Genomic DNA, 104,274 nt, shown 5'->3' on the forward strand with positions numbered 1-104,274 from the left:
CTTGGGGAATCCACTGAGCCGGAATGGCACACAGATAGCACCCCCAGCCGGCCTGTCCCCAGAAACACACCACACAAGCCAGCCACTGTTCACACCCATTATCAATATTCTGCCTATTCTCTTTATCAGGCAGTTGCAACAGAGAGTGCCGTTTCTGTATTTTGAGAGGTGGGGGCTTTTTGTAGGAGGGCTCTTATTAGCAACACAAAAAAGTTGGTGTGAATAGGGAATTTGTGGCTGTACCTTTTTACAGTAGTTGTTGAGAATCTTGGGGTGTGAAATATCCTAAAGAGCGCCCTAAAAACATCTCGCGACATTGACATAAAACGCAGAAAAATGCTCAAACGGTTCAGGATAGCAAGTGAAAGGAAGATCAGTATGTACATTTTGGGGGACTTGAATAAAATATTGGGGGGCCCAGGTAAGCTCCACCTCGTATAATAATCGGTCACATGACACAGCACACACTTACCATTTGTATGACAATGCCCATCAACTTTTTTGGGGGGGGGCTGTCCCCCTCAAATATTTTATTGGCTCCAGTTAACATCGAAAGCACCCCGCCTGCTCTAGCCTGCTACTTCACACCGGGAGAGTAAACCCAGAGAAACTCACCTGCTTCGAAAGCAACAGCGACGAAAAACCCGAAATTGAAGCTATATACAGTACATATATATTTAGATAGAGAACACTTTCCAAATACGAATCCAAGAGATTATATAACCAGCTGCGCCAGTTTGTCGCATCTGTGCGATCGTGCAGGGAGAAAAACGGGCAGGAAGGAATGCAAAGCGCTGCATGGGTTAGGGAGGTTGGGGAAGAAAATAAAAACTGCTTTCCTCCCGGAAAAGGGAACGCGGGACGCAAGATGTTCCAGGTCAACCTGACACTTCGAATCAGCTTCGCAGGCACAGCCCAGGGAAGACCTTGCGGGGCAACCGGGGGTCAAAGCTGAGAACGTGTGTATTAACCGATTCTGGTGGGTCACCGTTTTCCTTTGCAAGATTCCCAACAGGTCCGCTGGAAACGTCTTTCGGGGAGCCGGGCGCGGGGTGGCGGTGGGAGAAAACAGAGAAATTGGAGAGCTCGGTGCCGCTGGGGGGCGCAGCGGGACCTCACTTGAGCAAAGGTTATAGCGCGAGTCCTGGAGGCATGTGCCCGGGCGAGGGAGCGAGCGCCCCCTTCAGAGACCAACAAGAACCCTCCACCGCTCGCGTGCCCTGCTGAGAAAAGTGCTGTGCTGTCTCTTTTTTTAAAAAAAAGGTATTTATTTTTATTATTTGCTTCCCGGTCACCCCCATCCTGTGCAACGAGCGGAATCGCGGCTTCCTCTCCCCTTGCAAGGATTGCACCTGTCCCGCGTTCCCTTGCACCCTCGCGGAGGGTGGGGAAGGAAGAGCCCTCTGAACCCGTCCCACGTGCTTTTCGCAGCCACCCGGCCCGGGCACGGGAGGGTTAAAGCCGGCGAAGTGATCCGCAGCCGAGCGTGCGCTGAGGCTCCGTACGGGCGCATCTCTCACTTCCCCAAAAGCCATTGCTGCGTGCCCTTCCGCCATCGGGTTCCAACACAAAATAAGTGCCCGCTCCCTCCTTTTTTTTTCTTCCTCCCCCCCTTCCCCCCCGCCGTCTCGAGGCAAAGGCGAAGGGGGGCTTCAGACCGGATCTCACCCAGGATCCCCTCTGCCTTTTCCGAGGGGGAGAAGAGGCGTCCGGAGAGAGGGAAGGGACAAGGAAGGGGGACAAGTCCCTGACTCCGGGATCCCACCCTCCCCTCGCACAGAAAGAGGAGGAGGGAGGGGGAGGTTAAGCAAACCCGGAGCTGGCCCAGCAGGACCTACTTTCCTCTCTGAAAATGGCTGCCTCGGTGAACACTTTCTGTTCCATTCCTTGAAGCCCTTCGTTGTGGGTGGGTGCGGGGGGAGGGAAAGCCGAGTGGGGGGGTTAGAGACCAGCCAGCGATGCTGCTTTGGGGCCCCCTCCTCCGCTGAAGCTGAGAATTAGGGTGCAAGGGGCGAGAAGGGGAGAAGTTTAGTGGGGGGAAAGAAAAGAAAGGAAGAGGAGAGAGCGAAACAGGAAAAGAAAGAGAGGAGGCCTGGAACAGAAGGTAGGGAGGAGGCTAACAGCGGGAGGGTTGAGGTGGTGGTGGTGGGGAGAGACGAGAAGACCCCTCCCCAGGCGAAACAAGGGTGTGTTGGTTGCAAGCCACCCTTCCGAGGGAGGCTGTGGCCGGGCGTGTTTAGCTCTGTTCCGTGTAGCAAATAATAAGAAGCGAGGATGGTGAGCTGAGGCTCCGGGTTAGTTTTAGTTGTGTGTCTTACCGGGAAAGAGAATCTGCGCGGCTGGGGAGAGGCAAGGAAAAGTATGAACGTTCCATCGGGAGGGAAACTCTGAACGTTCTATTTCACCCCCCCCCTCTTCCACTCTCCTCCATTCGCTCTCTTTCTCCCTCCCCCCACCCCCCGGGAGCCCTCAGCGTTCCATCCGGCCTAGAAGTGAGTGTTCGAAACGTTCCATTCGGGTCGCCTCCTGCTTAAGAGCAAGGGGGTAAGCGGGAGGTGCAAGGGGCGGGCAGGCGGTGGGTAGGTGGGGGGGACGACCCCGAGAGAGAATCCCGGAGGCAGAAGTGAGCGAGGGGACGCGCAGGCAGAAAGGCCTTCTCCGTCGGATGCGGCTGCTTGAAGATCAAAGGCAAAACCGGAGCTCCCTTTGTGTGTCGTCCTAGGGATCTTGCTGCTTCGCTCTTCCCTTTGGGCTGATTTTGGAACCCTGAACTGCCGTGGTGGAAGGAAGCAAAGCTCACCCGTCCCCTACTCTCCGAAGGGGGCTGGGCGGTCTCTTTTTTTTCCTGGGTGGAGAGAGAGCCTCGGATATTGGAACTAGCATCCTTCCCAAACCTTTTTGTTTTGTTTTGTTTTGCTTGTTTTATCCTCCCTTCGCTCTCCGGGTGGCTGTAAATAAAAGTCCAGCAGAAATATATATCTATATATAGTTTTTTTGTTTTTTTTTAAGGAAGGGAACAAATGCAAACCCTTCCTTTTCCTCCCTTCGTGATTTTTTGGATAATGATTTCTGCTATATCTTGCCGATGGATTTTGCCGGGTGAGGATTTCTGGATCGCCTTGTAGAAGAGAGGTAGGTGAGGACTCCCCATTTTTCTAGATCTAGAGAAGAAAGACAAGCCCTAATCTCTTAGCCGTTTTTGAATGTCAAATGTATTGAGGGTGCATTTATGTCGGAATTTTAAACCTCGCTGATTTATGTGGCATTCTGGTGCATGAGAAATTCTGTTGTGTAAAAGCAGTTGGGGAAGGGAAGGTGGTGGAAGGCCGCTGTTAGCAAGCAAACTGAATATATATCCCCCCCCCCCAGTCTAGGCCTCTGTGTTTCTTTCGCCTTTATAAATTAGCGATTGGGAAGGGGGAAATGGTTTTCACATCCTTCCTGTTGGGAATAACAGAGCTGCCTTAATTTTGGGTCAAAGGAGGACGTATTCGTTTCTTTCCCTTGGCCTAAGAAACACAAGTATCTATTGGTATGTTTTGCACAATGATGGAATCCACAGGGAACTGTATTTGTTTTGGACCAAATCTGACTTCTCTTCTTGTATTGCGCTAAAGGGGGAAGTGTTTGTTAACAACTCATTAGAGGTTTCTAGTTATTAACCCCCCCACTCCCTCTCTTTGCCAGCTTTGCTTCCCAAGTGTCCCACATCTCCCCCACCCCCACCTTACATTCAGTTTCACTGGGATTAAAAGGCAGCTTTAATTTGTAGATTGGAAGGAGAGACAACCGTCACATTACAAATAGGTGTTTCTCTCTACAGGACTGTTGCGTTGTGAGGTTTCTTGAAAATGGAGGGCTCTCTGAGGGGCCCGGTCTGATTGGAAATGTTCCTTGCACCACCCCCCTTTCAAAATGTAGGAGGCTTCTCTCTCTTGAATTAGGTTAGGGTACGGCATTCTCCCTCCTAGAAACATACAAAGTGGCAAGGCCTACTTCTCCCAGAACGCCACCCCCCCCCCAGCAGTGTAGCCTGCATGGGATTATGGAGGAGTCCGGAGGGATTTGCTGAGAGATTGGGGGGGGGGTGTTGAAGAGGAGAATTGTGTTGGCATATTCTCTCTCTCTCTCTCTGTGCCAGTGTTCTTCTAGGTCAGGCATAGGCAACCTTGGCTCTCCAGGTGTTTTGGAACTACAACTCCCATGATCCCTAGCTAACAGGGCCAGTGGTCAGGGATCATGGGAGTTGTAGTTCCAAAACATCTGGAGAGCCAAGGTGGCCTATGCCTGTTCTAGGTGATAGTATGCTTGGAGACAAAGCTGGGATTGGGGGGGGGGCGCAGAGGTGGTGCTGGTAATTGTCTCGCAAAACAACTCCTTTTTTAAGATGCCGAGATCCATATTTGCAGTAGGCTGCTGTTGAAGAGCAGTTGCAGAGGTGAGCAGAATTTCCTGTTCTAAGAGGGGGCCTGGGGTGGGTGGGGCGTGTGGCAGAGTCTGGCCGGTGAGTTTTGTGCCCCAGTGAAATACAAATACCTTCCTTCACCCTCTGGGCTGTCAAAGAGGGGACTTTGTGGGCCACACCTGTTGCACACACTCTAAACCAGTTGCCTCTCTGAAGAAGAGCAGAACTTCTCGTTTTCTTGACAGTGGGGAGAGCGAGCGAGAGCAGCTGAACGGCAACTGGCTTTGCGGAGGGCAGTGATACATGTGTGCCCCCTTTCATGCACAGGTGGGGACCCTCAGGCCCTTCAGAGGCTGTTGAGACTCTGGCTCCCATTGCCATTCCTGACCATGGGCCATGCTGGCTGGTGCCGTTGGGTTTGGGGAGTCCAGCAACATCTGGAGGGATGTGTCTCCCCCGCTCTGGTTTAATAAGACATTCCACATCAAAGGGCAGAGCTCACCTGCAGTGTGCTGCATGATCCAGATGGTGGTTTAAAATCCTGTTACTTACATTATTTAGTTACATAAATATATATATTTTTAGCGAAGACAGAGTTCCTACCAGGGGTTGCTGGACCTTTGATCTTGCTGCACATATCTTGTTGCAGCAAACTCTGCAAAGGGTGTGTTTTTGCAGCTGTGGGAGATTTGCAGTTGTCACTAATATTTGGCTACCCAAATAATTACGGTATTTTCTTATTGTGCGCGGTTGCCTCAAATGGTGATAATAGAACCAGAACTTCTTGCAAGGGGAAGGACTTCTGTGTTTGCATCATTCGTGCTGCAGAATCGCACTTGGGACTTCGGAAATGAATTCTGTGCACGCTTTAACCCTTATTGCTTGAGAAGCTCTTTATATCATTTGATTTCCTTGTGTAACTGCTGAGTTGTAATGATAATTGCAAGAAGAGATAAGAGATGGGTTTGCCCCTATTGCCTCACTGTCAGCCACCAGCTTTCATTGAGGATCATAAACAGCCGTAACCAAAGTGTCCATTAAAAATCCTGGCCCTAAAATAGAAATATTTTTGAATTTCTCAAGAAAACCAGGAACTCCTTATTTTTGTGACTACAGGCCTTGCCTCAATCCAGACCTGTTGAAGCTGTATGTATGCATGTACACTAAAATCTAGGGTTCCCAAGATCAGCTGTTGAGGCAGAAGGTTTGAGCTGAAGCCTAAAGATCTTGTTGGTAAATGGTCACTGATCTGTTAACCAGGTAAGAACTGATGAGCAGGCTCCTAGTACAGTGGTGCCTCACAAGACGAATTTAATTCATTCCACGAGTCAATTCGTTTTGCGAAAAATTCGTCTTGCGAATCGCGGTTTCCCATAGGAATGCATTGAAATTTCTTTTTTTGCCCATAGGAACACATTAATTAAATTTCAATGCATTCCTATGGGAAACCGCGATTCACAAGACGAATTCGTCTTGCGGGTCACCATTGGATCGCAAGACACATTCATCTTGCGAAAAATTCGTCTTGCAGGGCATTCGTCTTGCGAGGTACCACTGTATTTCAACTTTACTGGGCCAACCCAGATGTTTCAGATTGCCTGGCAGTAGCAGGGCCTTGTGTTACTCTCCACTCCCACCTGTGCCTGGTGAGAGCTCCGAAGGCTAAGCTTTTGTAGATCTAGGTGACTTGCTATGCTAGGTCTTCATTTCTGGTTCAAACCCTGGGATCCCCGCTTTATAGATCTGCCTCATCTGCTGGGTCTTTCAAACTTGGCCACTGCAAACACCTGTTGCCCCATCATAGAATTTTGCACAGATTATACCCACCCTATAGCCTTTTTTTCTCTTCTTAATGGGTTTTACATTTATTTTACTTTCCCCATTTTGTAAGTTTTGGGGGTAAGCGAGGGTGGTTTGCTTCTTCATCTTAATTTATTTCCATGAGCCTATGGAATACATTGCCCTTTTCATTTTATTTATTTCAAAAAAAATTTTCTTACAGATGAGGCAGAGGTAGATTTGACAAGGGACAAGGGCTGCTTGGCAAGGCTAAATCGGAACTTTTGAATTGACACCTAGTGCTTTGTCCAGTGATGTGTTTTGCCTTTTTTTGGTCGGCAAAGGTGTACCATAGGAAGGCCTAGAGGGAACAAATGGATTTGGTTTGAGATTTGAGGAGATTCTAAATTCTGTTTTAGCACTTGCGGTATTTTTCAGTGTGGCTAAATGGAACGTGTCCAGAAGAGGGCAACCAAAATGGTCAAAGGCCTGGAAACGATGCCTTATGAGGAACGGCTTAGGGAGCTGGGTATGTTTAGCCTGGAGAAGAGAAGGTTAAGGGGTGATATGATAACCATGTTCAAATATATAAAAGGATGTCATATAGAGGAGGGAGAAAGGTTGTTTTCTGCTGCTTCAGAGAAGCGGACACGGAGCAACGGATTCAAACTACAAGAAAGAAAATTCCACCTAAACATTAGGAAGAACTTCCTGACAGTAAGAGCTGTTCGGCAGTGGAATTTGCTGCCAAGGAGTGTGGTGGAGTCTCCTTCTTTGGAGGTCTTTAAGCAGAGGCTTGACAGCCATCTGTCAGGAATGCTTTGATGGTGTTTCCTGCTTGGCAGGGGGTTGGACTGGATGGCCCTTGTGGTCTCTTCCAACTCTATGATTCTATGATTCTATGATTTGAGAGGAAGTTTTGGCTCCCCCGGTGAAAGTCCTAGCTGGCATGGCCGGGGGGGGGGGGAATGATGGGAGTTACAGTCTAACAATTCCTGGAGGGCCACAAGTTCCCCACCAATGGGCTATGTCAATGCTAAACCCAAAACCAGCTAATAGTTGTGGCTTCTCATCTCTCCCTTGCCTATGGGGAGATGTGAAGGCAGGGGATTTCAGTTTTGTGTTGAAGATCTTGTCACCACGATGTCACAGTTCCTAGTTTTCTGTAGTGATGGGGGCAGGGGGGGGGAGCTGTGAGGTTTATACTAGCTGAAGTATGGAGCGTAGACGTGTTGGTGTCTAACTTTATTTGTAAAATGGCACATGTTAGAAAGGGTTACAGTTGCCAGAATGGAATACCGAGTTGCCATTTTTTGAGCCCGGTGGCTCAAACGTCCTATTTTTCAATCATGACTTCTTGGTTCCTGAAATTTGTTCTGATTGTGCAGATGAGATATAATGGATAGAATTCTACAGGGTGTGCTGCTAGTGTGTGAAAACGGTCAAGATCCAAGGATTCCCCAGGCACGCACCTCCGGGTGAGGGAGACCTTCCTGCTGCCCGGGCATCTTTGCTTGGTCGCAAGTGGCCGATATCCAGGTGCAAAATGCGCCTGGCGAATTTCGAACGCTGGTCACATCCCACCCTTTAGTTCAGTTGCAGCTCTGAAGATAGCTGTAGTTATAAAATAATAAAACAGTTTTTTTAATTAAAAAAAAGTACGTTACAAAACAATACTAAAAAGGAAGGTCAGTGGCTGTTTACTACTAAACTGGGCAATTTTTATTTTTAAGCTGGGCAATTTTTATTTTTATTTTTAAAAAGTATTTGTGTGAAGGCAAAAGCATAAGGCTTGGCACCTGGAGTGATGCTCGGACAAGAGAATTCCTTAAGTGGGGTGCCACCACTGTGGAGGCCATTTCTCTGATTACCACTCACCTCACCTCACCTGGACGGCGAGCCGTCCAGAGAAGAGCCTCTGGAAACAAATCTTGGGCAAGTTTGTGTGGGAGTCGGCAGCCCTGAAGACGATGACCTAAATTTCCGAGTAGTCTTCAAAGGTAGCCCCATGTGCAAAGCATTGCAGTAATCTAATCTGGAGGTTACCAAACCATGAATAGTGATGCCAATGCACAATTGGATTTCAAGTCCAGTACACAAGAGCAGCATTTCTTGTGGTGAAAGCTTTCGGCATTTTGTGGGGTGGTATGTGCATACTTTAAAGAAAAAAAACGTTCGCTCGTGATTTAACTCTTAAGATTTGATGCCCTAATCTGAACATCAAGGACCAGGAGTTACACAGTCTTTGGTCTTCTTGAAACCACCAAACTGGATTTCCAGACCAGTTTTTGTAGGGGAGTCTTTTTGTTAAGCAGCAACAGTGTAATGCAGAGGTTTTTCAACCTTTTTGAGTCCCTTGACCAACTACTGTACATTCTTTCTGCGGCACCCTTGTGGGGCTCAGGAGCCCAGTTAGGTCACCCCTTGCCTGCGGAGCCAGCAGCCCCTCACCCATTTTCAAACACCGTCCCATGTGGGGTGTTCTCTCAGCCTCCTCTCCTCTCCCCTGGTCAGCCCCATAGACACCATTTTGCCTGGGGAGCTTGCAGCCAGGGCTGCTGCAACAAACAGCTGAGATACGAGAGGGCATCGGAGGGAGGGGAGGAGAGAGGGACATTCAAGGCACCCCAGGGTCACAGCACACTGGTTGAAAACCCCTGGTGTAATGTAAAGCAAGTGCATAGCTGAGACTTGTTGGCTATACTTTGTGTTTTTACTAGAACCACGAGATTCACCAAATGGAGCTTGGTGCAGGAGACATAGACTTGAGGTGCAGGGGACTCTCAGCAGAGGGATTTCTGAGGACCAGAACTGAACAGAGCTCAACAGTCCTTCCATGCAAAGTTCCATTCTTGCTTATCCCAAGCTTTCATAATTTCATTGGTCTAATATAGGGGTGTGTGTGTGTGTGTGTGGTCATATTGTTTTTGCAATAGTTAAAAAGCTGGGAGTTGGAAATCCTTGGTGATCTATTGCATGTCATCCGGGTAGCTATTGCATGTCATCGATCTTACCTTTTGCCCGTTCCTGACGAAAAGGCGTATGTGGCTGAGGAAGAGGTTTCTTCTTTTCCTTGTAGGCCTGAAAGGCGTGACTTGCTTTTTTGCATTGTAATTTTTATTTTCCTCCAGTCATAGGTACGAATCCTAGATGCCTTTTTGACATGGTGGCTCTGAGAACCATCACTGTGCCATACCCAATATCCCCATTTTCCTTCAAAGTCAATAAAAACTCCTGTCCTATTGTGAGGCTATGTGAAAATGGCAACTAGGCAGGCACCCTGTTTTAGCGACTGTAACCCTTGTTTAAGGGGTTAATGGCACCTAGCTTATGTATCTGAGTTTCTAACACTGGCCGCGTGTTAAGGTCAAACAAACATCTACCGTACGAAACAGAGAAGAAGGTGTTAAACATTGCAAATCGGCAAACTGCGTGTCTGAACAAACCCTGTTTTAATCCTTAAAGCAAGTTGTGATCTATAAAGGCCACTTCACATGTTGCATAAATTGTTTTCGTGTAGTCAGTCCACAACATACGTAGTTATGTTGTCATAGAAGATTGTTGAAACTCTTTTTATCAGGACCTTGATATTGCAATCCCATGCACTTCTGCTTGCAGGTATTTATCATTGCATTCAATGGGCCTTGCTTCCAGTTTACGGTTGCAGCCTGAGTGTATTTGCTACTGTGTTGGCAAAAGTTGGCACTGCAGAAAGAACCAACACATATATGGATAATTTTATTTGTATGCTGCCTTTCCATAGTTCAAACCATTGTTCCAGGTGGCTTACGGCATGAGAATAAAAACCACCTGATTACAAACGTAACAGAATTATTAAAAATCAATAAATAAAACATGAAAAGTACACAGCCGAGTTAAACAATTTCCACACAAATCATAATAAGATCTAAAATAAAGATACAAAGAATAAGATCAATTACAGTAGCAACAACAACACCCCAGCCGAAGAGTCTGTTCAGCAGCCTCAGATTTTGTAGCTGGAGTCAGTCCGGGCCCCGGCTTTCCAGGCCAGGTGGGAAAAGGCCTCCAAGGCGGGGAGCAGGTCTTCCAAGACTCGCAACCAGGATACTTGTTACTAGCAGTGTTGAAGCTGTTGGTCAGTTAGATTAATTTATTTAAAAGCTTTTGGTCAGTCAAAAATATGCCCCTAATTAAATCATCCATCAGATTATTAGAAATGGTTTAAATATTTTTAATGCAAGGGCTTCGCCAAAATGTAAGGAGGCAATTGGCATTTTGGGGAAGGCTTCCTCCCCATCCCAGAGGAGGGAATGCTTCCTCTTTTAAAAATGGTTTGTGATGTGGTACATCAACATGTTTGTGTCATCCATAAAATGATGGAAGAATTTTTTTTCCAGGACAAGTTTATATATATTCAAGGATACGAAGGTGTGTTTTATTAAAAAGCATCTGTTTCAATAAGCTAAAGAGTTCTTTAACTGTTTGGTGGCCTTCCTAGAAGCTATTGTAGGCTATGGGTCAAACAGGGCTGGAGGTTTTGTGAAAAAGACAGCTGCGGTATTGCAGTTTACAGTCTAAGAAGCGAGGCAGGTCCAGCCTGTGTGTGGGGAAAGCAGGCATTAGTTCTCTTTTTTTGCCCTTCCACTAAACTACTTGCCAAGGGGAAGGCTGCATCCTTGGGGCTGGGTTCCCAGGAGGGGCAGGCTCTGTGCATCCTTCTTCTCTTTCCTGTGCTTTGGGGAAGTTTTCATCCGTGTCATTCCCACATGGGTAATAGTTAAGCTTCCCCCTTTGGAAAATGTTTGTGTCTGCCTTCTTTAGTGGAAGATCTGAACCTGGATTACGGGAACAAGGCTTAAGTAATTTTGAAAAGCATCATCCTACCGGTATATAAGCCTTCCCAAAAAGCTTGCCTTACACCCGATCTGACCATTTCCCCCTCTAACCCAGCAGTGTGTACTATGACTGGCAGCAGCACGTCAAGATCTCAGGCACATGGTCCTTTGCAATGCATGCTCTCTTTACCTTTTCAGCAAGAGATGCCCAAGGATTGACTCTGGGCAACGCATGTCCTCTACCATTGAGTTGCGATCCCTCCTCTGTTTGTTAGCAAAATACCCTGCTAGAAATTTCATTGCTAAATTCTGCGCTAACTATGGCCTTTGGAAGCCAGACTGTGCGCACAGGCCACATTCACACCATCTATTTAAAGTGCTGTGCTGTCACCTTATAAACAGTCACTGCTTCCCCCAAAGAATTCTGGGAGCTGTAGTTTGTTAAGGGTGCTGAGAGTTGTTGGCAGACCCCCTGTTTCCCATCAAAAAGAGTTCCCATAGTTCCTTGAGAATAGGGGATTGATTGTTAAACCGCCCTGAGAATTGTAGCTCTGGGAGGGAGAATAAGGCATCTCCTAACAACTCTGAGCACCTTTAACAAACTACAGGTCCTAGAATTCTTTGGGGAGGCCGCAAACATTTAAAGTGGTATCATAGCACTTTGAATGTGTCCATTGTTTTCTGGTGGTTCCAAGAGATGGTTTGATTCAGGCGATGAATGTCTGATGTAGAGCAGTCTATTATTATTATTATTATTATTATTATTATTATTATTATTATTATTATTATTATTATACCACTCTATACCAGGAGGCTTCAGGGAAGTTCAAAGAAAAGATCAACATAAAAACCACAATATATATAATCAAAATAAAAACAACCCAATAACAGCCCCCCCACTGCTGTTGTCGGGTGATCACTCCCTGCATCCTTGTGGTGTAAGCTCTCTCTAAGTCTTTTGGATGTGCTCCGCAGTTCCTGGAGATGTTAGTAGACAAGATGGTGATTCAGGTAGGTAGAGCTTTGAATTTCATAGACTGAATTCGGTATCTTATATTCTGCCCCAAAGAATATAGTAAGGATATACAGAATATAGTAAGGATAAGGAGTCTGTTGCATTCCAGGTATTGTTGGACTACAAATCCCATCGTCTCAGCCATGCTTGGCTGATGGGAGTTGGAATGCAACATCTAGAAGACCACACAAGTTCTCCCTTTCTGAGCTATAGATAGACACTGCACATTTTGAGGCACTGATTTTTAAATAGAGTCGTACCTTGTTTCTTGAACAGAATGCGTTCCGGGGTTCCGCTCGACTCCTGGAACCATTAAAAAACCAAGGTGTGGCTACTGATTGGCTGCAGGAGCGTCCTGCAGCCAATCGGAAGGTGCGCCGGATTTTCAGCTTTCAAAAACCAGAAACTTCGCTTCTGTGTTTTGATCGTTCGGGAGCCGATTTGTTTGGGAACCCAGGCACCAAGGTACGAATGTAAAGGAGTCAAAGGTATATGTATTACACTGAGGCTGAAGTGCTCTGCACACATTACCTGGGATGAAGCCCCCTGGACGCAGTGGGAGTTGCTTCCTAATACACCTGTATGGGATTGTGCTGTGCGTAGCTCAACCTTGAGAGCGTGAGGAAAGCTTGAATTAAAGAAGACTTTTTGATGTTATATGGAACCTTTGATTCTGGAACAGAACCCAGTCCTGGCTCCTGTTAACTTCCTCTGCTCCAACTTACTGTGTCCTTGAACGGGTTGTGATCCCAAAAAGAATCCGGTTTTCTGCCATCCGATGGAAGGTGGGACATTGCTAGTGGAGGAGTTTCTGGGCAGAAGTGAGCAATAGTATTTCATTCCTCAGGCAAAGTGATGAGATGGCGTAGCAGCAGGGTTGCCATATTTTGAAGAGAGAGAGAAAAAAGGTTGTTTTGATGACTCTCATTTTAAATCCCCCTACTATATGTAGGCTGTAGAGAAGCTGCGCTATATTGCTGAGGGTGGGGGCCAGGAGAAGAGAAGAGGAAAGCAGGTCTTCAACCACCAGTTATGTCTATGTCTCATCCAGGAAGTATAGCCAGAAGCATTTTGTCAAATTTAAAAAAGGCATAAATTTTACCCCTGAAAAAGAGGGTGTGTTCTGGGAAAAGAGGACACATGGCAAGCCTGGTTCGCTGAAATTTAGGCAGTGTGATTTCCCTTTTCTGTTATACCGCTAAACCCCGGAGAGAATGTGAATGAGTCAATGAAGGCAGTGATTTTCATTCCTTTCCGGCGTGGGATCCACTGTTAACCCCAAGTGCCAATATTCACAATATGTTTGGCCCCATGTGTCCATCTTTGGTTCTCGTTTCCCCCCCTTTCCTCTTGAATTTGAAAAAGCAAAAGGCGTGGTTTGTTGTGGCCCAATTTTGCGTGGAGTGTTCCTCAGATTGTGGGTCATAACCACCAGCTGCAGACCAATGGCTTGGCTCCTGTACACAAGGGGGATATCCTTTGGTTATAAAATAATGTGGCATTCCCTATCCTGGTTCCCTCCAGATCTTTGGGTCTCAGGGGTTGAGTGGTGCGTGGGGCAGTTCTGGGCACCTGTCCTGCCTACTGAGCATACCAGGAGGGGCAGGTGAGTTTGCCTCCTGATATGCCACTGAGGTGAGCCCAGCTGCATGATGCCACCCTCTCTCTGCCAGCTGCTGCTGCTGTTTGGATTCCAACTTTTTCCAGCCGCAGTGATGAGGAGGGCATCTCTTGGGCTTGGGGTGGGGCGGGAGGGAAAGATGGACGCCTTGTTAAAAGGTTAAAAGACTTCTCTTCAGGGAAGGGGACTTCCACTTGCAGGAGACAGAGGTTCCGCAGACGCTATGGCAACAGGTTCAAGCCACCAGGGAGCAGACATCTTCTGAAGGGGAGGCCGGAAAGTGAGGAGCGCTGTCAGTTGGGGCAGAAAGTGGGAAGTGGTGCAATTTGGTCAGGAGAAAGAGGAGAGACACAGTCTCGCCTCCCCTTCTCCGCTGGAAGTGGGGTGGCCTAGCTGGAAGCAAAGGAAGGCTTTGGCGTCTCCCTCGTTCCTGGACCAGGAAGTAAAGATTTGGAGAAAGTCACCCCCTTCCCTCCAGAATGACTTTAAGCAGGAGCTCCTAAATGTATATTCCCAGTGAGCCCCTGCCTTTGGGGGGTCTTGTCTTAACGCAGTGATAGGCCAACCCCAAAACAGAGGAACGAGAGGCTTAGTTGAGGAGGAGCACCCCAATGTCCTGAACCTGAGGCCTGCCCTTTTCTCTAATCACCTTTGCTTAACTTCCGGCCCCCAAATGCCACTTTTGGATTTGTTGCGTGGCCTCTTTTTTTGGTGGGTGGTTCCGGGTGCAGGCCCTGGCTCTCCTAGGAGCTTGTTGTCTTGTGGGTACTTTTCATGCGTCCTTACTTTCTCTTTTGAGCCTGGAAGATTATAGAGCGGCCTTTTCTCAGACATCTTACTAGATGTTTTGCTGTTGCCATTGCTGCTTTCTGCCCCTCTGAATGTTTTGAATGAGATCAGCCAGTGGACCTCTTCCTGCTTGACATGATGATGATGATATTTCTAGGCCACCCATCTGACTGGGTTACCTTGACATTTCCTTGACATCTGATGGGGAGGGCGTTGCATGGGTTGGGTGCCACTACTGAGAAGGCCCTAGGCCTGGTCCCCTGCAACCTCGTTTCTTGCCATGAGGAAACCACCAGAAGTCCAGGGGAATCCTGTCCCAGATAATTCTGTGGTGGCTTACTCCACTAACGGAGTGAGAAAAGTGTTCAGTAAGGATCCGCGTGACCTGTGTGGTACTTAATTTTTGAGGGGAGTAGTCACGAATTTGGATTCTACATGAATTCGGTGGCGCTGTTTTTACTATTGGGGGAATGTATGCGACGCTTTGCACTGTAAGAAACGCTGGGTTTTCTTGGTTGCCCCAAAATAACTTTGGGTTGGGCCCGTCAAGGACTTAAGGGTTTTGCCAAGGAATGAGGTGGGGATCTTCCTCACGGGAGGCCTCAAATGTCACATTGTTGCAGTAATTTAGAAGGCCATTTCTATATGGAATGGCAGAATGATACCTGAAGGCCATTGGCAACCAAAGAGATGCTAGTATGCCCACCAGTGTCCCTCTTCACATGCCCCCCACACCCTGCAAATATGTTTTGATTGGATAAGATTCTTGTTGCTTACAGAGTTTGGGTTTGGTAAATCAAGAGGTTCTGTCTGTCGCTGTTCATCGGAAGAGACTAGGTACTGAAAAATCTGAATTAATGGAGCGTTTCTGTGTCACTGTATTGATGTGCGGTCAGATTCCCCACCCCCCTTTAAAGGGCTCCATGTGACCTTTAATATTGCCAGCATTTGCACAGACTGCTCTTCGCTTTTGCTTCCTGTGTTTCCGTGGGGCGAGAACGCTGGTTTGTTCGTTTGTTTTTAAAACGGGGGTGGGTGGTTTTGCATTTACTTTTAGTCCTGTTGCATGAAAGGGGCAACTTTCTGGTTAGGGAAATTGAATCTTGGCTTTGTTTTGGATTTATTCCATGCCGTTGTAGTGAAATCTTAAAGAGTGATGGTCACAGCATTGAAAAGAGATGCAAAATATCTGCTCCCTTAAAACCCTATAGCCTTCAAAACCCACTTGAACAGGTGGAGATCTAGACATGCATTCACATTGTTCGAGGTTTCTGTATCTTCTGTGTTGCTTGCGTACCGTGGAGCAATTGCACCTTTGTACAAGGGGCTTGTGAGATCTGGTTTTATGGTCATAGCTTTTGAATTAATGAGAGGGGGAGGGAAGCGCCTCTCATCACTAGACCTTAGAATTTATTTTATTTTCTGCTTGGGCTGGAAGAAAGCTAAACGTTGGAATTACAAAGTTGTTAAATTCTTGTTAACATTTGACAGTAAAGAGATAAAATACCCTGTGCACCATAGAGCTGGGTGTTTTTGCTAGGATAATGCTTATTACAGTTTAATTTTAGACGCCTTTTTGCAGAGGCTTCAAGGAGTTGAAGCGTGTTAAGAAATGGGGAACCAAATTGTCGGGAGTATTTAGAGCCTGGCATCATTTTCAGTTAACTGGAGATGTTAACCATCGTTAGGGTGTCCCAAATCTTATAGCACCATCCCGTGATACTGGGGTGGAGGTGTTTTGTTTTTCCAGGGTATTTGAAATATAGCCTCTGTTGTAACTAAATTAATCAAATATATTCAAATTGGGCTGGGGGGGGGGAGAGAGAGGTGATCTAACAATACTGTTAGAGGTTCCAAAGGGATGATATATCTTTTGATATATGTGATCCAGTATTTGACCCACTGCCTTTTGTGTTTTACAGCAAGCCCCACTGCCCCTATTACCGGGGGGGGGGGGGGAGAGTTCACTGTGCCACAATTTCCCCAATGTAACTTAGAATATTCTGAGGATTTCCAACAGCTCTGGACCCCGATGCTCTTTGGTTAGGACAGAAGCCATTTTACCTACCGCATTCCCATTTGTTGGAAAAATGAGAGAGTTCTTGGAAATGGGAGGTTTTTTGGGGGGAGGGCGTAGAGAGAAGCAGGCTTCCTTGTTTTTACATTACCTGAGCTTAATCGGGCGGAAGGAGAGGTGCATTTATTACATACCTGCAGGTAATCTGGAGAAAGTTGTTTTTTCCCATTTTATTCCTAATGTTGGCCCTCTTTGATGCATAGGGAAGTTTAGCAGTGTGTAGGCGGCAATTCTAAGGATGCTATTGACCTGGGCTTGTAGTAGGTCACCTTACTCCTCTTGTGGTTCTTGTACAGCCTCTTCTGCCTGTCTCCATCCCCCCCAGAGCCATTGATTCAGGAAGAGGAGTAGATTATACAAAACAAGTGCATGCAAATGCAGATTCTATGTCTTGAGTGCAGAACTTGGTGTGTATCAACATGTGAGGTTTTCCTTTCTTGCATTTGTTGGGCTTTCAGCCTTGTCTTATATGTATTTGTTTTTTATTCCATGTTTAACAGTTTTTAATGATCTTATGTGTACAGTCGTACCTTGGTTCTGAAATGGAATCCGTTCTGGAAGTCCGTTCGACGTTCGAAAACCAAGGCGCGGCTTCCGATTGGCTGCAGGAGCTTCCTGCACTCACGCGGAAGCCGCGTTGGACGTTGGGCTTCTGGAAAAGTTTGCAAACTGGAACACGTCCGGGTTTGTGGCGTTCGAGATCCAAGGTATGACTGTACATTACTTTGAGACGGTGGTTTGGAAGGTGATTAATAAATTAATAGTAACAATAAATAATGGGGCTTGGCCACAACATGTCTTGTTTGGCACTGTTTAAACCAGGCATCCCCAAACTGCGGCCCTCCAGATGTTTTGGCCTACAACTCCCATGATCCCTAGCTAACAGGACCACTAGTCAGGGAAGATGGGAATTGTAGTCCAAAACATCTGGAGGGCCGAAGTTTGGGGATGCCCATGGTTTAAACCAAATCCGGCCTGTGGATGGTCCGGGAATCAACATGTTTTTACATGAGTAGAATGTGTCCATTTATTTAAAATGCATCTCTGGGTTATTTGTGGGGCCTGCCTGGTGTTTTTACATGAGTAGAATGTGTGCTTTTATTTAAAATGCATCTCTGGGTTATTTGTGGGGCATAGGAATTCGTTCATTCTCCCCTCCCCCCCAAAAAAAATATAGTTTGGCCCCCCACAAGGTATGAGGGACAGTGGACTGGCTCCCTGCTGAAAATGTTTGCTGACCCCTGGTTTACAGCCTAGGGAGAGGCTAAGAACAAAATAGGGCTGGGGAGAAGAAAGTTTCCTGAGCTGTTTTCCTTCTTGTCTAGGTCTCTTGGATACAGGATGGATGATCAGAAGCCACCTGGTGAGGACAAAGACTCTGACACACCAGGTAGGTGCCCCAGTTTGGCTGCTGCTGCTGAGCAATTTGCCTCCACAAGAGGTTCAGATTCTCTGGTCACGAGAGGGGAGATATCTTCAGAGCTCTCCTCTGCTTTCAAGAACACAGCCTTCCAACCTATCCAAGTGACGCTGACACAAAATCCCACACATACACTAAGTAAAAGAATATGTTTTTATCACACACCCCTCTCCTCCCTCTCTTTCCCCCTAACCTTATACAGTGGTACCTCGGTTCTTGACCGTCTCCGTTGACTAATGTTTCGGTTTTTGAGTGCCGTAAACCTGGAAGTAGATGCTTTGGTTTTCGAACACTTTTTTGGAAGCCCAACATCCGACGCGGCTTCTATTTTGAGTTTTCCATATTGAGTTTTTGGTTTTCGAATGTTTCGGAACTTGAACGGTCTTCCAGAACGGATTGCATTTGAAAACCGAGCTACCACTGTACTGCATACAACGCCAATGTCTCACAACAAATGTAACTGATCTGTATAAAACACAACCTGAACAAAAGAGACAATGCAAATATTTTAGTAAACCATGGACATCTTTAATATTTTTTTTTAAAGTCTTTATTCCAGCAAGCATTTTCACTGAATCCCAGTTTCATAGTTTTCACCAATTTTTATATCTTCTGTTTTTTTATTTCTGGGTGGTGCTGTGGTCTAAATCACTGAGTCTTTTGGGCTTGCTGATCAGAAGGTCAGCGGTTCAGATCCCTGTGACGGGGTGAGCCCCCGTTGCTCTGCCCCAGCTCCTGCCAACCTAGCAGTTCGAAAGCATACCAGTGCAAGTAGATAAATAGGTACCACTGTGAAGGGAAGGTAAATGGCATTTCCGTGCACTCTGGTTTCTGTTGTGGTGTTCCATTGCACCAGCAAGAGAAAAGGACTTCTCTCAAATAATAAAAGTTTTTGTCAGAAACCAAGGATTAGTTAGCCATTTTCATATTTTTAAGGAAATGTAGCCCTGTTCAGACATTAAAAAAGAAGAAGAATACAGCCTTCCAGAATTAAACGCACTGGAGTGGTAGTTTTTCTTGCCTTTACAGTCTAGGGAGGAACTGTAAAGATGTTGAGGGACACAGAACTGTAAAGATGTTGAGTGACACAGAATATTGGGCTGACGTTGAACACAGGAGCAGTGTGCTGAGTTCCCTCTCCGATGTGTAGTTTTGCTGGCTGTGTGCCTTGACATCATGGCAGTGTGCGTTAATCCCGCCTCTGTCGGCCATCATTGACTGCACTCTAGGGAGGCCACAAATCACCCCTTGTAACCACATCAGGACACATTGGAGTAGATGCTATGCATGGGAGAACTCAACATGCGGCCATCTTTTTGTGTATGTGGCAAACCAATGTTTTCGTTTGTTTAGCAACTTGTAAATCTTGTTAACCTGAGAGATTGACGTTAAAAGGACGGATGAGCGTCAGAGCGGAAAACCACCTACATTCTGCTCTCTCCCAAATAGAAATATAACCAGCATCAACATAAATATAAATATACACGTTATGAAATAACGTTGCATTTTAAAATACACGTCATCCATCTGTATTTGTGTAGGCTTGGTAAAGCAAAGAAAAAATCAGCAGGCGCCTTAAAAACAGTACAGTCAATGTGCCTACCTAATCTCAATTGGCGGGGAATTCCAGAGTGAAGAAATATGAAATATTGCCTTTGTGCAAGTACTCGACTTACGAAAATTTGAGTTATGAATGAAAAAAAATGGCCGCACGCTTCCTTTTTTTCTGACATCCGAAAGGAAAACCGTTGCGGTTTAGATGGGGTTTTTTCGACACAAATTTTAGATGTGGTTTACTTGACTTACGAATTTTTCCGTTTCCAATGCATTCCAGTGGGAAACCGCTTTTTTCGACTTACAAACTTTTCGACCTACGAATGTGCATTCGGAATGGATTAAATTTGTAAGTCGAGGGACCACTATGTTACGGTAAACTGGTCCTGAGCTGGGTCTCGTTCCTGTCAGCGGTATCAGTATTGGTGTCAAACTTTTATTTTAATCACAGACCAGCACAAAATAAGAAAAATACAGAAAAAACTGAACACATAAGACTTAAAACAGGCAAGGGATAAAAACTAGTAGCTGAAAGGTGAGGTGATTATATAAAACATAACTTAAAAACGATAGAAACAAGGACAAACGGTTAAAAGCGACTTTAAAGAAGGGAGCATGAAGGAGCATGGGTCTTGCATTTTGGGCCTAGTTTGTGGCGCAAACCATCCTTCAGCGAATATCCATAATAGCAGTGCAACTGAGTATGTAACATCTGGGTTTTCATCTTGAAGTAGCAGGGAGGCAAAAAGTTCTGTGTTCTTTGTGACCTGGAAATTTATGTAGTGCAGGCAAGATGAACTTAGCTCGTATATCTGTATGGTAAGGTAAAGGTACAGGAACCCCTGACCATTAGGTCCGGTCGTGACCGACTCTGGGGTTGCGCGCTCATCTCGCATTATTGGCCAAGGGAGCCGGCGTATAGCTTCCAGGTCATGTGGCCAGCATGACAAAGCCGCTTCTGGCAAACCAGAGCAGCACATGGAAACGCCGTTTACCTTCCCGCTGTAGCGGTTCCTATTTATCTACTTGCATTTTGACGTGCTTTCGAACTGCTAGGTTGACAGGAGCTGGGACCAAGCAATGGGAGCTCACCCCGTCACAGGGATTCGAACCACCGACCTTCTGATCAGCAAGCCAAAGCTCAGTGGTTTAACCCGCTAAGCTGTTCCTGTCAGCAATTGTGCTTGATAATGCATATACAGTGGTATCTCAGGTTAAGTACTTAATTGGTTCCGGAAGTCCGTACTTAACCTGAATCATACTTAACCTGAAGAGAATTTTCCCATTGAAAGTAATGGAAAGTGGATTAATCCGTTCCAGACGATGAAAAACACCCCCTAAAACAGCAATTTAACACAAATTTTACTGTCTAACGAGACCATTGATCCATAAAATGAAGGCAATAATCAATTTACTGTACTATAAAATAAATAAGACAGTATTTTAGATGAAAAAAATTAACATTTACAGTATACAGTGGTACCTCGGGTTAAGTACTTAATTGGTTCTGGGGTGCCATTCACACCCCGAAAAGTACTTAATCCGAGCGGTGATAGTGTGCGAAGCGCCAATAGAGTGCTTCTGCGCATGCGCAAAGCGTGCAGATAGCTTCTGCGCATGCGCGCGGGGTGGAACTCGGAAGTAAACACTTCTGGAACCACGGAGTACTTAAACTGAAAGTGCTCAAACTATAGCAAACTTAAACCGAGGTATGACTGTATTCCCCACTAGACATGTGAAGGTCTGGGGTGGGGGTAGGAGACCCAGAAAAATGTGGAGGGAGGGGAGATTTCCTGCCCCCAATACATTCCCCCCTCGGGCCTTCATATCTCGTATCACTCCTCTGTGAAGTCCTCAGTTTGGGCAGGGAAAGTGACACGAGCGATGCGCTTCCTACCCAGTTGCCCGGCTTTTGACAAACTGCCCTCTTGCAGCAGCAGATGGAATTGTGTCCTTGGAGGAGCAGGGCAGCGTGGAAGCTGATCCCTTGAAGCCACCAGAAGAAGGCCCTGCAAAAGAGGCATTGGAAGAAGCGGAAGCGGAAGCAGAGCCAACCCCGACCTGCAGGTGGGAAACCTTGGCGGTGTTTCCCCCCCCCTTCCTTCACTTGGAGTGCTTTTCTTCTGAATGGGGAGGCTCTCAGGGGTTCGAGGTTAACAAACCGTAGTAGGAGAATCCGGGGAACAGTTTGAAGGGGAATCCGGAGCCTTGCTTGGCATCGGATGGTTACAGAGAGTCCAACATGGATGCACAAATAGGACTGGAGGACAAGAAGGCCTTGGGATATTTTGGGTGGGACCACCCTTGCGGGTTGGAAGGGGGTAGATTTTCCTTGCAACGGCGAGCATGTTCTCATGTCCCCCTTCCTCCCCAGCTCCCCACCCAGGCGCTGCGCATTCTGCAACTGCAGCAAGTGGAGCCTTCACGGGCAGCGAGAGCTGTTGCGCTTCGATCCGGTGCCTGGCTGGGCGGACGAGCTTTCGGAGCCGCAGGAAGGGAAGCAGCCTGGCTCGGCGGAGGCTGGAGGTGACGACCTGACCGTGATTGGCTTTGCGGATGGTGTGGCAGTGCAAGAGGTGTTTGAGCCAACAGGTGAGCCCAGGAGGTGCTGAGGAACCTCCGCTGAGAGGAGCCTAGCCTGGCACCCCTCCACCTCACCCCTGCGCCATTATGCCCTTGCCAAAGCTCCCTTTCCTGATGTCTCTGTGCAGCCCAGCCTAGAAATCTTAAAAGCGGGTTGGCTTCTGATTTGTCAATGCTCCCCTCTTTTTTTAATCAGGAGGGCTCAGGTTAGAGTAAATCGGGAGAGCGGGGAGTTCAAACTTCAAGTTTGCAGAATCTTTTGTTTTTCTTGTCGTACTGGCGTGGTAAGAATTTACTTCTGCACCACCGTGTTCATTACCCAGGTGAGGGAACGCACCACAGAACCAAGGAAATAAACGGGTCCAGCGCCCGGGAGGGACTCGGTGTTTATTAAAGCTGTTGCAATAGGACAGCCTTGCCAACCAGCTGTTCATGAATGCATGCACACAAATGCACACACACGCACAAACCCGGTACCTTGCCAGCCTGAGATGCCATGCATTTATTAAAGCTGTTGCAGTAGCCTTGCCAACCCGAGATGAGCACATGCACACCCACACCCATACACAAAACCAGGGACCTAGTAGTGACTTGAGAGCATACACTTGGACTTAAAGAGCAGATTAACTCCTGGAGCTATGCACACACGCTTAGATGTTTCTTTTCAGTCCTAGAGCTCATCTCTGCTGTCCAAAATCCACACCTGGTTCTCCTGTTCCCCAGGCTTCCTGCGTTTCAGCAACCTACTCTTGGGGTGGTGAATACTACTACTACCGTGTTTCTCATAAAATAAGGCGTGCCTATAAAATAAGCCATGGCACGATTTTCATGCGTTGAAAAAATATAAGACATACCCCGAAAATAAGCCGTAGTGCTAAGTGCAGTTCTGGAGGGCCTCGCCAAAACACCCAGCAGCGCGCGCCGTGTGGAGCCCCGAGCCAGCGGGACCCAGCTGAAGCGCCGACAAAGCGCCTGGCAGCCCCGCGCAAAGCGCCCCGAGCCGCAGGAGGAGGAGGAGGATTCAAAGTGCTACAGAGCACTGCTGGGTCCCGCTGGCTCGGGGTGCTCCGCGTGGCACTGCTGGGCGCTTTGTCGGTGCTTTAGCGGGACGCGCTGCTGGGTCCCGCTGGCTCGGGACTCCACGCGGTGCATGCTGCAGGCCCCGCTGAAGCGCCGACAAAAGCGCCCAGCAGCGCCATGCGGAGCGCCCCGAGCCAGCGGGGCCTACAGCAGTGCTCTGTAGCACTTTGAATCCTCCTCCTCCTGCGGCTCGGGGCGCCCTGCGCAGCGCTGCCGGACACTTTGTCGGCGCTTCAGCGGGTCCCGCTGGCTCGGGGCTCCATGCGGCGCGCGCTGCTGGGCACTTTGTCGGCGCTTGAGCAACATCAGCAACTTACCGGTAATTAAATAAAATAAAATAAGACACCCCCTGAAAATAAGCCACAGGCTTATTTTGTTGAGTAAAATAAATATAAGACGGTGTCTTATTTTATGAGAAACACGGTACTACTACTACTACTACTACTTTTATTATTTATACCCCGCCCATCCAGCTGGCCTCCCCAGCCGCTCTGGCCGGCCCACAGCACACATAAAAACATAGGAAAACGTCAAAAGTTAAAAACTTTCTGATACAAGGGAGGGAGGGAGCCTTTTTGTTGTTGCTGTTACACCATTTTGAGCCAGAAAGCCTTGCTGATCTACTGTGACGTCATGCAGTGAGGGGGACAAAGGGAGCACCCATATACTGAGCCAGGCCATCAAGTCGGTCTAGTTCAGTACTGTCTGCACTGACTGGCAGCAGCTCTCCAGGGTTTCCGGCAGGAGTCTGTCCCAGCCCTGCCTGCAGATGCTGGCGAGCAAACCTAAGACCTTCCTCGCGCACCCCTTGTGGTACTGCACCACTGAGCTTCAACCCGTCAGCAGTAGATCCTGGAATTTATTACATTTCTCCTTCGGGGTGCCAAACTACAACTAATCCAGAATGCTAGAATGGCCGCCGTCACCATATAACACCAGCCCTGAAAGACCTACATTGGCTCCCGGTACATTTCCGAGGACAATTCAAAGTGTTGGTGCTGACCTTTAAAGCCCTAAATGGCCTCAGTCCAGTATACCTGAAGGAGTGTCTCCACTCCCATCGTTCAACCTGGACACTGAGGTCCAGCTCCGAGGGCCTTCTGGTGGTTCCCTCACTGCTAGAAGTGAGGTTACAGGGAACCAGGCAGAGGGCCTTCTCGGTAGTGGCGCCCACCCTGTGGAACGCCCTCCCATCAGATGTCAAGGAAATAAACAACTGTCTGACTTTTAGAAGACACCTGAAGGCAGCCCTGTTTAGGGGCGTTTTTAAGGATTGATGTTCTATCGAGTTTTTAATATTCTGTTGGGAGCTGCCCAGAGTGTCTGGGGAAACCCAGCCAGATGGGCGGGGTATTATTATTATTATTATTATTATTATTATTATTATTATTAATAATAATTACTACTACTACTACTATTACCGTATTGGCCTGAATATAACCCACATCCGAATATAAGCTGCGCCTTTCAAATTCAAGGGGTGGGGGGATAGAAAAAAAGACAATATCCGAATATAAGCCACTCCCTTAAAAATTCTGCAGGCACTCATACCCGTTCTGTTTCAGAAGCCATATCATGAAAGCCAATTTTTGTGAGGTTGCAAAGTTAAGCCGCACTTTAACTTTTCACAGTCGGAATTTGAAAAAAAAAAAGTGAGGCTTATATTCAGGCCAATACGGTATTATTATTCCTAATTCCCCAGGCTCCTGCGTGTGTGCCTTTGATAAGGTTTGCTTTGCTGCCCTGTTGACTGTTTTCCTCTTCCTGTTTGTGCAGGTCACTTCTGGGCTCATCACTGGTGCGTGGTGTGGTCGGCCGGAGACTTGCGTTCGGAAGGGTCATGGTTGAGCCTTGTGAACAAAGCTGTCATCTCAGGGATTGCACAGGTTTGTCGGGGCTCAGCTGTGCTGGGGGTGGGGTGGGGCGGGCGTGTTCCTTTCTAGCTCTTGTGTCGGGTGGGCCCGGAATATATGGGGTGCGCTAGGAGAGTCCTCCCAAAGCAATGTCCTAGGAACTGCTTTCCTCATGGAGCACAGAATACACCTTTATACTATAATCCTCCGAAGGGACGCGGGTGGCGCTGTGGTCTAAACAGCTGAGCCTCTTGGTCTTGCTGATCAGAAGGTCAGCGGTTCGAATCTCTGCAACAGAGTGAGTTCCTGTTGCTCTATCCCAGCTCCTGCCAACCTAGCAGTTTGAAAACACACCAGTGCAAGTTAGATAAATAGGTACCATGCGCTATGACTTCTGTCACTGTGTTTTGTTGTGCCAGAAGTGGTTTAGTCATGCTGGCCACATGACCTAGAAAGCTGTCTGTGGACAAACGCCAGCTCCCTTGGCCTGAAAGCAAGATGAGCGCCACAACCCCATAAGTGCCTTTGATTGGACCCCTGTCCAGGGGTCCTTTACCTTTCCTTATAATCCTACATTGCAGGGGGTTGGATTGGATGACCCTTGGGGTCCATTCCAACTCTGCAGTTCTATGATTCTTTTGAAATACATTTTCTCACCCTCAAGTTACATCCTGATGCAGTCCTTAAATATGTCAGTCGTCCATAACCTGTGGGGTTTCCCCTCTTTTTGCCTGGGGAAAGGACCAGGGTTGAATTCTTTGTGCCCTAATTCCTGCTGCAGCACCCTGGTCAAAAGACACGGCCGTAGCCAGGATTTGGTTGTCATAAACAGCGTCTGGGCGGAAATCGCTGAGATGCCAGATGCATGGCAACCCATGTCGGGAGTGTAGATTTTGGAGAGTTTCCTTAAAAATAGCTCCAAAACTACATTAAAAAAAGATTTTTGCAGGAAAAAGCTCAACATCTTTTGTGTCGGGGTTTTTTTTACTTTTCGAAATATGACAACCCTAGCATAAGAGAAGTTAAACTGTAATAGCCATATTTGCTTGATTGGTTGCGACTTGAGAGTGAATACTGGAATCCAGTGATCAAAGCGCACAAAGTTTCATTCAACATGTAGCTACCAAGTCCTCCCATGGACACTCCTCAACCCTCCTTTCAAGTATATTTTCGCGTGAGGACCGAAGAATTCTGCACAAAGCCTCTCACCGCTTTTCACCCTCTGACAAACGGAGCACAAACATGCCAAACTTTCCTCCTTTTTTCTCTCCCGGAAAACACACCCTGAAACCCGGCTGTGTTGCATTGCATTCACACTAGGTTGGTGAATCCAATTTTCTCCCAATTTGTGGCCTTCGTTTCATTAGCAGAAGCTTGGAGATTTTTTGGTTTTAAGTGTTATGCCCCAAAGCCCTTGCCGGGCCCCCTTTTTTTTTTTGCAGCGACTGAGGACCTGGAAGGGAAGCTCTGGGAACAATAAAGACCTGAGGAATGCTTTCAGGATAGTTAGGTTGTGTGTATACACCAGGGGCTGGCAGACTTCAGCCTCATGGGATCCACTTTGTTTGTTTTTTTACTAGAAACCCCCAAGACCCACCAGATCCCCGAGCCCTGGTACAAAAGGCATGCACTTAGAATTAAAGAGGGTGAGCTTAGGGATTTGGTTATAGTAGCAGAACTGAATGAAGCTTTCAGTCCTCCTGAGTATTCCCACCTTTCTCCATTTCATCAGTATAATTTAATGTGGGTGGTATTTTGTTATTAAACGAGTTGAAAATCCTTGCCGACCTACTGGAAATCAACCAGAGACCTGCCATTAGATCCCAGTCTACTTTCTGTCCACCCCTGGTCTATATCCTCTGTACGTTTGCCTTGGACCAGATCTTACGGCTGGACAAGAAGTTTGTGTTTAAATGAGTTGATGGGACGGGTACCAGCCTGCACAAAGGTGAATTCCAGGTTTGGAAACTGCTGTGCAGCACAGGTGAAGATCGGGTGGGTGCTCAGAAGCGTCCAGGTCCCGCAGACAATTTGCCAGAGTGAATTAAGCAGGTATCTCGACCTTAAAGGTGGCTGTTCCTCAGCCGTAGTCTGAGCAATGAATGGTTCCTGTCTTTGGTGGCAGCTGTATCTCAGCTCTGGGTGTTTTGACCTATCTAAGGCTCCCATTCTCTGCAGGAAGAGAAGTTCTCCCTGCCTCCTCTTTCTGAACCTGTTTTTATTTTATATCCTTCATCGGGAAATTAAAAAAAACTACAAAATTACAAGTGTGTAGAGTAAGATGAGACACAGAGAAGAAGAAGAAACAAGAATTAGTACCCATATAGAAAACAAAACAACAACACCAAAAAATAAAATAAAAAGATATGGGTGTACATTACAAAATGGGGAAGGGATGTTATTGTAGTTAACCAGGCCTTATTAGGGTATTTATGAAAAATGAACCTCTTTTTGAACATGTGACATCTTCTTCCTTCCAGAAATGTGAACACTGTAAGAGACTGGGTGCTACCATTCCGTGCCATGCAGAGGGGTGCCAGCGCCACTATCACTTCCCCTGCGCGGCAACCAGTGGCTGCTTCCAGTCCATGAAGAGCTTGAAGCTCCTCTGTCCTGAGCACCTGGACCAGGCAGTGCAGATGGGTAAGTGTTGGCGATGTGGCTTTCTGGAATGGGAGCCTGCTCTAGCCCAGTGATTCTTTGAGCAGCATGGCGCTTAAACAGAAGTGACCTTCAGTAGGTAGAGCAGCTAGGGCCTGGAGCCTGGGATTCTGAGCTGTTTTTTCTGGATTTGCAGGGTCAAGAAAAGGGAGGCCCCTGTGTGTGTGTGTGTGTGTGTGAAATAGGGTTGCCAGACTCAATAGAGGACAGGACTTCTGTGCCTTTAATTGCCCTGCTCTCTTTTGAGTCTGGAAACCTTAAAGAGAAACCAGCAGACCCTTTGCTTGGAAATTAAACAAAGGGTCTGCTGGTTTCTCTTTAAGGTTTCCAGACTCAAAAGAGAGCAGGGCAATTAAAGGCACAGAAGTCCTGTCCTCTATTGAATCTGGCAACACTAGTTTTAAACTTAGCTTTCTCTCCAGCTGTCGTCGGACTACAACTCCCACCATCCCTAGCTAACAGGTCAGGGATGATGGGAGTTGCAGTCCAACAACAGGGACCTAAATTTGAGGAGAAACAATGGTGTTTGTGTTTGCTGCTGCTGGACTCTGGTCCAACGGGGGGAGACGATTTGGTGGATTTCGTCCCAGAGCGCCCTTCTTCCCTCCCTCAGAGGACTCTCGCTGCATGGTGTGCGACGCCCCCGGGGAGCTGCGCGATCTACTCTTCTGCACTAGCTGTGGCCTGCACTACCACGGCGCCTGCTTGGAGATCACGGTGACGCCACGCAAGCGCTCGGGCTGGCAATGTCACGAATGCAAAGTTTGCCAAACCTGCAGGTGAGTGTAAAAAAAAAGCCCCTCGGAGGCGGGGATGGGAGGGGGGACCCCCATTGAGCACCCAAGAAAGGCCTGTTGCCAGGGATGCCTCGATTCACTGGTCGCCTGTGGCGCCTCTCCTTTGCAGGCTGTCTGGAGAGGACAGCAGGATGCTCGTGTGTGAAGCGTGCGAGAAATGCTACCACACCTATTGCTTGAAACCAGCCATCGAGAGCCTTCCCACCGACTCCTGGAAGTGCAAAGTAAGTGCCCTCCCTACGCACACATCTGAGCTGAAAAACTTAAAACTCAATGTCGAGGTAACCCTTTGCAGAAAAGAGCACGAGTTCTGGAATCTCTTCAGTATTAAGGAAATGGGCATATATTTGCTTTTCTCTGTTTCCAGCAGACATGGGGCGAGGGGAAACTGCCAACCGAAGGCCAGTTGAAATGCTGTTCGGCCTCCCCTCTGTTTCTGAGACATTGCCATTTTTTCCTTTTAAAAAATGATTGTATGTTTTCATGGCACTAGATTCTGTACTGATGCGACGCTTGAACAGAATGCCCATAGCTCTGCATGCCCGCAAGGAATCCTCCACCACTTGCTTTCACATAGAGATACAGTAGCACCTTGGTTTTTGAATTTAATCCATTCCGGGACTCGGTTTGACTCCCGAAACTGTTTGAAAACCAAGACATGGCTTCCGCTTGGCTGCAGGAGCTTCCTGCACTCAAGTGGAAGCTGCGTCGGCTTCCAAAAAACATTCACAAACCGAAGACTTACTTCCTGATTTGCGGCGTTCGGGAACCGATTTGTTTGGGAGCCAAGCCGTTTGAGTACCAAGGTACCACTCTATTCTGGAAGAGGTGAAATGCCAGCTTTGGGCATTTCCCCCCGCCCATTTCTTCTTCTGTGTTCCTCACTAGTTATGGCAGCCACAGTTTGACATTAGCCTTCAAAGAACTAAAAAAAAAAACCTTGGTGATTTTCTCTGAACCAACCTAATATTTTTTATACCGCTGTGATCAAGTCCAGGGCCCCTTAGTTTCTTTGAATTGTTAGCATTCAACACATACAAACAAAACAAAAACAATTGCTAACAGTACAACGCTAAGTAGATTTGCTCAGATACAAGTTCAGTGTTTAGGGTTGCAGGCAAAGTTTGGAAGCTGGTTGATAATAATTTCAGGTTACCCGTTACCCCAGAGACGGCTAACCTGTGACCCTGCAGATGTTTAGGATTCCAGCTCTTATCAGACTCAGCCAGCCTGGTCAGGCCTGATGAGTACTGTATTCCAGCAACATCTGGAGGTCCACAGCTTAACCACCCCTGCTTTATCTCCTTTAAACCCCTATTATGCTCTGGTAAGGCTATGAGGAGACCGGTAGCACCCCATTCCTGTTTTTAAATAACCACAGTTACTCAGTTGCGTCTGAAAAGGACAAACCGTGGTTAACGTTAACCATGATTGATTGAAATGAGAAAAGATCAAACCGTGGTTTATGATCCTGGCATCACAGATTGTAGTTTCAACTAACCACAGTTACTGTCGGGGGATTGTTGCGGCTACTCCCAAGTAAAGACTCTCCAGTCCACTTTGTCTTTAGGAGTTTTATTGTGCACACTATTTACAGTGCAGGGACATCAGAAAACATGACTGCCTAGTCGGTCCCAGAATCTGGCAATTCCGCCTTCCAGTTTCTGGTCCAACACAAGAGCTTGGGGACCCCAAAACGCCTCCCCTTCGCCCTACGTCTGGGCGCGCGCCTCAAATCAGGCGCCGGAAGGGGCTGCGTCCCATCTCCCCTTTGTTGGCTGGGACGTTGCTGTGACTCAGCTGCGTCGCTAAGCCTTCCTTCCTCTACTGGCCGTCTGAGTCGGTGCAAGGGCTCAGCAACATCTCGGAGCCCTCCCTCCAGACCACTCCAGTCCTCCTGTCTCCCTTCTGACCCGCTGCTGACGCTATCGCTGGGCGATGTGCTGGTCAGGATGACTGGGGGAGCCTCCCTGTAGGGAGTCCCCCCTGACAGTTACCATAGCAGTAAACTCTGGTTATTTCAAACCAGCCAGCCCTGCGTCTCAGCTTTTCCACTTTGGTATCCGCAGTCTTGGGGCAACCAGGTAAGATTTTGGCGGTGTCGGAAAGACCCTCGGCTGCCTTTTCCCTCTCCCGAGTGCCCGTCTCTCTTCCTCTTCCTCCAGAGCTGCCGTGTTTGTTCTGACTGTGGCGTCCGCCCTTCAGCCCTGGATCCCAGCAGCCAGTGGTACGAGAACTACTCCCTCTGCGAAGGATGTCAAGAGCAGCGTCGCAAGAGCGCAAGTAGCACGGAGGCCGTGCAGCACAGCCAGGAGTGAGTGGCTTAGGTTGGGGAAATAATAAGGGGCGTTCCAGCTCACAGTGTAGGCTGGAGTATCCCCCGAAATGGCTGGCGTTAAGCAGGACTGTAGTGGGACTCATCGGTAAATGGGAGGTCTCAGGTCCGCACATTGCCTCTGCTCCAAAACTCACCAGGGGGCCTTGGGGAATCCACCGCCTCCCACACCTGCAATTTTCACAATGGCCTACCTTGCAGGGTTGTTGTAGAGATTATGGAACACTTCTTAAATTCTAAGGATAGCAACTTCTGGTCTCAACTGGCCTTTTTCTTTCCAACGAACCAGGCAAACTGCCCCAGCCAGCAGCAGCAGTAGCAGCAGCCTCGTCACAACAGATAAGCCAGCATCCCCCAAACCACTGGAGGAAGCTTGTGCAGCCAGCAAGGAGCAACCGGAAAGCAACTGCGGCAGCCCGGTCAGTTTGCACCAAGAAGAGCAGGTGCCTTTGGGTTGTGATGAGAAACCGAATGGTGAGTTGACCTTTGCTTACACCCTTGCATTTTGTTAGAAGATTGTGGGCTTTTGTTTTTGCCAAATGATCAACAGCGGATACTGTCTTAGCAGGGGTAGAAATATCTGTGCTTACCTTCCATAACTTGTAGCACAACTTGTGAGCAATCTTGTCCACGCTTTTTATCATGAGCGCCCGTTGCATTTTATTACAGCTGTTGGCAAGCGCCTTAAAACAACATAAGTGTCTTGTGGCAACTTAAAATAGAGCTGGAATCAGGCTTGCGGGATCCAGTTTCTTTTTATTAGGACCCTAATAGATATAATCATGATCATAAATAACAACAAAATATTTATATGAAAGGGTTGCCCCAGCCACTCTGAGTGGCTCCCAAATAATAATAATAATAATAATAATAATAATAATAATAATAATAATACACGATAAACCGTCAAACATTAAAAACTTCCCTAAACGGGGCTGCCTTCAGATGTCTTCTAAAAGTCAGATAGTTGTTTATTTCCTGGATATGTGATGGGAGGAGGTTCCACAGGGCGGGCGCCTCTGCCAAGAAGGCCCTCTGCCTGGTTCCCTGTAACCTCACTTCTCGCAACTAGCGAACCACAAAGAGGCCTTCAGAACTGGATGATGGGGGTGGAGACGCACCTCCAGCCACCCAGCAACCAGGGCCTGGTGAAAACGAGAGAATTCTGAGCCCGGGACTTGGTTTGAGCACCAGAACCGAGCTAGCTGTCGTTCTGTGCCCAAATCTGCTCCCAGTTATTGCAAGTGTTCTTAGTTTCCGCAGTGGAACTAAAAGGGTGTGTGTGTGAGGGTACGTCGCAGAGCGGATTTGAGCTTGTTTGCAAGGAGCATTTGAACGAGCTGTCCCCTTGTGTCCTTTTCCAGAAGCAGACAAGCCGTTAGAGCTGTCCAGTGTTGATCCGGAGGCCCCTGCAGGGCAGGAGCAGATGGAAGTAGAGACGCCATTAGAGCCTGAGAAGGCCCCCTCTCCGCCACCCCCTCCCCCAGTGCCACCAGGTGAGCTAAAATAGCGTTGCCGTATTTCAAACAGCAAAAATCCGGACAAAGTCATTGAGCTTTTTCTTTTTTGGGGTGGAACACAGTTGTTGAGCTTCTTTTGGTTTTGCCTTAAGCTGTGCTGTTTGGGCAAAAACACAAGGAAAATAGAAGCCATTTTTGAGCGATTTTAATGGAAAAATCAGCAAAAATGGCACTGCCGACATGGATTTTTCCGGACACTCGTCCGATTTCCGCCCAGATACTGTTGCTGACTGCGGCATTCCGGATTTGTCTGGGAAATTCCAGACGTATGGCAACCCTAGCTAAAGGGCCATAGCTATAAAGCAGTTTATGCATCAAGTCTTGTCTGTATATGCATACCTTCTTCCTGTTGTACCTCAACACTGTGTTGTTGAAGTCAGCAGTGGAGATATTACTGCACCCCACAGTCCAGTTGGACAACATTGGGCCAAATGTGCTAGGACTGGTGCAAAATTCTTTTTAACCCCCCCCCCCAATTTCTTTTAAAATACAATCAGAACAAATCTCACATATCCGTTGGCTTCCCACCCATCCTTCCATGGTGTTATTTTATTCCCTTATAGAGCTGCCATGTTACTTATATTTTATCTGTTATAGAGTTGATTCTAAATTATTATACTACAAATTCGCATCTGGTGCTATAATTCAAATCCTGCAGATGTTTTAACATAACCATGATTAAAAATAATAATAATCACAAAATACTTCCATTCTTCAAGAATTATTTTTCTCATTTTGTTCTCTTAATTCTCACAGTTTGTGTAGCTATCTAAACATGTTCCGTCATCTTCACAAACCAGGGACTTCTTTATCTTTCCATTTTTGCGCGTTGACTATTCTTACATGGACAGTTTAAACAGTTCTTCCAAAAGTTCTGGTCCAGTTAATACCTGACAGAAAGGCCTTGGGTTTCTTGGGAATAATCACTTTAAATGCTTTTTTTTTTTAAAAAAAAACAACTCTTTACAGTCGTATCTTGGAAGTTGAACGAAAGTCCGTTCGAATTCCAAAACGTTTGGAAACCAAAGCACGGCTTCTGATTGGCTGCGGGAAACTCCTGCAGCCAATCGGAAGGCCTATCGGACATTCGGCTTCCAAAAATAGTTCGCAAACCGGAACAGTCACTTCCTGGTTTGCGGCGTTTGGGAGCCAAAATGTTCGAGAACTAAGCTTTTTTAAAAACCAAAGTACGATTGTACAAATCTTTGCCCAATAGCCTTTTGCCTTTCCAAGGCTAAAGGACTGGTGCACGATTCTGATCTTGTTGGTCTCTGCTTAGAGGAACGCTGCTTCCCTCTTCCTTTGTCTGAGAATGGCTCTTTTCTGCCAAAGGCTTACATGTCTCCCTTTCTGCTCCCTCACCCTCCCCTTCCAGATCCAGCCTCACCCACCCACCCCGAGGAGCCCCCGCTCGGTGCCAAAGAGCATCCTGCTTTTGAGTTGCTGCCCACAGAGCCAGAACCCACAGAGAGCCATACTGAGGCGGCACCCCAAGCCCCGGAAGGGCAGGCCTCTCCAGCGAGCCCTCGGCCTGGTTCGCTCAAAGCCGGTTCCCCCCAAGCCATTGAGGAAGGAGAAGCCCACGAGGAGCCCATGGACACGGGGGTCGAGGGCCTGGCGCCAGACAGCCCTGCTGGCAGCCAAGTACAGCCTAGCAAAGAGGACGAAGAGGAGGAGGAGGAGGAAGAAGAGGACGAGGAGGCCGGAGAGGCAGCTCCAGCGCCCAAGATGGAGCTCGAGGAGAGATTATCCCCTCTGCTGAGCGAGGCAGAGGCTCCGGATGAGGACGGGCCTGCTGCGTTGGGGCCGGAGCCCCCAGAGGAGAGCCTGGGCTTTGCCCACGAACCCAAGCGCTCCCCTTCGCCTGTGGAGGCGGAGTTGCTGGGGGGCACCCCAATGGAGGCCTACGGGGCTGGCCACCCGCAGGAGGGAGGGGCGAGCGGGGAGGAGGAGGCCGGGCCGGCGCCGGCACCCTTGAGGCCCCACCACTTATTGAAGTCGGATATCGTGAACGAGATCTCGAACCTGAGCCAAGGCGACGCCAGCAGCTTCCCAGGCTCGGAGCTCCAGTTTGCCTCACCGTACCACGAAGGCGGCGGCTCGATGTCCCTGGAGATGGCCTGCCTGACCTCCACAGACGTCAGCCTCCAGAGGGACGATGGGGCCTCCTTGCCGCCGGGCGAGATGGACGACTCCTTGCCTTTTGACACGAAAGCGGAATGTGAGAAGGGGCGGCGGCGGAGCTCCCCGGCCCGTTCCCGCGTCAAGCAGGTAACCCGATGGCCCATTGTCTCCTTCCTCCCTCCCTGAGTTGCCCCCCCCACCGTCCCTGTCAGAGGTGGGGAGTACCAGAGCAAATGGACGGCCATGTTTGAATGTTCCCTGGTGTGTGCATCTATGTTCCCCCCTCTCTCTGTCATTTTATTTTTGACCCTCTCTCTCACTCTGTTTCCTTCTGGTCGTAGGGTCGCAGCAGCAGTTTTCCTGGGAGGAGACGGCCTCGGGGAGGGTCCCACACAAGCCGAGGGCGGGGCCGATCACGGTTGAAATCCACCACTTCTTCCATCGAGACATTGGCGGTAGGGGCAGCTTTAGCAGGCAGGAGAATGCTGGGGGAGCGGGAGGGGAGGGGCTCGAGTGGTTTGCCCTCCTCCCCAGGGCAGGAGAAGCCATAGCGCCAGTACGTAGGGAGGCTGGCCTCTAGGGCTGGGCGATATATCGGTATAATCATCCAAATCCAGTTTGAAGTCCATGTCGAGACATCGTTTTCATCATTTTAGACCTGGCGATATATCACGAATCACGATGTGTGTTAGGGCTGGGTGATAATAGCGTTCAAAACTGGTTTGAAGTCCATATTGTGATAATTGAGTTCATAATTTTCGACCTGGCAGTGTATCGTGAATTTTGTGTGTGTGTGTGTGTTTGTGTGTGTGTTTGTTTGTGTGCTATTAAAAGTCACGATGTGGGGAAAACCACAAAGTCAGCCATAGCTCCATCCTTATTTCAGACATCATGATATATCAGTGTATCACAACGTTTAGCTGGTAATATATCGCAGTGTTGAAAAACAGGCCCTGCTGTTTGCCTCTGCAGAGTTCCATCCTTATTTCAGATATTGTGATATAGCGATATATCAGAATGTTTAGCTGGTGATATATTGCAATGCTGGAAACCAGATATTGCCCAGTCCTATTGGCCTCCCCAAAGGTGGAGCTTCAGGCAGCGGATAGCCCCCCCCCCCCGCCCCAGTTTGGATAGATGCGTAGTTCTGGTCTCAAGACGAGAGCACCCCCTTTCCTGCAGCTCCCAGTTAGTGCACCTTGGGCTGGGGCCATATCCTTATCCATAGTGCTTGGAGGCAGTGGGTCCAACCTTCCCCTCCCCTCCCTTTCATTTGAATGGATTTTCGAAGCGTTCCCTCTCGACGTAGGCTTGCCATATTCTATCAGTGATGGGGCTTCTCTCCCTTTAAGTGCTTCAAAGCGGGGCATTGTTCAGCAGATGTAGTTTTCCCTCTTGCCGCGACGCTGAGAAGCTGCACCTGTGGAATCTCTGCCTTCCTCTGTGCTCTTAAAAGGGTAGGAATTCTGTCCCTTTTGGAGCATGGTCGACCTACCAGGAACAATTAGCCAGCGGGGATATTTGTGGGTGGTGGGGCATATAAACGGGAGGCCTGGGGGATGCACGTGGAATCTGGCACGGGGACTGTGGCACGGGCAGCGACTCCAGGGAGCAGCTGGTAGGCTGTAGCTTTGTGCGTCTGCGTTTCCCCCTCTTGCGTGTCGGGAGCAGTGAAAGACGGCAGTTTCACCTCGTCCCTTTGCTCCCTTCCCTTCCAAGCTCGCCGATATCGACAGCTCCCCGAGCAAGGAGGATGACGATGACGACGATGACACAATGCAGAACACGGTGGTGCTCTTCTCCAACACGGACAAGTTTGTGTTGATGCAGGTGGGTACAGACACGAGGGCCGCAAACTTCTGCCAGTTTTCTGATGGCACCAATTTCAATGGATGTGAGCAGCGAGTTTCTCCTGGAGCGGCGAGTCGGGGCTGGCAAAGAGCGTAGACTTGGGGCTGTCCCACAGCCAGGTGCGTCTGTTGACTGGTTCCTAGCCGCCCCAAGAGGATAACAGTTTGCCTTTCTAGCTGAAACTCGTGCTCGTCCTAATAAGAAGCCCCACAGACAGTTGTAGCTCAAGGATGGGGGACGCTGGGTTTTGTTGGACTACAACACCCATCACCCTAAATCAGGCACCCCCAAACTGCGGCCCTCCAGATGTTTTGGCCTACAACTCCCATGATCCCGAGCTAACAGGACCAGTGGTCAGGGATGATGGGAATTGTAGTCGAAAACATCTGGAGGGCCGAAGTTTGGGGATGCCTGCCCTAAATGTTTGGTGGGAGTCAAGCGAGATCTAGGGGTTGCCCAGCCCTGCTGTAGCTGATAGCACCCAGCTGAAGTCAACAGTGGGGTACATCTTTAAAACCTAGATTTCATCTGGTATTGATAGGCCTTGAGCTTGCTTATTGCTGAAGTCCTGTTATTCCTTGGGCCAATATGGCCAGAGCCAGTGTGGTGTAGTGGTTAAGAGCGGTAGACTCGTAATCCGGGGAACCGGGTTCGCGTCTCCGCTCCTCCACATGCAGCTGCTGGGTGACCTTGGGCTAGTCACACTTCTCTGAAGTCTCTCAGCCCCACCCACCTCACAGGGTGTCTGTTGTGGGGGAGGAGGGGAAAGGAGATTGTTAGCCGCTTTGAGACTCCTTCGGGTAGTGATAAAGTGGGATATCAAATCCAAACTCCTCCTCTTCTTCTTCTTTTGGTTGACAGATGGCCTCTCTATTCCCTGTTTCATTGCTGCGAACAATCAGCTCCCATTGGGAGCCCCGGCTGGGAGCTTGCAAATTCATTAAAGTTATTCAATCACTTTAAAAGAAAAGAAAAAAGCTAGAGTGTTTATAAACTATCGGTTAGCAGCCTTAGATTACTTCTTTGGGGGGAGGATTGTGGTTGCATCTGTGGAACGGTTGGAATATATATATATATATATTTAAAAATGGAGGTTGTTTCTCTGGGGCGTTGCAAAACCTCTTTTGACCTGTCTCTCCCTCCTTGACAGGATATGTGCGTGGTGTGTGGTAGCTTTGGCCGTGGTGCTGAGGGCCACCTCCTGGCATGCTCCCAGTGCTCTCAATGTTACCATCCTTACTGCGTCAACAGCAAGGTAAGGCCTGCTCTGTGAGATAGCACCCCCTCTCCCCATTATTATTATTTAAATAATGATTCCTCTCTTAAAGGGCCCATGACTTCCCACCGTGCTCAGTTCTTGAGCTAAATATGTCCCGTATTGCCTGATAATCTGATAATCTAATCTAATAGAGTGTGACACTTCTAATTTAGATGTTAGTGGAATTTGGCAGGGCGGAGCCACCTAAGAGGGTTTCAAGTGGTTGTGCGGAGGGGCTCATGGAATATGTGTGCATAGGGACAACAGTCATGTAGGAATGGGTCATGTAGGAAGGAAATAGGAAGCGGAACCTTCAACTGTCCTGATCTATGAAGGGCCTGTTTGCTCTCCTGGGATCTGAAGTGCATGGAATCTGCAAAGCTTGGTTCCTGACAAGGAAATGGCAACCTCTTACAGGTTAATTTACACAGGAGGAGTCGGAGTCATTTTGCCCTATTCTCAGAAAGAAAGAAAAAAAGGATGCAGATGGCGCTGTGGTCTAAACCACCGAGCCTCTTGGGCTTGCCAATCAGAAGGTCGGCGGTTCGAATCCCCGCGATGGGGTGAGCTCCCTTTGCTCTGTCCCATCTCCTGCCAACCTAGCAGTTCAAAAGCACACCAGTGCAAGTAGATAAATAGGTACCGCTGCAGTGGGGAAGGTAAATGGCGTTTCCATGCGTTCTGGCTTCCATCACAGTGTCCCGTTGCGCCAGATGCGGTTTAGTCATGCTGGCCACATGACCTGGAAAGCTGTCTGCGGACAAACGCCGGCTCCCTCGGCCTGAAAGTGAGATGAGCGCCTCAACCCCATAGTCGCCTTTGACTGGACTTAACCGTCCAGGGGTCCTTTACCTTTTCTCAGCATCCTTGCCCAGGTAGCAGGCCCGAGAGCGACACTCACGTAGGCGGCTGTTCTAAAGAGCCATAGAGGAATCGGGCACGACGAAGAAGGGTTGGGCACACAACCACAGCTCTCCTCGCATCTCTGTAAGCACTCAGGGCTCCCCCATTTTTTTTCACACGTCTTTGCTCCCTTCTTCTCCCTTTTTTATAAGATTACCAAGGTGATGCTGCTAAAGGGCTGGCGCTGCGTGGAATGCATTGTGTGTGAGGTTTGTGGCAAAGCGTCGGACCCGTCCCGCCTGCTGCTCTGCGATGATTGTGACATCAGCTACCACACGTATTGCCTGGACCCGCCTCTGAACACCGTGCCCAAGGGCGGCTGGAAGTGTAAATGGTGAGAGAGACGACTTAAGACTGCTTTTAAAGGGGCAGCGCCCTGTCTGCAGCAAACAAAATCAAGAGAGCTTGGCATTCTTGTTTTGTACCTCCCGTGTCGGAATGGAATTTGATTCCCCGTATTCTGGCCAGGCTGTTTTTGCTGCAGTTAAACAAATAACAGAAAAGAAAGAGGCTTGCCACTGCTGTTTTGGTTTTGAACTCTGGTGATGTATCTAACAAATATTAATAATAATCTGACTGAAGGAATTACAGGAACGTGCAGTGCTTTTTTTTCTGGAGGGGACGCATACCCCTAAACATTTTGTGAATCTAAGTTTGGCCTCATTGAAGGGCAGCATTTCAGTATGAGTAGGAAAATGAGGGTACCCCTAAACATTTTTTAAAAGAGAGAAAAAAAGCACTGGGGATGTGACTTACGCTTAAACATAGGTGCTTTGAAAGATTTTATAATGTAAGGTGTTACACAGCAGATGTGACCCATTGATTTCTTTTCTTTTTCTTTTTATAAACATCTGAAATCTTTATTTAAAATATATTTATTTATAAAAAATATTTATTTAAAATATTTCACAAAATTATACAACAATATACTATATTACAATTTATATCGCATCCCATATAACAAACTTTTAAAAAAAAGAATACAAGAAATTTAAAAAAAGACCTAAAGTAGACTTCTGAAAGTTCTCAAAAAAAGCTACATTACACTTGTTATATTTTACACAGTGTCATATTATATTATTTTCATAAAACTTTTTGATAAAGAAATGAAAAATAAAAATAAAAGAAAAATTAAATAGAAACATTAAATTTACATGTATTATCTGTACATTGCAAGACTCATTCAAGATCTGCCAGGAGGTTTTTGCTGTCACAGTAATTTTTCAGATATTCCTCGAATATAATCCATTCTTGATTTACTTTTTGCACCCCCTCTTACTCTCCCTGTAATTTTTTGCCATTCACAGATATTGTGATAGTTTAACCTGCCATTCCGATTTTGTAGGTATAGTTTCATTTTTCCAATAGGTTGGCAATTAAAATTCTGGCTGCAAATGTTGCATACATAAAGAGAGGTCTTGCTTCTTTTTTGATTTTCAGTTGACATTATCCCTAATAATGTCAAGTTGATTTCAAGGTGCATGCTCCAAGGATGACTAATGTTCGGTAAAGCAGATGATGATCTTGACGTGTTATCATTTATTTAGTAGAAACACAGGCTGGATTACTGCAACATGATCTACCTGGGGCTGCCCCTGAAGCATGCTCCAAAACAAACAGCCACAAAATGCGGCAGCCAGATTCTTTTTTTGGTGTATGCTTTTTAGACCGTATTGCACTGGTTTTGTATCGGCTGCACTCGATTGCTCGTATGGTAGCACATATCCGTAAATCCCTAAATGGCATAGAGCCCAAGGTAATGGAAGGATGGCCTCTTTCCGAATGAGCCGGCCCATAGATTGAGATCATCTTCTGAGGCCCTGCTGCATTCCCTCACTGCTAAAAGGTTCGGTTGGTGGGAACGTGAGACGCAGCCTTTTCTGTGGTGGCACCCAGGCTATGGAAATCCCTCCTAAAGGTGGTTAGGCTGGCCCTATCCCAGAAGACTTGCAAGCAGGCAGCAAAAAACACTGCTTTGTTTTTAATCATTTTTGATGTGCCGTTGAAGGTTTAAAACCCTGCTCTTCTTGGTCCTTCAATCCTTTGTTTTAATTTTGTTATCGTTTAAACTAGTTTTGTCATATTTTCTGCCTCGGTGGTGTCGGTGTCCTTGTTAGAATCGAAAGGTCATACAGAAACGGTTTTTTAAATAAATAAAAAGCAGGTTGTGCTCTTGCGCAAGGTACAGTGGTGCCTCGACTTACGAATTTAATCCGTTCCGAAGGCACCTTTGTAGGTCGAAAAATTCGTAAGTCGAAAAGCACCATTGGAAACACGATTTCCCATAGGAATGCATTGGAAACGGGAAAAATTCGTAAGTCGAAGCAACCCTGTCTAAAAATTCATAAGTCGGAAAATCGTATCTAAAACCGCCGTGGTTTCCTTTCGGATGTCAAGACATTCGTAAGCGCGCGGCCATTTGCCCCCATTCGTAAGTCGAAAAATTCGGTTGTCGAGTCGTTCGTAAGTCGAGGTACCACTGTAGAGTTGAATGTATGTGATTATAGGTCACATTCAAGTTGAGGAATTCTGGGCTGCCATTCCTAGGGCATCTACGTTGTTTCTGTTTTTGGTTCCGGGGGGGGGGGGATAGAGTGAATTGCAGAATTGGTGTTGATTCCCTCTCCCCATACCTCTTGGACAGGTGCGTATGCTGCGTGCAGTGTGGGGCAGTCTCGCCTGGCTTCCACTGCGAATGGCAGAACAACTACACCCACTGTGCTCCCTGCGGCAGCCTTGTCACCTGCCCCATCTGCCATGTGAAGTATGTGGAAGACGACCTTCTGATCCAGTGCCAGCACTGTGAGAGGTAAAGCCCCAGTTTTCCCTAACCCACCTGGTTATTGCAGGGCTGCCCGTTGTAATCTTCACATCAACAGATGCGGGCAATGTTGGATCCCGCCTGTAAGTGGCTGACTCTCCCCCTGTACGTTTCCATCTTGGGGGGGGGGTGGAGAGGGAGGGCGAGGTTTTCAGATGTCGGAGAATTCCCTTCCCCATACTTGAATCTGCAAACTCTCTCCGTATGTGCGTTGAAACCCTTTTGTGCGCTTCCCAGGTGGATGCATGCTGTGTGCGACAACCTATTCACGGAGGAAGAAGTCGAACAGGCAGCAGACGAGGGATTTGACTGTACCTCCTGCCAGCCCTATGTGGTCAAGCCTGTTGGTGAGTGTGAGAATTGGGAACCAGAAGGAAGGCAGAGGTTCCCGGACAATGAAAAGAAGCACCAGCAACGGCCAAGTCCCCAGTGCACCGGCAAGGCTCATTGCAGAAGCCTGCCCTGGTGTTCATTCCTCGCAGTTTTGAATGCCAGAGGCCTGGGTTTCAGACCCCTTTTTTTTTCCACTGGGGTTAGGCGATATATCAGTCTATCACCCAAAACCAGTTTAAAGTCCATATCATGATACCGGTTTTCATAGCTTTTGACCTGGCAATATATTGTGAATCCTGGTGTGTGTTAGGGCTGGGCAATATATTGCCCAAAACCGGTTTCACGTCCATATCGTGATACTGGTTCATAATTCTTGACCTGGCAACAGAATGCGAATCATGCGCTGTGTGCTCCATGCAAAAATCACAATGTGGGGTGAAAGCATGAAGCCAGCCAGCGCTGTGGTCTAAACCGCTGAGCCTCTTGGGCTTGCCAATAGGAAGGTTGGCGGTTTGAATCCCCGCAACGGGGTGAGCTGCCATTCCTCTGTCCCAGCTCCTGCCAACCTAGCAGTTCAAAAACACACCAGTGCAAGTTAGATAAGTAGGTACTGCTGCGGCGGGAAGGTAAACGGCGTTTCCGTGCACTCTGGCTTCTATCACAGTGTTCCGTTGTGCCAGAAGCGGTTTAGTCATCTGGCCACATGACCCAGAAAGCTGTCTGTGGACAAACGCCAGCTCCCTTGGCCTGAAAGTGAGATGAGCGTTGCAACCCCATAGTCTCCTTTAACTGGACTTAACCGTCCAGGGTTCCTTTACATACATAGTACTATCCTAAACATTGTGATATGTCAGTACATCACAATGTTTAGCTGGTGATATATGGTGTAAACCAGGTATCGCCCAGCCCTACTTCCCACAATGCCTCCAGCATAGTGTTGCTGCAAGGCATTGTGGGAAGCTGCCTCTCCTAGCTGCTGCCACCTAGTGCTCATTAGTGTGCAGTCATTGCTGCTGTCCACTCTTACATCTCTCAGATGACTAAAGCCATCTAGGGGCCCACTAACCCACTGGAGGACACTGTGCCAAAGGGATCCTCAATTCCTGAGCTGGCTCTGGGGAGGATTTCGTGATGTTCAGAATTTGAAAGGGCAGCTTAGGTCTACTTCCTTTCTGCATCACTATAAACAACAACAACAACAACAACAACAACAACTAATAATAATAATAATAATAATAATACAGGTTGAGTATTCCTGTGATTCTATATCCTGAACCGCGCCACCCACACGGAAGACCGATGTGTCGGAAGACTTGGTTTTGCCGGTGTTCAGAAAATCTTTAGGGGGGAAACACTTAAGGGTGCATAAAGACCCAAAACAGCCCCGTAATCACTGAATGGCAAGGAATGTTGAGAAGGAATAAAATGGACGACAGAGTGTGGGTGGAAGGAATAGAATGGAGAAGCTGGAAAAGGAGGACCGTGAAACATAGATTTATACCAAGGATACAAAGAGCCATCTCCGTGTCTGGACAGGTCGCTTCCTAGTTTAGCAGTTTCCCAACGTCATGGAAAAGAGAGCTGCCCTTGACGAACAATGGAGGAAACCAAAAATTGGATGTGGAATAGTGTAACCTGTAGACTCGCCCTCCAAATGTTGGTGTGCAAGAGATTCTCGTTGTTGGTTAATGGTAGCTTCTTCTTTTGAAATGGAAATTAGAACAAGTAGATAAGCCATTGCTGCATGAGGACTACAGCAGGATATTTTGGGGTGGGTGAGTGTGAAACAGTGGAAGGTAAGTGGGGCAAAGGGGCTGAGGATGGTAGTCAGCTGGACGTGGTAGAGAGCTTTGTGGATATTATGGCGCGATGTAATAACACCGAGGTTGCAGGTGAAGGAGCGGATTATAGGTGATAGGTTGAGAGAATAAATGATGCACATTTGGGGGGGAGGAATTGATGATGATGATGATGATGATGTTTTCAATTTTAGATATTTCAATAATTTTACAATCATTTTAACATTTCAAAGCTCGACTTCCTTCCCTGTCTTTCTGCGATTGCTTAAATTTATTTCTAACAATTTCTGTATATCCAAAGTAACTTAATTTGCTCGTTTATCCATCCACTTTAAGTAGATACTCTTATAAAAAAGGAATTATCCGTCCTAAATGTTGTGAGAAGTACACCCAGACACAAAATACTGAATATATACCCTTTCTAACATACCCTTTTTGGGCCTCTCTCTCTCTCTTTTTTAAAAAAAAGTTCCGGTCCCCCCTCCAGAAATTATTCCAGTGAAGATCAAGGAGCCGGGTAAGTTTCTTTCTCATATAATCTATAAGCTCAGGCACTGCACCCAGATACTGTGCTGATCTTATTTCTGAGCCCGGAATAAATGTAGGCTCGGGTCCTTCTGAATTACTGCTGACAACTGTAAAGGGGGGGGATGTCAAAAGAAAAAAAGGGGGGATGTAGTGAATGAAAGGAGGGGAAGAAATGAATGCTCAGGCTGGTTCTCTACGAAGATGCCCCATGCTGATTTGACCCTGCCTACCAAGTTTCACCCTCTCCCCCACAGAGCCCCAGTATTTTCGCTTTGAAGGCGTCTGGCTGACAGAGACGGGCATGGCAGTGTTGCGGAACTTGTCCTTGTCGCCACTGCACAAGCGTCGGCCGCGCAAGACCCCAACGACCCCAACAACGCCACGGCCGCCGGGTGCGCTCAATGGCGAAGGCGGGCTGGATGGGGTTGACCCCTTGGGCCCCGAAGAGAAAAAGGAGGGCGACGTGGAGGGAGATGAGATCCTGAAAGCTGAAGGTTTGTTCCATCCCCACCACCTCCAAGGGAATGTGGGGTAAAGTATTGTGGAGGGAAGTTCTTAATTGTGTGGTGCTTTACTCTTTATCGTTGTTGGAAGCTGCCCAGAATGGCTGGGGCAACGTGGTGTCAGGCTTCAGGGACTCTGCTTCCTCCCCCGTGGCAGTAGATAAGCAGAACAAAGGAAAATGAGCCTTCTTACCAGTTAGAATCTTGAATAATCACAGTGAGAGACAACAGAACGCATCTCTCTAGAATGGCGGTGCTCCCAATTAAGGTCGCTCCCCGCTCCGTTCCTATTAATCTACTCGTATGTCTTGTAACCTGAGTTTGTACCCTCTGTGCTTTCTGTTCTGCCACTTTCTCAGCTCTCCTTGACCTTGGGGAGAGTGGATGAGTGCTTTCCAGAGACAGTGAACCTGTTAACCCTCTCTCTCCCAGTGTTTCTTCTGCTAGCTGATCCCCATCCAGTATTTCCCAGCTTCTGCCTTCTGAACTACCCCCCTCTGTAAACCACTGTTCCAAATCTATACTGTCCTCCTGCTCCTGGAAAGATTCAGGATCAGGATCAAGAGGAGGGGGTGACTCCCACCATTCTCCCTCAGTGCAGCCCTCCTCAGCACAAGCAAGCAAACAACAAAAACAAATATTATTAATATTAATATTAAATCTCCAGTATACCTATGCAGCAGTACTGATTTATATTGTCATCCATTTAGTAAGTACTGTCAACCCTGGCTGGTGCTACAAGTTAGAAAGCTGTTCTCTGGGGTCTTGGGCTCCAAGGTACTTCCTCGCGCAATGAAGAACGGGCGCTCTCCAAACTGGTGGTTTTGGGGAGGTGGAAAATGGGTCTTATTACTGAGCCACAGTTCCTCCTCTTCTAAACTTGGTTTAAAAAAACACACCCAACACCCTAGATCAACGACTGCTTGTATAAATCTGTTTTAAATTCCTTGAGAGTGAATATGTTCATAGTTTGGTCATAATCTGGAAACCAGCACAAATGTCCTGCTCTAGACATTGACTAGTGTGGGAAAGTTGTTGTTCTGATGGAGCATCTATGATGCAGAAGTCTAGGTGATGGTCGTTAATTGTGGGGTAGAAGCAGATTTGGGGTGCCTTTGTAGATCAAGTTGTCTGAGGTCCCGTATTGCAAGAAACTGATAGCCCGGAAGTGTTGCTTTTATGGACCAGGGGAGAGACTCTATCTGGTAACCTTCCACAATCTGTTCCTGGGGTTGGCAAGTTGTGTGTGTGTGTGTGTGTGTGTGTGTGTGTGTGTACATGTGCAAATGTATGTGAGAGTTCAGTTAGGTGCCTGCACACAGCGCACAAAGGCGCATGCGTGATGCAACAGAAAGGAGGACCGGTGCTCATGCGGAATCGTATTCCATGGGGAAAATGATACTGGGCTTCCTTTTGCTAAGGAATATTGCATTAGCGCATATTCTCATTCCTTGTCCGCCTGCAGTCAGTGTCGAACACATGGAGTGCGAGATCAAACTGGAAGCCCCTGCTACCCCGGAGAGGGAAGCTGCAGCCGAGGCCGATTTGGCGAAGGGTCTTCTGGAGGACTCTGAGGAGGTCAAGAAGCGGAAGCGGAAGCCATATCGCCCAGGTGAGTGTTGTGGGCCTGGGCCAGGCCTTTGGAGGAGAAATGGTCCCTTCTCGTCTCGTTGACTCGTCTCTCCTCTGCCCTGGGACAGGTATCGGAGGGTTCATGGTGCGGCAGCGGAAATCCCACACCCGCTTGAAAAAGGGCTCGGCGGCCTTGGCAGAAGCCTCTCGCGAGTCGACAGGTGCTGAGGGGCACCCAGAGGAGGGTAAGGGCATTGCTTGTATATTTTGTTAACCCGTATTCGTTGCTTGGCTTGGTACGGGGTGTTGTTTCCTATCCTTAATATCTTAACAGTGGGCTATGTCTTTGAAAACAAAACTCTTGCATTTCCATGTATTTCTCAGTCCACAGGCTGAGAATCCCACCTATAATTCCTAACAAAAAAAGCACCTGGTTTTTTTGACAAAAGTTATCTTAAACCTTTTTTTTTTCCAATTCATTGTATGTCATTTCCCAGAATGCTTTTACCACCCCACCTGACCACCCCATATGATAGAAAGCACCTTCTTTCTTTTCACATTTCCAACACACCTTTGAACTGGTTCTGCCCATTTTTGCTGCTTTACTAGGTGTCGTATACCAACAGCACATTGTTTTCATATAATTTTCTTTCAACGGACAGTGTGTTGAAAGCTGCCCAGAGTGGCGGGGGAGACCCGGCCAGGTGGGCGGGGTATAAATAATAAATTATTATTATTATTATTATTATTATTATTATTATTATTATTATTATTATTATAGCAGGCTGTCCATTTCAAATCCGATGGGGGTGGTAGTCTAGCCCAGTCTGGGGGGGGGGCGGCACAGGTTCCCCACTGCAGCCGTAAAAGTAGCATGAGATCTCGCCGGTTCGCTCGCTGCTCCCAGCCTTGCTTATTTGAAAGTAAATAGACGCTCATATCTGCTCAAACTTGCCTCCACGCCAGGGGCTCCTCCACCTAACCCGCCCGCTGAAGTTCCCGCGGAGGGCATCGCTGAGCAGGGGGTGGTTGAGGGTGACGAGAAGAAGAAACGCCGCGGCAGGAAGAAGAGCAAGCTGGAGGACATGTTCCCTGCCTACCTTCAGGTAAGGGGGACATGCAGGTTGACTGGTTACCTTAGTGGACAGAGTTGTTTCATTCGGCAACTCTGCTGTCCAAACTGGGAAGGGGAAGAAGTTATAGACCAGGCACCCCCAAACTTCAGCCCTCCAGATGTTTTGGACTACAATTCCCATCTTCCCTGACCACTGGTCCTGTTAGCTAGGGATCATGGGAGTTGTAGGCCAAAACATCAGGAGGGCCACAGTTTGGGGATGCCTGTTATAGACAGTTGTGGCGAGGAGATGTTCAATTGCAGACTGAAGGTTCGCAAAAGCAGAGTAGAATACAGTGGTACCTCGGGTTATAGATGCTTCAGGTTATATCATCAAAATAAAAACAGCAACCCAATGACAGTATAGTGTAATTAGGCTGTAGAATCCTGTCTTTTGGCAATTTATCTTTAAAAGACTGCTATGGAGAACGAAGCTAGCAACACCTTGCTGTTTGTGTGAGTTGCTGCTGCTGCTAATCAGTAATACTGTGGCAAGCCTACAGATAGAATTTCATTCTTGCAATTCATTCCCAAGGGTGGGGGTGGGTCTGGCAAGCACAGAATTTCCTCCAACGGGAATAGAGGGAGAAGAAATAGGATTTAATTTTGCCTAATACAGTGGAACCTTGGTTCTCGAACTTAATCCGTTCCGGGGGTCCGTTTGACTCCCGAAACCGTTCGAAAACCAAGGCACGGCTTCAGATTGGCTGCAGGAGCTTCCTGCATGCAATTGGAAGCTGCGGAAGCCGCATTGGATGTTTGGCTTCCAAAAAACATTTGCAAACTGGAACACTTCTGGGTTTGCAGCATTGGGGAGCCGATTTGTTTGAGAGCCAAGCCGTTCAAGAACCAAGGTACCACTGTATGAGCAAATAAGAGTTTGGGTGTGTGCTTTTGTTCATTTTGGGCCAGAGGGGTTGGAGGTTAGTTTTCCAAGGAGGCCCAGTTTCTTTACTTGGAATATACCATCTCATTCTGTTCTTTCTGTTCCTTCTCCCACCTCTTTTGACAGGAAGCCTTTTTTGGAAAGGCCCTCCTTGACCTGAGCAGAAAGGCACTGCTGGCAGCTGGCGGTGTGGGTGGGGATGGAACTGCCCACCCTCCCATTGGTCAAGGGGCTCCCAGGCCCAAGGTGGATTGCAGCATGCTTCAGAAAGGGCCGGTGGACGGGAAAGACCCTTCAGTTCAGCCCAAAGGTATGAGCTGTGCTTATTCGACTTGTCAGTGGCTTGAAATGCAAAGGTCTCCAAGTGCAAGGGCAGAACATTTAAAGACATAAGCTGAAATAACTTACCAGGCACTCCTGAGAGTCAAAAGAAGCAGGAGCAATTAAAGAAAAGCCAAACATTCTGCTACCCGAGCTTAAGCTCAGCCAAGTTACACAGCTTTGTGTAACCCAGGAGGTGAGGAACTGGATTCAGTACCCAAGCTTTACCCTCAATAAATAGATCTCTAGTTGATTGAAGTAGATTTATTAGAATAGCCTTTTTTTTTTTTTTTTGCTGCTGCATCACGCTGTTGACTATAGAAAGCTTGAGGTCCACCAAGACCCCTAGATCAGGCATCCCCAAACTGCGGCCCTCCAGATGTTTTGGCCTGCAACTCCCATGACCAGTGGTCAGGGATGATGGGAATTGTAGTCCAAAACATCTGGAGGGCCGAAGTTTGGGGGTGCCTGCCCTAGATCCTTTTCACAGGTACTGCTAATAAACCAGGTGTCCTCCACCCTATATTTGTGTATCTAGTTCTTCCTGCCTAAGTTCAGGACCTTCCCTTTGTCCCTCACCATTTGGAGAGCAGTCCAAACTTTCCTGGGGCACTTCACGATAAGCAAACAACAGACAAGGCTTGATCCCAGTTTGATGGGTGTCTAGCCACATACGCCTCAATCATTGGCCCCAGGTAGATCATGTTGGCGTCAGATTAAAGCGTTCAGCGAATCCATTGGTCTGCTGACAGTACCCTGTTTCTCCGAAAATAAGACGTAGCCATAAAATAAGCTGTAGCAGGATTTTAAAGTTTCCAAGGAATATAAGCCATACCCCGAAAATAAGACATAGTGATAGGCGCAGCAGCAATGCCGGCCGCGGCAGGAGGAGGAGGGGAAAAAAATAAGACATCCCCTGAAAATAAGCCATAGTGTGTTTTCTTGGGGAAAAATAAATATAAGATGGTGACTTATTTTCGGAGAAACACGGTAAGCAGAAGATGCTCGGTTCCAGCTGCCCACCACATCTTTGGGGTCAGCTTGGCCGCGAGTCCTAGACCTTGGTTCAACAAAACCCCCTCTTCTTCCAGGGGATGAATGTGTTGACGGCAGGGAGGCAGTAGCCCCGGAAAACAACTTGAAAATTGCTGATGCCAAGACTGAAAATACCGGTGAGTACGAGTTCTTCATAGGAGCGTAAAAAGCTTGGGGGGGGGGGGAAGCTTCTGCCTTATGAGGGAGCTGTGCTAGGTTGCTACACGAGGCAGCTCCTTTTAGCACATTTAGTCCTGTGTTAATCTGCACAGTGTAATGTAATTGTGGTTTAGGTAAAAGTAAAGGAACCCTGAACGGTTAAGTCCAGTCAAAGGTGACTATGTCAAAGGTGGGGATGCGGGTGGCGCTGTGGTCTAAACCACTGAACCTCTTGGACTTGCCAATCAGAAGGCTGGTGGTTCGAATCCCCGCAGCGGAGTGATCTCCTGTAGCTCCGTCCCAGCTTCTGCCAAACTAGCAGTTCAAAAGCACACCAGTGCAAGTAGATAAATAGGTACTGCTGCAGTGGGAAGGTAAATGGCGTTTCCATGTGTTCTGGCTTCCGTCACGGTGTACCGTTGCGCCAGAAGCGCTTTAGTCATGCTGGCCACATGACCCGGAAAACTATCTGTGGACAAATGCCGGCTCCCTTGGCCTGAAAGCGAGATGAGCGCCGCAACCCCAGAGTCGCCTTTGATTGGACTTGACCATCCAGGGGTCTTTTACCTTTTTTACGTTTTAATTGTAGTTTGCTAAAATCTCAAAAGTCAACCAGAGCACGGTTGAGTCTTGTTTCCCCAAAACCTGATAATGTTCTGGGTAATTAGGCCTTTTGAGTATATGAGATGAATAAATTTTGTGGCTGTGCATAAACAAGCTCACATTTTAATTGGCATGTTCAAAACCCTGTGATTTACATTGTCTAAATCCAGTTGTGGCAAACTGATCGTCGAAGGTGCCAGGGAGGGACTTGTCCCTGTTCTGAAGAGACAACTTCCTTGCACTTTTGAGAACCTCAAGTTGCCCTGTGTTGGGTCAGACATGTTGGCCCACCTGGCTCAGTATGGTGTACCCCAGATTCTATTGGACCTCTTACTCCTAACGGCACACTCCAGGTCTCCCCCGAATCGGAGCACGTGCACCAAAGCTATTTGCCTCGTCCAAAAATGGGTTGGGAAATTGCTATATTAATGCCCTGGGAAGTAAGTACTGCTTAAAATGCTGCTAAAACAAACCTTAAAATGCAAACTGGAAATGTGATGCAGATTTTAAAATGTACCAGTGAACTGCGTCCCCAAATCCATGATATCCAGTAAAATAAATTTGCACGTATTTCCAATGTTGACATAATTTTATAATAATTGGAATCATGTAGTGTGCTCTGGTGTTCTTCTTTTGATCCCATCGGGAAGGCAACACACAGCAAAAGGAGTCACGTAGGGAAGCACCGGCCATAATCTGTTCTCAGCAGCCCACCTTCATTGGGAGGAATTTTTCGCCGATGCAAAAAGGAGCAGAGATCAGTTGGGAGTAGCCCCGTATCAGAGCACCTGATTCTTGCCGTTGCTAACGGCCCCTCCCTTTTTGAAATAATTTTTATTTGATTCTACAAATATAAATTAATTACAACACCAAATACATATCCATAAAATGAGATTTCTCTGAATCTCGAGACTCCCCCCTCCATGTCAACATTCCCAATGCATATTATTTCATAGTCTACGTTTTGTACCTATACATATTGTCCGTAGTAGTACATATTTGTTACATTACAAGTGAGATTAAAATCCTGCTCATGTTTTCATCTGCTTACAGTGATCTCCTAAATAAATTATAAACGTTTCCCATTCTTTCTTGAATTGCTTGTCTTCTTGGTCTCTTGAGTTTCCGGGTCAGTTTTTGCCATTTCACCATAGTCTTAACAGCTTAGCTCGCCATTCCTCTCTGTTAGGGACTCTTTCTTCTTTCCATCTTTGGGCTGGTAGCATCCATGCTGCTGTTGTCGCATACATAAGGAGTCTTTTTTGTTCCTTTGGAATCTCGGTACCTATAATTCCGAATAGAAAGGCTTCTGGGTTTTTTTTTTACTTGGAACATCAAGTAAAATGGCCTAGGTCAGGCATCCCCAAACTTCGGCCCTCCAGATGTTTTGGACTACAATTCCCATCTTCCCTGACCACTGGTCCTGTTAGCTAGGGATCATGGGAGTTGTAGGCCAAAACATCTGGAGGTCCGCAGTTTGGGGATGCCTGGCCTAGGTCAGCTGCTGCCACGGTAATGATGCCAAGCTGGAAGTGAGGTGGGAGCAGCGTTACCCGGGTTGCTTCCCATATTGTTGCAAGTGTAGCGAGGCGGGTTTATCTCCCTGCTTCCAGCGGAGGAGATGATCCTTCCCGACGCGTTTTTGGGAGCGCAAGCACCTTCCCCTGTCCCTGTGCTGATGGGCTTGGCGGCGGTCTTCTTGTTTTTGCTCCTGCAGGCACAGAAGATCAGAAGGTGCCCAAGACCTCTCCAGACCCTACAGGTGCCGAGAACCCAGCCACACCCCCGGGGGAGGGGGTGCTCAGCTCCGACCTTGACAAAATCCCCACTGAAGGTCAGGCGGGCCCTTTGAATAGACCCTACTGCCCCCCCATCTCCCTGCCGAGGATCTACCCCTCCGTGGAGAGCAAGGGAGAGGCCGGGAGTCGGGAACCCCCGGCTTCCTCTCCGCTCTAGAATGAGGGGTAGATGCTAGTGGCTATATAAAGGAAGCGCGGTCGCTGCTCCATAACCGGCGCACCTCTCTCTCTCTCTCTTTTTTAACCTCCCCCCTTGCAATTCAGCCTGCCCTTACCGGAGACCGACAGGTTCCCCCACGCGGCTGAGGTGGTTGCTCTCTTGGACGGGCTTTTGCCACCTGTCATTCCACTGTGGCTTTTCCACCCCCTTTTCCCAACAGAGCTGCCCAAAATGGAGAGCAAGGACGTCCAGCAACTCTTCAAAGATGTCCTGGGATCTGCAGAGCGAGAGCAGCAACAGCAGCAGCTCAACTGCATTGGGGCAGAAGCTGAGGCTGGAGGCCTTCGGGATCCAAGCCGCTCGCAACTGGCCCAGAGGCCTTTCCTGCAAGGTGAGCTTCCACGCCCGGGTTTGGTGGGCTGTGAGTCACATTTTTCTCTCTGTCTCTCCTGCCCCTTCAGATGTTTTGCTTAATGTTACTTTTATGTTGCTTAGTATTGAAAAATATCCAATAAAAGATAAAAGAAATAGCACAGAGGTGGCCATGCAACATGAAAACCAGCTCAGCTTTCTTTCTATCTGCTCTGTACATTGTGACATGGGACGCGGGTGGCACTGTGGTCTAAACCACTCTTGGGCTTGCAAATCAGAAGGTCGGCGGTTCGAATCCCCGCAATGGAGTGAGCTCCCGTTACTCTGTCCCACCTCCTGCCAACCTAGCAGTTCGAAAACACACCAGCGCAAGTTAGACAAATAGGTACCGCTGTGGCGGGAAGGTAAACGGTGTTTCCATGCGCTCTGTTTTCCGTCACAGTGTGCCGTTGTGCCAAAAGCAGTTTAGTCATGCTGGCCACATGACCTGGAAAGCTGTCTGTGGACAAATGGCGGCTCCCTCGGCCTGAAAGCGAGATGAGCGTCGCAACCCCATAGTCGCCTTTGACTGGACTTAGCTGTCCAGGGGTCCTTTTACCTTTTTACCTTGCATTGTGACATCCAAAACTATTGGTGTTTTAGTTTCACTTTTGGACTCAATAATATCAGCCAGCCGTAGCTATAGTACTTCATTAGGGCCAGAAGTTATTTCAGCTTGGCTAGTAAATAGGAAGTGGGTATTTTGCATGTGGTATATGAAAATTTTATTCAAGTAACCAGGCAAGGCAAGTTTTTGGGTGGTTTGAGCGGTGGTGTTTTTGTTGCTACATCGTAAGTGTTCAAATGGGTTGTTGGTTTTTTTGGGGGGGGCTTTTTAGCAAGTGACTTCAGCTCCAGCCGCTTCAACCCAAAGCACCTTCACTTTGCGTGTTTGGAAGCCTTCATTTTTTTGTGAAAGGGCTGCGGCTCGGTGGTAGATTGTGTCCCTTTTGTGCTGACGGTTCCAGATTTGACCCCCGGCATCTCCAGGCAGGACCGGGAACGACCCCTGCGTGAAACTGCCACCCGAGAGAAAGCCGTGTGTCTTTGGGGTTGTGGGGTGTTTTGGTGCGCTGCCAAAATAAACTTGAAACAAGCCTCGAAGCACGGCCTTGAAACGCATCCTTGAGGCACGCTTGAAAACATCTGCTTAGCAACGAGAATTCTCCCCGGCCCCAGGTGCCCTTATCAGGGCAAGGCTGGAGGAGGAGAGATGCAGTAGCGTGAGAAGCAGCCATTCAGTGGTGGTCAGTGTGCCTGCCAAAATATGTGAGAAGTCCGTGAGCCTGTCTCTCTGGCCGGACGCCTGAAGGGAGCAGAGATCTGCATATCGCTCTGTTTCTTATTTGACATGTCGACCAGTTGTGTTATTTGCAACTTGTAAATAATAAAAGACTTTTGAGAAGAACTGGGAAGGTGAGGGCGTTATTTCTGTCACGGGAATTCACTGGACTCCGCTGCTGCGAAGATGCAGGAAGACTTTCAGAGTTGCTCTGCTGAGACGAAGAAATGAACCCATCGAGGGTTTGCAGCTCGCACCCTAACAGTGAGGAGGAGAAGCTCCTCTTGATTCCAGCTCTGTGATGCCATCTCTTCTTGTTTCTAGGTGGCGGCGGGGTCTCCCTTGGGCCCCTTCAACCTGCTGTGCCGATGGAGACCTACTCAGGGGTTTGCCAGTCCCCATTTCTTGATAGCAGGTAGGTCACCTGCCCTGGCGTCTTCTCTCTGAGACCACCGGTGGTGGAGCCCTCTGGATGTTGCTGGGCTCCAACTCATCCTTGACCTCGTTCATGATGGCTGGGGGCGGTGGAAGTTGGGCTCCAACCGCACCTGGGCGGATTCCCCCCACCCCTTGGGTTTAGGCACTGCTCCTTTTCCATCCAGCCAGGCTCCCTGGACCTTTTATCCAACACGCCTTGTTTCTCTCCTCCTTCCCCCCTCTCCCACGTAGGGAGAGGAGCGGCTTCTTCAGCCCCGAGCAGTGTGAGCCAGAGAGTCCTTGGGCCAGCAGCTCTGCGGCTTCCACCCCCACCACCCCCACCACGGAGGGGGAGAGCGACGGGCTGTCATACAACCAGCGGAGCTTGCAGCGCTGGGAGAAAGATGAAGAGCTGGGAGAGCTCTCCACCATCTCGCCCGTCCTCTATGCCAACATGAACTTCCCCAATCTCAAGCAAGACTACCCAGGTGGGTCTCTCTCTCTCTCTCTCTCTCTCTCTCTCTCTCTCTCTCTCTCTCTCTCTCTCTCTCTCTCTCTCTCCTCCCTGTTTAGAGAAGTTTTTAATGCCTGATGTTTTAATGTTTTTTTAATCTTTTGTTGGAAGCCGGCCAGAGTGGCTGGGGAAACCTTGGGTTGGTGACGTGATCGTACCGGACTATTTATTTTAAATGTTTGTAAATGATGCCAATAAAGATTTTGATTGATTGATTGATTGATTGCAGGGGAAACCCAGCCAGATGGGCGGGGTATAAATAATAAATTATTATTATATTATTGTCCCTCCCACTTCCTCCCCTGTGGCACAACAACAACAACAACAACAGCTTATTTGTACCAGCAACAACTACTTATTTATACCCCGCCCATCTGACTGGGTTTTCCCAGCCACTCTGGAATAATAATAATAATAATAATAATAATAATAATAATAATAATAATAATAATAAAGCTGCCTTCAGATGTCTTCGAAAAGTTGCGTGGTTCTTTATCTCTGTGACATCTGATGGGAGGGTGTTCCACGGGGAGGGTGCCACTGCCGAGAAGGCCCTCTCTGTAGCTTCATGTCTCGCAGTGAGGGAACCGCCAGAGGGCCCTCGGAGCTGGACCTCAGTGTCCGGACTTGATGATGGATTTGCACAGATTTGCATTTGGGTCTCGAATGGTCTTGAAACCACACTGGCCTTCCTAGAAGCTTCTGTCTGTCGCCTTGCCTTTCCCTCAACTTTATATCAAACCGGTGTTCAAAACTTGAAAGACTTGGAAGGTCTTCGGCCTGCGTGTAAGCCTCGTTCTCTCTCCTCCTTTCCCCCCCTCCCTCCACAGATTGGTCGACCCGTTGCAAGCAGATCATGAAGCTCTGGAGAAAGGTGCCAGCCCCAGACAAAGCCCCATACTTGGTATGTGGCCCGTGAATACAGGATTCAGTTCAATTTCAAGGGGATGGCCCCCTGTGCGTAAGAAGAATTAAATTAATTCGCACTCTACAAATTACTCTGCAAGTCACGGTGTTCCGTTGCGCCAGAAGCGGTTTAGTCATGCTGGCCGTGTGACCCGGAAAGTTCTCTGTGGACACACGCCGGATCCGTTGGCCTGAAAGCGAGAAGAGCGCCACAACCTCATAGTTGCCTTTGACTGGACTTAACCGTCCAGGGGTCCTTTACCTTTTTTAATAGTTATTTTTATCTTATACATTGGTACCTTGGGTTACAAACGCTTCAGGTTACAAACGCTTCAGGTTACAAACTCCACTAACCCGGAAGTAGTACCTCAGTTTAAGAACTTTATCTCAGGATGAGAACGGAAATCGTGCAGTAGTGGTGGTGTGGTGGCATTGGGAGGCCCCATTAGCGAAAGCGCGTCTCAGGTTAAGAACGCTTTCGGGTTAAGAACGGACCTCCGGAACGAATTAAGTTCGTAACCTGAGGTATCACTGTATGTAAAATCAAAGTGAAATGGTGATGCTTTAAAAAAAAGTGGCCAGTTATGTGATTTAGGAAAGGAGCATTCGTCCAACCTTTTTCCTGCCGTCCTTTCTCATTTTGGGTTTTTCTCTGCAGCAAAAGGCCAAAGATAACCGGGCAGCCCACCGCATCAACAAGGTGCAGAAGGTAAGCCAAGGGCAGTGGCGTAATCGGTAGGTAGGATAGCGCAGGCTGAGCAGGAAAGCCCTGCAGGGAAGCTGTGCCAGAACCACCGTGGAATTGCCTGTGGAACTAGTTCCTGCGCCAAGAAAAATCTATAAATTATTTGTGCTGCCTTTGTGTGTAGGATTCTTATGCGATAGGTTTTCTTGTTAATCAGTTCAGAAGCCTTGATAGCAGAGGGATAGGATATAAATGTCCAAAATTAGAAATACATACATGAGGTTTTTGCCTTTAAGGGGGGGGGAGATTCTTTGCATTGCTGCAACAGACTAGCACAGGTACTTTTCTGGAACCCCTGTAAAGAGGGCAGAAACTCTTGGTCCTCTCTGAGGTTCCTTTGGGTGCATCTCAGGTGCTTTTCCTCCTGTCCCTGAGAACAGACTATGTCCCATGACCTGGATTTCCTCCCCCCCGTGCCTCCCCTTTTCAGTGTGTGTGTGTTTGTGTGTTTGTGTGAAGGTGTCACCAAATGGGTGCCTTGTGTGTCTGGGTGTTTTGACGGTGCCCTTTTGACACTCTGCCTCCTCTGCCGTCTTTCGCAGCAAGCCGAGAGCCAGATCAACAAGCAGACCAAAGTCGAGGTGCTGCGCAGGCCAGACCGGCCGGCCCTACACTTGCGCATCCCGCCCCAGCAGGGGGCGCTGCCCACCGCAGCCCCCCAGCCGCCTCCTCCGCCTCCACTGCCCCCTCCTCCTTCTGCCGCCTCTGTGCCAGGGCAGCCGCTCTACGTCAACAGCACCGCAGCTCTGCCCAGCGGGTCCAGCGGCGTCGAGTCGCCCAGTGAGCTCTTCCTCAAACTCCCTTCTTCTGCCGCCAGTGCCCAGCCCCCCGCTCCAGTGCCTTTGCACGAGCCCTACGGCATGGCCTGCCCCCCGCCGGATTCAGGTTTCCCCTCTCCCTCCTCGGTGGGCCAGAGCCCAACAGTGCCTGCTGGCTTTGCTTCGTCATCGTCGTCCTCCTCCTCCTCTTCCTCTGGACAGTCTCCGCTCCTGCCGAACCCTCGCCCGGCCCCGCAGCCCGGGGACTTCCAGCCCACCCCTCCAGGGACCCCGAGGCACCAGCCCTCCACGCCAGACCACTTCCTCAAGCCCCGCTGCCCCAGCGGGTCCTTGGAGAACTTGTCGGTGCCCGGGAGCCCCCAGCGGGCTGCCCTCCTGCTCTCGCCTCCGCCTTTTGGGGAGCTGAAGAAAGGGTTGGACATCAAGAAGGAAGAGGCCGGGCCGGGGATCTGCTCCCCCAGCTACGGCTGCAGCTACGGCGACTCGCCGTCCGGTGCTCACCACCTGGCCGAAATGAAGGCTCCGGATGTTTTCAAGGCCCCTCTCACTCCCCGTCAGTCTCAGGTCGAGCCGCAGAGCCCGGGCTTGGGGCTCCGGCCTCCCGACGCCCACCCTCTGGCCGCGTCTCCCCCCACCCAGGTCGACCTCTACCGCCAATCACCGTACCCAGACCCCTATGCTCAGCCGCCCCTGACGCCTAGGCCTCAACCCCAGCCCCCGGAAAGCTGCTGTGCCCTGCCACCCCGCTCCTTGCCCTCCGACCCTTTCTCGCGCGTCCCCGCCAGCCCCCAGTCCCATTCCAGCTCCCAGTCTCCCCTCACACCCCGGCCGCACTCCAATGAAGCCTTCTGCCAGTCCCCGGTCACACCCCGCTTCCAGTCCCCGGACCCCTACTCCCGCCCCCCTTCGCGACCACAGTCACGGGACCCCTTCGCGCCCCTGCACAAGCCCCCTCGCCCCCAGATGCCGGAGGCCAGCTTCAAGCCCATGCCCGGCTCCCAAAACACCCTTGCCCCTGGGGGCTTCCCGACAGGGCCATCCTCCTCCGAAGCCCCCCCTAAGCCTGGCCCACAGCCCCAATTCGCTCGCTCCCCTGGGGCAAGCGTTTTCCCGAGCACTCAGGCCCAGCAGATGCGATTCACCTTCCCTCCCAGCGAACCCCTCAAGAGCTCCCCTTCCCACAGCATCAACAGCCATTTTGCCCCCGGCAAGCCCCAGAGCACAAGCTACGTCTCCTCTCCGGGGTTCCACCAAGCCGGGAGCCCCCTTGGCCCCGGCAAGGGCACCACGGACTCCTACAACGTCTCTCCACTGCGCCCGCCCTCCGCTCTGCCCCAGCCGCCGCCACCACCACCTCAACAAGATGGCTCCTTGACCTACCTGCCGCGGACAGGCCTGGTGCCGCCGGGTGACAAGAGGGAAGAGGGAGCGGTTGGAGCCGCCAACCGGGAAATGCAGGAACTGCCAGCCAGCCAGGAGGGGACGATGGGCAGCAATGCCACCCAGACCGAGATGGAGAAAGTTCGGCAGGTAAGCAGGGCTGCTACTTGGCTCCAGGTAAATGGGGGAATCGGGCACTGAGCATGAAAGAGGAGACAAAACAGGGTTTTGTTTTGTTGTATAATACGGTAGCAAATGTAAGAGAAACAAACAAACAAAGGATAAGTTTGGAAGAAAATTACTATTAAGTTAATTTGGAGGTGCTATTTAATACCAGTAAGATTAAATCAAATAAACCAGGAATATTTGGAGTTATGTTGGAAGGGATGGCAAGAAACCGGACCTACCATACTTTTCCATGTATAAGACGAGGATTTTTGATCTTAAAATTATGTTTAAAATTGGTGGGCGTCTTATACACGGATAGTGCATTGGGGGACGACGACATGTGCTTGGTGTCTCAACAACTCTGAGCAATCTCCCCCTATTTTCTTAATTAGGAGTCCCCCAAAATAGGGGGGCGTCTTACACACGACTTATACATGTGGTGGGGGGTGTAAATAAGCACTTTTTTTTTGCAAAGGGTGTTTAAGGTGTGTGATTGACTAAATTGTTTGCGTAAATATTTCTGTAATATAGAACCCTGGAGTTCTGGCTCTTTGACCACTTGCACACTGCAGGCCAGACTGGCTATATATTTCGATTTGATTTACTTGCACCCCGTTTGGCTTCTAGATCCTGCTCCTTCCAATTAATTCTTGCTTGCCTAGTCTGTGCTTCTTTCCCTTTGTGGCGCCACACTTTGGGCGACCTTGAAGTACAATCCGGCTGCCCCATTTGAGACCCTCAGACTCACAGCCTGCTCCTTGTCTCTCTGGTTACCTCCCATCAGCGGCAGAGGCTCCGCGAGTTCCTCATCCGCCAGCAGATCCAGAGGAACAACTTGAGGCAGGAGAAGGAAAGTGCTGCCGCGGCGGCCAACAGTGCCCAGGCGTCGTGGAACCCTGAGGGTGGCGGGCAGGCCTTTGAGCAGATGAACCGGAGCATGACTCCCTATCCAACAGTGCAGGTAACGTGTGAGGCCGGGGAGGGTTCCCAGCTGTGGCTGTGCTGTGGATTTTTTGGGGGGGTGGGGGTGGGCCTGGCTTCCCACACAAAGCCCTGGTGTACCTCCCCAGAAGAGCCCCAGTTTTCAAGGGCATAGCTGCCAAGTCTCCCGTATTCCCCGGGAAACCCCCGTTTTTCCAGCCATTTCCCACTGGCAGTTCAGATTTTTAAAAACCCCGTAAATCCCCTGGATTCTTACCGGTCCGGGGAGGCTCCTTCTGCGCATGTCTGGAGTCTCTGGACATGCGCAAAGGCGATTTCTGGCGCTGCGGCCATTTTGGAAATGGGCAGAGCATGCGTAGAAGCAACCTCCGGTGCTGCTCTGCCCAGTTCCAAAATGGCCGCAGCGCTACTTCCGATCCCGGATTTTTCAATCTGGGAGTTGGCATCTATGTTCAACGGTGTTTTTAAAAAGATGGTGGTTTCTAGTTCTCATGGTCAGCGACATGACGGTCAGGCATTGGTGGCACACGGGGGTCGGTATGCTGTCAGCGGCTCCCGGCTGGTTGCCCAGGAAAGTATAAAGACAAGGAAACGCTTCTTACCGTCCTTTTTTATTTCAAACTTTACAGAGAGAGGCTATAGAACCCAGCCTCTTGGATAATGGCGGCGTCCCGGGTGAATCTCCACACACACACCCCCCCATCTCTCCCACTTCCTCATTCTTCATTCTCCTTGTCTCCTCTATGGGTGCTGCTACGTGCCCTCTGTCTTTGAGCTCTTTGCTCTCCTACTTTTAAGGCTCGCTGGGTTCCGGGAGATGGTTGGTCTGGAATGCTTTCTAATGACAGTGTGTCAGCTGGGTGTTATTTCTGGCTCTCCCATGATTTCCCAGCTTTTCCTCTCATCTGCCTCTGAGCTGCAACCTCCCTCAAACCCCTGTTGTAAATCTATACTGTCTTCCTCTTCCTCCTCCCTGGAAGGGTCAGGATGGGGAGGCGGTCTCCACCATTCCTCCTCTGCCCAGTCTCTGACAGTGGGACATTGGTGCCCGCTAGCATGAAAAATGTGGGGCGGCTTGCCTCCCACTCATTTTTTACTCGTCCAATATGGTTTCCATTGGATTTCCAATTTATTTATTTACAAATTAACTTCAAATTAAATGATTACGTTTTTCATGTATTGACTTCCCAACTCCGCAGTGTTTTTGTTCAAACCCTTTTCTATGGCACCATATATCAAATTTACGTCTTATTACCAATATCCCTCCGATACAATTGCTCTATCATTTTTTTTCTTCCGCTGCTCCTATCTCGAATCCTGCCCGCAATTTCGTTTGTTTGTAGTGCTTTTCCAAATACTGTAGTCTAAAAAAAAAAAGGCCTCTGCCCTTCTGTAAAAAGTTCGAAGTTTTGATCTCTTCATATTGCTATCAGCTTTGCCATTTCCATAACTTCTAAAAGCCACTCCTCCTTCGTTGGACCTGCTCTTCTTTAAATTTCTGTGTGTATGGAATTCTAGCTGCTGTTGTCTCATACATAAATAAATTGGCCGCTTTCTTCGGAATGTCCCGCCCCTAGATCTCAACTCATTTTTGAGAGATAATTGAGAAGCAAAATACTGGACTCGAAAGGCGGAAGCACCCCTGAGTGATCTGCCTATGGCGTTTTCCCAAAATGGGCTTCCAAGGCGCTACGGAGCCAATATGAGGGAGGCCCTGTGCTTTGGGGGCTCCATCTGTTATGTCGCGTCTTTAGAGGGTCCAGACTGAGCCCCCAGCACAACTTCAAGGCGAAAACATTTCTGGCTTTGGAAGTTGAACATCTTAGTCGTGTACTGTTAAATTTGCCTGTCTGGCTGATCAGACCACTGAAATAAATTATTGTAAGGTTAACAATGGCATAATTTTCTGCGCCTAATACTAAGATTCGAATCTAGAGTCTTAGTGTGCTTCTCTTTTCAGCTGCTAAAAGCTGTATGATATTATTATTATTATTATTATTATTATTATTATTATTATTATTATTAATGTACCACCCTATACTCAGGGGTCTCAGGGTGGCTCACAGAATAAAATATAAAAGATATAAAGATATAAAACCACAAAATACATAATAAAAATAAAAACAACCCCCCAAAAACATTTTAAAAGGGCATAAGTTGTAAATCAGATCAACCAAAGGCCTGGTTAAAAAGGAATGTTTTTGCCCAGGCATCCCCAAACTTCGGCCCTCCAGATGTTTTGGACTACAATTCCCATCATCCCTGACCACTGGTCCTGTTAGCTAGGGATCATGGGAGCTATAGGCCAAAACATCTGGAGGGCCGCAGTTTGCGGGTGCCTGTTTTTGCCTGGGGTCTAAAGCTGTATGATGAAGGTGCCAGGCGAACTTCCCTGGGGAGAGCATTCCTGAAATGGGGAGCCATTTCAGAGAAGGCCTGTTCTTTTGTTGCCACTCTCTAGACCTCCCCCCCCCCCGTTCTGAATCTCCCAACATTCGGCCTTCATTGGATGGCCCTGTTAGGTTCTAGTGTTATGAGAGAGGGAGAAAAATCTTCTCTCTGACCACTTTCTCCACATAATTGTATAAACCTTTCTTGCACCTTTTTTACCCTTCTTTTCTTCTAAACTGAAAAGCCTCAAATGCTGCAGCTTTTCCTTCACGCGGGGTTTCTTCCCCCAGTCCCTTGGTCAGTGTGGCTGCTGGGCTCCCGGGGACCAGTTGCCCCCGACCAGCTTCGTACGTTAATAAAAATGTTGATTCTGCCCTGACTGCCTAGGAAATTGTGTTAATTAAGGCCGGGATTTGAAAGAACTGCTATTCCTCTCCACTTCCCTAAACTCTGCAAAATCTGTGTTCTTCTCACAGTAAGACTGACGTATTATGGGTTTCCTAGAGAGTCCCCCTCCCTCTTCCCCACCCCCTCAAAGTATGCTGTCGAAAAAGCAACTGACATCCACATGGGTCTGTCTTCCCCTCTCCCAGGACAAAGGAATGCTTGGCAGCCTGGGTGGCGCCCCAGCGGGGAGCAAACTTCCCAGTGGAGTGATGGGGCAAGGGTCCTACATTCAGGACGAGCGACTTGCCCGCCCCCCTCCATCAGCGACCCCTTCTACCATGGATATCAATGGCAGGTGAGTCACACGATGCCATTTATACCAGTATACCTGTAGGAACATCTCCACCCCCATCGTTCTGCCCGGACACTGAGGTCCAGTACCGAGGGCCTTCTGGCAGTTCCCTCGTTGCGAGAAGCCAAGTTGCAGGGAACCAGGCAGAGGGCCTTCCCTGTGGAACGCCCTTCCATCAGATGTCAAAGAGAAAAACAGCTACCAAATTTTTAGAAGACATCTGAAGGCAGCCCTGTTTAGGGAGGCTTTTTAATGTTTAATAGATTATTTTATTACATTTTTTCTGTTGGAAGCCGCCCAGAGTAGCTGGGGAAACCCAGCCACCAGATGGGCGGGATATAAATAATACATTATTATTATTATTATTATTATTATTATTATTATTATTATTAGGAGGCCAGACCCCAGGGGCTGGATAATCGAGGGCAGGTTCTCAAAAAGTGACAGGCCCCTGCCCCAAAGAGCTTACAGTGTCGGTCGTGACAGAAGGGAAAGATGACAAAGGGCTACCCTAAAAGATCAGAATTTCCCCTAGAGCAGAGTAGGCCAGGTGGTTGACAGCAGCTGGGGGAATTTCACTAAAGGTTACAAGCAATAGCTCGGTCGGTAGAGCATCTTAATCTCAGGGTTATGGGTTCGAGTTCCACATTGGGCAAGGGGTTGGACTAGATGACCGTCATCCTTCCCAACTTTTCAGTTATTTGATTCCGTGTGCCTGACAGGCTGTTGCCTTGGAGGTGGGAGGTGCTATGTGGTGTGTTTGGGAAGGGTGTCCCCATCGTGGTTTTCAAGCAGCTTGGAAAATGGCCTGTCAAAAGTGATCAGAGTCCCCACCTGAAGCTGACATTTCTCTCTCTCTATTTCTTTCTTCCTCTTCCAGGTCTTCAGTGGCTGCCGCGCAGCCATTTTATCCCCGCGGTGTCTTCCAAGCCCCTTCTCCACAGCAGCAGATGTGGCAGCAGCAGCAGCAACAGCAACAGCAGCAGCAGCAAGCTGTGTCCATGCGTCTCTCTGTCCCTTCGCGCTTCCCCCAGCCCCCCACCCAAGACTTGAGCCGGCAAGCCCTAGCAGGCCTCGCCCCACGCCTGCCAGGCCCCGGAGAACAGATTCAAGCCTCGACCGGCGCTCTGGGAGCCCAGTTCATTGAGCTGCGGCACAACATCCAGAAGGGAGTGCTTGGGAGCGGTGCGGGGCCCACCTTTGTCCAGCAAAACCCACAGGCTCGGACCAGATTCTTCATACCTGGGAATGACGGTGCCAACCAGGCTTTGAAATCTCCCGTTATGCCCATGCAGGCTCCTGTCCTGGGAAGCCAAGGCCTGCAAGCCCAGAAGATGCCTGTCCCTATACCATCCTCTCCTCAGCAGGGGGCAGAGATGAGCAACAACCACCACCCCCAGGCCAAGGCTGTGTCCCAGTTGATCCTGCCCCCTGGAAACTTGGAGATGCAACATATCCCGCCCCGACCCCTCTCCTCGTCCGGCCCTAAAGATGGGCCCATCACCTCAGCTGCCACCGACGCTGCCCCACCTGCTGGCAGGAACCAGTTAGGCCTGGCCGGCAGGCAGCTCCCCTGCGAAGTGCCGGTGGAGCCGGACTTAGACGACGACTTTGATTCCCACAAAGACCTGGAGGATGACGACGACTTGGCCAACCTGAGCCTGGACCCGGACGTTGCCAAGGGCGACGACGACCTCGGGAACCTGGATAACTTGGAAACCAACGACCCGCACCTCGACGACCTGCTGAACGGAGACGAGTTTGACCTGTTGGCCTACACCGACCCAGAACTGGACACCGGGGACAAGAAGGACATCTTCAACGAGCACCTGCGGTTGGTGGAGTCGGCCAACGAGAAGGCCGAGCGGGAGGATCTGCTCAAGAAGGAGCCCTCGGCCGGGCCCTACCTCAAGGAAACGCCCTCGGCTGGTGTCGGGAAGCCAGGTGAGCCGAGGGCGCCATCGTTGCCCAGAGATGACGTGCCCAAGGCGAAAGAAGGGCTCGGCCTCCTCCACGTCCCCTGCCCATCCTCTGCCTCAGGGGTGCCACCGCCCTCCCCCGGCCTTTCAACACTCAAGGCCCACAGCGACGTGCTCGATAGCAAGCTGGTCAGCCTGCCAGCCGATATCAAGCCCAAGATAGAGGAAGGCTGCCTGAAGCCGTCGCCTTGCCAGTTCAACACCGGTGCCCCGGAGAAGCTGCCCATCAAGTCCGAAGGGGCCGAGAAGATGGCAGCCGCCTTGGCGGTCAACATCAAGCCCGGCCAGGGCCTCATGAGCCCCGGCGGAGTCCGGCTGGGCATGACGTCGTTCCACGGCAACAGCCACGCTTCCATCTCCGACAAGATCCTCTACGGTGCCCCGGGCCGGCCGCCGCTGGTCCCCGTGCAGATGGCCAACGCCGGCAACTCCATCCTGGAGAAGTTTGAGCTGGACGGGGGTCCCCTCAGCCTGGCCAACGCTCAGCAGCACTCTCCGGCCGACGACCTCGACAAGATGGAGAGCTCCCTGGTGGCCAGCGAGCTGCCTCTGCTGATCGAAGACCTGCTGGAGCACGAGAAGAAGGAGCTGCAGAAGAAGCAGCAGATGTCGGCCCAGATGCCCGGGGGCTCCCAGCAGCACCTCCAGGCTCACACCATGTTGGCTCACTCGGCTCCCCCTCCCCAGTCTCACGACGGGCAATTGGTGAGCTCCCAGCAGCAGCAGCAGCAGCAGCTGCAATTGGGCATGGTGGCCAGGCAGCAAGGGATGGTGACCAACCAGCAGCTGATGCAGCAGCAACAGCAGCAGCGATTGGCTGGTCCCCAGCAAAGTCAAGTACTGGCCCCGCATATGGGCGTGGCTCAGAACCAGGCTCATATGCTTGCCGCCCAACATAGCATCCAGGCAGCGCATGGCCAGCAGAACCAACAGCCGGTCTTGGCCCAGAAGCCCATGCCGGGGGTCCAGCAGCAACAGCAACAGATGATGGGGCTCAAGCCGCAGCAAGTTGTGATGCAACAACAACAGCAGCAGCAGCAATTGGCTAACAGCTTCTTCCCAGATGCAGGTAGGAGTTATGAGACGGCTTTTCTTCATCAGCCTCTTCTAGCTTGTTTTTACCAGGGCGGTGTGGCTTTTTATGGATGGGATTGAGTGGAGCTTAAAACAAAGGTTTAGCTAGGACTTGGCACTTCATTGATTGGCTGAGTCTGCCTGGAAAGAAGGACTCTAGATCAGGCATAGGCAAATTCAGCCCTCCAGATGTTTTGGGACTACAACTCCCATCATCCCTAGCTAACAGGACCAGTGGTCAAGGATGATGAGAGTTGTAGTCCCAAAACATCCGGAAGGTCGAGTTTGCCTATGCCTGCTCTAGATATATAATGAAATGAAAAGGATGTTTAAAATAACCTTTGTTAATAAAACAACAACCCAGCATATTTTCTTTTGGGAATTATAGGGACAGAACTACCTAAAATTTATAGAAACTTATTCATGTATGCTGCTACAGCGGCAAGAATGTTACCCGCCCCAAAATGAAAGAAGCAGAAGTCTCAGCAAAGGAAGAATGGATACAAAAACTTGTGGAATATGCAGAAATGGCGAAACTTACCGGAAGAATAAGAAATCAAGATAACATTTTTTGGGAATAAAAGAATGGAAATGGTTTATTGAATATTTGCAGATAAATTGTAAACAGATAAAAACAATGGCAGGATTATTGTAATAACCTGCAGTTTCATAAGGTATATATTTAAAGAAGATGAATAAATGAGCAAATTGAATGAATTTGGATATGCAGAAGATATTAAAAACAAATTTAAGGAACTGCAGAAAGAGGGGGAAGGAAGCCAAGAAATGTCAAAATGATTGTAAAATTAGTGAAATGTATAAACTTGAAAAGTACAAAATAAAAATGCGTAAAATGGAAAGGAGGACTCTGGGAGATGGAGGCTGAGCAGCTTGCATCTCCCACAGATGCAGCAGCTGTTAAAGCAGTGTTTTCCAAGCTTAGTACTCCTGCTGTATTCGGACTACAGTTCCCATCATCCCTGACCACTGGTGTGTTGCTAGCTAGGGATGATGGGAGTTGTAGTCCCAAAAAACCCACTGACTTCAAGGAACTGTGCAGCCATGAACATGTTGGCTCACTGGTAGCCTTCCTCCGGGTTGTGCCTGGGCTCTACATAATCTAGGCCAACGCACCCCCAAACTGCAGCCCTCCAGATGTTTTCTCCTACAACTCCCATGATCCCTAGCTAACAGGACCAGTGGTCGGGGAAGATGGGAATTGTAGTCCAAAACATCTGGAGGGCCGAAGTGTGGGGATGCCTGATCTAGGAGATTATGGTTTCAAGTGGCCAGCTGTGTGCTGGCAGATCTCATGCAGCAAAGGAACGAGGGGTGGTTGTGAAGCCGCCACGTCTGGCCTGATCGCTTCTTGATCTCCTCCCCTCCCACAGATCTGGATAAATTTGCTACTGAGGACATCATGGACCCCATCGCCAAGGCCAAGATGGTGGCTCTGAAGGGCATCAAAAAGGTCATGGCGCAGGGCACCATCGGAGTGGCTCCGAGCATGAATCGGTAAGTACCCAGGGCAGGAGGCCAAGGAGCTTGGATAATGTGTAGTTAGCTTTTTCGTTCATTTAGCTCAGAGGGCCTTGCTCCGGGAGACTCTGGATTTAAGGTTTTCTGGAGTCCACTTCTCAGGCCAACACTGGCTCCCTTCATTCTGCTCCCCTTCCTCCCCCCCTGGCTTCCTTCTTTCAGGCAACAAGTCTCCTTGCTGGCTCAGAGGTTGTCTGGAGCGTCGTCTTCATCTGAAATGCAGAACCACATCCTGCCTGGCTCTGGAGGACAGGTGAGCAGGAATTTGGCAGGCCCCTCTTCCGTTTCCCCACACTTTTTTAATGGACGGGTTTGGGGTGCGCTGGCTCTTTTGGTTGTGGGATCAGGGGGAAACTGTGGCAAGTACCACTGCAGATATTCTGATTCTTTCAAATCCCTTGCAGGAACGGAGCAATGACCCAGCACAAGCTCGACCAAACCCACCCACTTTTGCACAAGGTGTCATCAGTGAGTAGTTGGCAGTAACCAGTCCTGAAAGGGCTGTGGTGTTGCTTTTCCTTGGGTAATTCTCCCGCAATACTTCCTGCCCACCTGGGCTTTTTGCATACATAGCCTCTGAAGCCATCTATTCCAGATTGCTTAGATTTGGATTAATGACTTCCTTCTGCTTCCACTCACAATTCCTAAACTGGTAACGTTTTGCTGACAGCAGAGGGTGAACTCTGTTCTCTTTGTTAGTGCTTTTTAACCACATGGCAACTTTGAATAATAATAAAGAACAGATAAGTTTTGTGTGTTGTTGAATGTGCAAGAAAGTACAGTGGAACCTTGGTTTTCGAATGTAATCCGTTCCGGGAGACCGCTTGACTTCCGAAACGTCCCAAAACCAAAAACTGAAAGCAGAAGCCTCAGTACAATAGGTAAACTCAAAACGGAAGCCACGTGGCACGTTCGGCTTCCAAAAACCGTTCAAAAAACGAAGCAGTTCCAGGTTTTTGGCGTTCGGCTTCCAAAACTTTCATCAACGGAGACCTCCGAGAACCGAGTTTCCACTGGAGCTGGGTTGCAACGGAGAGGCTCTGAGCTGCAACAGATGCAAGCTCCCATGTTGCAGCCAGGATAGATTGCATTCCAGGGCTGCGTGGGTTGCTGTAGTCATGCACGGTCAAGAATGGTTGGCGAGGATGGTTCTGGGATTGGGTGAATGGTTGCAGGCATGAAGATGTGCCTTTTGTGGCTCCAACATAAAATAATAATAATAATGGTTATGTCAGTGGAGGTTCCTGGGTTGTTTTTGTTTTGATTATGTCTTTTGTGCTTTTATATTTTGATTTTATCTTGCAAACCACTCTTGAGACCTGAGGGTATAGGGCGGCATACAAGTTTAGTAAAAAATAATAATAAATTATCCGTTGGATGCAGGTTCTGCAGAATCTCAAAAGTCTGAGGACTGGAGGGCCTTGCATAGCCTTCGTGGGCTAGTACAGATTTTATTAAGTGCCGGATGCAAAGCGTTTCAACTTTCCCTCTATACCTGCCAAAGTATATGGCCTGACCTGTCTTGCATGTCTCCAGCTTCCAAAAACCAGTGTTTCTCATCCCCCCCCACTACCCCCAGATGAAGCTGATCAGCGTCAGTACGAAGACTGGCTCCTCCATACGCAGCAACTCCTCCAGATGCAGCTTAAGGTGCTGGAGGAGCAGATAGGGGTCCACCGCAAGTCCCGCAAGGCCCTGTGCGCCAAGCAGCGGACGGCGAAAAAGGCCGGCCGGGAGTTCCCCGAGGCTGATGCCGAGAAGCTCAAGCTGGTGACGGAGCAGCAGAGCAAGATTCAGAAGCAGTTGGATCAGGTAAAGCACCCTGACTAGCTTGTGTCCGTTTTAAGTCCGAAGGCCACTTCTCGGCACGACCAAGAAAACTCAGAAGGGGTCTGTGGAGGACCGGAGGACTCGCGATAGAGGCAAAACCAACCCCACCCCGCAGTGGTTTCCTGCCTCTTCCCGAGTGATGAGATGCTAGGAGGGAGAGAGTCAGGTCTGGCATTAGCATAGAGTGCTGGAATCGGGGAGGTGCTAAGGAAGAAATCATGTGGGTGGCCAAGGGTAGCACCAGCAATTCAGGACGCAGGTGGCGCTGTGGTCTAAACCACTGAGCCTCTTGGGCTTGCCAATCGGAAGGTCAGCGGTTCGAGTGAGCTCCCGTTGCTCTGTCCCAGCTTCATGCCAACCTAGTAGTTCAAAAGCACGCCAGTCCAGGTACCACTGTGGCAGGAAGGTAAAGGGCGTTTCCATGCACTCTGGCTTCCATCACGGTGTCCCGTTGCGCCAGTTTAGTCATGCTGGCCATATGACCCGGAAAGCTGTCTGTGGACCAACGCCGGCTCCCTTGGCCTGAAAGTGAGATGAGCAGTGCAACCCCATAGTCACCATAACCATCCAGGGGCCCTTTTACCAGCAATTCAGGAGACCTGGTAGGGATGGAATATTCACCTGGGCAAGGGGTGGGTGGGAGAGATTGGAGGAGTCTAGCTGCTCTGTGTCAGCTTCTGTGCATTTTATGCTTCTGCAGAAATGTCATGTCTAAAGAAGCATCTACATGTCTTGAGCAGTCTGGATTCCATTATATATATATAAGCTTAGGGAAGAGCTGTAGGTCCGTGGAAAAGCGTCCTGCCTCCTTTGCAGGAAGGTTCCAGGTTCCACCCCCAACATTTCCACATAGGGCTGTGTGAGACCCCTGCCTGAATGGGGAAGCCCCTGCCTGCCAGTCAGTGTAGAGAGTATTTGGCCAGATGGACCCAGTGGTCTAATTCAGGTGGGGGAAAGCAGATTCCTATGTTCCTGTGAATTTCCAATTCTTATAAAAACATGCTTTTGCTGCCTGAACTATAGGATAGGGCTGGGCTGGTTTTCAGCGTCACGATATATCACCAGCTAAAGATCTCAATATAGTGATACAGTGGACCTCAGGTTACGTTACCTTTGGGTAACGCATCGCTAACTTTCAGGTTGCGGACGTGGCAAACCTGGAATTGTATACTTCTGAGTTTCGGCATGTGCGCAGAAACTCTCTATTGCGCTGTGCACAGAAGCGGCGCTTCTAGATGCAGACTTTTCGGGGTACGTATGGACCCCCGGAACAAATTAAGTTCATATCCGGAGGGTCCACTGTATATCACAGTGTCTGATAAAAGGATGGAGATATTGTTTTCTCCTGCATCATGAGTTTTGCATGGCGCGCACACACATACACACACACACACACACCATGATTCGCAATATATTGCCAGGCCAGAAATTATGAAACTGATACCATGATCAGGTCTTCAAACTGGTTTGGGGCGGTATTGTATTGTTGTAAGAAAAGAACGGCTCCCTTTCCCTTATGGGGTATTCCAGAGCCCGTATAGAGTCCTTAAGTGGGTTTCCTATTGGTAGGAGAAAGCAGGCCAACCCCTCCTTGTTGTTTGCTGCGCTTACGTTGCCTCTGCTACCTCTCTCTCCCCGACAGGTTCGGAAGCAGCAGAAGGAACACACCAGCCTCATGGCTGAGTACCGCAACAAGCAGCAGCAGCACCAGCAGCAAAGCTCCGCCGTCTTGGCCCTCAGCCCCTCACAAAGCCCCCGCCTGATGGCCAAGCTCCCTGGCCAGCTTCTCTCCGCGCACGGCCTCCAGCCGGGGCCGCAGGGCCTAGCAGGCCAGGCCGGCTTGCGCCTCCCTCAGGCTGCCGCCATGGCTGTGCAGCAGGGCTTGCCCTTTATGGGAGGGCAGCAGCAGCAGCAGCAGCCACCGGGCGCTTCGGCCCCCAACAGCTTCTTCTCCGGCAACCGCCTGTTGCAGGAGCGGCAGATGCAGCAGCAGCGGCTGCAGCTGGCGCAGAAGCTGCAGCAGCAGCAGAACCTCATAGGGCAAGTGTCCATGCAACAGCAGCAGCAGCAGCAGCAAAGCCACATGGGACAAATGGTGATGCAGCAGCAGCAGCAGCAGCAGCAGCAGCAGCAAAACCTTATGGGGCAGATCTCGGTGCAGCAGCAACAGCAGCACCCACAGCAGAGCCTCATGGGGCAGGTCTCGGTGCAGCAGCAGCAACAGCAAAGCACGATGGGGCAGGTGGGCCTGATGAGCCAGCCCCCACCTCCGCCACCCACGCCCCAGCCGAGCCAGAACCTGCTCCCCAAGCAGCAAGGGCTGCTGGGAAACCAGGCGGGAGTCCTGGTCCAGCAGCTCTCTCCACAGCAGCAGCAGCAGCAGCAGCAAGCCATGCTGGGACACTCAATGCTGCAGCATCCGGGCGTGATGGGGCACCCGGCTTCCCAGAGGCAAATGCTGTTGGCCCCACAGCAGGGGCAGCAGCAGCAGCAGCAGCACCGAGTGCCTCAGCAGCTGGTGCAGCAGGCTCAGGGCATGATGGGGCATCGGCTGCTGCTGTCGCCGCCGCCACAGCAGCAACAGCAGCAGCAGCCAGGGCTCCTCGGACAGCAGCAGAGGACATTGCTGAGCCAGCAACAGCACCAGCCCCTTCTGGGCCAGGGGCCGGCCTCCCAGCAGGGTGCCCTGAGCCAGGGGCCGGGCGTGGGCGCCGAACCTCTCCAGCACTTTGCGCAGCACGGGTCTCTGAACCAGCAGCTGCACTCCTCCACTCAGGGAATGCAGGCAGCCCAGCAGCAGCAGCAGCAGCAGCAGCAGCAGCAGCAGCAGCAGCAGCAGGGGTTGGCTGTCAAGGAGCAGCAAGGAGGGCCAGAAGGCGGCACGGCCATGCTGCCCCTCGAAGGGGCAGACGGTGCATTGCAACAGCAGCAACAGCAGCTAAGACCCCACATGGTGGGCCCAGAGATGGGAGGGCAGCTGCAGATGAGCAGCCAAGAGCAGCAGCAGCAGCAGCAGGGGCTGACCGGCCACGGGACTCCTCTTCCGGAGCAGCCCTCTCAGCTGATGCTCCAGCAGCACGGGGAGCAGCAGAAGCAGTCGGCTGAGCTGGGCCAAGCCCAGCACCTGCTCTTGGGCCCCCAGCAGCAGAACATGCTGGGATCCCTGCAGCTACGGATGCAGCAGCAGCAGCAGCAGCAAAACAGCCACCTGCAGCAGCAGCAGCAGCAACAGAACAACCTCCTCCAGCAGCCATTGCGTTCTCACCTGCCTATAGACGGCATTCTGCAGCAAGAGCTGTCGCAGCAGCAGCAGCACCATCGAGATGCAACTCAGGGCCCCCACTTGCTCAACCAGCAGATGGAGCAGCAAGGCCAAGTGCAAAGGATGATGGGACAGAACCTGGAGCAGCCTTCCAAAGGCTTGCCGGGCCAGCACCACCTCCAGCAGCAACAACAACAGCAGCAGCAGCAGCAGCAGCAGCAGCAGCAGCAGCAGCAGCAGCAGCAGCAGCAACGCCTTCAGAGCCCAGCTGGGCCCTCGAAAACACCGGGGCTGATGATGCAGCAGCAGCAGCAGCAACAACAAAGCATGATGGTGCAGCAGTCCTCCCCCCAAGGCCAAAGCATCCTGTCCAGCCCTATGATGGGCCAGATCCGCGCCCAGCTGCAGGGCGTCATCTCCAAAAACCCTCAGCTGCGGAACCTGACTCCGCAACAGCAGCAGCAGCTGCAGGCCCTGCTCATGCAGAGGCACCAGCAGAACCTGCTGCAGCAGCAGCAGCAGCAGAACCAGGCGCTGCGGCAAGCCAGCCCCTACCCGGGGCAGGCGCCCCCCGAGCAAGGCCAGCAAGCTGCTCAGCACCTCTCCCTGCCGGGCGCTGCGGGGCAGCAGCCGCAGAGGCAGCCGCCCCTGGCGGTCTTCCAGATTCGTCCAGAGCAGGGGTTCGGTGCCTCGGTGGAGCAGCAGCAGCAGCAGCAGCAGCAGAGGGTCCCAGTGAGCCAGCAGGCCGCTGTCTGTCCCCAGCAGCAGGGGATGGTGAGGCTCCCCACCCCTCAGGCTCCCTCTGTCCCCTTGAGCGTTGCCGGCATAGCATCTGGGCAGCAGCCGCCACTGCAGCCACAGCAGCATCCAAGCCCTCCAGAGCCAAAGAGACCGTCTCCTTTGCTCTTGGCTAAAAGCCCTGAGCAACAGCAGCAGCAGCAGCAGACTCCCACCCAGAAGCACCAGCCTGCTACTCCCAGCTCCCTGCTGCTCCCCACCCCGAGCGCAGGGGAAGGGGCTTCCGGGACCGGCAGCCTCCGAGACTCTGAATGCCCCACCACCAAAGAGGCCGCAGAGACGGGCACGGCCAACGGGCAGGCGGTGGAAACTGCTTCTCCTTTGGCGGGAAGGGTGCCCCCACCGCCAGGAGACCTTCCCCTTGTTTGCATCAAACAGGAGCCCAAGGAGGAAGCCTCCCAGTGCGCCCTGATGAGCGGAACCCAGCCCGTCAAGCGGGAGGCGAACGGGGACCCTGTCTCGGCCGCCGCCCCCATTCCCGCGACCACCAACAGCCTCACCCGCACCGAAGCCGGGCACCTCTTGCTGCAGAAGCTGCTGCGGGCCAAGAACGTCACTCTGGCGACGCAGCGCTCTGGCGACGTCAACGGGCACGTGGATGGCAAGATGGCCGGGGCGGAGGGACGGTTGCAGCCGGTCCCAGATGCGCGAGAGGTAAGAGTGTAGGGAAGGAGGAGGAACGACAGGCAGGGACGTCAGAGGGGTTGGATTGGATTTCACTTAGGAGGGGAAGCATTCGGAAATAAATCCAATAATAATAATAAATTTATTATTTATACCCCACTCATCTGGCTGGCTGGGTTTCCCCAGCCACTCTGGGCGGCTCACAACAGAATAACACGATAAAACATCAAACATTAAAAACTTCCCTAAACAGGGCTGCCTTCAGATGTCTTTTAAAAGTCAGATAGTTGTTTATGGGAGGGTGTTCCACAGGGCAGGCGCCACCACTGAGAAGGCCCTCTGCCTGGTTCCCTGTAACCTCACTTCTTGCAGTGAGGGACTGCCAGAAGGCCCTGGGGGCTGGACCTCAGCTGAACGATGGAGGTGGAGACGCTCCTTCAGGTGTACTGGGCCGAGGCCGTTTAGTGCTTTAAAGGTCAACACCAACACTTTGAATTGTGTTCGGAAACGTACTGGGAGCCAATGTAGGTCTTTCAGGGCCTTCGTTGCCAGCAGTCTGGTACGGTCCATAATTTCTCCACCTCACTGTGTGCATAGAGTGAATCAGCTCAGATTTGGAGGTGGATCTCTACTGGGAGGATTAAGATCTTGGATAACTCCAGGCACGGTAGGCATAAGATCCCAGGCAGCAGTGCAGAAATTCACTTTTCCTCGTCTCTATCTCTCTCCTCCTCTCCCTTTTTGGGGGGTTCCCTGCAGGACGGGCTGGCAGCCAAGAAGCCTCCGCCGCCGAAGCCCAAGCGGTCTCAGAAAGCTGGGGAGCGAGTCGCCAACTCTCGCAAGAAGCTGCGCAAGGAGGACGGAGTGAAGACCAACGAGGCCCTGATGAAACAGCTCAAGCAGGTACTCTGCGCTCTACAGCTGCTGCGGGAGGGCTGGGTAGCCTTTAAAATTATAAAATAAAATAAGACCTTGGTTCTCAAACTTGTTCACAAATTTATTGACAGCTGCACAAACTATTATAGCTAGGAAGTGGAAGGGGCGAGCAGAATATAAAATGGAAGAATGGTATAAAGAGGTGTGGGATATAGCTATTCATGACAAATTAACATGTGCCATTAAGGTAAGATGGGGAATATGCAGGAGAAATTATTTTGAGGAGATATGGAAGGTGTTTGTAGAATTTGTACTGTTAAAACAGTTGCAATTTTGGGAGGTTGGATGGTTATAATGGAATGATCTCGATGGTGGGGTGCACATTTTTATTCTTATTTAATTTATGATTATTGCTTTGTCTCTGCGCGGGAAGGGTACATGTAGACAGTACGTGTCTACTGGGCATGCCATAAGGGACCCAGGTGGCGCTGTGGGTTAAACCACAGAGCCTAGGGCTTGCCGATCAGAAGGTCGGCGGTTCGAATCCCTGCGACGGGGTGAACTCCTGTTGCTCGGTCCCAGCTCCTGCCAACCTAGCAGTTCGAAAGCACGTCAAAGTGCAAGTAGATAAATAGGGACCGCTACAGCGGGAAGTTGAATAGCGTTTCCATGTGCTGCTCTGGTTCGCCAGAAGCGGCTTTGTCATGCTGGCCACATGACCTGGAAGCTGTATGCCGGCTCCCTCGGCCAATAACGCAAGATGAGCGCTGCAGCCTGAGAGTCGGTCACGACTGGACCTAATGGTCAGGGGTCCCTTTACCTTTACCTGGCGCAGCCAGACCTCTCTGGATCCCCTTGGGCCGGGGTCTGTAGGAGAAGACTTCTCCTTGCACAGGGATGTGCCGGTGCGTGAAACTGCCGACTGCCTTGACCCAGTTCTGTCTCTCCCGCCGCCTCTCAGGAGCTCTCCTTGTTGCCTCTGATGGAGCCCGTCATCACAGCCAACTTCAACCTCTTCCCGCCCTTTGGGAGCAGCCCAGTCAACGGCAAGAGCCAGTTGAAGGGCTCCTTTGGTAACGCCGCCTTGGACAGCATTCCGGACTATTACTCCCAGCTGCTCACCAAGGTAAGGACCGCCAGCCCCTGAGCTCGTTTCCGCATGCTTGGCAGGAGGTGGGGCTGCCTCGCCCTGGGTGCGAACCCTCCTTGGGTGCCGCCTTGTCCCAGGGCTTCCCTTCCCTGAAGGGAACGCGGGAGCTGGAAGAAAAGCACCAGTTAAAAGTGTGGCGCTTACTGTAACAACGTCATGGCGAATACTGCCACCTCTTCCAGAAGAAAGGCACTGGTAATAATAATAATAATAATAATTTATTTTTACCCCGCCCATCTGGATGGGTTTCCCTGGACACTTTGGCGGCTCCCAACAGAATATTAATACAGTAATTAAAAAAAACAATCAAGCATTAAAAACATCCATAAACAGGGCTGCCTTCAGATGTCTTCTAAAAGTCAGATAGTTGTTTATTTCCTTAACATCTGATGGGAGGGCGTTCCACAGGGAGGGCGCCACTACCGAGAAGGCCCTCTGCCTGGTTCCCTGCAACCTCACTTCTCACAGTGAGGGAACTGCCAGAAGGCCCTCGGAGCTGGACCTCAGTGTCCGGGCTGAACGATGGGGGTGGAGGTATACTGTGCCGAGGCCGTTTAGGGCTTTAAAGGTCAGTACCAACACTTTGAATTGTGCTCGGAAACACACTGGGAGCCAAAGTACGGCTTTCCAGACCGGTGTTATATGGTCACGGCGGCCATTCCCAGTCACCAGTCTAGTTGGTTGTAGCCCATCCCCTGTTCGGTGCCTGAGAATTTCCAGGGTGACTGACAGAAAAGAAAAGAACAACCAGAAATAATAAAACAACTTAACGGCTATGAATACAGAGCTGAGGAAGGCAAGCTAATAAAACCGCACTACGTAAAACTAGGTTGGCTGCGGTTTAAAAGGTCTGGGGAATTAAAAATGTCTCCATGTAAAAGTAGGGGCCAGGCAGGCCTTCCTGGGGAGAGCACTCTTAGTCCATACTGGTACAGTGGTGCCTCGCTTAACGAATGCCCTGCTTAACGAAATTTCCGCTTAATGAAATGATTTTTCGAGCGGAGCTTGCCTCGCTAGATGAATGCGTTTTACGAAAAATTCGTCTAGCGAATCGCGGTTTCCCATAGGAATGCATTGAAATTCAATTAATGCATTCCTATGGGCAAAAAAAAATCAATGCATTCCTATGGGATTCGCTAGACGAATTTTTCACTATAAGAAAAGACCCGTGGAACGAATTAATTTCGTCTAGCGAGGCACCACTGTATAAGCCAAGTTGTTGAACAGCTTTGGAATCTGTGCTGACAGGCAGCCTATAAACCTTTTAGATGTATTTAATGGTTCGTATCATTCATGTTGTTTATAGGCTGCCCCGTGACAAAAAGTTATTGGGCGCCAGGCAAAAACTTTCCTTTTTAACCACGCATTTGGTTGATCTGTTTTACATGACCTATGCCCTTTTAAAATGTTTTTTTGTGTGTGTGGAGGGGGGGTGCTATTGGGTTGTTGTTTTTATTTTTATTATGCTTTATTTATGGTTTTATATCTTGATTTTATTCTGTGACCCCCGGGTATAGGGCGGTATATAAATTCAATTAGTAAGAATAAGAATAATCCGGGTGGCTTCCCCTCAAAAAAGAAGCTGTTTATGGAAATGTGGGTTGCGGCGCGGTGACCTAAAGCGCCTCAGGTTTGGGGGTGGGTCGGGGGCTCTGCTATATACAGACTCCTTCCATCTCTTTCTAGAACAACCTGAGCAACCCGCCAACACCACCTTCTTCACTGCCTCCCACACCGCCCCCCTCGGTGCAGCAAAAGCTGGTGAACGGGGTCCTGTCTTCCGAGGAGCTGACGGAGCAGCCCAAGGAGCCGGTGCTGCCCCACGAGCACGAAGGGCAAAAGGGTAAGTTGGCTGAGGAGAGGAGGTGCTGCTGGGTTCCGGAATGTTCCGGGAGAACCTCTGGCACTCTTACGCGTCCTCGAAGTGTATATGCATGTAGGCCCCTGTTCTCTTTTTGGATGGGGGGAGGCCCAGGTGGGCTGCTCCAAGCTTCCTTGTTGTTGTTTAGTCGTTTAGTCGTGTCCGACTCTTCGTGACCCCATGGACCATAGCACGCCAGGCACTCCTGTCTTGCACTGCCTCCCGCAGTTTGGTCAAACTCATGTTCGTAGCTTCGAGAACACTGTCCAACCATCTTGTCCTCTGTCGTCCCCTTCTCCTAGTGCCCTCAATCTTTCCCAACATCAGGGTCTTTTCCAAGGATTCTTCTCTTCTCATGAGGTGGCCAAAGTATTGGAGCCTCAGCTTCACGATCTGTCCTTCCAGTGAGCACTCAGGGCTGATTTCCTTAAGAATGGATAGGTTTGATCTTCTTGCAGTCCATGGGACTCTCAAGAGTCTCCTCCAGCACCATAATTCAAAAGCATCAATTCTTCGGCGATCAGCCTTCTTTATGGTCCAACTCTCACTTCCATACATCACTACTGGGAAAACCATAGCTTTAACTATACGGACTTTTGTCGGCAAGGTGATGTCTCTGCTTTTTAAGATGCTGTCTAGGTTTGTCATTGCTTTTCTCCCAAGAAGCAGGCGTCTTTTAATTTCGTGACTGCTGTCACCATCTGCAGTGACCAAGGAGCCCAAGAAAGTAAAATCTCTCACTGCCTCCATTTCTTCCCCTTCTATTTGCCATGAGGTGATGGGACCAGTGGCCATGATCTTGGTTTTTTTGATGTTGAGCTTCAGACCATATTTTGCGCTCTCCTCTTTCACCCTCATTAAAAGGTTCTTTAATTCCTCCTCGCTTTCTGCCATCAAGGTTGTGTCATCTGCATATCTGAGGTTGTTGATATTTCTTCCAGCAATCTTAATTCCGGCTTGGGATTCATCTAGTCCAGCCTTTCGCATGATGAATTCTGCATATAAGTTAAATAAGCAGGGAGACAATATACAACCTTGTCGTACTCCTTTCCCAATTTTGAACCAATCAGTTGTTCTATATCCAGTTCTAACTGTAGCTTCTTGTCCCACATAGAGATTTCTCAGGAGACAGATGAGGTGATCAGGCACTCCCATTTCTTTAAGAACTTGCCATAGTTTGCTGTGGTCGACACAGTCAAAGGCTTTTGCATAGTCAATGAAGCAGAAGTAGACGTTTTTCTGGAACTCTCTAGCTTTCTCCATAATCCAGCGCATGTTTGCTATTTGGTCTCTGGTTCCTCTGCCCTTTCGAAATCCAGCTTGCACTTCTGGGAGTTCTCGGTCCACATACTGCCTAAGCCTGCCTTGTAGAATTTTAAGCATAACCTTGCTAGCGTGTGAAATGAGCGCAATTGTGCGGTAGTTGCAGCATTCTTTGGCACTGCCCTTCTTTGGAATTGGGATGTAGACTGATCTTCTCCAATCCTCTGGCCATTGCTGAGTTTTCCAAACTTGCTGGCATATTGGGTGTAGCACCTTAACAGCATCATCTTTTAAAATTTTAAACAGTTCAGCTGGAATATCATCACTTCCACTGGCCTTGTTATTAGCAATGCTTTCTAAGGCCCATTTGACTTCACTCTCCAAGATGTCTGGCTCAAGGTCAGCAACCACACTACCTGAGGTGTACGAGACCTCCATATCTTTCCCCAAGCTTCCTAGGGGAAGTTAAAAGAAACCGGTGAGGCCGAAATGGTTTGGGCTGAATTCGTGATACATTCCTACCTCGCAAGTCGAATGGAATCCGTTCCGGAAGTCTGCCCGACTTCCGAAAACATTCGGAAACCAAAGCGTGGCTTCTGATTGGCTGCAGAAAGCTCCTGCAGCCAATCGGAAGCCCTGTCGGACGTTTGGGTTCCAAAGAACGTTCGCAAACCAGAACACTCACTTGCAAAACGTTTGAGAACTATCTCACGTATCTGAAGAAGTGTGCATGCACACGAAAGCTCATACCAAAATAAAAACTTAGTTGGTCTTTAAGGTGCTACTGAAGGAATTTTTTTATTTTGTTTGAGAACTAAGTTGTTCAAAAATTAAGGTACGGCTATATTGATGACTGCTGCCTTGTGGGCTACTAATAGAGCTGCATTCATTGGCGCAGTGACTCTTAAAGGGATTTTGTTGTTGTTAAAGTCACATTTAAAACTACTTAGTTTTACTTAATGGTGGCTGCTGAGTCTTTTATACGTTTTAGGTGTTTAATATGTCTGGATTACCCATGTTTTATGTATTTTCCCCCCTTTATGATTTTGTCTAATTTATGCCAATAGAGGCAGAATGAATATAGGATATAGCTTTTAATGATAAATTAACACGTGCTATTAAGGGAAGACGGGGAATATGCAGGAGAAATGATTTTGAGGAGATATGGAAGGTGTTTGTAGAATTTATACTGTTAAAAGGGGTAAAACCATCGCAAGAGGTGTTGAAATTTTGGGAGGTTGGATAGTTACAATGGAATGGTCTCGAGGAATGGTCTTATTTATTTATTCTTATTACTTTGTTAAAATAAAAAAATAATTATTTATTTCAAAAAAACAAGGCTGAATGAATGAACTCTAAAGGGGTAGTGGGAAGAGCGTGTTCCAGTGTCAAGCTTGGGCTTGAAATGGATTTGAATTTGGATCAAGACAAAATTCATCCAATTCAGTCGTATCTGGAATTGCACATCCGCCTACTTGCATCCATGTGGGTCCATGTCCGTCTTTTCAGGCGTGGACATGTGGCTGCCTCCGTTAAGGGGACTGGGATTGCTCCTCCTCGTAGCAAGATACAGATTATCTCCCAGAACCAGCCAGTCCTCTGCTTGGCCGGTCTGATGTTAAGCAGCCTAAGAAAGGCAAGCGTTAAGCTTGGCCTGTGATAGGCTGCATCCCTCCGAGCTTCTTGCCCATAGCCAGAGGCTGCGACAAGCTGGAATTGATCCAGGGAAGCCATGATTAGAAACTCCCCCTCCCCCTTCCTGTAGCATCCTGACATGTTAAACCTTGAGTTTTCTGCCTCACGTTTGCAGATGCTCCCCCTGTGGAAGTGAAAAGCTTAGATCTCCTCGCAGCTCTGCCCACACCGCCACACAACCAGACCGAGGATGTCAGGTAAGGATGGCGCTGGAGGACGGAACCAACTCGACCACAGGGCATCCTGAACTTCTGCTTCATGGGTCCCCCCCCCCCCCCCCCCCGACAAATGGAAGCTATAGCATTAACTATTGCATTTGGGAGAGGGGAAGCTTTTCCTCTCTGGGATCTAGCTTGGGTGACGGATTGTCGGGAAGTATGGAAGACTGCTAACGCCAACTGTCTGGAGGGCACAAACTCCCATCAACCTCAACATGGATGTTGGGAATTGTTGTCCCACCATGTTGAACTTCCAGCACTTACTGAAGACTTTTTAAAAAAATTCCAGCAGGCTTCTGAATAATTCTCCTATCTAATAGTTTTAACTCACTTTTAGTTTTGATTGCATTGGGTCTTTTGTACACCACTCAAGAGACAGCTGTGGTTAAACAGTAGACCAAGGGTTGAAATAAACAAAAATCAGACAAAAATGGTAGGCTTAGGAAGAAGTATAGTTGGTCAGTGGTCCTTGTTTGCTCTGGGAGAAGCAGGAGGAGGAGGGTCATCATCGTTCTTAATCTATAATCTCACATCATCCCTAGCTAGCAGGGATGATTGGAATTGTAGTCCCCAAACAGGCGAAGACCCATGATCTATACCCTTGCATCTCATCTTTCTGGAATCGTGAGGATGGCTGGGGAACCTATGGCCCTGGAGATGCATGACCAGTGGTCAGGGATGATGGGAGTTGTAGTCTGGTGGCATTTTGAGGGCCACAGGTCCCCCGTCCCCCACCCCATACCTGACCTAGGGTGTGGTTCAGGCTGGGTTACTGCGGTCCCACCTCTGTAAGGAGCCATGGCAGCGGCGGCGGCACCGTTCTGAGGTTCCACCCAATTTCCTTTCAGGATGGAGAGCGACGAGGAGAGCGACTCCCCTGACAGCATCGTCCCAGCCTCGTCCCCCGAGAGTGTCCTGAGCGAAGAGGTGCCACGCTTTCCCCTGCTGTCCGGAGCCAAGCCGGAGGTGGAGGAGAGACCCCTCTCTCCAGTCATCCCCATCATCCCAAAGGCCAGGATCCCAGGTTTGTGGGGGACAGAGAAGATGCTCAAGGGAGGGACTGCAGCAGCATCTAAACACTGCTGCTGTCGCTGGAGGTCAAGGAAAGAACTTCATCCCAAAAGGCATCAAACCACACTGCGAAACCACTAAACTATCCCCCCCCCCGCCAAATTCGGCACTTGCCTTATCGTCACTAGATTTGGCCCCAAATAACATCCTTAAATCTAAAGAATTAATTTCCTTCCTATTCACAGCAGACCGACTAGTTATTGCCCAGCGATGGAAGGAAACCTCTAAGGTGCCAATAGAGGCTTGGGTTAATAATAATAATCTGGAGCTTTGCTTTATCACGTACCATTGGCGACCAATCAAAGGCATCTCCAAAAAAGATTCTTCCTTTGACACGATTTGGTCTCCTTTTCTTCACTTTTATTGAAGGAGGACAGGATATTTCAATGCCATCACCATCACAGAGGTGTCTGTGGAGAGGAGATATTGATTGAAAATGCCTAGTAAAGCCGATCGGTAGTTGGGCTCCTCTTGAGGATATTCGGCGCGCCAACATGACAGTGATGTGGGATTGAGGATTGGAGTGATCATTCTGTGATATTACGGCATTAGACAAAGCTGTATTGTAACTTTTGAATAAGTGTGTGTGTGTGTGTGTGTGTGTGTGTGTGTGTGCATGTTTTCAAAAATAAAAATAAACTGCTGCTGTTGTCCAAGGGAGAAGGTGCCCATAATTTTAGGTCAGGGAGAAGGAACCTGAGAGCCACATTCCTTTTGGGCAGCCTTACGGGGGCCGGGTGCAGAAGTTGGGCAGAGCAACGGGTGTAACGTGGTACAACAGACCCGAGTCCAGGCAGGGAAATAAGGAACACTATCCCACTGCAAGGGCACTCTGCAGCCAGGCAAAAGAGGATGGAGACGGGTCGCAGAAAAATGTGTTCTGCCCTCAGGCCCGAGATTCCCCACCCCTGCTTTTTAGGGGTTGGACTACATGACCCCTGAGGTCCCTTCTAACTCTACAATTCTATAATAATAATAATAATTTATTATTATTCATACCCCGCCCATCTGGCTGGGTTTCCCTAGACACTCTGGGCCACTCTAGGATTCTAGGCTCAGAAGTAGCTCTTCTCAGGTATTGTTGGCAACAGGCATCTTGATTCTAAGAGGCAAGCAGGGTCTGGTTTGAGTGCTGAGTGGCCCTGTCCTTTCTAAGGTGATTTTAAAAAAGGTAAAGTACCCCTGACAGTTAAGTCCAGTTGCAAACGACTCTGGGGTTGCAGCACTCATCTCGCTTTACTGGCCAAGGGAGCCAACGTTTGTCCACAGACAGCTTCCGGGTCATGTGGCCAGCATGACTAAGCCGCTTCTGGCGAACCAGAGCAGCGCACGGAAACGCCGTTTACCATCCTGCCGGAGCAGTACCTACTTATCTACTTGCATTGGTGTGCTTTCGAACTGCTTGGTTGGCAGGAGCAGGGACCAAGTAACGGGATCTCACCCCGTCGCAGGGATTCGAACCGCCGACCTTCCGATCGGCAAGCCCAAGAGGCTCAGTGGTTTAGACCCACAGCACCACCCGTGTCCCCTCCTAAGGTGATACAAAGTGCTGATGATGCATTTGTGTGTCTGTGTTTGACTCTTGCCCTTGTCTCCCCCTTGCCTCCCGCTTCTCAGCTTTCCCAGATGCCAAGCCTTTCGGGAGCTTGGAACAAGCGGGAAAGGGGACTCCAGGCACGTCCTGGGAGAAAGCCAAGGGCAGCGAGGTCTCTGTCATGCTCACTGTCTCTGCAGCTGCCGCCAAGGTAGGGAGCCAGCACAGAAAAGCCCCCGACCCAAGGGCCGGGCTTCACAGTTGTTTCCGGGGCAATAAATATTCTGACGTGGTGGTGCCTTTTACCACGTCTGTTTCACGTAGAGCAGGGCTAATGTCTGGATGGGAGGTGGAGTTTTGAAATTTTCGTGCGCAGGCAAACCTAGCCAGACATTTAATTTTATTAGGTGTACTGCTGGTTTTTATCGATAACGTTGATAATTTGGGGTTTTTTTATGTGCTGAATGTCTCGTGCTGCTACTTTTAAAATGAATATTTAATGTGAATGGCTTGGAGATTCTTTTAATTAGGCAGCAAATCTTGCGAAATAAAAATAAATTTCTGGAGGGCTACTGGATAAGTTGTTTGGACGCAAAGGCAGAGCTGGGATAAACCATTTTGCTTGGTTTCCCAGCAGTCACAGCCAAGCAGTAAATTTCTCCCCAGTTTTCAACACTGGCGGTGAATTCGCACACGTTACCTGGCGACTGCAGCATGTGTGTGCGCGCGCCAGCAGTCCCCACCAGATCGCATGCAAGAGATCTGCAACTTTCCTTCTTGCATCCCCCTCACACAATACACTGATACACAATTCAGGTATTCAGCTGTGAGTCGCTGAGGAGAGAACGAGTGATACACAAGCAGTGTGAGACTTACAGTCAGAAGCAAAACATAAACTGCATTGTGATAAACCATTGGTCTGTCTAGCTCAGCATTGTCGACACCAGTGTTTCCAAAACTTGGCCCTCCCGCTGTTTTTGGACTACAACTCCCATCATCCCTGACCACTGGTCCCGGTAGCTAGGGGTGATGGGAGTTGTAGTCCAAAAACAGCTGAAGAGCTGGCAGTCAGCGCGAAAACAAAAACAAAACTATGTCGTGAAAAATCCCTGAAACGAGATATTGATAAAGTGAATAATACTAAAACTCAGCTAATGATTGCTCAAAGAAACATAATAGGTTTAAATGTCCCAAAAGAAACTTTGATATAGAAAAGACATGAATTTCTCAAAATAACCTCTAAGTAAACCTTGACGAGGTGCCGGCTGGCTAAGTGACTCGTTTCACTGGAAAATCTCTTATCTGTTTCCTCAGAAGGAAAGTGTTTAGGGGTTGAGGTTTCCTTATACAGTGGAACCTCATTTAAAAACACCTCGGTTTACAAATTTTCGGTTCACAGATGCTGCGGACCCATCTGGAACGGATTAATTCTCTTTCCATTATTTTCAATGGGAAAGTTCGCTTCAGTTTATGAATGCTTCAGTTTATGAACAGACTTCCGGAACCAATTGTGTTCATAAACCGAGGTACCACTGTAATCAAAAACTAAACAGGAGCTGTAAACTCTGAAAAGAATTGAAAATTACATAGCAGTCAGGGATAAACTTCCCCAAGATCAGACTATAGTTGTTTAAACTAAAGGTTAGCTAACCTATGGGACAATTCAACTAATGAATATCATTGTTCTTAGGAAAACATTAAGTAAAGGGCTTAAAGCAGTGTTTCTCAACCTTTTTTGGGCCACGGCACACTTGTTCTATGAAAAAAAATCCCGCGGCACACCAACTCTGTGCCGCCCTATATTTAGTTTAGTTTGGAGGGGAGACGTAATCATTACACACACGGGTGCAAAAAGTGCATGGTGTAAAAGTTGGAGTTTAATGGCAAAAGACTGTTGAGGGGTTCCTTTGCGGGTCTGTTCTGCATTATGTCCTTGGCGGAGCCACTCGCCGCCTTCTCCCCGTGCGCGCAGCCCCGGCAGCGGAGTTTCTGCAGCGGAAGGGAACAAACGACGGACCGACCTCCAATCGGTCCCTGTCTGTGTGGGCTGGGGCTTCTTGGTGAGGCTCCCTTTTGAGGCTCCCACATGCGGCTCCGGAGCCGCGGGTTGCCGACCCCTGGGCTAGCAAGAAGAGCACCTCACCTTCTGCAGGACTCCTTGCCGAAGAGGCCGCTCACTCACTCCCGCGCCAACCAAAAAACTCCCGGGCGCCGCCAGCAAGAGGGGCGAGAGCGAGACAAACAGCCGCGGTGGTGGCTGTTGAGAGCTGCGCTCGCCCCGCCCCTGCCGTGACCCGGCCGGCTTCCTTTCCGGCGGGTCAGCGCCCCTAATGGCGGCCGCCAGTCACGTGACAGGGCAGCAAATCGCCCTTCTCGTCGCCAGCGTCTCCCGGCACACCAACCAGCGTCCCGTGGCACAGTACTGTGCCGCGGAACAGCGGTTGAGAAACGCTGGCTTAAAGTACAAAATGTGGCTTGTGGGTAGGTGACCTTACCCCCCCCCCAAAGGTTACGGGCAGCTTAGCTGCCCTCCGCTCCTTCCTGACTCTTCCCATGTTCCCCCAGAACCTGAACGGTGTCATGGTGGCCGTGGCAGAGCTGTTGACCATGAAGATCCCCAGTTCTTACGAAGTGCTGTTTCCGGACAGCCCCATGCGAGCTGCTGCCAGCGAGCCCAGAAAGGTCGATGCTGACGCACAGGGTAAGTAGCCAAACTTGGGGAGGTCCTGGACGTATACGTGCATTCGAGGTTTCTCTGCCCCTGGCTGTAAGTCCCCGTTTAAGAAGTCCCCCCCCTCTCTCCCCGCTCCCCTTTTCCCTTAGGCAAAGAGAAGCCAGCGGCTCCCAAGGGCCCCGAAGGAGGGCCAGAATGGCTGAAGCAGTTCGATGCAATGCTCCCTGGCTACAGTCTCAAGAACGAGCTGGACATCTTGACGCTGCTCAAACAGGTGGGAAAGGGTCGGGGGTGGGAGCTTTCCCAGAATGCTTTTCTCCCTATCCACTTGGCAGGTTCATAGCATAAAACCGCAATACAAAACCACAAAATACATTACCGAAACAGAAACAACCCAATAACCCTGTTCTTGCTCAAGGGGATTAGCTGGAGGTCTTGGCACAACACTCCTTCCACTGTCATTTCTCCTCAGCTTCGCCTCCCTCCTTCTAAATTCTGTCTCATTCTGCATTTTGCCAATACCATCTCTCTCTCTCTCTCTCTCTCTCTCTCTCTCTCTCTCTCTCTCTAATCTTCCTTTGCTTTGGAAAGGTGTAGTAACTGGGCCCTTGATTCCTACCGGCCCAAGTACCCCATAGGCGCCTTGGAAAGTAGAAGAGAAAGAAATTGGGGTGGAGGGGTGGGAGAAGAGGACTACTTCAGAGAATAGACACACATTTCCCCCCCATCTCAAACACCAGGACTTAAGGGCTGGAAGGATGGACTTGTGGAATGAGGACCATTCTGATCCACCACCTCAACTTGCCGTTCAAAAACACCCAGTTTCTAGCAATCCATAATTGCAGAGATGCGCCTGATTTAAAGTGCTAACACTATTCCCCGTGTGAGCGTACACCCCTCCCTCCCCAAGCTGCACTTGCATTTTCCCTAATGAACCGCCTGTGGCTGATCCACTCCCCCCAGCTCTGTAGAAAAGGAGGAAGCAACAGATGCACTGTTGATCAGCTGTTGGCGAACCGGCACAGGTTTTAATAATGGAGCTGCACCTGTACGGCATCCGCAAAGCGTGCAGCTGTGGCCGTGCCTCTAGTGCCAAGCTGTATGGGCAATCTATCCGGAAGATAAATTGTATTTCGAGGAGTTAGTGATCTGACATGGTTGCCCTTCCTGCCAATGTTCTTTTCCCATCCCTGCCTCTTGTTAAGTCTTTGATGTCCTAATCAGCTGAGAGGAAGTGCTGGGTACCTTCTTTGATGTTGGGCATTGTTTTGAGAAAGTGAGGCATTGGGAGGGGGGTGGCTAATGAATAATCTGCACGTAGCCGGTTGGGCAAGCCACACAGTCTAGCTATCTATAAATCGGATGGTTGTGGGCAGAGTTTTAGAGAGAAGATCATGGACTGATGGGCCGCGGGGCCATGCAAACTGAGGCTACCTGGGGGAGTCACTTCGCCACCTCTTGAGGGCTTCCAAGTGGTAGATCGAAGTGCTTGCTTGGTGTGTATATATTGCTTGCTGCTTAGAATAAGATCTTCAATCTTCTCATTCACTTGTGTTTGGTATTACAGTCATACCTTGGTTTTCGAACAGCCTAGCTCTTGAATGTTTTGGCTCCCGAATAATCGAAACCCGGGAGTGAGTGTTCTGGTTTTCAAACGTTCTTTTGGAAGCCGAACGTCCGGTAGGGCTTCCGCAGCTTCCAATTGGCTGTAGCAGCTTCTTGCAGCCAATTGGAAGCCACGCTTTGGTTTTCGAACATTTTAGAAGTCAGTTCGACTTCCAAGGTACGACTGTGCTTCTGAATCTCATTTTAAAAGAACCACCTTGCATTTGGCATGGCACAGGTTTGCAGCCTGAGACCACCGCCTCTCAAAATGCTTTTTCCTTTCTCTCTTCCAGGAGAGTCCCACTCCAGAAAAGGCCGCCCAGCACTGCTACATCAACAACGTTGCCAACCTGGATGTGCGGCAGCTGCTGACCCTTCCCGAGGAGCCCTCTCCGCCCCTCTCCCCGTTTGCGCCCTCCCCACCCAGCCCCCCCAGGGTCCCCGAGCCGGTCCCCGAGCCCGAAGCGCCGCCCTTGCCCGCTCCTTCCCCTCCGCCGCCCCTGCCCTCCTCCCCCAAGGAGGAAGCCCCCCAGTCCCCGCCCAAAGCCAAGCCCCGCTCGCGGCCCCTGGAAGACGGCGAGGAGAACAAGCCGCGCCTGAAGAAGTGGAAGGGGGTGCGCTGGAAACGGCTGCGCTTCCTCATCACCATCCAGAAGGGCGGCGCCAAGCGGGACGGGGAGCGGGAGATCGCGGATTTCGTCGAGCGCCTGGCCGCCACCCTGCGCCCCGACAAAGTGCCGCGGGACTTGCGGAAGTGCTGCTTCTGCCACGAGGAGGGCGACGGTGCCACTGATGGGCCGGCGCGCCTGCTCAACTTGGACCTGGACCTTTGGGTGCACCTCAACTGCGCCCTGTGGTCCACGGAGGTGTACGAGACCCAGGGCGGGGCGCTCATCAATGTGGAGGTGGCGCTGCACCGGGGCCTGCTCACCAAGTGCACCCTCTGCCAGAAGACGGGCGCCACCAACAGCTGCAACCGCATCCGCTGCCCCAACGTCTACCACTTCGCCTGCGCCATCCGGGCCAAGTGCATGTTCTTCAAGGACAAGACCATGCTGTGCCCCATGCACAAGCTCAAGGGCCCCTGCGACCAGGAGCTGAGCACCTTCACCGTCTTCCGGCGCGTCTACATCGAGCGCGACGAGGTCAAGCAGATCGCCAGCATTATCCAGCGAGGCGAGCGCCTCCACATGTTCCGGGTGGGGGGCCTCGTCTTCCACGCCATCGGCCAGCTGCTGCCCCACCAGATGGCCGACTTCCACAGCGTCACGGCGCTCTACCCGGTGGGCTACGAGGCCACCCGCATCTACTGGAGCCTGCGCACCAACAACCGGCGCTGCTGCTACCGCTGCACCATCTGCGAGAACAACGGCCGGCCGGAATTTGTGGTGCAAGTCATGGAGCAGGGCTTGGAGGACTTGGTCTTCACAGACTCCTCGCCGCAAGGTAGGGGTCTGCTCAGTCTTCTTGCTGTTGAGAGCAACCGCCAGGTCCGTTTCTCCGGAAAGAGAGCTAGAATTCTGGATGCCGGGCTGAACTGAGCTTCCGGTGCGCCAGGGATGCAGTTCCTCTGCCCAGAAATGCGATGCGCAAATGGTGCTGGCTTTGAGTCCGTCAACCTCCTCGCAATGCATCTGGCCTGCTTTGTCAAGCTTCAGGGTTTAGAAACTAGGGAGCAGTTCATTGTGTAAATAACTACAGGTAGGATAGTGGGCAGAAGGAAGCAGAGCAGCATGGCCTGTCTACAAAGACTGCCATCTCCAAATTTTAATTTTTGAGGACACGCAGCATCCAGCAGGGTCCAAATGCCTACTTTCTTGTTACATTCAAGGTGAAAAAGCATGTTCAGAAATAAGCTTTTTTCTCCCCCAGTCTGCATCCTGTGTCTCATAAATCCATAGCACGTGACACACAGGCTGTGTCTTAAATAATTTTTGCCAAAACTCCAAAATCAAGACAGTCAAACCTAAAACACAACAGACTTTTAAAATACCAACATTTTACAGCCAGAACCTTCACGTTGGCCAGAGAGGGTGTTGCGCAGCTATAGACTCTCACAGCCTGAAATGTAGCGAGGTGGTAATTGCCCCTCCTCACCCCAAATGCCACTGTCCTGCAGCACTGTAACTTATTGTCACGGTGCTGTCAGGCATTAGAGCTTTATTGTCAGAAGCACCAGGTTAGGAAAAAGCATGTCCATCAGCCCTGCATCTCTCAGGTATCCTAAGTGTGCACCCAATAAGGCAGTTGCCACAACAGAGATGCCCCGCCGCAGACCTCGGCTTATGTATCTTCCCCACCTGAGCTGTGCACAAGCAGGCAGAGACTATGCCTGCGTGTAACCCGTTTCTGCTCCTCCCTCTTCAGTCCTCTTCTGGTACTGGGAGCCAGAGAGGTTCTCCCCTAGATCAACGATTCCTTCTTCCATCAACCACCCTTCTCCCAATGCCCACTCATCAGTGCCCAGCCAGTCCCTGACACCTGCCCATGATTTCATAAAAGAAACCACTGTCAGCCGAGTGTCCAGGAACTCAGGCTGCCGGCAAACATGAAACAGTTACCAGATGTTGCCATGTATTCTGCATTTTGCATAGTTTCTTGAAGTCACTTGGAAGTTCAAGGGTTAGATGTCTCCAGTAAGGCAAGACGTTTTGATAAGTTTGTAGCCCGGGTTGCCCGCAAACCAGATAGGTGCCCGTCTTCTCGGGCAGGTTTTTAATTTACCCTTCTTTGCTCTTCCCTGGTTACAGCGGTATGGAACCGAATCATCGAACCGGTGGCCTCGATGCGCAAGGAAGCGGACATGCTGCGGCTCTTCCCCGAATATCTCAAGGGAGAAGAGCTCTTTGGCTTGACGGTGCACGCTGTGCTGCGAATCGCAGAGTCTGTATGTATCAAACACAAGGAACCGGAACCCTGGTGTTTTGGTGGCGGTGGTGGTAGTAATGGGTGGGGAAGGGGCTTCCCATGAGTTGGGTTCCAGGGGGGTGGGGGAGGTTGAAGCCATAGAACTGCTGGGCAGCACCTGGTATTAGATCAGCTCTGGTATTAGATGTGCCAACCTTGCTGTACAGCAGGGTCTCCCAAACTTGGGTCTCCAACTGCTTTTGGACTACAATTCCCATCATCCCTACCTAGCAAGACCAGTCGTCAGGGATGATGAGAATTGTCCAACAACAACTGGAGACCCAAGTTTGGGAAACACTGCTATAGAGTCTCTTTTATACATATATATAACCCAGAGGTCAGCAACCTCCGGCCCATGGGCCGGATACGGCCCACAGAGGCCATTTATCTGGCCCATGGGCTGCCCGTGAACCGAGCGGTGCTGGAAATGGTGCCTGCGCAGACGCCGGAAATCGCTTCTGCACGGGTGCGATTTCCGGCCTCTGCGCAGCCACAGAAGCGATTTCTGGCACTGCGGACATGCACATGCGCCATTTCCGGCGTCGCACTGCACCCGTCCGGCCCACGGACGACAACCGTGGGAACGATCCGGCCCATGGCCAGATAACCTTGCCGACACCTGATATACCCAATTGAATTTCTTCATGTAATGTGAATGGGTTTGCACCAGGAACCCCTGAAGCGGGTTTGGGTTTGGGTTTTCTTTCGGGGTGGGGTGGACTGGGCTGTGTCAGCACCGTGTTTCGGGTGCTGAAGGTGTGCCTGTAACATGAGGATGTGAGAAACGGGTCCCTTTTCTTCCCAGCTGCCTGGTGTGGAGAGCTGCCAGAACTACATGTTCCGCTATGGGCGCCACCCACTCATGGAGCTTCCACTCATGATCAACCCCACTGGCTGCGCCCGGTCGGAGCCAAAAATCCTCACGCACTACAAACGGTGAGCATAACGGACCCCAGACATCACTTGCTGGGCGGGCAACACAGGCCTCTCCTGAGACAGCAGCACAAAGCTAAAGAAATTTATTACTTCTTTATTGGATTTATATAGCGACCTATACCCAGAGGTCTTAGGGCGGTTCACAGAATAAAATCAAAATATAAAACCACAAAATACAGAATCAAAATAAAAGCAACAACCCAATAATACCCCTCCCACAATGAAAACCACATTTTAAAAGGGCAAAGGATGTCAATTGGATCAACCAAAGGCCTGGTTAAAAAAGAACGTTTTCGCCTGGCGCCTAAAGGTGTATAATGCAGGCACCAGGCGGACTTTTCTGGGGAGAGCATGCCACAGATGGGGGGTTGCACTGCAGAGAAGGCCCGTCCTTGTGTCGCCACCCTCCGGACATCTCAAGGAGGAGGCACATAAAGAAGGGCCTCGGAAGATGATCTCAGGGTTGGGATATGTTCCATATGAAAAGAGGCGGTCCTTGAGGTATTGTGGTCCTGAGCCATTTAAGGCTTTATAGGTCAATACCAGCACTTTGAATTGGGCCCGGAAACTAATCGATAGCCAGTGCAGTCGGACCAGTACCGGTGCGATATGCTCATACCGTCTTGCTCCGGTGAGCAACCTAGCCGCTGAATTCTGCACTAGCTGAAGTTTCCAAACTGTCTTCAGAGGCAGCCCTACGTATAACACATTGCAGTAATCTAACCCTGAGGCTACCAGAGCATAGACAACAGTAGTTAGGCTATCCCTGTCCAGATAGGGGCGTAGCTGGGCCACCAGCCAAAGCTGATGGAAGGCACTCCGGGCCACTGAGGCCACCTGAGCCTCGAGCGATAGCAAAGGATTCCCGACATCCAGTTAAAAACGGATGGGGTGATGTGAAAGGCCTCGGATTTAAGACTTTGGGAAGCTGCTTGCTTCCTTTTCCAGCGGGTTTGACGTTCTTTTCTTCTTCCCTTTCGAAGGCCCCACACTCTGAACAGCACCAGCATGTCCAAGGCCTACCAGAGCACGTTCACGGGCGAAACCAACACGCCGTACAGCAAGCAGTTTGTGCACTCCAAGTCCTCCCAGTACCGCCGCCTCAAGACGGAATGGAAGAACAACGTGTATCTGGCCCGCTCCCGCATCCAAGGGCTCGGGCTCTACGCTGCCAAGGATATAGAGAAGCACACGATGGTCATTGAGTACATTGGAACCATCATCCGCAACGAGGTGGCCAACCGGCGGGAGAAGATCTACGAGGAGCAGGTGGGGGGAAGAAGCGAGACCTTGGGTGGAGAGAGATGCGGGCGGAAACGTCCCAACCTCCTAGCTAGTGGCTAAAGGTTCTTGCCTTGGGGGGACTGGAAGAGAGACTGAGGCTTAAATGCCCTTCTGGTTTGCTCCAGAGCTGTGCTCCTTGACTGTAGCAAGGAATTGGGAATCATAGAACTGTATAGAGTTGGAAATGATCCCAAAGTGTCGTCTAGTCATCTAGGGAAGGGCTTTATGTGGGTGGATTGTGTGTATCCAGGGAATAGCAGCCCTGGGTGGCGCTGTGGTCAAAACCACTGAGCCTCTTGGGTTTGCCGATCGGAAGGTTGGTGGTTCGAATCCCCAGAAAAGGGTAAGCTCGCGTTGCTTTGTCCCAGCTCCTGCCAACCTAGCAGTTCAAAAGCATGCCAATGCGAGTAGAGAAATAGGTACCACTGTGGCGGGAAGGTAAACAGCGTTTCCGTGCGCTCTGGCTTCCATCACGATGTGCTGTTGCGCCAGAAGCAGTTTAGTCCTGCTGGCCACATGATCTGGAAAGCTGTCTGTTGTCTGTGGACAAACGCCATTTCCCTTGGCCTGAAAGCGAGATGAGCACCGCAGCTCCATAGTCGCCTTTGACTGGACTTAATCATCCAGGGGTCCTTTACCTTTTACCTATCAGGGAATACTGGACTGAGATGTGAGTTTCTCCATTTGTTCAATGGGGGAAGGTAGCATCTATAAGCTCAAGTCTTATTTCAGGTCTTCATTGCTTCTACTCACCAGTTTTACTTCTGTCTTCTTTCCATATTCATTGGCTTTTTTAAAAAAAAACTTTGAAAAATTATTCTTTAAGTTTCATATTTCTTAACTTTCTCCTGAAGTATGTATTCTAATACATTCTTTGAGACAACAGTGATGTTGAGGAACTTTGAATACCAGTGGGTAACTGAAGTTCAGGACTTCTTCACCTTAGCCTTTGAGGTACAGATAGGGCCAGTTCGTATTTGGAATTCGCAATTATCAAATCCCTCAAGCATCCCTAGTTCCAGCTTACCTTACAGGATCGTTCTGAAGGTGCACAAGGCAGAGAATTTGCTGATTTAGCCTCCTCTTCCATTGCTTTTTTTTGTTTTGTATTTCCCCACATCACAGTGCTACAGTTAGACATGGCAAATTTGTCTCTTCAGTGCAGCTCTGAAATGTACAGGAGCACTATCATGGCCTAGGATGACACACACACACACACACATACTCTTGACATACTGAAATACTGAGTACAACAGCAAGCTAAAACAAGCTAAAATAAACCATTAGCTTGTACCCAGCTGAGAGCAAAGGCATGAAGCACTGGTTTCTGAACACACAACATAATGTCTCTCTCTCTCTCTTTCCATTTCCCCTGTTTTCCAGAACCGAGGGATCTACATGTTCCGTATCAACAATGAGCACGTCATCGATGCCACACTGACAGGTGGCCCTGCCAGGTGAGTGAAGCTATGCCATGGCAGTTCATTGCATCCAAAGCCAAAGCTCTTGTTAGCCCATCACAGACTTTGATGTTCAGGGTGGGTTGATTTTTAATTGGCAGAAGGAAAGCTTCGTTTTGTTGTTGCTTTTTTAAACGGCAGTGGTCTAAGTCGTACCGCAATTCATAGCACTCTCTGAATAAACATGTATCGTTATTAGCTGTCAAAGCAAAATACACTCATTGGCAACCAAACAGAAGCTTTTCCCCAGATGGGATACCTGGGCCCTCCAATTCCCATCGAATTTATCTAATAGTCGGAGGGTGCTGGCAGGTGTGGTTCAGCAACATTTAGAGAGGCCAAATAGTTACAGACATCAATTGGATTTTGTTTAAAACAAGATCATTTCAAAGGGAAGGGTGGGCAGTGCAGTCCAATACTCTGCTGGCCGGGGGAAAGGCAGGAGGGCAGCTCAGTCGTAGCTTCTTGTAGCCTTTTTTTCCCCTCCCACCCTTTCCCATTGACTTCAGTGGCACAGGTTTTACTACACTAGCTCCCCTAGAATCGCTCCAGGCACTTGACTGGGATAGCTCAGTCGATAAGAGCATGAGACTCTTAACTTCAGGGTTGTGGGTTCGAGCCCCTCGTTGGGCAGAAGGATTCCTGCATTACTAGATGACCCTTATGGTCCCTTCTACAATTCTATGAATCTGTGGGATAGCTCCAGGCACAATCTGAAGGGCATTTCAGGAAAACGGAAGGGGTTTATGATCCTGGAGATCTGCAGCCTCCAAAATGCCCCCTTCCCAACTCCGCTGCTGGTGGGACAGTTTTCTGCTGTCCTGGGGAGGCCTCTGGGGCCAACTTCCTTCTCCATAGCATCCTTTTGTCCCTCAGAGCCGAGCAGAACACTGTTCCCTCAGCAGATCTTAAAGAAACAGCACCCCGCCAACTTGTTATCACTGAGTTCTGTCAGGACCTGATGATTGATAAGGTAGTTTGGAAAATTGTGGAACTTGGGAGACAGCAGGCAGGCTAAGAGGGGAGGCAAACCGCCACAGTATAGGAGAGGAGCCTTGAATGATGGTCATGGGTGCTGTGGGCAACACTCACCTCTGCCCCTCTTTCCTCCCCTCCCTCCTCTGATGCCCTCTTGTATCTCTGCCTCCCAACTCCCAAAGGCTTGCACAGCTGTTGGTTGCAGCAGCCCTGGCTACAAGCTCCGCAGGCAAATCGTGCCTCCGGGGTTGGCCAGGGGGTGCTGGTTGCCAGGAACTGAGGCAGCCTCAGAGAGCAAGCAAGCAAGCAGGCACGGGAGCCCAGCCAGCCAGTCCACCAGCCCTTGCTGTTGGGATTGGACAGACAAGTCGCTCGCCATTGTGGGGCAGTGTAAGGAGGCACCTGTCTTTGGGATGGGGGGCGGGATAGCAGCCCAGAGACCAGGGGTGGTGGCGGCGGCAGCAGCAGCTGACCAGAGGAATCCCTAGAAGAGGAGGCTGAAAGAACACTCCACAAGGGTTTTTGAAAAAGGGTTAAGAGGCTGCTAGTTCTGCAAGCAGGGCTTAACACAACTGGGCTTCTGAGCCCCACAGGGGTGCTGCATGAAAGAATGTAGTTGATCAAGGGAGCCGTGGACTCAAAAAGGTTGTAGGGTATTTTTCAGCCAGGGCTGCAGCTTCCCAGCCCTCCTTTCACCTAATGAATCCTGAGTTCTCTCAACGATTAAGAATAGAATTGTGCTGTCGTCGTCCTGGCCAGCTCAGCTCCCCCAAATTCCAGGTGAAAAGTTGGGTTCCTAAAGGGCCTAAGCCTGTGATGATGGCAAAGGGTGCTGTGCGGGGAGGGTCCAGGTGAATGATGCCTATCTCCCCCTCTTCTGCTGCCCCCACTCAGGTACATCAATCACTCCTGCGCACCCAACTGTGTGGCTGAGGTTGTGACTTTTGACAAGGAGGACAAGATCATAATCATCTCGAGTCGCCGGATACCTAAGGGAGAGGAGGTGAGAATTGAATAGTGGTGGGTTGGGGAAGGGGTGGTGGTGGAGCATGGCCCAGTGTAGGCGAAGAAAATACCTGTGGGGAAACCCGATCTGCGCCCATGCTTTGGTCTTTGGAGCGTTCGTCGAGTCCATGTGCTATTAGATGCTTCCACCATGGGACTTGCCGTGGTGTGCCCAGGGATCTCCCAGCTAAGCAGTGACCCAAAACTGCTTAATGTCACCATGCACCCTCAGACCAAGCCTTGGAGACCTGGGGAACTTGCCTAAACTCCTTCTGGGTTAATGCATAGAAAGCATTGACCGCGCACACTAGCACACCTTCCTTGAGCTTGAAAAGAGGGGGCAAGAGCCAGCAAGCAGTTTGGATGGCCTCTCCTTCAATGCCTGTGTGTACCGCCTTCCTTTTACATTTTACATGCCTCCTTGTTTAGTCTTGGGTTATGTAGCTGTTACACCTCCCTGCCGTGGTGGTCGTGGGATACTGTGCTACAGCAGCAGCAGCAGCTAGGCAAGAGCCCGCTAGCTTTATCTCACAGGCTAAGAGAGTAGTCCGTAGGTCTCGCCATAGAAACATAGGCTCATCCTTGTATTTTCTAATCTGTGCCAGCATTGGACTGATTCTGGTGCACTGTCTTTGACAAGTGTGTGCATCATGAGCTACAAAAGGCCAAATCCTGCTGCTGTAGGCTAGTGAGCGTGCACAAGCCTGAGGAATTAGTACAGTCCGGTGAATAGTGTGTTAGACTATGAATTCAAGCCTCTATTCAACTTTGCATTGGTGCCGTATCTGTAAGATGAGAATTGTATACAGTGGTACCTCTACTTACGAATTTAATGCGTTCTGAACGCACATTTGTAAGTCGGGAAAAATTGTAAGTCGAATCCCATAGGAATGCATTGGGAGAAAAAAATTGTAAGTAGAAAAAATCCTATCTAAACCGCATCCAAGATGGCGGACGGCGCTCCGTTCGTAAGTAGAAACATTCGTAAGTAGAGTCATTCATAAGTAGAGGTACGACTGAACCTCGTTCACACGGTGCTTTTTGTGTGGAAGAGTACATGTCCCCAACTGTTCTGGTTGGGTGAAGGAATGCGGAGATAGCCTAAAGTGCCCATGGCTGGAAATGTTCCTGTTAGGTTGACAGAAGCAGCCTGAGCAATTGGGTAGGGCAGTGGTTCCCAACAGGTGGTCCGGGGACCCCCAGGGGTCCGCGAGCTATGCCAGAGGGGTCCGCAAGATGCTATTAGAATAAAAAATATATTAAATATATTTCGTATGATAACAGATTTTTGTTTTGGCTGCTTCCTGCATGAGCAGAGTCTAGCGCAAAACTAGAATTAGATAGAAGCAGTAGTCCTGCTGTATGCTGTTAGGTGGCGCTTTACAAACACTACTGTTTTGCAAAGAGGCAACGTGCGCATTCTAGTAACGCTCACCTCCCCAAGATGCTTTGCACGCGTCGGCTTCATTCGTGCGCTACTGCGCAGGTACCCTGTCTTCTCCATTCCCCTCCCTCCTCCCTGGCGCGCGCTGCCTCTTTGCAAAACAGTAGTGTTTGTAAACAAAGCGTTGTTTTTTGTGGAAGCTACAGTTCGCGTAGTTAAAAATGGACCGTTGGTTAAAAAGTGGTTCGTTAAAATGACAAAGGCCTACAGATGAAGAGGAAGAACTGTAAAAAACATATAAATATAAAATATAAAAAGACTCTTAATTTGGCTCTCACTTTTTAATTTTAGGATTAGGAATTAATGGGGGTCCTTGTCACAATAGCGGCTCAATGAGGGGTCCTCGAGAAAATTTTGTTGGGAACCCCTGGGGTAGGGCATGAACACCCCCCGTTCTTTAATGTTGAGCGAGGGATTACATCTCAGTGATAGGCCCCATGCTTTACATAGAGAAGGTTCAATCTCTGGCATCTCCAGTTACAAAAGCATCATCAGGTGATGGAAAGGCAATTTCCTGGAGAGCCACGGCCTGTCTTAATAGTACCATACTGGACAGATGATGCTGGTGCAGAATACAGAGCCACGTTGCTCACTGGGACAAGACAGTTTGAGCATATCACACTGATCCTGGCCAATTACACTGGCTTGCCAATTAGCTTCAGGACCCAATTCAAAGTGCAGGTTTTGACCTGTAAAGGACCACAATACCTCAAGGACAGCCTCTTTCCATATAAACCATCCCAGACTCTCTGTTCATCACCTGAGGCCCTTCTTCATGTGCCGCCTCCACGAGGTCTGGAGGGTGGCAACACGAGAAAGGGCCTTTTCTGTAGTGGCTCCCCGTTCGTGTAATGCTCTCCCCAGGCAAAAACATTCCTCTTGAACCAGACCTTGGGCTGATCAATATCCAGCCTTTTAAATGTATCGGGGGGTGGGCGGGTATTGTTTTGTTGTTTTGGTTTAATTATTCACTCCTTGTTTTGGTTTATTTTTTTTAATCTTTTATTTTATTCCGTGAACCGCCCTGGGATGAAGGGTGGAAAATAAATTGAAAAAATAATAGGAATAAGTTCCACGTTAATTAAGGCGTAGAAGTAGTATGAGAAGGAAGGAGAGTCTAAACTCCACTTCCTCCCTTTATTGCTGCCATATTGGTGAGGCGATAAAGCAATGTTGAGATTTTGTTCAACTCTAGTCGCTTGTTGGCCATCGCGAGAATGAATCAAATGGATGGCGGTGGTAAGGTGCCTTAAGGATTAATCCTCGGTTCTCTTCCGATGTCGTCCTCCCTCAGCTGACCTACGACTACCAGTTTGATTTCGAAGACGATCAGCACAAAATCCCGTGCCATTGTGGAGCCTGGAACTGCAGGAAATGGATGAACTAAACCCCAAGGAGGCTCTCCGGACAAGGCAAATGGGGACACCCCCCCGACTGCTCGGCACAAGAGGCTCTGCACAGAGGGGAGGTGCTGCTGCTATACCAGCTCTCCCAGCCCTCCTGCCACGCAGGGAAATCACCTGGGGAGAGGGTGCAAAAAGAGGCATGTTTGGAAGCCACCGCCCCAACATGCTGGTGGGGCAGCTGCGGCCCAAGGGGTGCCACTGCTTGCCAGTCTTGGCTATGGTATTACCATCGAGCTGGCTGGTTTCGGCTGCCAGCCTCAGCGGCCTCCTCTTCCAGACAAAAGTGACCTGCTTCTCCACAGCAGAAAGGAACAGCCACTAAGCAGCCCCATCCGGGGCAGGGAACTGACAAACTGGCAACTCAGGGTTTTCTTTTAGTTTTTCCTTTCCTTTTTTCTAAAAAATAATAATAAATAAATTCTTTTGAGGCCGAAATGGGGAGCCCTTCCGCCCCTGTGCACCTGTAAATAACGGGCTTTGGAAATATACTATACTGGGAGGAGACTGGGGCATTCTTTCTAGCAGAGCTGGGGGAAAGCAGGGCTGCGGCATGGCAATTGGATCCCTGGGAAAGAATTTGTAATTCCCTCCCCCACCCCCTTGTGTGTGTGTGTTTCTTTAAGGAATTTTGGTGTGCGAGAGGTTTCTTCTTCTTCTTTTTTAAGTCTACTATCTATTGCTTGCTAATCTACCAAGGTAAAACAAGAGGCTTCAAAGAGACTCATTAGCTTGACAATCCACCTTCCAGAGCCCACTCCCCCCCCCCAAGCTCCGGATTTTGTATACATTTAGTTGGATTTGAAGAGGAGGGGGGGGAGTGAAAGAGTGTGTGTGTGTGTGTGTGTGTGTGTGTGTGTAAATAACGTGCTTTTTTGGAGAGAGAGAGAGAAAAGTACTTTTTTCCAGCGGAAAGCAGGTATCGGCTTGCGGAAGCTGGAAACAGGCCCTTCCTCTGCCCCACCCTGCCCATCCTCCATGCGGGAGGAGCATTCGCACTTGAACCTACCTCATTTGAAGTGTTAGACTTTGCTATTTTTTTGTTTTCTAATGTGAGCCCCTCGCTGTGCCAGCCCTTCAGCTTTTTGAGCCCTCTTCCCTAAATACGGAGAGCCACAGCTCCCCTGGCAGACATGGGAATGCGTTTCCAGGAGGAGGTGGGAAGCAATTTTTTATCTGGGTGGGGTCGTTCCTCTTTCCCCCTCTTCTTCCCCCCACCAAAAAAAGAAGAAAAAAAAAAGAACCCTCAAACCAAAAACAGTACCCAGTCGCCTAAAAAAAACCTTCTGGACTGAATTTCCCGCCCCTACAACCAAGAAGGGGGCAGGTGACACCACAAGGCTTTGAATGTGCCAACGTGATGGAGAACGCAGTCTCCCGGTCCGGCAGATGCCAATCTCCGCACATCTCTCCAGTAGAGCCCCAACCCATTTTGCCGATGAGCAGGGTGGGGTGGTGAGTGCTTGACGAGAGAGCCGATGGCTAAGGGGGCCCAGCTCTGATAATTTGGGGTTTGGGGAAGAGTTGGCTCCTGGCCAAACCCGTTGCCCTCAAGAACCCCAGTTCCCACTTGTTTCCCATGATCAACTTGCTGCTCTGAAGACTCTCTTATGTGTGTGCTTGTGTGCGTGTGAGAGAGAGAGATGTTGGCACATTGCAGAGTTTGGGATTATTTATCTATTTATATATATTGTGTATATATTTGAACTAGCATGGGGAAGAATGCTCTGGCTGCAGGGTTTTTCCTCGACTGCCGGGTGGGTTTCCACAGGCCACCCCCCCCCTTTCCCATCCACTGGGCAGGAAGGAACAAGAGGGGAGAACATGTTTATGGACAGAACTTAGGGTGGGAAGGGGAACCTGTAAAGAGCCCGTTTTTTATGCTTTCTCTGTGTGTACATAGATGACTATTTTTCCTTTTCCTTTTTTTTTTAAGAAGAAAAAAAATCAATTTATAACCAGTATCTTGAGAGCCATCTGCCTAGCGCCATCTTCCCCCCAACGTAGGGAGATTCTGTATTAATAGAAGGCAAAATATGGGCATTATACAGGGGAGACACAGACAGACAGACAGACAGACAGACAGACACACACACACACACACACACACACACACACACACAGACAAAACACCCCCCCCCAAAAGAGAGAAACCCACACACAGGGTCTCCCTGCTGTTGAAATCACTTTGCAAGACAGCTGTACCCTTGAACCTAAGTTGATATTGTGGGGAGGGGGTGAGAGTTGCAGGGTCTTTACTGATAAAGCTCTCTCGACTTAACTTTGTACAGTTGAGGCCTTTTAACGCACAATTGCACCATTTCCCCTCTCCCCCCCCCCCAAAAAAAACACTATAACACACCTCTCTATCTCCAAATGCCTGTAAGAGTGGCATTGTTTGATTAACCGAGGCCACCTCTCATATTCTCTCGCCTGATCCAACAGACAAGGCGGAGAGAGAACGTGGCAATAAGACTTTAACTTTCATAGCGGGGGCAAGGTGGGGCACGTAAAATCAGGGTTTGTGTGTAAGAATATCTTTTTTTGAACTTGTTGGCAAGGTGAGAACCATGTTCTTGAGTGAAAAAGCTGCTTCTGCTAACCGTTCAAAGCTATGACGGTTAAAAACAGTGGGGGGTGGGGTAGGGAAATTTCAAATATTAAAAGTAGTAATTAAAATTGTATATAAGATGGCATTTGTGTAGAGAAGGGGGGGAGTTTTTATCAGTAACAAAACCACTGGACATTGTTTGCAAATAAAGGTTTGAGTTAAAGCCAGTATACATTTTTTTTGTCTCTTTGGATTTGTTTTGTGTGTCATTTCCATTAATTTGGAAGGCTGTAAAGATGTAAAAAAAATAAATTTTAAAAATTGCTACAAAGGTTTAAAAGCTTGAGAGAGATTTTAAAAAAATGATAAAGTGACTGAATATAATAGATTGTCAAGATTTTTTTGGATGACGGTTAAGAGTTTAAGATAATCCTGTAGATTTTAGCTGATGAAGAAAGACTATACAGTTTTTAATTTTTATATAAACTATAACCCGGTCTTGAAGCTAAAACTTTTTTAAAGTTCTCTGCCTGTATAATCGCATTTGACGCCTTGTCCCATACTTCTGTTTACAGTTGCACATATTATATATATTAAGTTTTAACCCTTTTATGAACCCAAAATAATCACTTTTTTAAAAAATAAAGTGTGGACTTTGTGAGGAATTATATTTTGTGTTTTGGGGTTTCATTACTTTGTGTGCGTGATTTCTGTGTAGCAAAGTTGTCCGTGATGAGAATAAAGGGCGTTGAAAACAAAACATACTCCTTTTAAAAAATAAATAAAAGCAAACACGAAAGCACCCTTGTACGTGGCATGTTTTCTACCAGGTGGTAGCTTTGAAATGTTTCTAATTTACAATCAAAGTTCCACAGAACTGGTTCCCAGTTTTGCTTCTCTCGAAGGTTTTTTAAAGGAAGAAATAAAACACTAAAATGCATTTAAAGTCATTGGGTCTTGGTTTAAATTGGACTGTGCGTGTATGTGATGGAGTGACATTCTCATGTCAGTCAGTTGCCAGGATGTACCAAGTCCACATTCTCAGTGGATGGGTAAGAGATCCCATCTCGGTGAGTCCAACCATAAGAGTCCTTCTACACATGTGATATCTATGCTTGTGTGTGTGCCCGTGTCCCCTCTCCCCATGCCTTTTTGTTGCCATTAATCTTGTCACAGGTGTGGCTCAAGGTATTTTGGGGAGTGGGAACCATCTTAAAAGCAAGATTTGTTAATGTATTATTGATATTGCCTATCCTCCAAAATCCTTCCTATGTTGGCCTCCAGGAACTAAAACCAACATCTGGGCCGCTGTACGACCACAGCATTGTTTGAATATTGGCTGAAGGATATATGAAAACATGTAAACTTTTGGAGTTACTAAAAACTAAACTAGGGCTGATTTGACTATGAGGAAGGTAGGTGTGTGTGTGTGTGTAAAGAATTAGCATTGCTGCAACTATATGGTGTGCATATTCCAGCTGCAGCCTTCTGGGTAGCAGAAAATAAGCAGCTTGGTGCAGTTTCACCAGCCACACAATACTCCCCATTCTTCACAAGAAAAATATAGCAAGGCAGAGCCATTAATGCAATGATTTTGTCCTCACTTGGAAGGAGATGGAATCTATACAGTAGTTCATCGGGGTCAGCAACCTTTTTCAGCCGTGGGCCAGTCCACCGTCCCTCAGACCATGTGGTGGGCCGGACTATATTCTGGAGAGAAAAAATGAGCAAATTCCTATGCCCCACAAATAACCCAGAGATGCATTTTAAATAAAAGCTGACATTCGACTCATGTTAAAACACCAGGCAGGCCCCACAAATAACCCAGACATGCATTTTAAATAAAAGGGCACATTCTACTCCTGTAAAAACACGCTGATTCCCGGACCACCCGCGGGCTGGACTAAGAAGGCGATTGGGCGGCATCTGGCCCTCAGGCCTTAGGTTGCCTACCCCTGGTCCATCCCAGCACTAGCATCTGTCCACTGCTGGGGGAAGGATGCTTTTAGAAATTAAATGCAAGTTGTTAACAAGCTCCCTTTTCAGATGTTAACATTCACTACCATGTACCGTGTACACCAGGCACCGGCAACCCCATGGGCAGGATACAGCCCATGGAGGCCGTTTATCCGGTCCACGGGCCGCCTGTGAAACAAGCCGCCCCTGCGCGCTGCGGTAAAGTGGTGCGGCGGCTTGCCGAGCGGCGCCAGAAATAGCGTCTACGCAGCCGCAGAAGCGATTCCTGGCGCTGCAGACATTTTGGAAATGGGCAGCCAGCACCCGAAATCGCTTCTGCACAGCCGCGGACATGTGCAGAAGCCATTTCTGGTGTTTGGGACATGGGCGGTGCGGCACCGGAAATCCCTTCTGCGTCTGCACGGCCCATGGGCAGAAAATGTTGGCGCCGACGCCTGGTGTACGCCAAGTTGCCTTGGTTGGTTCAACCCCTTATTGAATGCATCAGTACTGTGCCAGCAACTCAACAGCTTCCTGAGCAGGTGGGG

General features: G+C 49.4%; 1 protein-coding gene across 9 annotated transcripts; it reads left to right on the forward strand.

Moving 5' to 3' along the window:
- The first annotated feature begins 1,538 nt into the window (after nt 1-1,538).
- Nucleotides 1,539-102,438, forward strand: KMT2D (lysine methyltransferase 2D). Of its 9 annotated transcripts, none has more exons than XM_035103907.3 (56): nt 1,539-1,906; nt 2,723-3,132; nt 17,829-17,893; nt 21,412-21,544; nt 21,852-22,069; nt 24,917-25,026; nt 27,474-27,636; nt 28,268-28,433; nt 28,561-28,675; nt 30,617-30,765; nt 31,076-31,260; nt 32,151-32,282; nt 33,682-34,577; nt 34,772-34,885; nt 36,150-36,260; nt 37,432-37,536; nt 38,595-38,776; nt 41,087-41,251; nt 41,501-41,610; nt 43,865-43,912; nt 44,178-44,417; nt 45,892-46,038; nt 46,127-46,243; nt 46,965-47,104; nt 48,125-48,308; nt 49,411-49,491; nt 51,834-51,950; nt 52,296-52,466; nt 54,093-54,183; nt 54,438-54,673; nt 55,530-55,603; nt 56,264-56,314; nt 56,893-58,659; nt 59,462-59,638; nt 62,604-62,752; nt 63,630-65,797; nt 67,194-67,317; nt 67,504-67,594; nt 67,746-67,809; nt 68,921-69,153; nt 70,814-73,885; nt 74,615-74,758; nt 75,693-75,857; nt 77,568-77,724; nt 80,816-80,897; nt 81,767-81,942; nt 83,607-83,734; nt 86,089-86,224; nt 86,347-86,471; nt 88,096-89,248; nt 90,553-90,689; nt 91,515-91,645; nt 92,629-92,914; nt 94,313-94,386; nt 96,262-96,370; nt 99,111-102,438. In XM_035103907.3, exons 3-56 carry the CDS (start codon nt 17,845-17,847, stop codon nt 99,201-99,203), a joined length of 15,741 nt encoding a protein of 5,246 aa, XP_034959798.3. In that variant the 5' UTR covers nt 1,539-1,906; nt 2,723-3,132; nt 17,829-17,844; the 3' UTR covers nt 99,204-102,438. The 9 variants fall into 9 exon arrangements, with proteins under 9 accessions (XP_034959798.3, XP_060127972.2, XP_034959799.3 ...); XM_060271989.2 differs by lacking the exon at nt 1,539-1,906 and adding an exon at nt 1,930-2,104; XM_035103908.3 differs by lacking the exon at nt 1,539-1,906 and having other exon boundaries at nt 1,930-3,136.
- Nucleotides 102,439-104,274: the final 1,836 nt, after the last annotated feature.

Source organism: Zootoca vivipara, chromosome 2, assembly GCF_965207765.1.
Source record: "Zootoca vivipara chromosome 2, rZooViv2.hap1.1, whole genome shotgun sequence".
Lineage (NCBI taxonomy): Eukaryota > Metazoa > Chordata > Lepidosauria > Squamata > Lacertidae > Zootoca > Zootoca vivipara.

Coding starts and splice junctions, on each gene's coding strand:
- KMT2D (XM_035103907.3), top strand. CDS start 17,845: ATGGATGATCAGAAGCCACCTGGTGAGGACAAAGACTCTGACACACCA. Junction 49,492..51,833: donor TGCCAAGACTGAAAATACCG/GTGAGTACGAGT, acceptor TTGCTCCTGCAG/GCACAGAAGATCAGAAGGTG. Junction 67,595..67,745: donor TGCCTGGCTCTGGAGGACAG/GTGAGCAGGAAT, acceptor AATCCCTTGCAG/GAACGGAGCAATGACCCAGC.